The sequence below is a fragment of the Salvia hispanica genome, chromosome 2, assembly GCF_023119035.1.
Source record: "Salvia hispanica cultivar TCC Black 2014 chromosome 2, UniMelb_Shisp_WGS_1.0, whole genome shotgun sequence".
NCBI classification, from domain to species: domain Eukaryota; kingdom Viridiplantae; phylum Streptophyta; class Magnoliopsida; order Lamiales; family Lamiaceae; genus Salvia; species Salvia hispanica.
Window position 1 is genome coordinate 9806772 of NC_062966.1, and position 140555 is coordinate 9947326.

At 36.1% G+C, this 140555-nt stretch overlaps 19 protein-coding genes, 2 long non-coding RNA genes, 1 other non-coding gene and 1 pseudogene across 32 annotated transcripts in view; 12 read left to right on the forward strand and 11 right to left on the reverse strand.

The window, feature by feature from the left end:
• The first annotated feature begins 8712 nt into the window (after positions 1-8712).
• LOC125203568 (nifU-like protein 2, chloroplastic) lies at positions 8713-12189 on the forward strand. The gene is made up of 4 exons (XM_048101949.1): positions 8713-8942; positions 9044-9152; positions 9566-9876; positions 11776-12189. Exons 1-4 carry the CDS (start codon positions 8790-8792, stop codon positions 11965-11967), a joined length of 765 nt encoding a protein of 254 aa, XP_047957906.1. The 5' UTR covers positions 8713-8789; the 3' UTR covers positions 11968-12189.
• A 2159-nt stretch (positions 12190-14348) lies between these two features.
• Positions 14349-20187, forward strand: LOC125207277 (probable magnesium transporter NIPA4). The gene is made up of 9 exons (XM_048106550.1): positions 14349-14917; positions 15967-16023; positions 18267-18357; positions 18434-18594; positions 18686-18813; positions 18954-19091; positions 19226-19318; positions 19727-19832; positions 19941-20187. The coding sequence occupies exons 1-9, from the start codon at positions 14746-14748 to the stop codon at positions 20036-20038; spliced, it is 1044 nt and encodes a 347-aa protein (XP_047962507.1). The 5' UTR covers positions 14349-14745; the 3' UTR covers positions 20039-20187.
• Positions 20188-24800: 4613 nt separating this feature from the next.
• LOC125205805 (40S ribosomal protein S12-like) lies at positions 24801-26843 on the forward strand. Of its 4 annotated transcripts, none has more exons than XM_048104942.1 (5): positions 24801-24879; positions 25141-25185; positions 25405-25702; positions 26329-26394; positions 26510-26843. In XM_048104942.1, exons 2-5 carry the CDS (start codon positions 25178-25180, stop codon positions 26567-26569), a joined length of 432 nt encoding a protein of 143 aa, XP_047960899.1. In that variant the 5' UTR covers positions 24801-24879; positions 25141-25177; the 3' UTR covers positions 26570-26843. The 4 variants fall into 4 exon arrangements, with proteins under 4 accessions (XP_047960899.1, XP_047960898.1, XP_047960900.1 ...); XM_048104941.1 differs by having other exon boundaries at positions 24803-24882; XM_048104943.1 differs by having other exon boundaries at positions 24807-24879; positions 25144-25185.
• Positions 26020-26114, forward strand: LOC125208688. The gene has a single exon (XR_007174171.1). It is a non-coding gene; the product is annotated as a small nucleolar RNA Z161/Z228 (small nucleolar RNA).
• A 94-nt stretch (positions 26844-26937) lies between the features above and the next one.
• Positions 26938-30206, reverse strand: LOC125205804 (zinc finger transcription factor YY1-like). Of its 2 annotated transcripts, XM_048104939.1 has the most exons (7): positions 30032-30206; positions 29837-29962; positions 29639-29697; positions 29232-29431; positions 28237-28326; positions 27884-28030; positions 26938-27643 (listed from the first exon to the last, which is right to left on the reverse strand). In XM_048104939.1, the coding sequence occupies exons 2-7, from the start codon at positions 29911-29913 to the stop codon at positions 27110-27112; spliced, it is 1107 nt and encodes a 368-aa protein (XP_047960896.1). In that variant the 5' UTR covers positions 29914-29962; positions 30032-30206; the 3' UTR covers positions 26938-27109. The 2 variants fall into 2 exon arrangements, with proteins under 2 accessions (XP_047960896.1, XP_047960894.1); XM_048104937.1 differs by having other exon boundaries at positions 29837-30206.
• A 737-nt stretch (positions 30207-30943) lies between these two features.
• On the reverse strand, positions 30944-36841 carry LOC125207596 (annotated as a pseudogene).
• Positions 36842-39227: 2386 nt separating this feature from the next.
• On the reverse strand, positions 39228-42055 carry LOC125207672 (magnesium transporter MRS2-4-like). Its single transcript, XM_048107109.1, has 3 exons — positions 41574-42055; positions 40824-41239; positions 39228-39686 (listed from the first exon to the last, which is right to left on the reverse strand). The coding sequence occupies exons 1-3, from the start codon at positions 41839-41841 to the stop codon at positions 39372-39374; spliced, it is 999 nt and encodes a 332-aa protein (XP_047963066.1). The 5' UTR covers positions 41842-42055; the 3' UTR covers positions 39228-39371.
• Positions 42056-45416: 3361 nt separating this feature from the next.
• On the reverse strand, positions 45417-48136 carry LOC125203150. 5 transcript variants are annotated; one of them, XM_048101450.1, is made up of 4 exons: positions 47790-48136; positions 46492-47103; positions 45953-46236; positions 45417-45824 (listed from the first exon to the last, which is right to left on the reverse strand). In XM_048101450.1, exons 2-3 carry the CDS (start codon positions 47099-47101, stop codon positions 45974-45976), a joined length of 873 nt encoding a protein of 290 aa, XP_047957407.1. In that variant the 5' UTR covers positions 47102-47103; positions 47790-48136; the 3' UTR covers positions 45417-45824; positions 45953-45973. The 5 variants fall into 5 exon arrangements, with proteins under 5 accessions (XP_047957407.1, XP_047957406.1, XP_047957405.1 ...); XM_048101449.1 differs by having other exon boundaries at positions 45953-46341; positions 47790-48135; XM_048101448.1 differs by having other exon boundaries at positions 45957-47103.
• A 512-nt stretch (positions 48137-48648) lies between these two features.
• LOC125207877 (MLO-like protein 4) lies at positions 48649-51705 on the forward strand. The gene is made up of 14 exons (XM_048107379.1): positions 48649-48881; positions 48961-49018; positions 49100-49305; positions 49376-49492; positions 49578-49638; positions 49716-49804; positions 49881-49955; positions 50030-50115; positions 50191-50281; positions 50354-50515; positions 50586-50621; positions 50714-50781; positions 50887-50947; positions 51033-51705. Exons 1-14 carry the CDS (start codon positions 48753-48755, stop codon positions 51420-51422), a joined length of 1629 nt encoding a protein of 542 aa, XP_047963336.1. The 5' UTR covers positions 48649-48752; the 3' UTR covers positions 51423-51705.
• Positions 51706-51827: 122 nt separating this feature from the next.
• On the forward strand, positions 51828-52409 carry LOC125207880 (ferredoxin-A-like). The gene has a single exon (XM_048107382.1). It carries the CDS (start codon positions 51888-51890, stop codon positions 52314-52316), a length of 429 nt encoding a protein of 142 aa, XP_047963339.1. The 5' UTR covers positions 51828-51887; the 3' UTR covers positions 52317-52409.
• A 532-nt stretch (positions 52410-52941) lies between these two features.
• LOC125207879 (ferredoxin-A-like) lies at positions 52942-53601 on the forward strand. The gene has a single exon (XM_048107381.1). The coding sequence runs from the start codon at positions 52994-52996 to the stop codon at positions 53432-53434; it is 441 nt and encodes a 146-aa protein (XP_047963338.1). The 5' UTR covers positions 52942-52993; the 3' UTR covers positions 53435-53601.
• A 364-nt stretch (positions 53602-53965) lies between these two features.
• LOC125207878 (uncharacterized protein At2g38710-like) lies at positions 53966-56629 on the reverse strand. Its single transcript, XM_048107380.1, has 5 exons — positions 56354-56629; positions 55501-55620; positions 54902-55016; positions 54500-54593; positions 53966-54383 (listed from the first exon to the last, which is right to left on the reverse strand). Exons 1-5 carry the CDS (start codon positions 56455-56457, stop codon positions 54187-54189), a joined length of 630 nt encoding a protein of 209 aa, XP_047963337.1. The 5' UTR covers positions 56458-56629; the 3' UTR covers positions 53966-54186.
• Positions 56630-58207: 1578 nt separating this feature from the next.
• LOC125204457 (COX assembly mitochondrial protein 2 homolog) lies at positions 58208-60250 on the reverse strand. Of its 2 annotated transcripts, none has more exons than XM_048103120.1 (4): positions 60045-60250; positions 59448-59536; positions 58858-58962; positions 58208-58784 (listed from the first exon to the last, which is right to left on the reverse strand). In XM_048103120.1, the coding sequence occupies exons 2-4, from the start codon at positions 59490-59492 to the stop codon at positions 58689-58691; spliced, it is 246 nt and encodes an 81-aa protein (XP_047959077.1). In that variant the 5' UTR covers positions 59493-59536; positions 60045-60250; the 3' UTR covers positions 58208-58688. The 2 variants fall into 2 exon arrangements, with proteins under 2 accessions (XP_047959077.1, XP_047959076.1); XM_048103119.1 differs by having other exon boundaries at positions 60079-60249.
• A 732-nt stretch (positions 60251-60982) lies between these two features.
• Positions 60983-61930, reverse strand: LOC125206245. Its single transcript, XM_048105528.1, has one exon. It carries the CDS (start codon positions 61928-61930, stop codon positions 60983-60985), a length of 948 nt encoding a protein of 315 aa, XP_047961485.1.
• A 2188-nt stretch (positions 61931-64118) lies between these two features.
• Positions 64119-64853, reverse strand: LOC125206246. The gene has a single exon (XM_048105529.1). It carries the CDS (start codon positions 64851-64853, stop codon positions 64119-64121), a length of 735 nt encoding a protein of 244 aa, XP_047961486.1.
• An 8026-nt stretch (positions 64854-72879) lies between these two features.
• Positions 72880-75863, reverse strand: LOC125207874 (multiple myeloma tumor-associated protein 2 homolog). The gene is made up of 4 exons (XM_048107375.1): positions 75709-75863; positions 74430-74519; positions 73709-73976; positions 72880-73428 (listed from the first exon to the last, which is right to left on the reverse strand). The coding sequence occupies exons 1-4, from the start codon at positions 75749-75751 to the stop codon at positions 73143-73145; spliced, it is 687 nt and encodes a 228-aa protein (XP_047963332.1). The 5' UTR covers positions 75752-75863; the 3' UTR covers positions 72880-73142.
• A 5652-nt stretch (positions 75864-81515) lies between these two features.
• LOC125206248 (germin-like protein 9-3) lies at positions 81516-82194 on the forward strand. The gene has a single exon (XM_048105530.1). It carries the CDS (start codon positions 81516-81518, stop codon positions 82119-82121), a length of 606 nt encoding a protein of 201 aa, XP_047961487.1. The 3' UTR covers positions 82122-82194.
• Positions 82195-96259: 14065 nt separating this feature from the next.
• Positions 96260-99036, forward strand: LOC125204073 (cationic amino acid transporter 7, chloroplastic-like). The gene is made up of 2 exons (XM_048102616.1): positions 96260-97561; positions 98383-99036. The coding sequence occupies exons 1-2, from the start codon at positions 96373-96375 to the stop codon at positions 98928-98930; spliced, it is 1737 nt and encodes a 578-aa protein (XP_047958573.1). The 5' UTR covers positions 96260-96372; the 3' UTR covers positions 98931-99036.
• Positions 99037-108807: 9771 nt separating this feature from the next.
• LOC125204727 lies at positions 108808-111180 on the reverse strand. The gene is made up of 2 exons (XR_007173624.1): positions 111074-111180; positions 108808-109065 (listed from the first exon to the last, which is right to left on the reverse strand). It is a non-coding gene; the product is annotated as an uncharacterized LOC125204727 (long non-coding RNA).
• A 205-nt stretch (positions 111181-111385) lies between these two features.
• On the forward strand, positions 111386-111996 carry LOC125204726. The gene is made up of 2 exons (XR_007173623.1): positions 111386-111609; positions 111729-111996. It is a non-coding gene; the product is annotated as an uncharacterized LOC125204726 (long non-coding RNA).
• A 17208-nt stretch (positions 111997-129204) lies between these two features.
• Positions 129205-133270, forward strand: LOC125205503 (serine--tRNA ligase). The gene is made up of 9 exons (XM_048104478.1): positions 129205-129486; positions 129577-129647; positions 129962-130123; positions 130207-130312; positions 131053-131246; positions 131897-132000; positions 132147-132330; positions 132489-132668; positions 132841-133270. The coding sequence occupies exons 1-9, from the start codon at positions 129354-129356 to the stop codon at positions 133048-133050; spliced, it is 1344 nt and encodes a 447-aa protein (XP_047960435.1). The 5' UTR covers positions 129205-129353; the 3' UTR covers positions 133051-133270.
• A 483-nt stretch (positions 133271-133753) lies between these two features.
• On the reverse strand, positions 133754-135509 carry LOC125205504 (sm-like protein LSM36B). 2 transcript variants are annotated; one of them, XM_048104480.1, is made up of 4 exons: positions 135349-135509; positions 135039-135168; positions 134130-134243; positions 133754-134051 (listed from the first exon to the last, which is right to left on the reverse strand). In XM_048104480.1, the coding sequence occupies exons 2-4, from the start codon at positions 135148-135150 to the stop codon at positions 134005-134007; spliced, it is 273 nt and encodes a 90-aa protein (XP_047960437.1). In that variant the 5' UTR covers positions 135151-135168; positions 135349-135509; the 3' UTR covers positions 133754-134004. The 2 variants fall into 2 exon arrangements, with proteins under 2 accessions (XP_047960437.1, XP_047960436.1); XM_048104479.1 differs by having other exon boundaries at positions 135039-135171.
• A 4521-nt stretch (positions 135510-140030) lies between these two features.
• Positions 140031-140555, forward strand: part of LOC125205734 (pentatricopeptide repeat-containing protein At5g04810, chloroplastic) — a 6651-nt gene continuing 6126 nt past the window's right edge. The window contains exon 1 of the mRNA XM_048104824.1: positions 140031-140555. This exon is cut by the window's right edge and continues 373 nt beyond it. Within this exon, the coding sequence (XP_047960781.1) occupies positions 140068-140555 (488 nt within the window). The 5' untranslated portion in view covers positions 140031-140067.

A 140555-nucleotide genomic window follows, 5' to 3' on the forward strand; every position in this document is an offset into this window, starting at 1 on the left:
TAATTTATTGGGAAGTGGGAAAATATTTTTTTATTTAAAAATGATTTTTTAATTAATTTTGATTTTTTTTAAAAAAAAAAAAAAGAAAATTGTCTGCGGCTATGCTGTTGGCCAATCGTGTGCCGCCACGTAAGCCTGCTCAGCGGCACGGACGTGCTCTTATTTAAGAGTACCACCCTGCCGTTGGCACGGACGGACATCGCGCAGCGGCAGACAACGCTCGTCGCGCAGCTGGCATGGACGGCGTCTGTCGCCAAGGAAGACCGCTGCAGATGCTCTTATGATCCTAAAAATTTTGGAATCGAAATTGAACCGATAGAATCGGTATGTCAATCCTGGTTCACCTTGTGAGAGACATTTATGATCCAAACCTATAATTAATTATATGTCTTATTTCAATTTAATTATGATTATGAAAATACACTCGTTAGTCTACACATTATTGTTTTTTAATTTGACTAGAAATAGTAGTATAGTGGTGTATGATTCAAATCAATCTTTGAAAATAGATTAAAATTGGAATACTTCAATCAGAGTATTCCGCAAATTATAATTTAAAATTTATTAACTTTTTAAAAAATTATTGAGTAAAATTAGAATTTGATTTGAAGGAATACATTAATCTGTTGCTTTTTTTGTTGTCATGAAAGAACAGTATCCATGCCTCCAATACACATTTCTGCCACCAAATTTACATAAATATTGGCATTGAATTGCACATGATTTTGGCCCGCGTCGGGTGGGGGAATTTATTTCTCATTATTACTATGAATATTGAATAGTTATAATCTATTCAACACGTACATATGGTACCTGTACTTCCAACGCACAACATTGCATTAAACAAAACTTATTAATATAACAAAATAAAAAATAAATAAAAATTTACATTCCAACCTTTGAACAATTTGAAAATGTGCTCTAGCCTTTTTAAATTTCAAATTAATACCTAATATATAATACTATTTACGATGTATATCATGTAATTAAGAGATATAAGCCGCTAAAATCATAAACTTTGGCCAAATTCTGATATTTCAATAAACTTTAAAATTGATCAAAAATGTCACAAACTTTACATTCCGATTGTTATTTATCAAAATTGATCCATATAAGATATTTTCGACAAAAATTTATTCTACGTGAGCAATCGTGAAATATTTAGACCACTTTTTAGGTTCGTGACAGGTAAGATAAAAAGTCACATAGAAAGTTACATTAATTTAATTGTGTCAAGTAGAAATAAAAAGCCGCGTAATTTAGTTTAATATGGTCACTGACCTGCCATGAAAAATACTACATGATGTAAATTTGTGACATTATAAACCAATTTTAAAATTAACACTAGACTTTAGCCAAAATTTATGATTTGAGTAAACAATATCTCTATAATTAACAAGTTAATTTCATTTATTAAAGTGCCAATCTTGATCGATCCCGTCTTTGTTGCTTGAATTGAAATCAACTGAAATCCTTTCTACGAGGATGAAGTGCACCTCAAGTCAAGAGGATATATTTTTCGGTCATAGCTATGATTCAAATTCAAATGAACGATATCTTGATATTCCAAAACTGTCATTCAAATAAAAGTTGATATTATACATTATCATGTATGTTATAATTCATGATTTCATAAATATTTCGAAGAATACTCAAATGGCATGCCTTTTGACGTTTCTTTCTTCAGAAAAAAGATACTCCATCCGTCCCAGATAATTCGGGACACTTTGACCCGACACGGATTTTAAGAAACTTAATGGAAAGTGAGTTGAAAAAGTTAATGGGATATGGGTCCTACTTTTAAAGTATTAGTTTTATAATAAAATGTGAGTATGAATGAGTTAGTGGAATATGGGGTCCACTACCAAAAATGGTAAAAGTGAAGTGGGACAAATTATGTGGGACGGCTCGAAATGGAATACTAAGTCGAATTATCTGGGACGGAGGGAGTAATTAATAAGGGTCGTCCATTTATTTGTTTGTCGCTGCCTTTACCATAGGAAAATGGGGTCAGCTCAAAACAAAAGAAAACAACAAAAGGAACACGAAAAGAAATAATGCGATGCGGCATGATAAAATATTGTGGGTGACGTGTCCCACATATACAGAGGAGCAATCTAATAAATCGATGATAGCCATGGAATGTGGAGGTGGAAGATTCGAGATAGATTATGAACAGAAGAGGCAGCAAATGAGACGCCATATCTGATATCACCATTTTTTGATGGTGATGGTGATCAAGGACAGGACAGTTCTAGACCACCGTACAATAATGGAGTATCAACCTTTTATTATTTCCACCTTTTTAACAACATAAATTATTATGCTTTTAACCCAAGGTGTTGGATTCATAGTCCGGTTAATGCAATTGGACCGGGTCGTCAAGGATTATTTAATTCTAAAATAATTAAATAATTTATAATTGATCTATGCTAAGAGTAGATGATTCATGATTGTGGTACATTCACTTTCTCTAAACCGATTCCCAGTGAGTGAGAAATAATATAATACTCACGATATATGGAGATATGTAATTAATTAATTAATCTCATTTTAGACACGTAGACAAAACAATGTGGCAAATGAGCATACTGAGAAAGCTTCGTAGAATTCCATTCGTACACATTGATCAGGTAGTCTAGATACATTTATGGAATGAACAACTACGTGAGAGTTGTCTTGATACATCCATCCAAGTTCATGTTCCATGATTGACGTTTGTAAAATCTATAACGTTTTGTAACCGCCGGCCGTTACAAATTAGTCTTAAAAGCAAAACTGACTCCATATCCTCCACATTGGCTATAAATAGTGACGCATACTCTTGCATTTTCTACCCCAAGACATTTCAAGATACACTTGAAAATACTACACTCAAAGCATTCTCTGCATTCATAAGCTCCCTCTCTCTTTGTACATTGTTCTTCTGTCAAAGCTCAGCCCTCACCTCCATCTAGTTCGTTGGAACTCTGCTGATAGCGGTGCTGCTTCATCAGAGATGAAAGCCGTTTTATTTTGGGGGACGACACGCCAATCCGAGAGCACTATTCGGGCGTACCTCGTCTTGCGGAAGAGGCCTCCTCGACTCGATTTATTTCCACTTTTACGGTTTACTATTTCATTTTGGTTATTGTAACTAGTATCACACCTGTGCGATGCACAGATTAAGATATTTTAAAATAATAATTTTAGATAATAAATTAATTAAACTTGGATAATTAATAATTAATTATAAAAAATTGAGAGCTTTGATTCACAATTCATGAATTGGGATAATTTAATATAACATCATTTTATTAAGTTACGAGAAGAATAAACTGAATTCCACATATCATACTATTTAAAAAAATATTACTCCTATATTAAAATCAATCAAAACTATTAACATCTCACGAACTAATTTCTGTAGAAAATTTTTTATAATTGTGAATAAATCAATTTTAAATCAATATCAGACAAATTCAAATCATTGTATTACTATTTTGATAATATTCAACACAATTGGAAACTATTAATTTAAAAAATTGACATACAATAAATAATAATAAAAATATCAGACTAATTCAAATCATTGTATTACTCATGTAGGGTTTATACTTTGTAGGGAGTATTATTTTAGAGTTTATTATTTAGATTTAATTTGAGTAGTACTATTTATTGGATTTTATAATAGTATAAAATTGTAAAATAATTTTTTATAATTAAGTAACTATATTTATATATTAATTTTCCTTCTATTTATGTTAAAGTTGGAATTGTGCTAGAGAGTTTAATTTGCCTTCTATTTTGGTTAAAATTAAATTTTATTCATTTATTGCAATTCTTCTCCTTCGAATTAATTTACAAGCTAAACGACAACACAAATAATTAATCTCTTCAATTTTCATCCTATATTTACTCGATTAAAAATTTTAATATTATATTTTAATTAGTCTTCAATTTAATATTTTAATTAGTCTCCAATTAATTAAATAATACTACTAAATTTATAGAATAAATTATGGAATTTGATGAAATTATAAATACTTAAAATGAATCTAAACTTATAAAGTTCGTATGAATTCTTAAGAACAAAGTACTAAACTAAGAGGTGATTATTTGGTAATCCAAAATTTTTTTATCTTGACTTCTCAAATAAGTTTTTAAACTTTTGTAATCTAATTTATTCATATGTTTAAATTACTTTCACTTAATTGTTTATTTCGATAAAATGTTTTTAAAAATTGTTGATTAGTACTATAATTTAATGACATGAATTTATTTTAAGTTTTATTATGTTTAAAAAGAAAAATATTAAAATCAATAATACTTATAAAATAATAAATTATACGATGTTTTAAGAAGATTGATAAAACCTTGATCAAAATAATAATAGGTTGCACATTCCACTCACTTTTTTCTTTTACTTTTCTTCACAAAGTCAAACATTTTCTTAAAATCCGTGCCGAGTCAAAATGACTCTTTAAATGGTGGATGGAGGGAGTAGTTTATAATCTTATTAATACTATTTTTAATTAATTCATATTCTTAAAAGAATAATTTTGTTTTATTTTCACTATATTCATTATTTTAATCTATTAAACTGTAAATATATCTTCATTATTCGAAAATCTTTTGTCTCGTGCATAGCACAAGTGGTAACATTAATTCTCATATAAGGTTGAGTTTTATATGTTCCATGATGAAACAGCAAAGAATAGATCTGGCATTTTTTGATGTTGAATATTTCTATAACAGAGCATTTGAGAAATTGTGCAAGGATATGTTCCTTATAATAAGTATACAAGTAACTATCCTAACTAGGTCTTTTTGTACATGTTGTCATTACCATAGAACATATCCTTGCACAATTAGGGTGACCTCTAGCTCTAACACTATTTCCAGAAAGGGAGTGAACAAAACCACAGCTTCTTGATCAATGACAATACCACTGAAAAACTGGGGAATATATATATACCACTGGGGCGTATGGTAATGGAAATCCCTATTTGGTTGTAGGTTATTCAAGAAAACAGAAAAAGAGTAGGGCATTCAATTTAGAAATCAACAGAAAACCACAACCCAGTTGAATGGTATACTGATAGGATTTAGGTTCCCTATCGACTCCCCCACCGTTGAAAACCACCTTGTCCTCAAGGTGGAAGTCAGGAAAATAATCTTCCATCTCGTTGTCTTTGTTTAGATCTTCAAATAAAATTGTATCGCTTGTGTCCTCAACGAATGATGGAGAAACTGTCTTCAGACATGAGATCTCTTTAGCGATTTCAGTGACAACATAACCAATGATGACAACATTGAGTTTTGGGCTATGAAATTGTGGAGGACATTTGGTTTCCACCAAAGCCATTGCCTCATCCAACGCTTGAGGCGATTCGTCGTCATCTTTTTCCGTCTCGTCGATGACGGGATCAGACTTGACATTTGTTGTTGACACATCGTCATTTTTTGCAATAGTCTCGACGACAGAATCAGATGTGGCCTCCTTTTTGCTAAATATGCAACTGCCTCCGAAATTTTATTTAGAAGATTATTCGTCTCGGCGAAGTAAATGGCATGCCCATCAAAGTTATGATAAACAACATCCAAAAATTCTTGTCATGAGCAATTAGGATTCGAGCGTCGATACTCGTTGGACCGTACAGATGCTGGATGGTCAAAAAATAACCTAACAAAAAACAAACGATCAGTATCAGAAAACAAATGATAGTCAAAATGCTCATAAACATCCAAAATCCATCTCACGGGGTTAACACCAGAAAATCGAGGAGGAGAGTCTAAGGGAGAGTTTGACAGCAAGACGGACATGGTGGTAGAAATCAATAGGAGGATGAAAACCTAATGAAAGCACCAATTTCATAGGATTATAGGGACCTGATATTCTATTTTATGCCGGAAGGGAGCTGATATTCTCTCCGTATATTTATTTAGTTTATTTATGTTTTAGTATTATTTAGTTTCTATAATTTTATTTACTTTCCCTGTTAGTTAGGATTTGATTTGCTTTTGATTTACTTCCTTAGTTTATAGGAGATCTTTTTGTACCACACATATTATAAATATGTATGGAGTCTTTTATTATTATCAAGCAGAATGAATTAAATTAATATTTATCATTCTCTCCTACGGTTCTCCCTCTTGGAGAAATCGATTACTCTCCAATCTCTCTCATTTCACGCCTAGTTCTCTCAGATAACTCCTTTGATAGGTAATCAAGCAAGATAATTAAAATAACTCTTTTGATAGGATTTAGAATTCTAAATCCTAAACCTATCTTGGTAATAAGCAAGATAATTAAAATAAAATATTACAAAAGATATGGAAAATCACTAAAGATAAATAACTAAAATAAGAGATATGTTATAATCAAGAAAGGAATATTGAGGATGATCTTCGGCGAGATTTGCTAATCGAGGAATAATCAAGAAAGGAATATTGAGGATGATTTTCGGCGAGATTTGCTAGATGGAGGACTCTATCATATACTCATCCTAACCAAGCAGCTATGGCTAAAAGGTGCATACTAGATTCTATCATATCTTATGTTAAAGAATGTTTAGCCATTGGAAGGCTCTTTCCCTAGTAGTACTTTATGCCCTAGAATTTCATTGGTCTGCTGAAATTTTCTTCAATCTTGTACTTATGGTTCGATACTCCCTCTGTCCAGCAATTAGTAGCCCACACGAATTGGGCATTTGGAATAAGAAAGTTGTGTTTATGATAGTAAACCACTAAAGCTGACAAACTTTTTGTTTGTCAAAAGTTTCATTTGCGAGAATAGGTCACCTATAGACCATAGGACGATCCAATAAAGTACACAGGCGGTTTATTATGGGGAGATGAAGGGAGTGTTAAGTTTTGTTAGCTAGAATTACACAAAATTATACTCCTCCATCTGCCGACTACTATTATAAGGCCACATTTGACTAACCACGGGTTTTAAGAAATATAATAAAAAGTGGGTGAAAAAAAAAAGATTAGTGGAAGGTGAATCTTACTTTTATATATTAATTTTATAATGAAATGTAATTGTGATAAAGTTAATGTAATGTGAGGTCCATTACCGAAAATAGTAAAAGGTAAATTGGACTTGTATTGGTGGATGGATGAAAATGACAAAATGAAACATTTATTGATAGACGGAAGGAGTAGTAATATTTGAAAATCATGATACGTAGATTATTTACAATCTATCAAAACGAGATATGTGTCCAATAGAATGTTTGATTAGTGAGCAAGAAGGGTGTAGTGCTAACGTAGATGCAAAAATAACATCAAAGATCCAGAATTTGACTTAAATAACTTTATATGTACTCCCTCCTTCTGACTTTAGTATTCTCGGTTTTCTATTTTAGTTTGTTCCACATTAAGAGTCTCAGTTAGAACATTCCATAAATAGTAAATGCCCCACATTTTACTCACATTTTACCGTACTAAAAACTAAGTATATAAAAAGGAGACTCATATTCTATTAAATATTTTAATTTTTTTATTTTGGTTCATCCCATATTAATTATCACATTGCATTTGTACTATTTTTAGTAGTGGACCATATATTTCATTAACTTATTTTACTCACATTTAATTATAAAGAATATAAAATAAGACTCATATATCACTAATTTTATTAACTCACTTTTTATTAAATTTCTTAAAAGTCAAGTCAGATCAAAGTGAATAGTACTTATTAGAGGATGAAGGATTAATATCTATCTAAGATAACCTATCATGTTTATATACTCGGTTATTATTTTGGCGAATTTAATTCGTGCGGCGGTAATGAAGTGATATCTTATTAGGCTGCCAAAGGAGTCCTTAATCTACACGCCTACGCCTACCTTGAGACATTTCATTTGATCACGAAATTTATGAAAATGATATTTAAAAAATTATATAAAAAAATATAAATTGAAGAACAAAAATAAAATGAAATTGTGTTATATTTTAAAAAAATAAAATAACTCACTTTTAAAAAAAATTATTCTCTCGGTCAACAAAAAATAGTCTCGTAGACAATACGAGTTTTAATGAAAAATTTGGTAAAGTAAGAGAGAAGGAGAAAAAGTAAACAAAGTAAAAGAGATATAGAGAAAAGTATATAAAGTAAGAGAGATTTAGAGCATCTCCAACAAGGATGGGTAATTAAAAGAGGTATATCATTACCTCTTCAAAAAGTGAAATATACCCTTCCAAAAAAAAAACATACTCTAAAGAAAAAAGGTATATAGAAATTTTGTAAACATAAAATAATCTTACAAGATACATTAAAAACATAAAGTGTGATACCTTTTCAAATACGTTTTCTCTTTTTTTCATGAAAATAAGACAAATATAATAGTTATAAAATTTTACCTCTCCATTGATGGAGAGGTAAAGATACCTCTTCAAAATGGAAAAAAAGAATAATACCTCTCCATTTACCTCTTTCTTTGGAGAATGAATTTTCATGAAAGAAAGTTAAATATGATAGTTATATAACTTTACATTTTCTTCTTGGAGATGCTCTTAGAGGAAAAGTAGATAAAGTACGAGAGAGTTTTTTTATTTATAAAAATATGGTTACTTTTTGATGAGACTATTTTTTCATGGAGTGAGTATTATAAATTGATCATATAGAATTGTTTAATGCACCCTATCCCTTATATAGTCAAATTAAATAATCAAACTAAATTTTTACTCTGCAGTCAGTCAATAAAAGGACAAACGCAAGTGGAGAAAAGGAAATAAAAGTAACCAGAAATTATTCTGTTGGCTTTACCAACTCTCAGAAGTCAGAAGTTCAATTAATTCCGATGCATGCGGCCATGGCGGTTACATCTCCCTCCGCTCCCTATGCTTACAACTGTAGGCTCCACCAAACCCTAGAGGCCTCCTGCTCTTCTTCCGCCTCCGCCTCCGCCTCCGCCCCCACCCTCTCCCTCTCCCGATGCACTCTTTCACCTAAGGTTCAGTTATTCTTTCGATCCCTAGACTGTATTTATTATTGCGTTGCATATTTTGATTTTTTTGGGGGGGGGATTGTGGTTTTATCGTGGCTTTTCTGCAGGTCTCGAGCTTCTTCGGCGCTCGGATTTCGGTTTCCGGTGGACTCGATCAGGCGCTTCCATCCTCATCACATCAGCTGCGGCGTAGCTCGCACTCAAATCCTCGGCCAGGTGAGCCTAGGGTTCGTATTTGTTGTCTAATTTGTATGGAAGCGTTTGGTAAATTATTGTGAATTTGTACAATAGGATGAACTGATTGAGGCATTGAGCTGGTGTCCTCTAGTGCATTGCAGGATGTGTTAAAATGAAACTAATCGAGTCCTAAATAGTTACTCCTACTATTTATTTAATTATCAAGATGATAAAATTACTAATGATTGGCTTCAATTTGGCCTTTATCGTGAACATATATGTATTGGCAAATAAGTTTTGTTAACTATTATTGCATCATAATGTAGATAAAATTTTGCTTGGTAGATTGTTGGCCATGTTTGAATAAAACTCTTCATTTCCAAACTGCATACTTATTAGATTAACATAACGTTGCTGGTACTCGTGTCTAAATCTGGGCAATGTCTATGAAGGAATAAAGGCTGTTGCAACTCCTGATTCAGCTGTGGAATTGCCGCTCACAGCAGAAAATGTTGAGAGCGTGTTGGATGAGATCCGACCCTATCTTATTGCTGATGGGGGCAATGTTGCATTGCATGAAATTGATGGAAATGTCGTCAAACTAAAATTACAAGGAGCATGTGGATCGTGTCCTAGTTCCGTAGTGACAATGAAAATGGGCATTGAGCGTCGTCTTATGGAAAAGATCCCTGAAGTTATTGCAGTGGAATCAATACCAGATGAAGAAACAGGGCTAGAGCTGAATGAAGAGAACATAGAGAAGGTAAATATTGTTTTTAACGTTTATTATACTTATATCTTTTTATATTGCTAAATTATTATAAACTCTGTTTTAGTTCATTGAAAGTGATTATATTTATGGCTTATGTAAGGAAGAGTTAGTACAAGCTAATATTTATATTTTGAAATATGTATCAAGTCTCCCTAGCCTTATTTTTCATTTTCTAACTTTATATTGTAGTGACTCTTGTAGCCTATAAGTACACATGCAGTGATTGATCCTTCATTAAGATCATGTCATTTTAGTATTCCCTTGTATGATTAGAAGTTAAAACTTCAGAGGAATTCATATTGAATTTGAATTCCCTATTAGTCAGGGGAGTGGCTCCTTGACTTGTCATCTGTCCATAGCCAGATTTTTACACTTCATGTTTCCATATCCCCAATGGCCAGTTGCTTAATATATAGTACAACGCAACCTTATTAACCATATGTTACTTTTTAAAAGGAACTAAGCAATGTATTTACAACTTACATTATTTTTTAGAAAGCTCCTTCCCCAGTGCCTCTATTATTCTATTTCTATAAATTATCAGAATGAGTTTACTGCCTCCAACCTTAAATTTGTACTCAATATCCGATGGTTGTTCATCATTAGGAAAATGCTAGGTAAATTTCTGCTCAATCCCTCACTCTTACTGCATTTAATTCATCCTGCTTTATCTGCCACATAGTCTTGAGCAGTAAGATTTTTTATCTATTCATTCTCATTTTTGCGTTTCATGAAAAATACCAATTGAAGGGGAGAGTTTCTTCAAACAACAAGGGCTGAATGTGTGCGTTACGTGAAATTACATTTATAGTTCCTACTTAACTATTCCACCCCTGCTACCTCTATACTACTAAGAATGCTTCCTCTTTGTTCTCAACCAATAACTTTCACTCATCGAATTAGCATCTGGACTAACGTGAGCTTCAAATTATTTAGATTGACCATATCAAGTGAAGTTGCAAAATTGGCCTAAAATCAATCACCCTTTTTCATATACTGTATGAAAGAACCCTTATTTTTCCACCTACGCATCACTTTCCCTGCGAGAAAGGTTTGTCTGGGTTGGACATTAAACCAAGGGAAAATATAATGCTGGAGAGCTTGAGCCTTCTGTCAGAGAAGAGAAAAACACTTTGAAAGACCAATATATATCATTAAACAATGAAAAGGATGGGGAAGATGCAGGATATATTGGTCTTGATGTTTCATGGACTATGTCGAGGATCTCAACGAACAATATATCACTTGATAACAATGCCTCGTTAAGGGTTCTGCCTGAAAAGGTCCAACACAATCCCCAGCTACAAACGTAAGATGCAAGGTTTCAGCTGAAAACCATTTAAATATTGTGTCAGTTGGTTTCGGCCTGTAAGCCCTGTACTATCCAGGTCAACTAACTCAGGTCTCACATAGGTGAACATTTCAAATAATTATATTGGTGCTTAATGAAATTAAGAAGTCATTCTATATATTGCAATCTGATCTCTGAAGATGTTCTAGTCTTTGTTGGGCTTAACTGGTGATTTATATATTTTTCTGCAGCATAGGTAGATTGTTCGATTGTTATGTGCTAGAATTTTGGAAGGTAGATGCCATCCTGTATCCCTGGCGGTGGAATACCAATTTATAAAATTTTGAAATATGGATGATTTTCTCTAGGATTTGCTGTAGTGCTTGTTCCAATGAGTTAAGGAAGGGTGTTATTCTTTGACTACAAGATTCATTACTTGGTTTACTTTTAATAGCATTAAAATATGAAGCATATCAATGTTCTGCTGGCTTCGCACCAAGAGTTTTGGATTTATGTAATCAAGGATAGCATGACTGTACATTTGATGTATTTTAAACTTTGTTATTCAAAATGACTAATTTAGGTAACTTCTCCTTTAGGTGCTTGAAGAAATAAGACCTTATCTCATTGGAGCTGCTGGTGGGGATTTGGAACTAGTAGAAATTGAGGAGCCAATAGTTAAGGTGCGAATATCGGGTCCTGCAGCTGGTGTAATGACTGTTCGAGTTGCTGTGACCCAGAAACTTAGAGAAAAGATTCCATCCATTGCAGCGGTTCAGCTTCTGTCATAGATGCATCTCAAATATCAATCTTGCAATGAGTGATACTTAATTATGCAAAATGATTCTAGGGCAGATTACGAAGCTGCAGGAGGTGCGTGTGTCAACAGATATGCTGATTACATGTACATTGTAGCATTAAGAAACATGTGCTCTATTATATTATGCGCGGCAATCTTATCACTTGTTCCTCTAACACAGTATGTTATAAATAAAATAGAATTCTTTTTGTCATCGACTTCCTCCATATGGAGTGTATGTATATTGAAACGACCCTGACTCAATATTCTTGTAGTTGGAAAAGAGCTCTAGTGTTTTACAAAGGTCAAATACAAGTCATAACAAATTATGGAAGTAACAAAGACAATGTCAGTAGAATCTAAATCACCTCTGTTCTCAGTATAGATATACCAAGCAATCATTAAGATTTTACAAGTCATAAATAAGAATGGGCTGTTGATGGCGATCTCAGCCAGATTAAAGACTGTAGAGTTATCGACAGGAACCAACAGCAAAGCCAACAACTACCAAATGCATGAGTATAAGATAGTGTAGATTGTTGCTCACCATCCTCAGCTGCTGAACGGATTTGTAAAGGGCCTTCTTTGGCACGCAAATAACTATAGCAAAATAGTAGGTCCCTGCATAGAGAAGAGACATGAAACCAAGTAAGAAGCTTCCATATGGATAAAAAAGTGTGCTATAGCATTAAGTGCACAGGACAAGCAAGTCGGACCTCCAACCCAGATAACGATGGTTGGCTTAAAACTCGCTCCTCAGCACTGCTTCCACGCATGATGGTTGTTACCTGTAATGGTACCAGTTAATAACAAGAATATCATGCAACAAGTATGTGAACATCAAGAAATAAATGGCTTGTACTGTGAACTGACCAACAGCCTTTAAATGTGCTTCCAGTCTTTCCAGCATTTCGCGAGTAATATCTACAATGACTTTCTGCTGGCGACAAGGACGGCCTGAAATGATAAACCTATGTCAAGGGCATTACTGGTCCCAAAATAGTGCATATAGAGTTTTGCAGGCCTTACAGATTATCACAAACAATATAAAGCAGTTACCTGACTTTCCAAGATGACAATTTCTTTGGGGCGTTGAAACCAAACTTGTAAATTTGAAATCTGTCATACTATGAAATAGACAAACTTAGTTACATTATAAAATAATGATCAATCATGGATTACACAACACTAGTATTTATGCCTTGAGAAGGTCGAGAGTGTGAGTAGCCATTCGGCAGTCCGAGGCGCACTTACTTCACTTCTGAGTGAGCAGCATGAGACGGAGAATTTCATTGGTGCAAGAGGATGAATTTCCAGCAAATATTCAAGCTATAATAAAAACTGTCACAAATGTGGATTTAATATCAGTATAGTAGCTATTTAGTAGTCTCTCCTTTCCTTTTTAAATTTTCCCACTCACATTTTTATTATTAGAAAAATTTATATCTTAGTATGTGTAAGTTGGCCAAGCGGTATGGTTAATGCATGAAAGTCTCGGATTAGAGACTTCCAAGGCACGATCTTTAAAATTTATGTCCATTTACCCCCCCAAAAAAAAGATAAATTTCTATCTCAAAATTATTCTCCTTTTCTCATTCCAAATTAGTATAGCATCTTTTTATGAACAAAGAAGGAGTACAAAATTAGAGAGATATAGATGACGAAATGTCTGCATAAAGAATGAAATATTGTAAACAAAAAAGAGAATTAAATTTTTTATATGGATCTTTTCTGCACTTTTAACATTTAGTTTTTGTGTATGTGTGAAATTGAAGATAGAGATGAAATTTTTAGTCATTGTGTACGTTGAAATTGCTTAAATTGAATATAGAGATGAACTATGCAAAATGGGAATGCAATTTTACCAACTTTACATTCCAAAACTAGCGGCATTACGAAAAAATCCCAAAATCTAAAAAAGTACTACCACATTCAATGATTTAAGCATCCACCACCACCTCTTCCAAATAAATAAATTGGCCTATGCTACATGTACACTCATACAAGCATTATTAAAATAAACTAATCTATATGTCCTTAGCCATAGACATATGAACACACTCTACAAACATTACAACTTGTGCAATTCATCCTCGAAGAACGCATTATTGAAGCTAGCAAAACACAATTTCTCCAAATTAAGGGTAACTTACAAAATATTGGAAGGCAAAAAATATGGTTATCATCTTTGGTGATAGTCGAAAATGTGGCTAAGATCTAATTGCCTAATAAATGGAGTACATTAGTATGTAATTATAAACTTATAGTAGTAATAATTATGGTGATATGCTACTCTATTTCTAATAAACAGAAGGTTATAGTTATCGCATTGTTGAGATGGAGTACTATTTATATATGGAGTACTATTTTGATTTCCTCAAAAATCCCCAAACACAGATACTGCTCTGTTTTCCCTTTTCTGTTTCACTGTTGTTTTCCTTTCTATTTTTGCTTCATTTTAAAAATCATCACATCAAAACCTCAGTCGAGGAGAAGTCTTAACACCGATCTGAAATATCCCACAAATATTCCCTATTTATCATCACTCCCGTCGAAGCTTCACCAATCATTAGCTACCGCCGGCAATTGCAGATCGGAACCCTACAAAATTCCATTTCATTCACTTTAATAAGAAAACATTATGGGCAGCTTGAAGCTGAAATTGATTGCGCGGATTTAGGGCGAAATTAGGAAACCCCTCCCACCTGGGCTACCTTTTTGTCGGTGTTGTTTGATATAAGGTAGTTGGGATTTCTGGGGTTTGGATAGGATGGCGTCCGAGCAGGCGGCTACGGATGCCATGTCGGATTCGTACCGGGGGATGTCGTCCGACAACATAAAGGGCTTGGTTTTAGCACTCTCTTCGAGTTTCTTCATCGGCGCCAGCTTCATTGTCAAGAAGAAGGGGCTCAAGAAAGCCGGGGCATCTGGCGTCAGAGCTGGTAATTTAATTAACGCTTCATTTCAATTTTCTTCTTCATAATTTGTGATTCTGTAGCTGCTTAACGTATTTTATCTTCCATACGATTTCTAATGAATGAGCTTCTTGCTCGAAGCTCAAATTGCTATATTTGTTAGTAATTACTAAGATCTTCAGTTTTTGGCTAAAGTACATCTAGCCTCAATGAGGAATACTGAAGCTGATCTGCACACAAGCTACGAATCTGCATTTGATGCCAAATTAAGAATTGTGGGCCTGGGGAAATTATCTGGTCAATTTATGGGTGGTTTCCTGGATCAAAAATGTACTGAAACATAATGTCCCATCACTTGTACACATGATAATCCTGCACTCAACTTTGGAGCTGATTCTGCTACTCTAATTCAAAGTACAATTAAATTATTGGAGTCCTCTATTCTTGGAGATAATTAAGTTGTTGTCAGAACCCCCTTGTGTTTGCATTTCCAATTTCACACTGTCTTTGGATCCATACTCTACGAATCAAATTGTTACACGAGAACAATCTAGCGGGAATGTATTTTTAACTGCTTCCTAATTCGTCGTGGATGGTGATTTCTTTTTCAAAAACTTGTGTGGTGAGAATTGCTGTCATGAAAATCTTTTACTTATAAAAATTGGTAATACAGATTTTTTCTTTCTTCAAGAGATGATGATAGGTCATTTTTTCTACAAATGAGACATAATAGCTTCTGCTATTCAATGCTTGCAATGTTTTTAGCTGATTTTATTAAATTTGATATTCAACAATGGCTGCTGCTTTGGTTGATAGAAGGGGCACAGTAAGAACATACTCCCCTTGAAGGCTTGCAGTATAACTGAAAATTGAATACATGATTATAATGCCAGGCCATTAAATACATTTAAATTATTTGCTTGTACTTTGCCATTGACGAGATGGTTTCTGTCACTGTACATTTGTTTTTTTATTGTGGTTTCTATCACTCTGCTAATTATAGTTGCATGTTGTTTCCATAACATGTCAGATTTATCCTTATATCCGTGGTTTTCTCTTTCTAAATTTGTCTATAGGTGTTGGAGGATATTCATATTTATATGAGCCGTTATGGTGGACTGGCATGATAACGAGTAAGTTCTATGCATATTTATATTTTTAATAAAGAACTTATGTATTTTGAGTTATACAGATATCTGTGCCACAATTTAGGAGAATACGAATGTAACTTGTTTTCTAATATATCCGGTCCGCTTCAAGTGACTTAGTATTAAATAACTCCTTGAGTGCATGGTGGTCATTACTTGTTATTCCTAATTAAAATATGAATATGCAGAGTTTGTTGATCTGTGCACCAGCTCTCTGGGTTATGAATATTCTTGCACATATGCCATGCTGAAATATTTTAAAAAGCAATAAAAGTACCACTAGCTTGCGTATCAACATTTGAAGTTGGTTAGGATATCTTGTTAATATAATGGATCATTATGAGTTTGCCAATCTAAAACTATTGACTTTATGGAAGCCGTGTAACAAAGGTTACTCTCAAAGATGAGAAGTCGAACATAAATTGTGTTCACTATATAATATGGGGATAAGTAGCAAAGTACACCCTAACCTTACTGCAGAAACACAATGGCTCCTGATTGCTCTCACCAATGTTCGCAAAAATAGGGAAAATTGCCCCCTCTCACCAAAGAAACTTAAACTCTGTTAACAAAAAATCAGTTTCTTTTCTTTTTTTTAATGGGGGGGGGGATCTAATCTCAATGGCTGCTGGCTGCTGTCGTTGTCGATGTTTTGAGTTGAGTGGTGAGGTGGAAGTTTTGTGGAGGAGCTGCGACTTCTGCGTCTAGGCTGGAGGAAGGAGAGTCGATGATGATGAATCTTTGCTATTGCTGTCCTGGTGAATTGGGAAGACGGGTGGAGTGGTTGTGTTGGGCCACATAAGATGGTGGGAGGAAAAACGGTAGAGACGGTCTCGACGGTGGTGACCTGTGGTGTTTTCGCAAGGAGGGAAGAAGTCAGGAAAGGGAAAAGGGAGAGAAGGTTGGGGCGTGAAAGGGAAATCTGGCGAAGCTAGAGGCTGAGGCATGAAACAGGGGGAGAGGGTCAAGGGAAATCAGGCTAGGCGAGATTGTCAGATGGTGCTGGAGGAGATGACGGCGCTGCTTCTGTCACAACGGCTGCGTTGGCCAGAAATTGTGAGGAATGAGAGAGGAGAGATGGATCGATATTTGGAAAGAAGAGGAGGTGGGGTGTTTCTAGCGTGAGGCGGCATGCTCGACTGCGAGAGGGAGAGAGGTGATCAGAGAGAGAAGGAGGTTGGAGTCGGTTCACGGTGAAGGAGTGACGGTGTTATAGCAGTGACAGTGGTATCTCGAACCACATCTGGCCTGAAAAAGATAGATGTTTTTATAACAGAGTTATAGGGCCTGCTAGTTTGAGGAGGCGATCTTCCCTATTTTTGGGAATTGAACAATGATAGGGAGTTTTGGTTTTAGCTGCAAATTTTTGGGGTGTATTTGCTACTTAACCCCATATATTACCTTTGACTTGCATATTTCCTCATTAGAACAACTGTTTTCCTATGCTACCAAGTTAATTCCAGGTTCTTCAAGCATGATATGAATACATTTAAACCGTTATTGGTTCAGTTAATGGCTACAAAAAAAACATGGACTATTATGAGAAAGACGCACACCGAAAGGATGTATAGTTCATACTTCTTAGTGAAGTTAATATATGAAATGCAATTGTCCAACATATATATAGGTATTTTTCCCATAACGTTTTTGAAATAATGTAGTAGAGAAACTTCTTTTGCAGTTGACAAGTGCATTGACTGAAGGTTGATCCTGATCATATCATTTTTTTGGTTATTGAGAAATTATGTTTGCATAATTAATGTTAGGAGTCCATGTTTGGTGTTTCAAATGTATTGTGTTTTACATTGTGTCTTCAAAAATCTCGTTGTAGGTGCAAACTGCGGGGACAAAATTATACTAACCAAATTTTTTCTAATTTCTATGCTGTCTATGCTATTATGCCTATTCTGCCTGGAATGTTGAAGGCCAGGATTGTTAGTTGGTGTCATATGATTTTGATATTTCCAGTATATTGTTGTCTGTTTCTTGTTGTTCTCCTCAAGAACCTTCATTAAAAAGTATTTTCGACCTACATTATTTTCATTGATTATCTTAAGCAGCAGTCAGAATACATCTAAGAGTTGACGGTTTCAGCTAGTTACTACTTTAATTTTGTCAAAATTTGGAATCATATCGTAGAGGTTACATTTCTGTTGTTACTTAGACTCTGAGATGTTACACGTCCCCAAACTGAGTATTCTCTATTGGTTTGTTTGCTGTTTCTACAGTGATTGTTGGAGAAATTGCAAATTTCGCAGCTTATGCATTTGCACCAGCCATTCTGGTTACCCCCCTTGGTGCACTCAGCATTATTATCAGGCATGACATTATCAGCCGCCTAGAGTCAGCAATTGGCACCTTATTCTGACTGCTGATTATTGCCTGTTTACTGCAGCGCTGTACTTGCACATGTTATTTTGAGGGAGAGACTACACATTTTTGGTATTCTTGGTTGCGCTTTATGTGTTGTGGGCTCCATCACAATTGTCCTACATGCTCCACAAGAACGAGAGATTGAATCTGTGAAAGAAGTGTGGGACCTTGCTACTGAGCCAGGTCACTTTAAGTGCAACTTCCTTACTGATTGGTTTGTTTTCTGCAGAATTGTTGTATAGACTGAGCTAAAGACCATGCATCTTTCCTGCAGCTTTTGTCTTCTATGCAGCTCTGGTGATAGCAGTTGTCGTCGTTCTAATATACCATTATGTACCTCAATATGGCCAAACACATATATGGTTCTATATTGGTGTTTGTTCATTAGTTGGTTCATTGTCGGTAGGTGATGCTTTTCTTATATAGTTCTCCTCTGTCAAGTGTCAACTTCTCTTAGATCCTACTTACATGAGACAGTAGAAAGGAGATTGTTTTTCTGTGCTAAATGAATGTTGAAAAACTATGTAAAATTGCCTTGGCAGGTAATGAGTGTCAAAGCACTGGGAATCGCTTTGAAGTTGACCTTATCAGGAACAAATCAGCTCATATATCCACAGACATGGGTTTTTGTGATGATCGTCCTATCCTGTGTTCTCACTCAGATGAATTACCTAAATAAGGTATTTTCCTCTATTAGTTTTGGTGATATATTTACATTCGATGGCATTAATCTTACTATTGGATGATATTATTTTATTTGGCCTTGTCTATTATGTTTCTCTGTTTACATATATCCCGGCAATCTTGAATGCAGGCTCTGGACACATTCAATACTGCTGTTGTTTCGCCAATTTACTATGTCATGTTCACATCCTTAACTATCGTGGCCAGCGTGATCATGTTCAAGGTAACCATACTGCTGCTAAAATAACTAACATGTTATTTGTAGCAGAATGCCCCTCCCTGACAATTTTGGATAAATGGATAAAGTCAATTGATGAATCTAGTTGTAGTAAGACCACCTAATAAAATAATGGAATTAAGATTCAGAATATAGGCTATTTTGTGATTTTTATGATTTGCCTCGATTTTTTGCTGTATGCTGGTTTTGTTACTTGTGATTCTTTCCTTGTTCCACCTGATCTTCACTCCACTTTACCTTTAAGCTTCGGGAATGTGTATATGTACGGATAAAATGAATGCACCATTATGTTTACCCTCCAAAATTTCATTAGTCTTGCCATTTTCATATTTACTTACGTAGCTCCTAGCCCAATGAAGGAAGAAAGTAATAAAGGGTTTTTATGTGGAGCAGGATTGGGACAGACAGAATCTGACTCAGATTGTCACGGAATTGTGTGGGTTCGTGACTATTCTCTCCGGTACCTTTCTTCTCCACAAGACAAAAGACATGGCTGATGGTATGTGAGCTTTTTACTGGCTTTGTATTACTAGTTGATATCAGATGATTTTGTTAAGCTTGCTCTTCCATTACCTGCATACATACTAAGTAACTGTTCTGTATTTAGGTTGTTCGGTGTCAAGACTTCCAAAGCACGACAATGAGGATAGTTTTGGCGAAGAAGGTATCCCTCTAAAGCGGCAGGATACATTGAGAGCAACATGATGTATGCTCTCTCTTTTTTCCTCATCTTTTTTATTCGATTTTGTAACTGCCTGTCAAGAGCGGAGAAGATATGATCTTGTATTTTTATAGTAGACACTGGATGGACCTGTCTCATTGATCTCAATATGCATGCATTGTTCTTCAACCCATCCCAGATTGCACTTTTAACTTAGATTTTCTCATTTTGTGGCGATAACAATTTTGTGTGAATAACAGGGGAAGTGGATGAGATTCATTAGTTGTTTAGTATACTACTGTGTGATTTCTTTGTTATTTGCCTAATGAGAGCTAATCTTTAAACCGGAACCATAAAATTGCCTTGGAACCGTAAATCATTGGCCCGAACCGGTAGCTCCTGTGTAAAATTATGTAAAATTGCCTTGGAACTGGAACTGGAATCGGCTATTCTTGAACCGGCGGCATCGGTAGCTTACTCATGTAAGACCTTATTCGCGTCATATATTTCCAAGTATGTTTGATCCTAATTTTGTAAACTGCCATTTACTCAAATATGCAACAAACTTATTATTACTCTAAATATAGTACATAGTAATACGTAATTAAAATATTTCTTAGTTGATGCATATGTATGTGCACGTATTTGTAAAGGAAAACACATCCATAGGTTCTTAAACAAATTTTTTATTTTAATTGGTCATTGTACTTCTAAATTTTATATCAATAGATTATTCTTAACAGATTTTATTCAATCTGTAAATACTTTACTGTTAAATATTTCCACTTCATCAATTATTATTAAAATAAACTCCACGTCATATCTTATTTAATGAAATTTGCATTTCATATTTTTCGCCATACATATTAAGAAAAGATTTGATAATTAAACATTCTAGTATCACGCCTATGCTATGCACAGGTTAATATGTTTTTAAAACATTAATTTTTAATTTTAAATTAATTAAACAAATTAGAATCAATATTAACAGTGAACAATATGAGTAACAATTATAAATTTGAAACAAATTACATAATGTAATATTTAAACATTAAATCATGTAGTAAAAAGATAAAAATCTATCACAATAAAGAATTAAATATAATGGATAATTTCTCATCATTTTTAAAACTTCTTTATACACTACATTAACTTTAAAATTAAAATCAATCCCATCATTATAAACTAAAACCTTCAATTCTTCACAATTCGTCACTCTTCAACAGAACTCGTAGGTAAAGTCGTTTGCCTCACCTAAAACCACAATAAAATAAAGAACAAAATCAATTTGCAATGCACAAAATCAATAATCAATATGTATGCAAAGCATAAGATGTATGAGACCCATGAAAGTACACAATTGAACAATGAACACCACATGATTTTGTGGAGGCTTCCTTAGCCATCCAAATCAAGAAGATATATCCAAAAATCAACCTGTTAATTTCACCAAAATCAAATATAAATATAGTAGTAATTGTATACTATCAAATTAAAGAAAAAAAATATTAATTAGAAAGAGAAATAGAAGTAAATACCGCATAGCCAAACTTGAGAAAAGAGTGTAGGAAGAAGAATAGCCACGATAATGTTGACTCAGTTGGCTCATAATCCTTAAATGAAAGATGAAAATGTTGTAATAATCTGATTCACACTGCTAAAAAGGACGGTTCATAAGATGCAAAATAATGCATACCATATATTTTTGTTTGAAAGTGTTAATGGTATGTTGTTTAATACAGGCTGCCTGCTTAGAATGATCATCTATTCTGAATGAGCTCTAGCAGTTGCAGAAATTTCAGAAATGGATGCTCTTTCTTGTTCCGACAACCCTGAGAATATAAATGATCTAAAATTTTCTTCCACATAAATCTCATTGTGCGAGTAAAAAGTTTTACTCTATACAACAGTGACCTTAACAAATCATAAACAGCAATGTATGTCTGTGTGTCTTGGTCTAGCAGTGAAGTGGTTAATGTCCAACGACATAGCTCTTTATACTCCCTCCGTCCCAATAAATATGAAACATTTGGTTTCCGGCACAGGATTTTATGCAAGTGTTGTTTTGTAAGTTAATGAAGAAAGAGTAAAGTAAGAGAGAGGGAAAAGTAGAGAGAGTGATGTTTCCATTTTAGGAAACGTTTTATTTTTAGTGGGACAACCCAAAAAGGAAAACGTTGCATTTCTAATGGGACAGTGGGAGTATTTAACATTACAATTAACAAATAAAACAATAGTAAGTGTAGAATAACTGACAGTCAAAGGAATAATATCTTTGCAACTCTCTTCAGCATAACTCTCACAGATTCTATCTCAACATCGCGTAGTTCATTACTCTCACTGAAACTCCTGAAGAGAAGGTTCCAAAAAAATTGTCATGCGGTATTAAGTTTTCACTAAAAGCATGGCTTCCACTGATGTGCATTTAAGAATCTTAGATTTTGAGCAAATCCATACAACTGCGTGTCAAACATATGCATGAAAAACATCCACTGTTGGAAATCTCAATAAAACTGAAAGTGCACATACAACAAAAGACGAAGACCAAAAGAAGCCGACCATCTCTTTATGTCTACGCATGCAGTCAGAAACTAAGGTGGTCACATCAGCAATAAGCTTCTGCGCATCTGTCCTGGACTGTTCCTGCTTATACAAATCTTAATAAACTCGAAGAAATACAGTCAATTTCATTCTGACAATTAACCATTTATTCATCAAACCTCATAAGCTTTGGAAAAGTCAGTAATGCACTTTGTCTGAACTTCATCAACTTTAGTTGCATGACTCCCAAGCCTTTTTGATTCTTCAGAAAGCTTTTCGATAAATCCATGAAGAGATTATGAGGTATTCATCATGTGCGCATTTTAATATAGGACGGCCATTGTGATAAAAAGATGCAAACCTTCTTATTTTGCCAATAATATAATTCTTAGTATAATTAACTTCCCACTCACTCACGTATGAAACATGGGACTCTAAGTGGATTATATATTTATTAGAATTAATTTCTGAATTTTATATTAATTGCATTTACATCCCTCAACATAAAATGATTATTCAAAACCTCCCAAAATTCTCCTTTTATATTGTATAGATTACACCTACCCTACACTTGAACCTCTTAAAATAAATTCTTAATAGCTGTCATAGTTCTTGTTCCCAATATTGAATGAAAGTTCTTGTTCCTGCTTGTTTTCAATACGCAGAGAGAAGAGAAAATTTTTTGTTTGATTACAAGGGCTGAAACTTAATGAAGAAGATTGATTTAAGCGCACGTTAATTGAAGTTTGAATATTACTAATTGTTTGGTTCTGTTTAGAGAAAAAGATTGATATAAGCGCAGGTTAATTGAAGTTTTAATATTACTAATTGTTTGGTTTCAAGCGTAGGTTTCAGTAATATAAATTTGACAAAAATACTATTTGGATCTCTTTATAAAATTTCATGTTTTTATCTTTATGTTTTTTCCAACTAAGATATTATATGGAATATATTTAAATAATTAATATATGATGTGTTATTTCAAAACAAAATAGTTAATGGTTCCGTTAAATAAGGATTGTAAGAGCATCCACAGTAGGGGCGGCGCACCAGCCGGCCCGGAATCGCCTTAGCCGCGGCGAACTATAGTGGAGGAAGCTTCCGGCACGGCGTGGACATCTGGGATGGGGCGGAAGGCCCTCCGCCACTTACTCGCCGAGGACGCGCCGAGAGTCGGCTAGCCGCGGCGGTGCCCGCGGCAACCTATTGTGCGGTGGGTGAGCCGCGGTGGCGCCGATTTTGAATTTTGATTTTTTTTTCGTTTTCAAAAGGAAGAGAGAAAGAGGAGAAGAATGAGGAAGAAGATGAAAAGCAGGGATTTGAATGGATTAATTTTGGGCTTTTTAAAATGAGGAAGAATATAGGTTATTTTTGGGCTTTTTTAAATGGGTTTTGATTATTTCGGGCAAATGAGTCCAATCAAAATGATTTGGTTTTTGGCCATTAGTTTTATTTTTTTTATTAAATTATATATTTTTTCTAATTATTTTTTGGCCAATAATTTTAATATTCATTGAAAAAATAAGCAAAAAATAAAATAAAGTGAAATGTGGCCAAAAAAAGAGTCAATTATTGCGGTGGAAACTTTTTTTTGTAGCTGTGGACAAATCAGAAGTGCCTGAGGACAAAAAAAAAGTGGCTTGTCCGGGAAGTGTCCTTCCTACTGTGGATGCTCTAATATATCAAATACTATAAAAAAACAGAGATTTGCTAAACACGCTACTACTACGATATTAAATGTTAAAATATGTTAATTGTAGTTATTAATTATAATATGGTCTGTAATTTTTATGAAATCAAATTATTTCAATAACGAGTCTTTTAATTTTGTATCGAGCACACTTAAATATTTTCCAGCGAAAATGTTCAACAGAAGTTGGGCTATTGTGGACTAGAACAAACACTATAAGTCAAAGGATCATTGTGAAAACGAAAATTACAAAAAATTTCAAAATTATTAGCCATTTTGAAAATGATTAAGTTTTATATAGGTTCACAATATGATTAATAACTTGGCAAACACCAACTTAATATAATACTACTCCATAAGAAATGCTTAACACATGAAACAATGTATACATTCAAATTTAGTTATTTCATCCTATATATAGACATAGATCCGCATGCAATATGTTATCCAATAAAATAAAGTTGCATTTAAAAATCAGGCAATAAATTACTACGGATTATAATAATTGGCTAAACTGACAAAAACCCAAGGGGCATTTAAGTAAATTGAAAAACTTCACCCAGGTTAGGGTTTAAGCTGTATAAATCATCTCTTATTTCATAATCTTACCACTTCAGCCGATTTCGTACGCAGCGCCGCTCACTCCGCCACCAGGTAGTTGTACATTTAGATGCTGTATTTGCAGATTTTGATGTGCTTATTACTGATTTTGTGTTTAAACAACTGGATTTTATTGCTTTATTCAGTAGTTGCGAAGTTTGGAATTTGTAGGATACTGATCATGCCTAGTTGAAGTTTACGGTTTTACCAATCTGTGCTGGAGTGATTTAAGTTGGCAGATCATTTTAGCTTATTTCAGTTAAAATGGCGAATTCATGAGGAATTTTATTAACTTCGTTCCTTTACAATTGACAGCAGGTTAGAGGCTTCGGAAGTCGGATCTGGGAGAAAAATGTCGGGGTAATTGGATAGTTTATATTCGTAAATTACATCGAATGTTGTTGTGCGTATCTGGATTATACAGTTACATGCGTTACTAATGTACCTTGTGAAAGCGAGATGCTAAAATACAATTTCTATCCAAACCTAGTTTATATGTATTATGAATGTGTGTATGGTTTCGTTAGTTAGCTGCAAGACTGTTTCAGTACTTAGCATGTCTAATTTGTTAATTCACAGTGAGGATGCTGTTGTTGCTGATGCTCCAGCTCCAGTTCCAGCTCCAGCTCTTGGGGAGCCCATGGATATCATGACTGCTTTGCAGCTGGTTCTGAGGAAGTCCAGGGCCCACAGTGGCCTTTCTCGGGGGCTCCATGAAGCTGCCAAGGTCATTGAGAAGCATGCTGCTCAGCTTTGTGTCTTGGCAGAGGACTGTGACCAGGCAGATTATGTCAAATTGGTGAAAGCACTCTGTGCTGATCACAATGTTAGCTTGATAACTGTGCCTAGTGCTAAAACTCTTGGCGAGTGGGCCGGGGTAAGTGATGCCATTTCGTCTATATAATCATTTTTGGGTCAAGTTGGGTATGTATTTGTGGATTGGGTACATGGGGCTGAAGTTTGACTCTTTGGCACTTCCACTGCCTTGGAGATGAATGCAGCACCCAATATCAACTTGTTCCTTCAGTTTAATTCAGATAGACATTCTCCTATGTATCTTGAACATCTGAGGGAGCAACATCAGTTTTTAGCTTTTCTTATCTAAATGCTTAACCATAATCTAGTATTTATGATAGAATTATGAGAATTGAGAGGCTGGGATAGAAAATACATACAGAGAATTGTGTTTGTGTGAGGCCAAAGGATGATTGTGGATTTAAATTTCTCATGACGGTCTTCTGATACACTTTGTGTGAATATTGATGCAATAATCCATTTTTCTCATGGCACGCCTTTATACATTTGCCCAGTATGTAGTTAAAGGTAAGACTGTGTTTTTGTATTGTTTAACTATCATGCATAAATAATGATTGATAAAAGTGTTGTGTGGGATGATTTCATGGCACAGATTGGAAATCCCAAGCCTCTAAAATCTCTATCTTGTCTTCTAATGTTTTCATCTTTTATTGTTGATTTTCACACCTTTTTATTTATTTTTTTCAGCTATGCAAGATTGACTCTGAAGGAAAAGCAAGGAAGGTGGTGGGCTGTGCATGCGTTGTTGTGAAGGTTTGAGCTTTGACTTTAGTCCTTGTGGAGTTACCCCCAATGCTTTTGCCTCTTTAAATACCAGGAAAATCAAATAAATTTCAACTCATGATCACGATGATATTGTTTTTTGCAGGATTACGGGGAAGAAAGCGAGGGTCTGCATATCGTCCAGGAATATGTGAAATCTCATTAAAACAGTTATCAGGATTTGTTTAACCCTTGGGCATGAAGAGCATTCCTGATTGTGATTCTAGTGCCCCTAGTCTCATTTTTCATCACTTTGTGCATCATAGTCTAGAGAGATTGAACCATGGCTTTACATGTATTGAGAGATTGAACCATCACTTTGTTTATCTGTTGATGTTGGTGTAAGTTTTATCCCTTTGGTGCTTCATACTCTAGTGAGATTTGTACCATGGCTTTACATGTACTGATTTTTATGGAAGTTATCTAGAATCTTTTTCCTATTTTTTACTGTTTATGTTTGTTCAAGTTTCTGCTAATTTTATTAATGAATCTTCATAAAGAAGAGGTAAAATTTCTCTTGGTTAGAAGATTTCCTTGAGAATAAATAGCTGAAAATTTTGATTGCTCTTGAAATTCTTAATGGTAATGAATCACTAAAGTCGTATCTAATGCTGATCTGGCTATAAAGAATTAGTATCTTTTAGTCTACAGCTGTTATTTGAAGATCTGAAAAAATGCACTCTTATGTTCACAGCAAAATTTTAACTTAATCTTCATATTCTGTCTCTTCATCGTCATCCTCTTTATTGTCACCATACCTCCACCCATCTGCAATATTCTCTCGTTCCTCTTCCGTCTCTTCACTATCTTCTTCGTATATTTTCTCCTTGAGAGGCCGATGTTTCTTTGCCAAATTCAAATTGACAGGGGAAATAGTAGTAGTCTTACGATGAGAAACCTTCGAAGGTGGCAACTTCAGGTTTGGCTTTGGCCTGCTTCGTTTTTGGGCCTTACCGTTGCTACGTTTGCCAGCAAATGCATCTTGATCACTGCCTTCATCTATCTCTTGTTCAGTTTTTGGTTTGTTGGCTTTCGCATTCTCATCTGGAAAATGACCAGGATGCTCTCGCCTCAGATGAAGATTCAGCTTGTATTCATGAATGTATGCCTTCTCACACCCTTCATATGGACAGCCATATGGTCGGTCTGATGATGCAGGGCCCGTTGCTCCTGTAGTAGACTTAGGAGTTTTCATGGGCTTTTCTGGAGGCATAACGTATTTGGGTGTTTCCATCACATTCTGCATGAATTGCTAACCATTAGGTATAGTTCAAGATTTAGCATTAATCAAAAAACAATAATGACCAATCTCATGCTTAACGCTCTTGACATTCCCACACCATATGAAAGGGCGCAGTTTAATAACTAAAGGTTCGACGAGTGCAATGACAAAGAAGCACTAGTCTTAGCAAGAACATAACAAATGAGAAACACATGCCATGAAAGATATTAAGCAGAAGACAGTGAAGGTATAACTGACCGCCTTCCCGTGATGAGATGCAACATGATTCTTTAGCTTGTATTCATGGGCGTATCGTTTTCCACAATCAGGATACAGACAAATATGATAGTTCTCCTGTGCATGCGTTTTCATATGTGACCTAAGATTGAAGTCCAAAGAGAACGCCTGCATAACAGAAAATTATAAGATGTGTGAAACAAGTAGCAATTTGGGGTTTCTCAGAATCAGGAGCGAAGAATTAGCACCCACTGGCACTCACGCTTGTTACACATAAGACCAAACAGAAAGACTGATGATGGCTCATAGAGAAGATGCTTAGTTGGATTTTCTTTTTGGGATGGCAGTGACAATAAATAAGCTAGTGTACTAACCTTACCACAGCCTTCATGTGGACACACAAAGTCTCTCTCCCCAGTATGTATTAAAAAATGCCTCTTTAGCTTTGAACTGTCCAAAAATTTCTGCAAATACACAGCAACAGAATTCAGATGACAGAGACGGTATAAAGAGATTAACAGCATCATATGATAGGAGAGGCACATAACTCTCTTTGAATATCCAACTTTCTTAAGAATAATATGCCTTCCAATTTCAAAAGCCCCTTCCAGTCACACTTTAGTTAGGATGCTAAGTACTATACTTGTTTATTAGAAACATATGCAAGATAAAATTTTCATGATACCTATGAAAAATACAGAGATTCAGATTTCCTTGTTTCGATTAGTAGCAACTCAACATACTAACAATATAACATCTCATTCACTACCACTTCACAAGGGTAGCTAGTTGTCCCAAAAACTTCTAGTACTAAAAAAGAACAGTAAAGTAACCAGCAGAAACAACATAGTTCTATCTCAAACCGAAATTTGGCTTAAGTTAAAAGTTAAAACAAAATGAATCATAGGAAGATAGTTTAGAGGTAAACTGAAAGTGCAGGAATTTCCTTCCAATTGCTCAGTTTAGTTTCCTTCACTTTCAATGAGGTATTGACTACAGTTAACTAAATTCCACAAGTTCTTTCTTAAGTAAACCATTCATATAATATACTCGTATCATGCAATCATTTCCCTTCTTTTTATTACAATGATCTAATGTCTGTTTAGGTGGAGACTGTTCAGTTAATTCATGGCATTCACTTAGATAATGAAATAGTTCTGATTCCCTTCCAGCCTCCACACAAAGCGAACAATTAGGATAACATCTAGCAACCACTTTTGGTCTAAATAGTGTTCCTCATACTTTTTGGTTTAGGTTTATACAGCTGTAGCATATTTTACTCGGACTAAATAATATTAGTTCTAGGTGTTTTCATCCTCTAATAAAGACAGTTATGCTAATTATGTTAGAATTCACTAAAGCAATATACCTTCCCACAATTCTCATAATGGCAAACATATTGTCTCTCCCCATGAATATGAGAGTGCTTCCTCAATGTTCCAGCATCTATAAATGTCTTTCCACAGCCTTCATAACTGCACAAGAAGAGAACTTCTGTTGTGGGTTCAGGCTCGGAATCCACCGCCTCTGGCTCTTTAGACTTCTCCTTCATGGCCCTCATCGTCACCTCTGAAATCGAATACAAGCAGCTTCGCAGGTCAAATATATTTGGCATTGTCTGCCAATCAAGTATCACACAAATGCAAAAAGAAATTACAACTTGTTGTATGCTTTTTTAGGCCAATCTTCTACAACAATCACATACACGTGAAAAACCAACACACAATTACACTGATCAATAATATGACAGAAAAATTAAAAACCATTGATACTCACCATTAACCCATTTCAAGACAAGGCATTTCCCACCATTTGAAACAGTATCTTGCGGCACCCTGAAAATGATTTCAAGAAATTAGTAACTTCTAGAATTACACAAATTAAAATCAATTGAAAAAATTGGGGGGAAACACGAACTCATCATCTAACTAAAATTCAATTTGCGCAGAAAGAATTAAAGTTGTCTTCTTTTACCATTCCTTGAACCATTTAACAGCAGGAGCTCTGGAGCGGGATATGGGACGTCTGTCAAACAGAGTGTGAGTCTCCATGGCCAGAAGGAAGGTCAATTTGTCGAATCAATTGAAGAAGCTTGAGCAACTAAAATTAGGGTTAGGGTTAGGGTTAGGGTAAGGGTAGGAAGAGGTGTGCCAGAAAGTAGAGATTTACCAGAATATTAAAGAGCGAGAGCTGTAATTTGGAAGTTTTAAGAGAGAGAGAGTTTCAATCCGCCATTGTTCCATTCCTCCAACACCGGTTCGGGTTTGCATGCAGATACACCGGTCCGACCATTTCTATTTTCTAATTTATCTCACACAACGTCTTCCCTTTCGCAAAATTAGTAATCTAGTTATCATATTCATGGGATTAATTAATGGGCCTAAATTTTGATCGAAATTTGTTACAGTTATTTTATATACTAGTATGTAGTATACTGCCAAACTTTTCCATGGGTTCGTATTATGTTGGACAGCAACGATCTGAAACATTACTTGAGTACAATTTTCTCCCAATTTTTGCTGAAATTCCACAATCTGGAATATTCACTACATTTATGTTCATGACTTTTGCAATAGAGTTTTAAGATCGTAAAAATACCAAATTTTATAATTTTAGGGACCAATAACCTTATTTCAAAATAATAAATTCTATATTATTGTAATCAAGTTAATAACCATCTAAGTCATAAAAATTGAAATCAAAATATTATATCACGAAGTTTCAATATTTTTAATTACTTCACCTATATACAAAATATTATCTTTTGATCATGTCAAAACGACATGTTTTAATGAAATAATGTCATTTTTAACATCATCAAAATATATCGTTGTATATGAATAAAATAATTGAGAAAAAATTAAAATTTCTTAATTTAATGTATTAATTTCAAATTTCACGAGATTGGCCTAAATTAGACCAAATTTGTGATTTAAATGGCAATTAACTCAACGAACTAATAGGGCAGGGTCGGTCTGAGTTTTTCTATATGCCATCACTACTAGTAACATAGTCTCCCAAATCCATTATCATAGTGTTGCTACAAGTTCTTATGCAAAATTAGTAAAGTAAAAAAAGATAAAAAAGAAAAAAGTAATTTTATTAAGTGAAAATGTGATCCTATCTCATCAGAAAGTGGCAACTTTAACATTGACCAATCACATAACAATATGAACTACAAATGTGAAAAAGTATCTCCATAGCATAATCAGCAGCAGGAATGATACTAAACTCCATACATACAAGGTAACTGCATAAATGAAGAATTGATTGTGACATGTCACATACCAAATTGCTAGCAAGTACTAACAACCAACTTGCAGGAGGCAGTAAAAATGTTAAGACAGATTAATCACTTAGGGTACAATAAACCTAGCATTTTCGGGTGATAACCACCTCGGGTGAGTCGTCCGCCAGAACTCCTAATTTCGAGCGAGGACTACCAGGCGCACATGCCACTAACCTTAGGAGAGACAATGGTCACTTACATTTGAAAACAAGGAATATAAGGAAAAACAGAAACACAAGCAACACAAACAGGTGCATTGTCGCATAGCACTTGCATGACCAGTCTGACTTTCTTCCCATGTAAGGGGAGTGATTTTGTTCATCAGCATGCATCGTCAGTTGGTTAGCACTTGGAAACACAATAATAAGTCGAGAAATTGTACTCTACATATGAAGTTGGCCAGAGAGAGAATCCTGACCAGAACTTGTTTCCTTGAGTTTCAGGGAAAGATTAGCTAACTGTTGATCGAGGTCTCTACTCTTGGCACGTCGATGGCTAGAAGATATCTGCTGCTGTGGTTGTGGCGGTTTCTGCTGCTGCTGATATAGGCCTCGCAGTCTTCCTGCTTCTCTCTCCAATACCTCATGTTCGACTGCACATGCATCCCCAAAATGAGGTCTAGAAATATATGGATAAACTTCCATGACTTTAAACAAATTGTCAGTAAGATTTCCAGGAAGATACTATCCACCGCCCAAAAAGAAGATGATCGTCATTCAATCAGATGAGTCAAGATCTTCCTATGAATTTTAAAACTTTTTTAACTTCTAAGCCATGGAATGGCCTATTGCCCTAAGAAACATGGTACCTTTAAACAGTAGACACAACACTAACACTTAACCAAGCATTTTTTTACATAACCTTACCAAACATTAAGTTGAGACCATTTCGTAACACGACAATCTCAGAGTGAAATACAATAACAATGGACCCGTTTACCTAATAAACCTCCTATTACACATGGTTCTTTGTTTTGTTTATAGGAGTATAACTGAATCGGCACCCACCAACCAACAATATATATATGCATGGAACTTGCACTGTAAACTAGAAGTTCCAGAACAAAATTTTCTATAGCTCTTTTGAATACAAGTAGGAAGAGTTGATGAAGAAGCACAACCATCCATATTAATTATGGTAGGCGAAAACTCACAATATTTGATTAGCTGCTCCTGAGATAAACTGTCCATACGTTGCTTCATGGATTTATTTTCCATGCTGAGAATAAGGTTTTACTGGTTGAGAAATTCAAGCTCAGCATAAATTTCAGAGCCTTCTGCCTGCAACTATGAAAGTATAGTTATATCCCAAACCTGAACCATAAGCAGATTATACACCATTTTAAGACTTGTAAGCATCGTAGTACTTGCCGTAGAGCTTGAACGTATCTTTCGAGTTCAACTATGTATTGAAGCTTTCGGACGCGTGAACGTTGAGCAAATTGCCTGCATTGGCCATTAAAAATCAATTGGACACTTGGAAATTATATTGAACATAACAGAAAATTGTCTAAGAAGATATGTCAGCTTCAGAAAATGCACCAAATTCTCTAGTGAAGAGGCTCTACAATTGTCAATCATGTGATTAAATATGCACTTGGAACTCAAAAGACAAAATAAAACAACATAGAAAATTGAATAGTATGTATGCCTTAGATTCATCTTGTTAACAAATCCACTGAAGCTCAATATGTTTACCTAGCAAAACACAGGATCAAAGCAGTAGATTGCATTCAGATCCATAAGCAACAGCACTGTCACTCCGGATTCATAAGTTAGGCCACATATGTCTAACAGACAACTATTGTATACACTTAAAAGGACTGGAGGCCGATGTAACCACTTAAACACCATATAAAGCTCATCAACATCCATTCAAACAATGACACTAAACAACCAACATAATATAGTTGCACAACTGATTAGATAAAACTGCGATGCATTTTAGATAATACTGAAAAGAAATTTCAAGGAATGGTTATGAATAAGACAAACATCAAGAATATAAAATTTGACATTTTATTTTAAACCTCGGAGACATCAGTTATTACATCAAGAAGAAAGTGATCAAATGTTTCTTAAAAGAAGAAAATGATATTATTTAAAAAGAGAACTCATTCTTATATTGTAGGGGCTTGGATCAGAACTTAGCTACCCTATGTCAGTGCAGCTAAGTATAAAATTAGAGAGAAACTAGTACCCTATGTGGTAAAGACAGGTATTCCATACTAATATAATATAAGCATGATCCACATGATCATCTATCACTGCAGTCTGAAGAGGGTATTTGAGGAATTTCAAGACAGATATTTCAACAATTTGTTGCTCAGCAAGTCACTTAACTTTCAGTTTGAATCATGTGACTCTATCTATAGGAGAGACGGAATAACTTCTATAAAAAGCATCAGACAGAGTTAATTCAGTAACTGACTAGACCTCATAATTGGACAGATTGAGTCCCATAATAAACATAGGCATAAGACATGCACAAGTTGGAAAAATCCAATAACATGTTCTCGAATTGACGTCCTTAACCTAAATATAAGTACTATATAAGAATTCAATCATGTATTTCAAAGTATAACCATAATTGCAAAGTAAAACTCATTAGAGAAAACACAATTTAAAAAGGCCAGGGAACACAAAAGTGAACATGAAGTTCAAACTTTGTTTAACTTGAAAAACAGGTAATTTATATGAAATGAAATGAAGAGGGGTGCACTTACTGCTTGGCTCGTTTTGTATCTGTATCCGATGCCAGATTCTTCACGTGAGTGTCTTTTTTCTCAAAGGAGCCTTTTGGATCTTGAGAAAAAGATTCAACATCTGACTTTTGAGCAGAAGAAGTTGGAATTCTATCAACATCCAGTGAGGAGTTCACTGATCCAACATTCTGGATGGTGGCAACATCCCTTGAAGGAAGGCCACGAGGAGGTGCAATCGAATTTACAGGTGCATCCCATGGCTTGTTCTTTGTTCTGCCAGAAAGGGTTGGATCCAAATAAAAAGAACTTTTCCGCATATCCCTATGAAAATCAAAGTCTTGAGATCACCATGAAGGCAATAGAATCATATTCTTGAACTTGATATCATCTTGAGCTCCATAGTTCATGCTTCCAGCATTAGCTGTATCAATATATGCAAAAGAATCACTCGATGAGCGACGATGACCTCCTTTACGCACAGGCGTTTCGGGTTCATCGAGGAGTTCATCTAGCCAAGACGGCTGTTTCTCTATCAAAAAACTTTCAGAAGAAGTACGCTAATGATGTGGATTTCCGTCTCTGGGTTTTGGAAGAGCTTTTGAACCAATCACTGAAGTAGGAACATATTCTGAATATGATGGTGATATGCTAGGAAATGGACTTTTAGGAGGTAATAACGGATTCTTCCCATTGTACATCATGTTTCTAACAGTAGATGATCCCTTGGAGTTTGCCATAGCTGGGGAGGCTAGTACCTGTAACAAACATTTAACATATAATATGCGGGATATACGTACCAAAGTGAAAAATAACAAAACCATAGAGATTCTCCACCCACTGTCACATGACGTGTCTACACATGTATCCTTCATCTCACATACAAAATTTACAAAATTAAAAGCTAAAGTACAGCAATTGCGTAGCAACCAATGAACACACATTTTTAACCAGCTGAAAAGCCAACAGGCAAAAACGACTTTTACATTTCTTCATCATTTGGACATAAAGAAATTTCATGGGGAAGTGGCTTTGGAAAATATATTGGGAGTAAACGTGAAAAGTTTATTAAGGAAAAAATTAATGCAATTTACGTGAAACATAAATTCAACTTTTACAAGCAAGAATGAAAATTATCCAATAATAATACTCCTTCCGTCCGCAATTAGGAGTCCCGGTTGAGTTCGTCACGAGTATTATGAAGTACTCATAAAGGAAAATGGATAGAAAATGGCGAGTCTCATTTTTTATACTCCCTCCGTTCTTTCATCGCCAAGCACTTCTTTTTGGAATGGTGAGTCTCATTTTTTATACTCCCTCCGTTTCTTTCATAGCTAAGAAATGGATGTTTAGTGTGTTAAGTGGGTACATAATAAACTAGGTAAAGTAAGATAGAGAAAAAAAGTAGAGAGAATAAAGTAAAAAAGTGAATGAAGTAGAGAGAAAAAGTAAGAGGGAACGAAGTAGGAAAGAAAAAATGAGTTGATTATTACAACCATTATGGAAATTATTCCCAAAATGAAAAAACAACTCAGCTATGAAGGAATGGAGGGAGTATTAGTTTTACAATAAAGCGTGAGCGAATGAGTTAATGGAATGTGAGACTTATTTCCAAAAGTGAACCGTGACCCCTAATCGCGGACTAACCAAAATGGCAAATCAGGACTCCTAACCACGGACAGAGGGAATAGTATCAACGAAAACAGTAAATATTCCAAATATGAAACCATACAATCAATCATAGATATTCATCCAAATGGAAAATGATCAAATGGAAGTCACTTAGCATGCCAACAAAGAAGCTTAGAGGGTGGGGCATTCATCACTTTGAATCACAAAGGTCAGGAAAAAACTATGGTCAACCTAAATCTTGGAGACCCTTCTCTATACCATGTTACCAAAAGAAGTTAGAAACATCATAAGTCACGAGAAGCTAATTATAATTACCTATCTTTATTTTTACTGCTCATCAATAACTCTATAAAAATGAATAATTTAACCGTAATCATGTTTTAGTATAGTTTCCCAAGTTGTCTCCATCTTCAACGCTCTAAACCAAAACACAGTTGAAACAAATTGTCCATGACATAAATTTATTATTAGTGCGACTAATATATAGCAAATGATCAATCCCACTACAGCAGTTAGAACTTAGAAGTTCTAATATTAACATAACACCATTTTCAGATAGACAAAGATAAGTACCGATACCAAAGCAAAGCATACATCTAAGTTTAAAAGTTTTAGCCTCCTTTTTCTCCTCCCAAAACTAACTCGAGGATGTGATTCAAAACTACTCAACTACCAATTCGCAAAACTTGCCAAACCACATAAACATTTCTAACTTAGAAAACATTATCGACCACATTTTTCTGCTAATAATTGCTCCAAGTAGCTGGGAAGCTAAAAGAGTTGTAAAAGAATATCAACACGATTTCCAGTACAAGCAATGCTACAATTATGTCAATTCGACAATACCTAACTAAATGAAGAGCCTCTGTTTTTGAAGTATCCAGTAACATCATTTTACAGGAACAGAAATAAAAAACTTTACTAACTTGATTAAGCCCCTACGCTAATCCTTTTATAATCAGTCCCAATAATTCCAGTAGAAGACACAGAATTAGTTTTCAAATTTTCTTAAGCCACATTGTTTAGAAGCCTCGCGAGATGAAATCAGCATTAGACCAGACACAGAAAACAAAACCCCATAAAATCAAACTCGAAGCGTGATATAAATCACTAATTAATTGATAGACTGGGGTTGAATGGATTCTTACCATGGATAATTACGAAGTAAGATCTTGATAATGTAAGATACAATCAAGGAAAATTGATAGTAATAATCGACAAAGAAAATTAACTAATCCTAGGGTTTGTTGTTCGCCGGAAGACCTCTCTGAGATGGTTTTTGGCTTCTTGCTGTAAATTTCTCTCTCTACACTGCTTGCAGAGGGTTGACGCCTTGGTGGAAATGGAATACGGGAATATTTTGTTTCGCCCCTTATACTTTCATGAAAATTTCCCAAGACCCCAAATTCAAGCATCAGCCATTTTTGCAATTATAAGGAGTATTAATTAATTTCAGTAGTGTGTAAATTTTTAATTTGTTGCAATTCGATATACAAATAAAAAAAAAGTACTGGACTTAATCCTGAATTCTAACAGAGTATTTATTTGAATTAAGTGAATATGTGAGTTTAGAATTTAGAGAGTGATACGAACATTTGGACCCTTTTATCGTTTTGATATAAACATTTTTAGATTTCTTTATTTGACTATTAGATGAGTAAAAGTTAATTTTGGTCCTAAACATATGACCAAAATACGAATTTGGTCCAAAACATTCACTTTTTAAAAAACAGGTCCATAACAAATGAAATTCTTGTCAAATGATCATTTTTTGGCGATTCTATCAAAAAACTACCGGTCATGCCACTGTGCAATTAGCGCTGACTGTCAGTTTTTTAACAGAATCGTAAAAAAAGGACTACTTCGTAGATATTTTCATTTGTGATGGACTTGTTTCTCATAAAATGAATGTTTATGACCAAATTTATATTTTTGTCAGGTGTTTAGGACCAAAATTAACATTTACTAATTATTCTTATTAGACGCATATATGCACAATGTGTCTAGAGGTCCCCAAACCGAACCGACCCGAAACCGTCACCGGCGGTTCCGACGGGCCGGTTCAGGTCTTCAAAACATGATGAACCGTAGCCGCCGGTTCGAAACCGGCGGTTTGCCAGTTTCGGTAGGGTATAGGGTAGGGCCTAGGGTTGAAAGAACCGGTCAGAAACCGGCAGTTTTCGCCGGAAACTGCCGGTTCCGGCGGTAAATGAATAAATTAAAAAAAAAATATCAGAATAGTGAACCGGCCCCGAAACCGCCAAACCGGCTGGAAACCGCCGGTCTTGAACCGTGCGTTGAACCAGGTTGCCCGCTTTAAGAACCGGAACCGACGGTTCCGAACCGAGAACCGACGGTTCTTGAACCGTGGTGACCTCTAAATGTGTCAATGCCCCCGGTTTGTATCACTTATCACCAGACGTGATTACATAGATCAAACTGATACTCCCTTCATCACCTAAAAATAATACTTTTGAAAACTTTAAGAATCTTAATGCAAAATTAGTAAGGTGAGAAAGAAGAAGAGACAAAATAGATAAAGTAATATAGATATAATGAGAAAAAATAGTTGATTTAGTATTAAGGGATTGTGGGGTTCATTTTTAAAATGAAAAGTTTCTATTTTTAAAATACGGACCAATAAGGATGAGTTTTTATTTTTTTAAAACGGACTGAGTATTATGTACTTACGATTTTATAAAACATATGTTCAAATACACACAATATAAACAAAAATCGATTGCATATTACATAATGTTAGTATTCTAAGATGGTCATGTATGATTTCCATAGGGAATGCATGTACGAATAAGGATGTTTGGTTAAATTAGTGGCGGATCCAAGATCTTAAAACGGAATGGGAAAAATAAAATTTATCAAAAGCTAGCATCCACGATAGCCTAGTAAAAAATTCCTCCTGTCTCATGCCCTTCCCACAGTCCAGCCACTGCCCTAGCCAAGTAACAACCTAACAATAGCCTAGCCAAGTAACAGCCTAACAATAGGCTAGCAATAGCCTAGCCAATGCCCTAGCCCAACAAATATATTGGCAAATACGATTTAATTCATTTTATTGGTATCTATCAAATATTAAAAAAATGAAGTGCAATGAGTTATACATATAGAGTATAAATAAAAAAATAAAAAAAAAATTCAGCAAGCCGATTAGTCCACGCACGACCTTTGGTCCGCTCTGCACTCGTCCTTACAGTTAGCCGATTGCAATAGTGGACTAGCCACCCGCCCTAGCCACTAGCCTGTGGTTAGGGCGGGAGCTAGTCAACTATTATAGATGCTCTAATATAGAGGGGAGGGGCGACAATGGTTATCACGTCCGCCGGTGGAAAATTCACATATGGTTCCATGGTAGCGGGTCGCCCCATCCTCTGCAAGCACTTGTTAATTGTTACTATGATATTACTCATATTATTAGTTTATTACTACTATAAATAAACATAATTTTTATATTTCATGCCATTAGTATTTACTCTTCCATGGGTTTTGTGTTCGGGTTAGGTAGGAAAGATTTTACAATTTTTCAGTTATCGAGGAAGTGCCAAGTGGTAACATCGTTTTCTGCTCAATGAAACGCCGGATGAGATTTGGTCCCAATTTAGACTTTATGTTTATGTTTCCTAACTCCTAAATATAATTCCTTACATCATGTTTGTGTTAGACTACAATATTTCCTCATTTTGAACAAGATTAGGTCACTGACCGACTGTGAAGATGTCTGCATTATTTGTTCAATACTTGCTTGGGTATGTAGGGTACCCGATTGATCAGGACCGACCGCATCGGGTACCCGGAATAGGTTTCAGGTTAGGTGTCGGGTATATAGTTGAGCCAAATTTCAGGATCGGGTACCCGGTTTTTCGGGTAGGGTATCAAAAAATATACAGTATGCCCGAAAGAAGAAAACTACTCACAGATAGAATTTTATTACGGGTGCCATCCAATTGCATGAAGTAGGCTTCTAGCAACATTTCTAGGTCCTCTACATCTTCGTCATTCAAATAATTGCTCACAAGACTACCACTTCTGGCAGAGTTGAGCCGACGGAGATGAGGAGCACCAGGAACAATGCTGTTGGATGCAGGATCAAAGGATTCAGCTTGGTGATTCTGTATCCACTTCCGAGTTAGGTATAGTTGAGCCATATCTTCATTGTCGTCTAAAAGATGTTCGATTTCATCTCTCACCTACCACCATGCCATGTGTTGAATAAAATATGAGAGGAAATAAATGTCTCTTATTTAGGACAAAAACTATCAATATTAACATTTTAAGACATAATAGTAAGTGAAGTGTGACTAATCAGCTTGTACTCCAGTCATGAATAGCCACACATTAGTAATCCGGCTTCTTGGAGTTTTACATGCTTTAGAGTCTACCTTTACACTATTAAACTCAAACCTTACACAATCTTAAAAGTACATTTAGTTGTTATTACTGACGTAAAATAACTAAAATCCAACCAACTACTGCAAACAAAGCATATTCAACACGCAGAACAAGCACTTTTTAAAACTAATTTAAGTATGCATAATGAGATATTTCAAAAATAAGATAGTGAAGTATAAAAGAATCTTTACTTCCAACATTATTTAAAAGAAGGGAGGAATGGATGGAACTAGATCCAGAATGCGGTTCCAGCTGAAGGATGAGGTCGGTGGCAACTAACTAATTCAAACTTACGGTACTATACGTCACAGAACTAGGGAATAGTTAGGTTATCATATGGATTTCAAAGATTCCAGAACAATGAGTCATGCTAGTGATATGGAAAGTGAAAGGTCAGGCTACACAGTCTCTACAAAAAGGGAGCCACTTGGTTAGTTTCAGAGGTCCTATTAGTAGGTCTGTCTAACAAATTCTAACACTTCTTAACAACCAATAGCCGTACTTGCATGTCATGCACTTCCAAGTCCAATATGAAACAAGAAAGAGAACCTTGATGATCCTTTACCCTCCTTTTGATGTCTGAAAGGCGTGACAGAACAGAAACACAACACCTAACACCACGTATTAGAGTTGAGATAGAAAGTGAAAGGTCAGGCTACACAGTCTCTACCTAAAATTTGCCCAACACTGGAATCAGATGATGGTTAAAACACAGCACACAATAACACTTTTTTTGGGAGGGGGCGGGTTGAGATAGACAAGGGATGGCATTTTGGACTATTAGCGACAGAATATTTGCAACAAGATCCATTTGCATAAGCTGCATCATCTTGATTTACAACATCGAGAAGGTTTATATGTCTAACCAAAACTAAGTACATTCGTATGTGTACATATATATGTAATTTCTTGCCAAACAAATAAAGAATTTTTACCTTTTGTACCCGTGCAAGCAAACGCGTGAGATTACTTTTCAAACTCCGTACACGCTCCAGGTTCTTAGTGCTAACACTTAAGGCCAGTTCATCTAAAGCAGGGTAAGCATCCCTCTCAAGTTCAGCAACACTGGAGTCTAAATATGTGCATACAACCTCTAATGCTATTTCGAGGACCTGGAACTCAAAAGGAAGTTCCTCTTGCAAGCCATCACCAGTCTCTGGAGCAGTTAACCATTCTCCAGCAGTGGCAGATTGCATTTCCTTATCTTGAGAGACTTTCTGAGGCAACTTCTGTCTCAGCTGATCCACGAAGGGCAGAACCTTTTGTTGAAGAGGATCAAGTAACAACACTTCTTCCGCTGTGATTATTGCTCTTATAAATTCCAAATTGACAATCATGGCTTTTTCCCTAGCTGAAAAATACACAAGAAGTTAACATACAAAATTCCACATTAAAGGCTCCAAATAACAAGAAGTTACTGAGAATGTAACTTAGCAGTACAGAATAAATACAAAGCCAAAATAAGGCCACTACTGCTACTTCAGTTGGTCTTTCCCAGTCCAATAATGCAAATATTACGCATTATAGAATCTTCTAGCAGAAATCACTACCCATAACCAGCAGATATAGATCAGTTGAATACACCGGCATAAACAACAAAATGTACAGACATACGGAGAGAGAACCGCAGCAGCATGAAACAAACTGAAAAGGTCAAAATTGAGGGGAAAAAATAGTGTATATACCAAGAATGGTGGAGGAATGAGAGAAAATAGGGCCGAGAATCCTGAAATCCCTAGCGGGAAGGGAGACGCGCTTGATGATGAGGGTCTTATCGCAGTCGATGAGTTCGGAGTGGGCAAGGCGATCCATCCGCATCCAGAGGCGAGAGCCAACCGGCTTCTTCTTCGCGGACGCTTTGCTTGTAGAGGCAGCCGCGTCGATCGGCGGAGGAGGAGGGGGCAGCGTGGGAGGTAAGGACTTCTTCTTCCGGCGGAACGTAAGCTTGGGCATCTCCTGACACTCTCAGTGTGTCGCTGAATATAATATATCTATCTTCTACCTCTTCGATCCGAAGAAATTGAATTCGGAGCCTGTGGGTATGGAATTGGGGGAAATTGCTCTTCCGGAATTCGATTTCTTCCATAAAATATGTGAATTAGGTCTACGAATTCTTCCTATTGCTCTTCAAACTCAATAGAATTTTTGTCTCTCTTCTATCAAGGAAAGGTTGATGAGTTACGTGCGCAGACTATTTATCCTCATTTGCCCTTCCAATTAATTAACCCAAACTTCCAACAATAAACCGTTTTAATTTAAATAATACTCCGTAGTATTCTCCCGTTCCACATAGACATTTCATTTGGTACATTTATTTTAAAAAAATAATTATAAAAGAATATTATATTTATAAATAAGACTCTTTTCTATGTTATTTTCTATATTCTCCCTACTTTAACTATTTAATATCATTTTTAATTTTTATATGATTGTATCGGTGTCAAATGACTCAAATGTCAACAGTTTAATTGCAGCTTAGTAATACCAATTTTCAACAAAACAAAGTTTTATGAACTGTAAATAATACATCAACGTACCACACTAAATTACCTTATTTTTCTACTTCATGTGTTTTTTTTATTAATAAGCAAATTACATATATAAACATTCGTTGATAACAACGGTCAGGTGGACCGATAGGAATTAATCGGAGATATTATTTGAGAAAAGATTGAAGAAAGGGAAAATAGCATGAATTTTGAGAGAACAGGCGGTTTCTCCCAAGAGGGAGAACTGATGGAGAGAATGATAATATTACTATCTCGTCTCTGAAAATTTGTCTAATTTTTTCATTTTCATTTGTTCCCATAAAATTTGTCTCATTTCATTTTTATTATTTTTGGTAGTGGACTCCATATTTCACTAACTTATTCCTACTTACATTTTAGTATAAAAATAATATATAAAAGTAGGATCCACAATCCACTAACTTATACAACTCACTTTTCATTATATTTCTTAAAACTCGTGCTGGGTCAAAATGAGACAAATTTTGGGGAACGGAAGTAGTAATTTAATTCATTATGTTTGATAATAATAATAAAAGACTCCACACATATTATTAATATGTGTAGACAATGTGGTACAAAGAGATCTCCTATAACATAGGAAAGCAAATCAAATCCTAACCACTATGGAAAGCTATTAAAATCATAACAACTAAATAATACTAAAACATAAATAAACTAAATAAATTTACAGAGACAATATTAGCTTCTTCTTGAATAAAATAGAATATCATATCCCTATCATGGACTTGGGCGGGGCCATGTGGATGGGCGTCGGGTTAAGAGCATGCACAACCGTGCTTTTCACGGAGAGTATGCTCTATGTTATTTATGGATCCCCATTTTTATTTACATTTTATTCACTAATCTTAGCTAAGCCATAATACCCACAACCAAGAGAATACTCTTTACTATTAATGTATCTCACTATTCTATAATTCTATTATTCAATTGAAAACTACAATTACAGAAAATATTTCATTAAAAATAAAACTTTATTTAAAATATCCAAAAATAGCATTACAAATTCCTAAAAAATTAAAACTTAAAAAATGGATGATGAATGAGAATATTTATAGATGATTTGAATGAATTTGGGATAAAAAAATTTTGGAAAAAATGGTCATAAATGGTTCTATATTGGGAAGTGGAAATTTTTTTTAGAAATAATTTTGATTTTTTAAAGATTTTTTTAAAAAATAAAAACATGCGTTAAATCGACAAGTGAGCATCACGCCCACGGCCCAGTCACGTCGCGCCACATGGGCTAAGCGTGTGGTCCTTCACAGAGAGCGCGCGCTCACTTGCAACTTGCAAGTGCACGTCCGTGCCGTCAGCACGAGTACAACGGCTAGCAGGTGCTCTGCCGTGCCAACGATACGGACGTTGCTTTCCGCACGGTGGCGCTGTGGAATGCTCTAAAGCCCTTAATAAAAAAAAATTAAAACTTTTTTTAGTTTATAATTTTTTTAAATTTATCTATATTTAATGTAAATTATTGTGTAGAAATTCTTGTAGATAATTTAAAAAATCCAAAATATACTTTTACATAAAATTAGAAATCATAGCCCCTATTGATATTTTTTTTGCGCCCGCTCCTGCAGGTGGATAGGGGTGCTTAACCGGTTCTTTGATTCTCGGTTTACTTTGAAATGGATCGAAACTGACCGGTTAATTTGGGAGCCGAGAGTCGGAGGATCGGTTTTCGATCTGGTACCGGTAATGAGAATATTTTTAATATATTTTTTATTTTAGCCAAAACTGACCGATTCTTACCCTGGAACTAGATTAAATCTCAATTTAATATTTATAATTTATCACTCCTCTCGTCCATGATTAAGTGTCCTAATTTGATCTGATACAAATTTTAAGAATGTAATGAGAAATGGATAGAAAAACTTAGTGGAATGTGAGTCATACTTTTATACACTATACTACTTAGTATTAAAATAAAATATAAGTGGGATGAGTTAATGAAATGTGGAGTCTATTACCAAAAGTAGTTTTAAAAAAATGAGACAATTAATTGTGGACGAACGAAAAAGGAACTTGAGATACTTAATCGTGGACGGAGGATGTACTAATTTTATTGTTAATATACTACTCCTATAGTACTAAAATTCAAATTTCTATGGAGTATTTTATAACTGTAAGTTGTGTTCGTGTTCACATGACGTCAAATAAGAAAACTAAGATCCTTTATTTCATACTCCCTCCGGCCATAAAAAAATAATCTCATTTTGTTATTTTGAGATGTCCATAAAAAATAGTTTTATTTCTAAAATTAAAAAATTTATATCTCATACTTTATCTACTTTTTTTCCCTATCTCTCATACTTTATCCACATTTTTTACTCTCTATTTCTTATTTTACCTACTTTTTCATCCACTATTTTAGTTTACCAACTTTTATTAAAACTCGTGTCATCCACAAATGAGATTATTTTTTGTGAACAGATGGAGTATTACAACATATTCTTAGTAAATGAAAATTAATAGAAAACTGGTTAATGTATTTTGTTGTGTGTTGATTTCAATTTTTCATTAGATACATAAATGGTTATATTTTTGGGTATTGGATTGTTAATTTTTGATATTGAATTATTTAAATTTTTATCAGCATAAATTTGATGAAAAACCAATTCCAGTTCCTGAATTTATAAAATTCGCAAGCGATTAACTAACCTTCGAATCCGGTGAGAACCAGAAACCGGCCAAATAAGTAGGCATACAGGTGGGCCATTATCCATTATCCAAAAATCAAGGGTAATTTGAATCATAAATTCGGTAATCTTTCTATAGCTTTTTTAAAAATATTTTACAAGGTTTTCATCTCTATTCAAAATGAGGGGTATCAACATAAACAGGTTTTAGTTCATGTAAATATGGTTCATATATTCTGTAACAAACAAATAAAACTAAAACCTATTCTACTTGAGTTATTGTTGAATAGACCTTCATCATCAGGTAGAGTTTGGTGCAAGTAAATCACTGCATTCAGACAAAGTAAAGGACCTAACATACAAGAAGACCAATTTCAATTTAATAATGTAGATAATATGTTTGTACTACTTGATTGGATTAACACTAGGTATCACACTCTAATGCATTTCATCAGAGGAAAAGGATATATATCACCGGAGAGATCCTTCTCTTGCCACAACTTTTCCGATGGTATCAGCTGAGGCAGTCTCAATCCGAAGAGAGAATGGCACAAGAAAATGCTCAACTTCAAAGAACAAACACCACATAACTGAGAATCTTCCGTATGTACATAGCAACAATGATCTTAATCGCTCTCTTCAATTGAAGATATTTGGCTGTCAGCCATCAGTGTGCTTGCTCACTCTATCCACAAACAATTTAAATGAATTGTAACCAAGTTGAAACTTCTTGTCCCAGTAAAACTACCACCTTGATCATATCAACCTGAATCAATGTTTGTAACTCATGTCAGTACAACTGTACAACCACAGAAAAATCGGGAACAAAGGCATTCCTCGTGACTGATTTGATAAATGAATAGAAATTATAAAAGAGAGGAGAATCATCCTTACCTACATCTAAAAGAAACGACCCTATAGCTCGGGAACTGAGAATACCAAGAAACCGTTGTCCCATCGTACTCTGATCTCCCTCCCTACTTGCAGTCTTTTCTCTCTTATGAGTTTACCCCATTTACCAATCAGGTTGTAATAACTTCCACGCCACTTCAACTTCATCACATACACATCACCTGTATCATAATCTCGAGCATTGATGCCAACTTGATGTTCATTCCTTAATTGCTCCCGAGATTGGTGTGTCCAGTAGAAGAGGATGTGATCTTCTACTGCTTTGCCTGGCAAAGTAAGGAAAGGATGATTTGTATCCACATCGGACAATGTGAGAGCTTTCTTAATAGGCCAATTATCCGGACCCGGTGTTGCAGTGACATAACACTCCTCTGGAACAGAGAAGTATAAGCAATTATTAACCCAGCGTAATCTGATTTCTTGCCCAACACCAAGTCCTTTATGTCTAATAACATTAGCCCACTTTGCAACTAGGTTATAGTAATTTCCACGCCACCTTAATTTCAACCCATAAATTTCACCTGTATCATAGTCTCGAACATTAATAGGCACCTGCTCTTCTTTCCTCAATTTTTCCCTTTCTTGTGGCGTCCACTGTGCAAGAATATGCTCTTCAACTAACTTACGAGGCAATGGAAGGAAAGGATGAGTGGTATCAACATCTGACGATGTCAAGATCTTTCTAATAGGCCAATGGTCCTGCACCATAGGTGGTGCTGCAACCAAGCGGACTGGCGGTGGAACTGGAACAATCTGCTGTTGTGGCACCGAGAAATGTAAGCAGCCATTAAACCACCGTAGTCTAATTTCCTGCCCAACATCAAGTCCCTTTCCACGGACAACTTTTCCCCATTTCCCAATGAGATTATAATAGCTCCCACGCCACTTCAATCTCATCGCATACATATCGCCATTATCATCATCTTGAGCATTAAAACCCACTTGTCCTTCAGCTCTTAAGATTTCCTGATCTTGAGGTGTCATGTACACAACGATGTTAGTTTCAACTTGTTGCCGAGACAGCGTTAGGAAAGGATGGGTGATATCAATATCAGAGAGGGTGAGTGCTTTTTTGATTGGCCACTGATCTGGCACCTGAGGAACTGCATTATAGTATGACGACCTCTTCATTCCTAAAATCAGCAAAATAGTAAACATGAGATTTTTTATCCTTAACCTGTCAATATTGACCGTCTTAAAGAACATGTTATGAAAACTATCCTAGTGGAACAAAATTTTAGGAATTGCTTCCTTAGTTGCTTAAAAAACAGGATCATATTACTTATGGGCTTACGGGATCTATTCTACCCTCACCATTCCAACTTCCAAGTAACTACAGTGCTAAATTTAGCTTGACACAGCTGAAAACTTAATCAATAACTAGCAAGCGTATTACTTTGGGAATTAGCAATAGCTATAAACTCCTCATGATTTGAGAGATCTACTTATAAATGAATGAGCTCCACAACATCTTATTTATTTTTAGGAAACAACCCCATTCACTTGACATGGAAAGAATATCAAACGAGAATAAAAACCCTGCAGAAACAGAACAGTTCAATTTAACCCTGACATAAAAGAAAACATATTCCAATTCTCACTCGATAAAATGCTATCAAATGGGAATTAAAATCTAATTGATACAAATTGTATCAACAGAATCAATAGTCAAAATATAACATCAATACTATCGCACCACATGGAAAAACAATAGAGATATAAAAAAGAGAATTCATTATATGGACTATGTAGACACATAAAAAATCTCATCTTTCAACCCTAATCCTAATACAACGTCAAAACCGAAGAAAGCTCTTACTGTGATATGAATTTATACACTTGATAAAAGAGGGAAATAGCCGTAGATCCTTGCAAGATGAGAGTAAAAGTAAGTAACCGAATCCGATCGGAAAAAAAGAGGAGATTATCGGATAGGATTCCTATTTGAGGAGGTTGAAATGGTGATGCGGCTGCGTTAGCAAGAAAGAGAATAAGAAAATTGAATAGAGAAAAAATACGAGCTGCGGCGGCGGAGGTGGGGGGAAGAGGGTGTTGAGTAGGTGAAAGGGTGGTGGAAGCCCCGTTTGATTTTGCACGACAAATGTGAGATGGGGAAGGAGAAGAAGAAGTTGGTGTGAAATGTGAATTGAGGTTGTGGACATTTCTCATCTTGTGCCTAAGATTTTGACTCTTTTCTTAGGTGGCATTATTGCGATGATTTAATTTAAAATGTTATACACATTTTCACTTCACAATTAGGCAACTTTGGACACGAGTAGTAATAACGAGCTGACCATCTAATTATACCTAAACAGAGCATTTCAGTCGTTGTTATGAATTTAGATTAGGTATAGACTTTAAATTTTTTTATACGCATTTATGCGTTATATATGGAGTCTTAAATACAAACAAACAAACAAAGAATTAAATAAATAATGAATGATTAGATTGCATGCATGGTGGAGATTGATGATGCCAAAAAAATCATAAATTTGGGTTTTGGTCTAATATAGTTGAGTGTTATGCATGTGATAGGTTGGAGGCAAGAAACAAATTTAGATCTTCCCAATACACATAGCACATGCTGCTTATGCTTCTTTTCATTATTTAATTCTAGTATAGTAGTATTAATTAATAATGGATACACATATACACATGCAAGATTTATTAAGAATTGAGAGAGCAGATTCATCATCATCACTCCCTGATTGCAAATGCTTCTATTTCACGTGATGACATGAACTGAGATTCTAATAGAGTGTGCAGTGGCAGTGAGTGAGAGATGGTGGAGGGAATAATAAGGGAAGGGAGATCTCTGGAGGTAACTCCGACGTGGTCGGTCGCAACGGTCACCACCGTCATGGTTTTCGTTTGTTTGTTTGCAGAGAGATCCATTTACAGATTTGGAAAGGTCAGTTAGTATCCAAACTAATTTGCTCCGAGCTTTTTTATTTTATTTTATTTTTAATTTTAATATTGGATGGCTGCAGTGGTTAAAGAAGACCAAGAGGAAAGCCCTCTCTGCTTCCCTGGACAAAATCAAGGAAGGTGCAGTTTTCCATACTTGCTTTCACATTATTCATTTCTGGAATCGCAATTTAACGAAATCAAGTGTGAAATGAAAAACAGAGCTTATGCTGCTTGGACTGATCTCGCTATTGCTGGGGCAATGGGCGAGGTGGATTTCCCAAATCTGCGTCAACTCATCTCTCTTCAACAGCAAGTTCTTCACCTGCTCCGAGAGAGACTACAGCGACGAGAAGATGAGAATGCTAGCAGCGGAGGATATTCCTCCAGAAGGAGTCGGTTACATCCCCTCTCACGTCTGCGGCTTGGTATTCCTCAATATTCTAATCCAATTTATTAATTAGAGGTGAAAAATGTGTGCTGATTTGGTAATCTCAGGGGCGCGAGCCGTTCGTCTCTGCGGAGGGGCTGGAGCAGCTTCACCGATTTCTGTTTGTTTTGGGCATCGCTCATGTCCTCTACAGTTGCATCGCCGTCGGCCTAGCCATGAGCAAGGTGCATTTTCTCATATCCACCTGCACTTTAATTTCACTTGTGAAATTGATTCATTCATTGATCTCCATCATTACTCATTCTGCAGATATACAGCTGGAGGAAATGGGAATTTCACGCCGGAGTGGTGGCGGAGGCGCAGGCCAGAGGTGATTAATTATTCAATCAATCTATGAAACCCTAGCTTTTTGTATAGTTAAAATTGTTTAATTTGTTGGTGGTGCAGCCAAGAGCAAAACTATGAGACGGCTATCCACTTTCGCGTTTCACCACGCCTCCCATCCGTGGAGCAGGAATCCCATCCTCATATGGATGGTAAATAATGCAGCTTCTACCAAGATCAATATGCTATATATACTTTACCTAACTTCTCACTCTTCTTCTTTTGCAGCTTTGCTTTCTGAAACAGTTTAGAAGTTCAGTGCGCAAGTCCGATTACATGGCCTTGAGATTGGGTTTCATCACCGTGGGTATTCACTTATACACAATTTGTCTCCATATCCCAAAACTCGATATAAACAGGTTGCCTGAATTCTGCAGAATCACAAGCTGCCGCCGTCCTACAATTTCCACAAATATATGGTGCGAACCATGGAAGACGAATTCTCTGGCATTGTCGGTATCAGGTATAACAGCACCAACCATTTTTTACACTACTAGTTGTGAATGGGATGAGATTGTTTAAATTCATATATGTGCAGTTGGCCACTGTGGGGTTACGCAATCCTATGCATCTTCATTAATATCCATGGTCTCAACATTTACTTCTGGCTTTCGTTCATACCTGCGATTGTAAGTCTCTCCTTTTAGTACTACAATTTACAACTGCGATCGAGTGACTGATATATATAGTATGCTTTGAAGCTTGTGATGGTGGTGGGCACAAAACTGCAGCACGTCGTCTCCCTGCTAGCTCTTGAAGTGGCAGGGCCGTCTGTGGGAAGTGAAGTGAAGCCACGCGATGCGCTGTTTTGGTTTGGGAAGCCCGAGATCTTGTCGCGCTTGATACAGTTCATATCGTTCCAGGTGATATGCTCAAATTTCAATACCTTTCTGGTTTGATTATCGTCCCTCATTTGCCTTGTTGTTATTGCAGAATGCTTTCGAGATGGCAACTTTTATCTGGTCCTTGGTAAGAAACAAATCCGTTTCCTCTGGACATGAATCAATAGATAATTTTTGAGGTGATGAATCAATTATATGAATGAACTAATATTGGTGCAGTGGGGATTCAATAAGCGTTCTTGTTTCATGAAAAATCACGCTATGATCATCATTCGACTCGTTTCAGGGTACGTACATACATTCGTCACATCATATCGCCTCAATTTTATCTGAATTATGAAGACATTTAGTAACTCGATTGTTTAATTAAGAACTACTGCTCAAAAATGCAGGGTGGTTGTCCAGTTCTGGTGCAGCTACAGCACAGTCCCGTTGAACGTGTTGGTTTCAACGGTGCGTGGTTACCATATGATCATATCATAACACATCCATATATTGTTTTTCACTTTGTATTCATATTTTGGTTTTAATTTGACAGATGGGATCTCGTTGCAAGAAAGCCATCATTGCAGAGAGTGTGAGAGAGTCGTTGCATAGCTGGTGTAAGAGAGTGAAGGCGAGGTCCAAGGCGACCAACTCCATCACCACAAGATCCACGTGTTCGCTCGAATCAATCATAGATGAGGGCGATGAGATCATCACAGTTGGATCTGCCACGCTGTCTCCCTCTTCCTCCTTTGGCCATATGGATGACCTCAATCACCACCAAGATTGTGACCTTGAGAGCTCCTCCATTACCATTAGTGGTCACCTCGACCCCCACGAGTTCTCGTTCCGCCAAACACCACACGACTATGTCGTTGATCAGGACGAGGTGGTCGAAGCCAGGGCTGAAACTACTCTTCTTGATCTACTCAACAACACGTGAATATCTCAACGGACTGGCATGAGAGCTTGTGTGAAATCATCTCAAATAATCAAAATTCATCATGTGGCATTTAATAATTTAGTTGGATACGTGTAATTCGTTTTATATAGAGTTGGATTTTGAATACTACTATTTTCTATGGATCTTGATAGATGAGATGGTCTCACACAAGGCTAAATACGTAGTGGATATGTGTGTAAATGAGGTTGCATTGCACATCCTTGTGTTGAAATAGTTTACTTGTATTTTGCGCAAATCATGCAATATTACAAATATTCTTATATTAAATAAATATTGGGAAAAAAAGATGATAGGAATAGTGAAAGGACCAATGAAAGAAGAGAAAATGAGACACGTGGCGGATGAGGCTGTGCAAACCACACGACATCACTATGTCCCTCTCATCTCATCTCTTTTCATCCCATTCTCACAACTCACAACTCTCTCTGTCAGCCACAACCAGCAATGGCGAGTCTACCGAGCACCATGTTCAGCTCCGTGCACCTCCATAGGGCAGCGGTGGTGGGCTCCACCACCAGGCTCCGCTCCCTCCCAAAATTGAAAGTAAAAGTCGGGCGAGGGGGCGGAGCAACGTGCATGGCGACGTACAAGGTGAAGCTCATAACACCGGACGGAGAGGCAGAGTTCGAGTGCGGGGACGACGTTTACATCGTGGACAGGGCGGAGGAGAAGGGCATTGAGCTGCCCTACTCTTGCCGCGCAGGAGCTTGCTCCTCCTGCGCCGGGAAGGTGGTCAGCGGGGCAGTGGACCAGTCGGACGGAAGCTTCCTCGACGACGACCAGATGAAGGAGGGATGGGTGCTCACGTGCGTCGCTTATCCCACCTCCGACCTCGTCATTCAAACCCACAAGGAGGCTGAACTCACCTTTTAATTCACTTGTATTCTCAATATTGGAGTATTTAAATTACTTCATTAATCTCATTTAACTACGGAGTAAGATATACGTCCAACTACTTTAGTTTTATTTTTGGGTACGGATAAATGAGTCTCATGTCACTCGACCGCACCTCTCAGATTTACTTTAACAATGCATATAGTAAAACATACCCCATATAAATGATACTAGTAAACTCGTAAGTAAGCCTTACAAAATGGCCAACCGATTGAAGAAAAATAAAATGATAGACTCCCCTCCACAAGCAAAATAAATTGTTACTACCACCATCCAATTGAAGAAAAACCGACTTGGCATAATTGGAACTGAAGGTCTTAATTTACATAATTTGAAAGAGCTCATAAGTCATAAGTAAGCATATTTTCCGAACCATGTAATAAGTTGTGTTTTCATTAAATTTACATGTAAAAATGTGAAAAAGAGGAATACAGTAGTATTATTTGGCGTAAATTTATTTTGGAGATAAAAATTGGTTGGATAATACTGGTATATTAATGAAAGAGAAGAGATAACGAAAATGATAAGGAACCACAAAAAGTAGGGCACGTGGCAGATGGAGCGGCGAGCACACTAGTATTTGTAAATAGAAAATGTAAAGACATCCATTTCATAGTTCATTTCTCACCCACACACTGAGCAATAAGGCAATAATAATGGCTAGCCTTGCAAGCACAATGTTCAGCTCCGCCGTGGTTCCCCGGAGGCCGGCAGTCGGAAGCAGCAGCCTTCGGTCGGTCCCGAAGGCGGCGGGTGTAATCGGTGTGAAGAGTGAGAGCAGCAGGAGAGGAGTGAGGTGCATGGCGAAGCACAAGGTGAAGCTGATAACCCCGGACGGAGAGGTGGAGTTCGACTGCGATGATGACGTGTACATCGTGGACCAGGCGGAGGAGCAGGGAATTGATCTGCCCTACTCGTGCCGCGCTGGCTCCTGCTCCTCCTGCGCCGGCAAGGTCGTCAGCGGCAGCGTCGACCAGTCCGACGGCAGCTTCCTCGACGACGACCAGTTGGATGAAGGATGGGTGCTCACCTGCGTCGCCAAACCCACCTCCGACGTCGTCATCGAGACTCACAAGGAGGAGGAGATCGTTACCTAATCTCTCATTTCATAATTACATTTTCTTATTTACATTACACCTGTTTGCTACTCCAATTGCTGTCCCTTCAACTTCCAATTTTAAGTTTAATTAACCTATATAAATGCTACTCCCTATTATTGTTGTTGATCATTTTGCACATGAATATAGTTGTGCTTCCAAAGCCATATCCCCACCTATTTATACATTTATTGGAAATTATAGACAACCAATGAAATTGAGCTTTGATTTTTATATATTTCGTGGATGTAAAAATTGCAATGGAGTATTAGAGTCAAACTAATTATATCAATCCAAGTTTACATTACATAAGTCATTTTAAATCCAACAAATTTAATTATCACTCACATATTTTAGTTATATTCAAACTAGTATCCAGTATTAGAATTCTGTTGTTTGAAGATCACATTTTGCAAATATACCACACATCCCACACGACAAATTTGAAGATATTATGTTTTTTCCAGAAATGGGGATGGACCACGGGACAAGAGTAATGCAAATTTTAAGAAACCACAGAAAACTCAAGCAAGACAAGGAAAAACAAGTTACTTTAAGTGGGAGGAGGGAGTATTACAGAAGCAAATTTTACAACACTGCAGAATGCATATTATAGTATATTACAGAAACCCTTCTTCAAGTTGGCAAGAAATATAGAAAGATAGGAAGGATAAATATCATTGGCCATTTTGTTAAATAAATTACCTTCTTCCTATCGGTACAATAGTTTGAATGGAAGTTAATAAAACCTATCATGGTTTTGCCCCATTAATAGTCGGAGCAATGCCTCTAGTTGTCTTCACATAGGCAGCATATTCGCTGTACGGCATGGTAAACAGTGTACTTTGGTAACGCGTGAGTTGGATGCTCTTTCGCAGTTGTCCGGTGATGGTGCCACTATAGCCTGCCTTTCTTATCAATGAATCAATTGCTTCAACAGTTGTCCACCCTTGCATCATAAAGGGAATGAAATATCACAAACTGAAATCAGGCAACTTGGGGATTCATAAAAATCACCAAATCGTTGTGTCAAACAAGTAAAAGAATATTAGGAATACAATTTACCTTCATGAGCAGCAACCTCAGGCAAGTAGGTGGCGCTTCGCCTTGTATTGTAGTCAGGATCAGTAAATTCAATTATTATCCCATGCTTCCCAACCTGGATAAACACAAAATGAATGCAAATAAACATCAGGCCAAAATCAAGCAACTAGTATATGTTAGCATTCAAAATTGCGCGAGAAATTCACTGATCACATTAACAAGGAGTTTTATAAGCAATGAAGTACATAACCACTAAAAATATACAGATCCATCATGATGAGCAAGGATTAATTGCAGCAAGAGGAGAGTTAAAATGATCAGTCATAGGGTGCGGTTGCAAGCAAACAGATGATGATACAAGGGAAGTGAGCCAAGCCAACACATATAATTTCGTAACAGTTGAATAGTAGTTATAGCACTGACCTCCCAGTCGAGGTAGTCACGAGCAGTTTCATAATTAGTCAGAATGGAAACTGTACATTCTAAGGAAGGCAGTTCTTTAGCTTGTATTGGGGGGAATCGCCGATCCCTGAGGGCACTGAAATATAGAGAACATGAGATCAGTAAACAACCCTATCCAAGAGATTTAGTAATACAGTCAGATGTTGAAAAGTACAATTTCAGCATAAAAGAAAGAAACTAGATATAGATCAGATAAATCCTGAGATGTTGATGTGACATACCAAAAATTGAATTGTAGAAAACATGAGATGCTAATTTCCATTCAGATAAGGTTTGGGTTTAGAAGTTGATTAGTTTATGGAATGTAATACCTCTAAAGAGGTACAAAAGAAAGAGTCCAGGAAAAATCAAAACCTAAAATCAGAAAGGAATAAATAATCCCATACAAAGTGTATGATAATAAAATCATCAAACTCAAGTATTGTTCATACAAGACTCAAACAGTGGAGAGTAGGAAAACATTATAAATGTGTGATGTAAGCTGCTCAACTGATGCCTGACTAATAAAGAGCACATGCCATGCGCTTGGTACTTAAAGTCATGAACGTTGTTTTAAGTACCTTGTTAAAGCATAGTCCCTGAAACCATTAACTATGCAACGAGCTTCCAAAGTGCCTATGCATCCACGTAAACGAGGTTCCCCACCATTGATCACTTTCTTCCAGGTCACAAACAGTGGACTGAAAACAAAGTTTAACGTACACAAAGCATAGCCAATTAAACCATATATTGAAAATTTCTTTTTCTACCATGCATCTTGTTTTATTCAAGACTCAAAGCCAGCCAGTTCAAAGCACTAAACATTCTTTTATCGACCAAGAAAGAAAATTGAAGGACCACTTTATGGGTTCAATAGAAAAAATAAACTAGCAATGCCCAAAAAGCATACTTTTTGAGAGCATTAGTTAGTAGTAGTAGTAGTAGTAGTATATTTTTAAAGATCATTCACCCCAAGCAATCATAGGGTGAAATATTAGCTAAAAACACAAGGAAGAAGGATAAGTGAACGAAAATAGTTAAAATCATAGCCCATTTTTCAGTCCCAAAGTATTGAACACGCAGAAGAGCGGTTTAACAATAAGATATTGCCCCTGCAGCAGTACTCAAGGAAAGTTTCAATCTTTTGCAACTGCCAATAATCCAAAATTAACAAGTTTATCAATCGAAACTTTGTAATTCCAAAACATAAATTGGTTGAATAAGTAGTATCATATAAAGCAGTGATAAAGTAAAGACCCAATAATTTCTGGAGTCAAACTCAAACATCAGACCATAATAACACATGCGCAAAGAGCCAATAAACCCAAATGGGTAATGAAATAGTATATGCTAAAATTAAGCAAAACGAATTGAAGAGTAGTACGCATATAATTAATTCCCACACACAAAATTGCGAAATTAAGGAATTCATACTGTTGGCCCTCATCGAAGGCGGGAGGAGGAGCCTCCTCGTTGTTGTAATGCGCCATCAGAGTGTCGAAGCAGTACACCACCATCTCCCTATTTGCCGACACCATTTTTCTATTAAATTTGATAAAAGAAAAATAGAGATAGAACTTGATCGGAAACCGAATTGGGGGTCCGAGAAGAATCGAAAGAGTGAAAATTTAGGGTGTCGAAATTGGAGAAGGATGTATCGAGGAGCACTCTATCTTCCTTTTGCTGCTTTTCCGGGAATAATTGAAGCTTTTTCTAATGGGAAAAGAATATATATGTGGAAGTATGGAACTGGTGGAAACGAGTTGGAGCTCCGAGTCCGACTAAATAGGTATGGGCCTACATAAATGTGACTTACAAGCCTAGGCCCAATTCATATTTTATTTATTTTTATATCATATCAGGATTTGCTTTAATCCCCTTATTCTTCCATTCTTAGGAGTTGTTCAAATCTTATTAAAATCTAAGTTCATTGGATTTATCATTAGATCTTCACTCATTTTTCATTCAAAATATCTAACTCGACTCCACCCTCTATTTTTAGCCAGAGAACCACCACCTAAGTTTTGTTATGCATTATATTTTCCACAATAAATGAGCTCAGTTTGGTACTTTGGTGGATGGACCAAATAGAAAAATGAGACTATTTTATCTGAGTGATATTTTTTTTTATCTTTTACGATATTTCATTTAGCACGTGCGGCATGTTATAAACTTATACTTATGCAATGGAGTAGTATTATTTACAGCAAAGAATTTGTTTTCGGTAGATATAGACGAAGACAGCTTTGCTGTTTTCTAAAGTTAAAAGATTTTAAAGTAATAAACCGTCTGTTCATTTGTTGAGAAGGCAGATAATAACATTAGGTGAGATTCAACAATTCATGGCTTCTGCTTCCGTAAAACTTGTTGTGGTGTTTTAAATGGTTTTTAAAAGAAAAATTAGAGACTATTTTCATGTTTTATTACGTACTTTGTGAATTAAAATTTACTATAGCAAGTCGGCAACCGAGGATGTTGCCCATGATCTTGTCAACAATTTAAGAATAATTTAAATGAATAATAAAGGTCCAACTTCTCTTCCTCAAGTTAGAGATTAGTCTTGTTGTTTAATGTTCATTTCAATGCCAGTGAAGACACTGGAATGTGCCCCATACAACGATTTTCTGCGTGTTTGGTTTGTGTGTTTCGATTTCTCTTGGGTCCAGGAAAACTGGAGTGAATTTTTTTTATTGTAATTTTATTTTGCGGCTAACTCTATCGTTCAATGATCATGCGATTGCGATTAACTGGCGACTCATCGTCATTCTCATATTTCCCCTTTCCATTTCCGGTGCCAAATATATTTTATTCCTCGGTTACCCCCCTATTCGCGAGTAGGAGACTCACCTACATCAAATTCGCATAGACGAGGAAAAAAATGGTTAGGGCAAATATTCCTATGCATACCCACTCATGCAATGTATGGTTAGTCGAACCCCTTCCTCCTCCAAGGCCTGAACGAAATCATTCTTTATCGTTTTTGTGTACTCTTGTTATGCCTTCAAGCTCCAATGGATTTAGGGTTGTTCGAAGCTACACATGCAAGCCAGAGATTGCCGGGCATAAAATAAAAGGATCAATTCAGAGATGTTCTTGTGAAACGGGGAAATGTTTGGCAGGAGGAAATTGCATATTAGCAGCACCTTAGGGTTTAAATGGGATATGTGGTAATTTAACAAATTTAATGGGGCTGTGACTAATCCCATTTGTAGTAGAGCTTCGAACAATTTAGGCCTTCTTTATCAACAAAGTAAACACAATTTCAGGAAAACTATCCCATCACAATCATATGGAAAAAGCCCTTCATCAAATGAGCCCTAAATATTAGAAAACCAAGATATTGCCATAGTGAAATAACAGGAAGACAACTTGCTGCACTAGAAGGAAAGCAGACGCTCCATCTCAACATATACTACCACAAGTTAGATAGTATTAGTTTCATGATATGTTGACAACTAAATGAATACTACTTTATTTCTATTTTCTCAGCAAACAGAATCACTACATAAATGCTACTAGATGCCAAATAAAGTATTTTCCACAGTCGAAAATATAGAAATATGTTTTTTCTCATGCTGTGTCTCACCACTCTCTACTCAGTGGCAAAATACGATATTGAGCACATACCAGGCTGTATACAAGGAATGACCCCATCTTGCAGATGACTGATGCAGCATTCAACCTGTGCATGAGGCCCTTATATGAAGAATTAGCAACTTTTCTAGTAGCCACAACTAGTTTTAAGTTAAGAGTTTATGTAAAGCTCTTCTTAATCCATTGTTTCTGAATTTTGAATCCTGTATTCTCTCAATCTCTCTTTTAGTTTTTTACTTTCCTCAAAATTTGCCTTCCTCTTCAGGGCTTTCTGCGTAAAGGAGAGAGGAGTTAGATAACAGTATATCATTAGATAATCAGGCTTGAACCAATCTTTAACACACCTCTTGCCGAAAACATTTATCAAGCTTAATTTTTAAATCTGTGCATTCACCAAAAAACTTCCCAAGAGGATGATCTGTATGGCACTTCTGGAAAAGCTCAATGATCTGCAACAATCAAGGCACATTTGTTAGTTCTAATCTGCAAAACCCAACCTCTGATTCTCAACCCAAACATTTTTTATTATCTAGAAATGGAAGGAGAAACTTTAAACAGTTTGGGAAAGCCAATTACAAGTCAAGATCACAAATATATGACTTCTCTACCCCTAAAATCATCAATCAACATTCATTAACTTGACAATTCACCATCAATCAACATTCATTAAATTGACAATTCACCATCAATAAAGAATTCTTAAGACTAGTAGCACTGCACCAGCAGGAAGAAGATTTGTGCAAGTTAATATGAATAATGGTAGTGTAGAAGGATATTTCTTCTTTCTAAATGATTCACCATTCAAAATATGACCAAATGTAACATGTAAATGTATCACCAAATTAGATGTATGAAGACAGCTTGAATCATAGAAGAAATAAGTTAAGCCTAGTGAAATTTTTTGGTGAAACAAAAGTCACTTCCCATAACTTACCTCAGCACACATTGGATGCCTGTGAATTGTCAGAGGAGGATGCATTTTGCACCTTTTGACTATTTGTGTATCTCGAAAGACCAAACTAACTGCACAGCATATGTGAATCAGTCAATTAGATAAATATTTTCCAAGTGAAATCATTCTTACTACTCCACAATATTAGTAAAATGTGTTGCTTGCATAGAATCATTTTTCTTGTGTGTACAAGAATTTGTAAAACAGAAGAATTTTGATGGTTTTGCTCAACTAACACTCCTCATACTTAACAACAGCTCTGATGTTTTCTAAAGTACTCCTTAATTGGCATCAGGTGATTATAATAAAATATGACATATTTTTTGAGCTGCTACATTGTAATCCATTTCACAAGTTTTGTTCGCAGACCCTCTCCAATTTGATCTACATCCCAGCATAAATTCACCCCTATTCCATGTATCCAATAATAAAATTGAATGAAAACAACAATTCTAGCAAATCCCAAAAACAAATAAAAATTCTCAGTCCAGTTCTTCTATCTATTTTTCCTACCAATTCAGGAAGAGTCGAATTGTTAATCACCCAGACTTGAACATAGGAATTGGAATTGATTCATACCTATAACTCCAGAGAAAACAGGCCGAATGTTTACCTTGCTGAACGGCAATGTTATAACGGCGGCTGCTCGGTTCTAGCGCAACGGAGGAGAGATGCTATATACCATATACGTAGTGAGGCCACAGTCGCGGCTGAGAGAGGGCCAACAATGGATGTCTTTCACCTTTAGACCTTTTCCTCACTTTCCGTTTTCTTTTCTTCCAAAACAATTGGGCCGAGAGTAGTTGGGCTCCATTATTATAGTATAGTAAATAGGGCATATTTTGGGATAACTATGGGCATCGCAATGGTGGTCCTCTTGGGCATGCCCAAGCCTCCATTTCTTAGGCATGTCCAACAAAGTTGGCCCTACACATGAAAATTTGGTCATTACAAAGATAGACCGGGAGGTTACCAATTAAAATTATTTTCTAACATTTTTTATTATATTTTAATTTTAGCTAGAATGAAAATTATTTGCCTATAATAATTAAAACACATAGTGCATAATTAAAATAAAAAAAATTATAACAAAATTTTTGTTGTATTGTTATAAAAGGAAAAACTATACAACAAAAAATTTGATATCACACGATCAACACCGAGAACCCATATCACGCTGCGCCCCCTCCTCTACGGTTCCAGACCTCTTCAACCAAATCAGTCTGCAGTGTTGAATGTGATATTTCCCTCAGCATATCGGTGAAGCGCTAAATCAAGTATGCATTACTGCGTGGTACACCCATCTGCAGGGGGTTGCAATACCGTGACTTGTGCTAGCACCATCTTCCGGTGCCCAACGCTCTGCAGCAAAGCCTTCATCATCTATTATCATATTGTGCAATATGATACTCACAGTCATGATGTCTGCAACACCATTTTTGTGCCATTATCGAACCGGACATCGGATAATGGCCCATCGCGCTTGCAGGACTCCAAAAGCCCACTTAACATCCTTCCTAGCACCTTCTTGTTTTTTTTGCAAAATAGGTCTGCTTCGGCCCAACTGGTTGCCGGATCGTCTTGACAAACACGGGCCAACGAGGGTATATCCCATCGGTCAAATAGTATGCCCTGTTGTAGTGCATGCCATTAGCCACGAATCTGACTTGCGGACCCTCACCCCGGGACTCATCATTGAAGAGATGCGACAATTGTAGAACGTTGATGTCGTTGTTCGACCCAGCAACACCAAAATACGCATGCCTGATTCGCAAGCGGTAGTCAGCAACGGCTTCAAGAATCATCGTGGGATGTCGCCCTTTGAAACCAGAAGTGAACTTCCCCTTCCAAGCCACCGGGCAGGTCCTCCACTCCCAAAGCATGCAATCGATGCTGCCTAACATCCCCGGAAAATGATGCGCAGTCCCGTGCATATTTATCAGTCTCTGGCATTCATCGGCCGTTGGTTTACGTAGGTACTCCCCTTTGAAGATATCTTTGATACCCTTACAAAACTGTCTCAGTATCTTAAGAGCAGTCGTTTCGCCCATCTGTAGATATTCTTCGAACATGTCAGCAGGCCCGGCATAGGCAAGCTGCCTAATTGCCACGGTGCACTTCTGATATGTCGACAATCCGAGTCGACCGGTGGCATCATGTCGCAAGGTGAAGCACCTGTACCGCTGAGATAAACACGTCGCAATATGGATGAAGAGTCGTTGCGACATTCTGAATCGCCGATGAAAAATCTCCGGCGGATAACGGGGGTTATCGCCAAAGTAGTCTTCCATGAACCGCTGGTCGGCCCCGGCATGGTCACAATTGATATACCGCCGATGATAGATCGGCCGAAGGACTGCCGCCACCGCCGCCTCCTCCTCGTCGGCTTCAGCTTGCACCGCTGTAACTAGTTCATCAAACTCCTGATCGATCGCTTGTTGAAAACTTTCATCGTCGGAATCCATGTTTTGAAAGTAAATTGAAATCAATTGGAAAGAGTGGAGTTTGGTTTGGGGTAAAAAAATAGAGGAAAAATGATGAATATATAAAAAAATTTGAAAAAAAATAAATAAATTCGGAGGCCCAAGGGCCCGGCTCTCAGCCCGTGCAGTGGCGAGCCGCGCCTCGCGCCCATGGGCCTCGGCCGGGCCGAGAGCTCGCCTATCTCACGTCCACCCCCCTGAGCCGACTCCCCTTCACGCCTCGGTAGTGGGGGGCCGCACATGGGCCGACTCCAGGCCAAGGGCTGTGGCCCTCCCAATGTGGATACTTTAATTAGGGCATCCACAATGGGGTGGACTATAGCCCGCCCTATGCACCGCCACATCAGCATTTTATCCTCCGCCTCTTCCACCTGCAATGGGGCGGACTATAGCCCGCCCTAAGCATTTTATTTATTTTTTGAATATTTAAACACTACAATAATTGGAGAAAACAACTTCATTCCATTGAAAGTTCAAATTTTACATTACGAAATAAAAATACTACAAATCCTCAATGGTCGAAACTATTTGTTAGATATTTTTAACTGCGTGCGCAATAAGGAATATCAAGCTTCCTGGGTCCAGAGAATCCACTAGATCACAAGGTCTAGGAACTCGCAGAACGCTGAAAGATCTCGGTCGTTGGACACACAGAATATCACTTCAAAACTCTCATCCCGCGTATACTAGAATTAGTATAGGGAAGTAGGGATCGATCCCACGAGAACAGATGCGAAATCATGCATTTAAAGGGCTTTTGGGTGGTATGGCTGCTGCCACGCAAATTTGGGTTGAGGAACTTATACTAGGCAAAGGAAAAGAAATTTAACTATATCTAGATCTAAGAACAGGAAACAACCACGTAACACATATTAGCATTATATCATCACTATCTCAAACAAACTTCCTAGATCTAGTAATATTCAACCTAATCTAGCTAGACAGACTCGATGCATGCAGTGGAGACCATTTTTCCTAAAATAGAAGTGTACTACCAAAAAGCTGCAAAATAACCAACTTTAAGCCTAACTACCTTCAAAACGCAAAGCATCATCGGAATTTAACTGAAACATGATGAAAACAGAACAATGATAGTAACTCAACGACGACCAACAAATCGGACGTCAGAAAAACGCCGAGAAACCCAACAAAAACTCAGATCTCTATCTCCTAGATGAAGTAAAGCAAAAACGAAAGCAGAAATTCAAAATCCATGCACAATTCAGTTCTCCTGTTCAGATCCACACTTCGGATGCTAAATCCACTCCGGATCCAAGCATCCGAGACAAACTCCGATCAAAATCATCTCCATAACTACAGATTCGCCGATTCTCCACAGATCAACAACAATAACCACAGATCAACTCAGATTTCTCAGATCAAGTACATAAAACATCCAACACAGAGAATAACAATCAACCTCCGAAACAAACTCCTCAAAACATAAAATCAACATAAATCAACACAGAATCAACACCATCATGACGTAAAATAAAATTCATAGATAAACAGCAAGTAGCAAACAGATATTCGACTTCGAAACGACAAAACATAAACGCTGAAAAGTAAATGATTGTATCTTCGTCCTCCTTGAGGACGGTGTTGCACAAATTTCCCGAAGATGAGACCACTATTCTACTCCAAAATTCCCATTTCCCAAGTGTGTGTGTGTGTGTGTGAGCTGAGAGCTATATCGTATATCTCATGTGTGTTGCATTCTCCTCCTTATATAGACGTGGAAGTGGGTCTAGCAGGGGCTCTTTTGTGTGAATAGTCTTCTTTGCCCTCAGCTTCGGACTCCCCTCGTCTAGCCATTTTCTTCCTTGATTCTGCTCACTTTTCGACTCCTTCCTTCGCTGGTCCACTGCCTCCAATTCTTCCTAGACCTGGCGAATTTCCTTCACACACCTGGCTTAAACAATGTGTTAGACCCAGTAATTAGTGATTTTTCGTCACATAACCGATGCATGAAATTAGCCTTATCACTCTTCCAAACTTCTTCAATCATGTAGTTCATGAGCGCCGCATGGTCTTATTGGCTGCGCATTGAGGTCTGTCTCTCTAGAACCTCATCGAAGCCCATCGGTAATCCTCGAGCGACAGGCGGGGTCGCCGTGCTGGAGCTAGATACGACTTCATCATCGACCCAATCGGTGACATATCCAACTTCTTATTCGACTATCATGTTATGCATGATGATGCACGCATACATGACATCGGCGATGACTTCCTTGAACCAGAAACGCGCCAGACCTTTCACTATTGCCCACCGCGATTGGAGCACACCAAATGCCTGCTCCACATCCTTTCGCGCAGACTCCTGCTTTGCCGCAAACAAGATTCTCCTATCACCCATTGGGCAGCTGATCGTCTTCACAAAAACAGGCCACCTTAGGTATATGTCATCGGCCAAGTAGTACCCCATATGATATCTGTGGTCGTTAACAGTGAACCCGGTGGTCGGGCCGTGACCCCTGCATTGATCGGCGAAGAGGGTGGACGAGTTGAGTACGTTGATGTCGTTGTTCGACCAGACTACACCGAAGTATGCATGCCAGATATAGAGGCGATGGTCAGCGACTGCTTCGAGGATCATCGTCGGGTGGCTGCCCTTATAGCCACTAGTAAATTGGCCTCTCCACGCCGTCGGACAATTCTTCCACTGCCAGTGCATACAATCGATGCTTCCTAGCATTCCAGGGAAGTCGTGCACCGTCTCGTGCATCCTCATCAGGCTCTGGCAATCATCAGCAGTCGGGCGTCGCAAATATGTGTCGCCAAAAGCCTCCACAACTCCCCTACAAAAATTCTTCAGACAATCGCGTCCAGTTGTCTCCCCGACGTGAAGGTACTCGTCGGACATATCGGTTGTGGTGCCATACGCCAACTGCTGGATCGCAACCATGCACTTCTACAACGGGGTAAATCCGGGTCTGCCGATGCCGTCTTCCCTATACTGGAAGTATTCATCACGTCCTTCCAACGTCCGGACAATGGGGAGAAAAAGATCTCGCCGCATTCTAAAACGGCGGTGAAAAACCGTTGGGCCCCACCGTGGTTGCTTGGCAAAATAGTCTGCGACCAGACGTTGGTGAGCTACGTTGTGCTCGCGGGAGACATACGTCCGACGTCGAATCGGCCGAGGGACCCGGGCCGCCTCCGCCTCCGCCGCTGCACGCTCGCGCTTCATTTTTGCCAAGCATTCCGCCACAGCATCATTAACGCAATCGAACAAGGCCCGAGTCAAGCCCCGTCTACTGCCAATTGATATACTCCAATCGTCGCCGTCGGGATTCATTTTTGTAGTGAGAAAACTGGAAAGGGATGAGAGAGATGAGAGAGAAAAAATAGGAGATGTGAAATTGGAAGATGGAAAATGGTAGAGAATCGGGGTGTTTAAATAGAAAAAAAAATTGGAAAAAAAAAATGAAAACACGTGTTATCGTCCGTCGCATTGTCCACGTCGCCCACAGTGGCGAACGATGCATCATCTGTCGCATCGTCCGCCTCATTGTGGATGGCCTTAGAGTATAAAGGAAACAGTGCATATTCATTATACTAATGAGATTAATGGCTCTAGTTTGGGATAACTCAATTCATATTTGGAAGAAAAAGGGTTTTAGGGAAAACCCATACCATTAACTAAAGACGTGGTTGAACTTTAAAGAACTAACAAAAGATGATCAACTACGTCAACTATGCAGTCCATATCAATTAATTATTTAAGATTTTATAAATTCTCTCTATATTTCCCTTAAAATAATTTATTGCTATATTTTATTTGAAATGGTAGATTTAAAATATTGATTATTACTCACTCTGTCCGCGAATATGAGTTCCTTTTTTCCATTATGGCCAATCTGTGAATAGGAGTCCCGGTTCATAATTACCATAAATAATAAAGATGTCTCACATTCTACTAACTCATTACACTCATGTTTCATTTAAAACTAATATATACTTCCATTAACTTTTTTCCACCCACTTTTCTTAACATTTTTTAAAATTCGTGCTGAAAAAATATGAGACTCCTATTAGTGGATGAAGGGAGTAGTTTTTAGTTAAACTTATTATTGACATTCTAAATAAGGCGATTAGCTTTTTGGTAAGTTAATTCTGTTTAAGGGATTAATTATACGGTTCTTTATTATTTCCATCTCGCTCTTTAATGCTTTTATTAAATTTAGACCAATGTTTAAAATTAGCCCTCTACATTTTCCCTAGTCACACTATGACGTGTCTTCGCTAGTGCTTTGAACTCTTTAAATTTACAAAGGTTTTTGACTTGTGATGCATCAAATAGACTTGGACTAACCTCGAATAATCATCAATAAAAGTGATGAAGTATTGATAGTCACCCCTAGCTAGTGTTTGAAATGGACCACACACGTCTAAGTGAATGAGATCTAGTAACTTCTTGGCTCTATTACCTTTAATATTAACACTACAAAAAAACTCGCGCTTTAGTGACGGAATTTCTGTCACTAATCAGCGAAATTTAGGTAAATAACAGATTTAGTGACAGATTAAGTACTGACAGATCCGTCAATTATAAGCTTATTAGTAAAAAACAATTAGTGGCGGAAATTCGTCACAAAATTTACAATGACGGAAATCAAAGGCGGCAGCCATGGTAAATTCGGATTATTGACGGACTATTCTGTCACGAATTAGTGACTGACATTTTTCAGTTGCTTATCCGTCACTAAACCCTGAAATTTCCGCTGCCGTAACTAATCCTGTCACTAATCAGCGTTTTTTTTTAGTGTAAAAGATCTTTTGGCCATCTCGTTTTCCAAGCAAGATTCGCAAGTTGGAAAAGATTCTAAATTAAGTCCCTCAAATGAGCCAAGGCTCGCCAACTTTTTGATCCTTCTCAAATTGTCATGTCCAAGTCTTAGATGCCACAACATATCTTTCTCTTGCGCGAAACTGATATGTTATTCGACTCAACAAGATGATGTATCGAGTGTATGGTATATAAGTTATTTTCCATGGTACCATGACAGATAAAATGATTGCCTCTCTTTATAATGCAAGCATCATCAAAAGAAACAGAATATCCATAAAAAACAAGTTTAGAAATCAAAACCAGGTTCCTTCTAATTCGAAGGTATCAATAAAATATTGTTCAATATTAAAACTCTATTACTAGAAAAGTGAATATAAACAACTCCAACTGCAATCGCTCCCACTCTAGTAGCATCCCCCAGATGGACAGTGATCTCGCCCCCACTTAGTTTTCTTGATCCCTGCAAAAGAGCAAGATAAAAACACATATGATCAACGCCTCCCATATCTACTACCCATTGATGGGTAGAAACAATTGCTAAGTGAGTTTCAAGAACATGAACTTGGTGTATGCCTGAATCACTTTGACCTTTTCTCTTTTTGGGGCAATCAGGTTTCCAGTGTCTCTTTTCACCACACTTGAAACATTTTCTAGTTTTCCTTGCTCTAACCTTCTTTGCCTTTAATCCCTTAACGGCCTGTTCCGCTTCGCTATCCCTTCTTGGTTTAGTGACCTTGAAAGTGGAGGCGTGGTCAACTAACATGGCGTGCTTAGCTTGGACATAAATGCCTTCAGAATTTTGAAGCTCAGTTAGAAGCTCAGCCAAGGTGAATTTTTGCTAAGTCATTTCATAGTTGACTTTGAACTGCTGAAAACTTACATGAACTCTAGAGTTTTGTGTCCATTTGAGATTCTAGATCAATTGATCCTCCCAAGACCTCAATTTGATTGAGGTGGCGCATCATTTCCAGGGCATAGTCCCTTACACCTTCTTCAATAGTCTTATTCACAAGGCTTCTGATTGCTAGAGATCTAGCAGATCGACTCTGAGTCCCAATGAGGGATTAAAGGTTCTCCATGATATTATGAGTGAATTCATAGGAATGATGCTGATGTTGAAGTACAATTGTCATAGACGCCAAAATGTAGCACTTCGTCATCTCATTTCCTTTTATCCACTTTCTATACATGGCCTTAACTTTTTCAAAAGCATCATCAGCAAGTTTTCCGGACAATCAGTTTCAAGCACAAACTTATAATCATCGGTTATGAGAACAATGTCCTAATTACGTTTCTAGTCTACATAATTCGGCCCTCGAGTTTATTTACTTTCAAGATTACAGATCATGGATTGAGCGGCATAATTGATATTGACTGAGAATAATAAAAAGTATCCATCACACAACTATATATGATAAAAGAACATAAAAATCATAAAACATTCAAGAATCGCATATACTATTAAAACGCTAAATAAACAAGTACCAAATGATGTCATGAATTATTTAGATTTAAAATAAAATCTTGGTCACAATACCAACAGAGAGTCTAGAGACCATAAGAATGACATGATTGACTAATATTTCCTAAGTTAGTACCATAATTCTAGTCCTCAAGAATTTTATCTTACTTTAAATACTCCTCTAAAGAAAGGTCGTACGCCACTCAATAAAATTCTAAGACCATAGTTAAGTTTCAATATTCGAGGAGCCAAATTATGTAAACTAGACACGTAATCAGGACATTGTTCTCATAACCGATGATTATAAGTTTGTGCTTGAAACTGATTGTCCGGAAAACTTGTTGATGATGCTTCTGAAGAAGTTAAGGCCATGTATAGAAAGTGGATAAAAGGAAATGAGATGGCGAAGTACTACATTTTGGCGTCTATGACAATTGTACTTCAACATTAGCATCATTCATATGAATTCACTCATAATATCACGGAGAACCTTTAATCCCTCATTGGGACTCAGAGCCGATCTGCTAGATCTCTAGCGATCAGAAGCCTCGTGAATAAGACTATTGAAGGAAGGCACACCCGTAAGGGACCATGTTCTGGAAATGATGCGCCACCTCAATCAAATTGAGGTCTTGGGAGGATAAATTGATCTTGAATCTCAAGTGGATATAATACTCCAGAGTCTTCATGCAAGCTTTCAGCTGTTCAAAGTCAACTATGAAATGACTAAGCAAAAATTCACCTTGGTTGAGCTTCTAACTAAGCTTCCAAATGCTGAAGGCATTTACGTCCAAGCTAATCAAGCCATGTTAGTTGACAACGCCTCGACTTTCAAGGTCACTAGAAACCAAGAAGGAACGGCAAAGCGGAGCAGGCCACAAAGGGATTAAAGACAAAGAATGGCAAGAAGAAGGTTAGAGTAAGGAAAACTGACGAATGTTTCAAGTGTGGTGAAAATGAACACCAGAAGCCTGACTACCCCAAAAAGGGAAAACGTCCAAGTGATTCAGGCATATACCAAGTTCACGTTCTTTAAGCTCACTTAGCAACTATTTCTACCCATCAATGGGTAGTGGATATAGGAGTAACTTATCATGTGTGTTTTTATCCTACTCTTTTTTTAAATCAAGAAAACTAAGTGAAGGCGAGATCACTGTCCATCTGGGGGATGCTACTAAAGTGGGAGCGATTGCAGTGAGAGCTGTTTATATTAGCTTTTCTAGTAGTAGAGTTTTAGTATTGAATAATATTTTATTGATACCTTCGTTTAGAAGGAACCTGGTTTCGGTTTCTAAACTTATTTTTCATGGATATTCTGTTTCTTTCGATGATGCATTATAAAGAGAGACAGACATTTTATCTTTCGTGGTACCATGGAAAACAACTTATATATATACACTCTACACATCATCTTGTTGAGTCGAATGACATATTAGTTTCTCGCAAGAGAAAAACTTCTTCACATGATGTGAATGATGTACTTGTGGCATCTAAAACTTGGACATGCCAATCTGAGAAAGATCCAAAAGTTGGCGAGCCTTGGCTCAATTGAGGGACTTAATTTAGAATCTTTTCTACCTTGCGAATCCTGCTTGGAAGACATGAGCAAAAGATCTTTTAAGATCAAAGGTAATAGAGCCAAGAAGGTAATAGATTTCATTACTCAGACGTGTGTGGTCCATTTCAAACTCAAGCAAGAGATATATATCAATACTTCATCACCTTTATTGATGATTATTCGAGGTTAGCCATAGTCTATTTGATGCATCGCAAGTCAAAATCCTTTGAGAAATTCAAAGAGCTCAAAGTAGTAGTGGAGATGCATCGCAAGTCAAAGTCTATTTGATTATTATTCGAGGTTAGCCAAAGTCTATTTGATGCATCGCAAGTCAAAATCCTTTAAGAAATTCAAAGAGTTCAAAGCAGTAGTGGAGATGTGTCATAGTGAGATTATAAAATTCTTACGATCTGATCGTGGAGGCGAATACCTTAGTGATGAATTTTGGGGCTACTTGGCAGAAGTTGGGATTGAATCCCAAATAACTGCATCTGGCAGACCTTAACAAAATGGGGTTGCAGAAAGAAGAAATCGGACATTTTTTTGAAAATGGTTCGATCTATTATGTGTTATGCCCAGTTGCCTAAGTCTCTTTGGGCAATTTTCGTTGTGCAATATAAACATGCTATTGCGCATCAATTCAATTTCATGCTTCAACACGTATAAACATGCTATTGCAAAAATAATTACATAATTTAGTAATTTAATATTAAATTATGATATTGAATCTTACAAGTGTGATTCTCCAAAGAATCAAAGTGGCATGTTACTTCTCCATGTGTAGATCTTGAAGCTTTATTGCAAAACCAAGGATCTTCTAACCTATGACCCAACTCTGAACTCTAGATCTAACTTCCTTGTGGGAGAAATCTATTAGAAATTATAAGGATCTTGAAGGAGAAAACAAGAGAAACCAATTGTACACACTTGCAATTTTCAAAAACTCCTATTAGTGAGGAGATCGAAAATTTGCTAGTTTGGAGGCTAGGTTTAGGGTTTTGTGTAGTGTAGAATGTCATACCTCTTTCATCCCTATTTATAGAGTTTGTGATGTCTAGTTTAGGTATCTATGGGGCTTGGATTGGGCCTCCCCTATTGGACCTTCTTTACTAATTAAATTATAATTCATAATTTAATATAAGGCCAATGAAATATTTCTTGTGTCACTATAGAAGAAATACTGACCGCCCATTCAATCCGTGATTACAAGCAATCCGAATTAACCTTTTTAATATACTAGTTCCCGTGTTTGAGACTTTCGATATCCATCAATTAATTTATAGTCTGCTATGGACTTTAAATTAATTAATTTTTTTCCCAAAGTTTGTCTAGTATGAGATGTATATTAAATAATACACTTTGCTTTACTATTATTCTTGGATTAAATCCAAACAGACCCGGTTTCCGAATAATAGAACTTTTCTCGAACACCTATTGGGAATATAGTCAAATCGCGAAAGCACACGATTCAATGTAATAATAAAACTGACATCGTATTAGTTATTAATTACTACTACTACCCAAGATATCAGGAATATTTGGGTTGCGAAAAACCCGCACTTACGAATAAGTCAAAGCAACATATGATTAATAACGCATGTCCAATATTATTACAATTGTTAAGAAATATTAAATCTCCAAGACATCGTCTTTCAGTAGATAATAGTAAAGACGTGTCTATTCTTTAGATCCTTTCAATGTTACACCACACTAGTGTCACTAGTCATTCTCAAGGTAAATATGACTTTTGGATTGACACTCCAACCTTTTGCGATAGGTAGTCAAAGTCTATCTAGATTGTGAAAATATTTTACTTCTATAAGGTTTTGACTGAGTCACCTACTGATGATCTGTTCCACGATCCAGCTTTCATAGTAGAAGGCTTACTAATTTTAAAATTCTATTGAGTTCATGTGTTGCCTATTATTAGCACACGGTTTGAAGTTTTAATTACATGAAAAGCATCGGTTAATAACGTGTCTCAATTCATGTAAAAATTCAATAGGTTTACTCCAATAAATAAATGCAAACTAATTCCTAAAAATATGTGTGGCAGAAGGTTTCAAAAAGTTGTGAAAAGGACGATTGATTTAGTATAACATCTTGCACAGGAAACTGATATAAAATTGAGATTTTACTTTTTTATAATGGAAATTGAATATAAAATTGAGATTTACCTTATGCATTAGGAGTTAGGACATGCACGGCGCCTCTAATCTTTCCCGATGTTATTCCTTCTAATAGATTATGTTGGAACTTAATTTTTTGGAGAAAATTGTGGTGGTACCCAGAAAGAGAAATGTGAGGAGGCGGTTAAGATTCTGGCTAGGGTTTATAGACGCATTTATAGAAAAATGAAATTCAAATTTAATCCCAAAATTGCATTTTTGCACTTTTTAGGCATCTAAACTCAAAATTTCATTAATCCAAAAATGCATATTGGACTTTTAGGCATCTAAACTCAAAATAATACACAGTAAGTATTTGAAAAATATTTTAGGTCAGTTTTTCAATTTTTTACTCGCAATTGTCAATTTTTTTTATCTTTTGTCTCCTCTCTGTCCTTTTATTTTTCTCTATCACCGCTCATCTCTATTCTTTCTTTTCCATTTTCATGTCACTATTTGTTGATTTGAGATATGCTAAATATGTTACTCTCATAGAAATATTAATTGTATCAATATTTTATAGTACAAAATGAGTTTGATGTATGGTTAGAGAGCCTCAGCGTGAATTTTCATCAATTCTTTGAGCTTTCTTGCATGGTAAAACTCAATTCTCAGCTGGATTTAATGATTTCATTTATGCAAAACCATCACTGTACGAGTCAATTTTATAGGAGATTAGTATATTTGAGTTCAACGCTAGTTATTATAAATTTAATTGGTAATAACTTTTTAACTTTCACATCATAATTCATTAATTAAAATAATTTTAATTAATATTTTTCTAAAACTCCTTTTTTATATGTTAGTGTTTGAGAGAATATCTATCTATCTATACATATATAAAAATATATATATAAAAGGGGAGTTTAGGAGAAAATAACAAGAATGTCATTATAAATATTTTAATGAAGCTTAGTTTAACAAGAATGTCATTATAAATAAAAAATGAAGTTATAAAATAACAAAAATGTCATTATAAATGTTTTTTGTCCCACATTTTACTGACTGGTCAACAATTATACAGATAACTCACTGAAAAGGCGAAAACCATTAAGCACCCCTAGCTAAAACATCAGACTTCCATACCTGATAAGATTTCATTTAACAGTTCAACAAACAAGCTCTTCGGAAACATTGTTTAGTCCTAAATCACTTGCATAAACGACATGGGCGTTGAAGGCAAATGTAGCACCAAGCACCTGCTTATCGTTGAGTCAATCTGAATCGTATCTTTTCTTTTCTTTGTGCTTCTTACTCTTCCTCTTGTCATCTGAATCACGTGAATGTCTCTTCTCCCGCCTTTCATGTTTATCGCGTTTCTTCTCCTCATGCTTCCTTCTCTTTCTGCTGGATTCGTCTTCCAACTGTGTGTCTTCATTCCTTGAAGATGTGGTTCGAACAGGGATGTTTGCCTTTTCAACTGGTTCAGACTTCTTTTCAACCGGTACAGACTTCAAACTGGATGGCAAGCTTGATTCTTCCGAAGGACCTGATGTTCCCCTGCAGATGGGTTCCATTAAAAATGAGTTATGGTCCTACAAATTTTATCCATCAAATACACATCCATTCATAATCTGCTTTTGCCTAAGTTTTTACCATATTCTAGGTGGGTTTCAATAAAAACCTGCTAAGACCACAGAACAAATAAAGGGTATTACGATACCATAATCAGAAAGCAAAATGGATATATAGTGTAGTAAAATACAAAAGGCTAATATTGACATTTCGGTTTTAATTAGTATCCTCAGTGGAAATTTGATATCAAGTTTTCAGATCATACCTTGCAAAACCAAGACCTTGAACTTGAGCTGCTTCTGCATGTCCAGCGCCCAAGTCTTCTGCTGTAGAACCACGCTTCACGAGTTCAGCAAATTCATGTTTATCTAGCCGATTACCTTGGGATTTCCCAGAACGTTTTGGGGCTAATCCCAGAGCTTCCCTCATGGCTTGCTCTTCTTCCTCCTTTATTCTTCGAATCTCTTCTTTCATTGCCTCCGCATTAGCACCATCAGATTTCTTATCACGAGTGTACCAGTGGAGGTCTTTCCCTGCAAGGATATTAATAGAAACAGTTTTTATAGTCACAAGGTCCAACTAGAGTATTACTTAACCCAACAGTAAAAAGTTGATGACAAAATAATGACATAGATAGTCTCTCAAATGACACTGAAGTGCCGTGTACAGCATTAATCTTAATGTTAAGGAGGGTTCAACGAATATGATCAGCTACAAATTCCATATTTGATTAAAACCACAATTGACAGCTTCCTAATCCACAAATCAGCAACATTAACAATTGGCTATGGTATTAATTTTTTTAGGGCGGCTATAATGCTATAATGAATATGCAAGCTCAACAAATTAGGTAAATAAAGCTACTTTTTTCATGTATATAAATGCATTGTATTTTCAGCGTCATTAATCCAACTTTATCATAGTAAATGTGATTCCATTAGTTGCTGCTGATGAATGGAGCAATAGGGGAAGGGGAAGAGTGTTACCTTTCTGCCATCTACCAACAGGAGCCTTGAGACTATGACCAATATAATTTTCTCTATGTTTATCAACTTTCACCTCATCCCAAGTAAATTCTGCATGTATCAACAAGAACGATATCACATACCATTATCATTTATCAGTGATTAATGATTACTACAATCTCAAAAGACACACTAGAAACAGAAAGTACGTGGAACAAGATGTCAAGATCAAAGTAACATCAGTTCAGATGTCTTTAGCCTCAACATTAAATCAGACTGATACTACTTCAGTTCACAACTCTGCAATGCTTTTCCATCTGATAACTAAGATGATGTAGATAAAACTGCACTTGAATAATAATACTGCAGTCTACGTAGTAAGTAAACACTAAACCATACTGATCCTAAAATCATTTCAGATCGTAATGATCAGCCTAAAACATACTCCCTCCATCCACAAAAAATAGTCTCATTTTTTGCCATTTTAGAATGTCCAAAAAAGTAGTCTCATTTCTAAAAATGTAAAAGTTTCTCTATCATACTTGGCTCACTTTTTCACCTCTCCCATACTTTACCCACTTTTTCTCCCTATCTCTCTTACTTTACCTACTTTTTCTCCCACTCAACTTTACCAATTTCTCATTAAAACCTATGTCATTCACAAATGGGACTATTCTTTGTGAACGGAGGGAGCAATCCTACTAATATCTCCACCCACTCAGGAGTCGATTAGTAGTTTAGTACTGTATGCAAAACATTCTCAGTATCTCAGCTTACAAAACAATCTAAATCTCTCATCTCTCCTAACCAATAAATAAAGTTGCAAACACAGAAAATAACCTAAATAATGCCGTTGCGAATAGCTAAGATCATAGTAGTATTCAGAGCAAGTACCAAACCCATAAATTCAAAAAAAACAAAAAAACATAGACAGATAGTTACAGTTAATCCAGTTCCATTGGCCGGAAAAGTCAGTCAATAAAACTTACAAATTAAACAACTCACATACCTAACTAAGTTGCCCCCAAAATTGATTATACTTTTCATATACAAGAAAATTTCAGCTTCTTTATACATAAGATGTTGCCGATATACAGAATTATGTTGGCAATTTTATGATACAGGGTTAAATAATAATGCAAAATTGACAAGCAAAAGAAACCTTCCTAAATTTGTAAGAAAATTCCAGATCTAACAGGTGAAAATATGTAGGGGAATACCAAACAACGAATTATAAATTATAATTAAAAGTCAGGAAAACCTAAAATTTGGGGGGTGTGAGAAGGAAGAGAGAGCTTACGATCACGACCGCCACGAACTCCACCTCTTGTCGGATGATACATAATTGTTGATTAGAATCAGCTTTGATTGCGTGGGTGTGGTTGTTCAGTGCGGAAGATGATCGTCAGAGACGAAGGAAGGGATGCAATTTCTTCTTTAATTTGTTTTGGATATATGAAGAATGGTAAATCCGCCTATTTGCAGAATAGCCCCCAAATTTATAAATTATTAGCATTGTCATCATGTGCTGAGAAAATATCCACACACATTGCTCACATATCCATCAAATTTAAAAGTCATTCGGCGGCTACGCGTTGAGCATATAGCAAACAATTCTTTCGCCTTATATTAAAATAATACTGTTTGCTTGTCGCTTAAAAGCACCATCTCAAGGGGGTGTGATCGAGTGACATGAGTCTCGTCCATCTTTAATCAAATGGTTAAAAGATTGATCTCTGTCTTTGGATATGGAGCAGCTTTAAATTCTTGGGCTAATTGTTTTGGGCTAGCTGGCCCACCTCTGTCCACCCATTAAGGTGCATACAAATCAGGGAGATCGTTGTTCCCAAACAATTCTGCTACTATTATATTGCGTTTCAGATCTTCTTGTTTTGAAGTTATTATGGGCGATATGGAGCAGCTTTAAATTCTTGGGCTAATTGTTTTGGGCTAGCTGGCCCACCTCTATCCACCCATTAAGGTGCATACAAATCAGGGCGATCGTTGTTCCCAAACAGTTCTGCTACTATTATATTGCGTTTCAGATCTTCTTCTTCTGGAGTTATGAGCGATCGTTGTTCTTCTGGAGTTAAGTCTCTCCTAGCCATTAACGGAGTAAGGATAGTTGTCTTGATGTTCCGTTCCTGAATATCACATTCCTTTTCACGTGTAACTCTCATTTCACGCAGTACTATATTGAAATTATTAGGAATTGTATATGATGGCGTGGGAACTTATTTGCCTTTTCTTTTAGCCTTGGCCTTAGCCTTAGCTTGATCACTAACAATAGGACGTTGGAATGTTGAAGAACGACTCTCAGTCTCAGGAGTGGAGTCGATTTGAGGTCCTCCTTCATCACTAGTCCTCAACTTTTTTGAGCTCTTGTGACTTTCTTCAAGACTATTTTTATCTGGCTGGAAACTACGCGTTGAACTGGTGCTATTCAATTTCAACTCCCACTTAGGATTGTGTCTCATCAGGGGTGGCAAATTGTGCGTGTTGTGTCGTTATCGTGTCGACACGATAACAACAAACACGAAGATGGCCCGTTAAGAAAACTCCAAACACGAACACGAACACTACCCGCTACCCTCAGACACGAACACGACACGAACTCATTAACAACACGAATCACTTCGGGTCAACACGACACGATAACAACACATACATGACACGACACAATAACGACACTATAATAATATTATTATAATATATTAATATTACTCCCTCCGTCCCACAAAGATTGTCCCATTTTCCCATTTCCGTCCGTCCCATAAAGTTTGTCCCATTTCACTTTTACCATTTTTTATGGTGGACCTCATATTCTACTAACTCATTCTTACCCACATTTTATTATAAAACTAATACTTTAAAAATAGGACCCATATCCCACCAACTTTTTCAACCCACTTTTCATTACATTTCTTAAAACCCGTGCTGAATCAAAGTGGGACTATCTTTGTGGGACAGAGGGAGTATTTCTAATATTAAATTTTAAATTTAAATTTTAAATTTTTAAAATTTTAAAATAAATAAAAAAATAATGATATTATGATATATTAATATTATTTCTTAACGTGTAACACGAACACGACACGACACGACACGAAGTTTTTGTGTCGTTATCGTGTCGACACGATAAGGATACAAACCCAGTAAGCTTTGACACATACCCATTAATTTCGTGCGTGTTCGTGTCGTGTTATCGTGTCGTGCCAGAAATTGTCAGCCATACTCATCACCTCCTCAAACACCTTTTGGTGAGTAAACTTGCTCTTACCATACAGCTATTGAGCGGTTTTCTCAATGTCCTCTTTAGACTGGTTACTCGTAGCTCGATCATGTGCATGTTTGTATGCACCATTCCACTTTGAGACATTTGTATTGAGTTATTTATAAAGTTGTCTCAATGACTCCTAACTTCTTTGTTCGTCCATTCTTGGATTTTCTTTTCTTGTTTGCTCATATAGATCAAGAACATTTTGTAATAGACGGGCACTAGTTTGGTTGGTGCCAATAATTGTATTCGTGTTCACGAAACACCAAGCAGACATTAATGCCATATCTTCTTTCTCACTCCAACCATGTGGAGTGTTTGAAGCACCCATGTTGATTTTTGATATGTCTTAGCTTGATTGTTGGTTTTGAAATAAACTTTGAAATTGATCACAATTTGATAAATCATCAAAGTTAGGGAAATTATCTTGAGAATGATTAAAACTTTAGGAAGAGTTGAAGTTTTGGGAATGATAGAAATTTGGAGAATCGGAGAGTATATTATTCTCATCGTCTTCCATAGTTAGCAACAAAGGAAACTAAATAATATGAAATTCTATCAAACAAGAAGGATTATAGGAGTAGAAAAGATGAAACTTTTTTTATATGCAAAACTATAACAAATGTGGTCACTATTTATAGAGAAAGAAAAATTATGAATTACAAATTCACCTTTCGCCAGTCTTTTCCTCTCATGTTTCTTAACAAAGATAATCAATTTCCTAAAATTTGTACTCCATCAATTTCCCAAGACACCGAGCATAAGATTTCAGATACTCTCTTCGTTCTGTAATAATCAAATTTCACTTTTACTATAAATAGATCTCACATTTCACTAACTCACTTCACTCATATTCTGCTACTCCCTCCGTCCGCCATTAGGAGTCACATTTCTTGGTGGCACGAATTTTAAGAAATGTTAAGAAAAGTGGTTGGAAAAAAGTTAGTAGAATATGTGTCCTACTTGTATATATTAGTTTTAAATGAAATGTGAGTGGATGAGTTAGTGGAAGGTGAGACCATATTACCATTTATGATAAAAGTGAACCGGGACTCTTATACGCGGACGGACTAAAATGGAAAAATGAGACTTCTATTTGCGGAGGGAGTATAAAACTAGGATAACAAAATAAATCTCATATTCTACGACCTTTTCCAATTCACTATTATATTAAAACTCGTGCTCACACCAAATGTGACTGCATTAACTTTTCCGAACTCAATTTTCTCTTAAAACTCCTGTTCACATCATGTGATTGCATTGATAGAGTACTACTATAAAATAGAGTAGTTAGGGCTTAATTGAATCTGTAACAAATCACCTAATCATTTCCGTTCACCCCAACAAAACAAGAACAATGGCATTGAGATCACTCGCTTCGCGTGTTGGATTACGAGTGATGATGGAGGGGAACTTCCGATCGTCCAGTTACAGCCTCCGCTACTTGAGCGATGGTAAAGGCCGTGTCCTCAGCGAAGAAGAGCGCGCTAAGGAAACCGTTTACATTCAGGTTTCCTATCTCTCTCTCTCTCTCTGTTGGATTTGCATAATTATGATTATGTATATGTTCAATTGGATTGAAGAAAATGGAGAGAGAAAGGTTGGAGAAGCTCAAGAAGAAGGCGGATCTGGAAAAACCTGACAAGGACAAATCCGATAAGGTCATTTTTTTTATAGCTCGTCTTTCTCATGATGTTTGTTTCCTTTTGATTTTTAAAAATGCACTACTTCATTTGTCAAAAAAATTTCCTGGATTAATTAGTACTATAGCCTCATTTGCTTGACAAGAGTATCATTAAACCCTACACATAATTTACATCTTAGATTGCTCTGTTAGCAACATTCCAAAAACTTTTTCGATCACTGTAATTGAACATTCAGTTGTCATGTTGACATTTGTGTTCTGATCTATTTTTCTAAAACATGAAACCAAATAATGATTGAATCTAAGAATTATAGGCACATTGTATCAATGAAGTTGAATATGAAAACCATTGTGGCTTCATTTGATCTTTAATCTCATTTTACTAGTATTAAATACTCCCTCCGTTCCATAGTAATGGAGGTGTTTCTTTTCGGCATGGAGATTAAAAAAAAATATGTTAGATAAGTTAGTAAAGAAAGAATAAAATGGAAAATGAAAAAGATAGAGATATGAAGAGAGAAAAAAATACTCCTAAGAGAGAGTGAAGTAGGTGTATAAAATGTGTTGACTTTTACTAAAAAGAGAAATGACTCTATTACTATAGAACGTACCAAAATGGCAAAATGACTTTATTACTATGGAACGGAGGAAGTATTTAATAAGGGACGTGCTAGCTAAACTTTACTTGTTTGTGTTTTGATTGAAGGACACCGACAAGAGCTGAAATTGGACGTCGGACTAGCGATTCTCCTGGTTTGTTTCCCTATGAGAACATACATAGATCTTGTTCAGGCTATGGCTTATGTACTAAAGTGACGCGACTAGTTGGTATTGTCCATTGACTTATGAGAGATTCTTATTTCAATGTGATTGTATCTGACTATGTTTCTTTGAGTTAAACTTGAATCCTTTATCTCCAATTTGCTTGTGTTTCATATCATATTATCCCATAGTTTGTTTTAGCCGTGACGTCTTGTTTCCATGAATGGTGTTTTATTAAACCTGAAGAAATGAAGCATGATACAAAAAAAAAAAAAATGGATCCAGAGTAGAGGTGTGTGTCTATGTAAGAAACAATTGAAATCTTGATATCTAATTTGTAAGTGATATTCAAAGGTGCTAGATTTGTGCATTTGTTGAAACTGGAGATGCCGATAACTAGCTTTTTTCTACTGGAAAATGAATGGGTGTTGGAGACCTACCATACTCATACCCATACCCAAACTGTGGTGGTTGTCGATATTGTCCATACCATAAAATGGCATGACAAAGAAGGTGCTGGAACTCTCTGGTGGCACCTGATCAACAATCGAGCAGCCTAGTGGATGGGTTTTGCAAAAGAAGAAATCTCTACAATCAACTGCTCCACAACAACAATTGCTCTGTTGTTTTTCCTTTTCAGAAGGTTTGCATCTACCTGCCTTCATTTCTTCATCAACATGGTTCCTGGGCTGCTTGTCAACTGATAAAAGCTGGACTGATTTCTGTAGAGTTCACTTTGTACCATAGAAATAGACCGTTTAGGATTGACATGGATTTTAATGTGTAGTGGAAGGTAAAGTAAGAGAGAACGAGAAAAAGTAACCGTGTATCCATAAAATGGACATGGACTTTTTTTATGAGATGGATTAAAAAGAAAATATGGTCTATTCCTGTGAGACGGAAAGAGCATTAAATATTAAATAACACTCCATTTGTCCACTATAGGAGACTCGTTTTGACTTGGCTTGGATTTTAAGAAATGTAATGAAAAATAGATAAACAACGTTAGTGGAAAGTGAGTTCTACTTTAAATCGACTCGATGATTCCATATTTAATCTTGGCATGATCAATCCCACCATCTCCCTACTTGTGGTTCCTGTTAAACTACTGTATTATACTATCACTGAAGGTGCAGCAGCCCATTTGCATGTCGTTAGTTTGATAAATTAATCATTGATCAAGAGATAAACTATATTGAATTCAGACAGCCCAGAGACAGAAAAGATAGGTCATCACTTCCTGTGATATTATCGTCATTCAACTTTGACAACATCAACAAATTAACAAACTATGCTTTAAATTAATTTGTACAGATCCATCATCTTGTCATACATATAAATTCACCCCCATCCAAATAAGTATTGATGATGCTCTATATAAATACATAATTAAACTCCAACAACCATTCCCATAAACAAGAAAATGTCCCTGGTCTCCTTCCTCGTTCCCCTCCTAGCCCTCCTCAGCCTCTACAAGGCACACGCCGGTGACCCGGACATCCTCACCGATTTCGACCTCCCGTTAGGCTCGGCCAACATAACCGGAGACAGCTTCACCTACACCGGCCTGAGGGCCTTCATCGGGGCCAACCCCAGCAACTTCACCGTGTTCAAAGCAAGCATGGCCGAGCTCCCCGCCCTCAACGGGCAGAGCGTCTCCTATGCCGCCCTCTACTACCCCCCAGGAGCTGTCAACCCGCTCCACACCCACCCCCGGGGGTCGGAGCTCCTGTTCCTCGTGCTCGGCTCTCTCCAGGTAGGCTTCGTCAACACCACCAACTATCTCTTCAACCAAACGCTCCAAGCAGGAGACATGTTCGTCTTCCCCAAGGGCCTCGTCCACTACCAGTACAACGCCGATGCTACTTCCCCGGCCATCGCGCTCTCTGCGTTTGGCAGCGCCGCAGCAGGCACGGTTTCAATCCCCACCAGCGTCTTCAACACTGGCATCGACGATCCCATCCTCGCCGCCTCCTTCAACACCGACGACGGTACCATTGATAAGCTCAAAGCTGGACTTTCTCATTAATAATTAAGTTTCCATTGTTCACCATTCATCATCGTTGTGAGATGTTTTGGAATAATCTCCTTCTCCCTCATCATTCATCTGCTTTTTTTTGGCATAATCTCTTCAAGACTTGCAAAAATAAGTACATGGAGTAAATTATTTACATATGTGAGTAATTACAATTAAAAGAGAGAGATATTGAAGAGCACAACTTACAAACAACTCCAAAATTTTGAACTAGTAATACTCCCTCCGTCCGCAATTAAATGTCTCATATTTGATCGATATGAGTTTTGAGAAATTATTTGACTTTATGAAGTAAAGTAGGTAGAAAAATTAGTGAAATGTGAGATCTATTTTTATATATTGATTTTATAGTAAAATGAGAGTGAAATGAGTTAATGGATCCACTTATCAAATACAGTAAAAGCGAAATAGAATATTTAGTGGTGGACGAACGAAAAAGGATAAATGAGACATTTAATGGCGGATGGAGGGAGTATTATACAACTTAGCATAAGATATGCATAATTGTCAATTGGACTGGGTCTATCCATCCCAGCGCACTCAAAAGTGGTATGGGCCGATCCACTAACAAAATGAAGTGGACTTGAACTAGGTTCATTGGTTAAAGTAAGGTCATTTATCAAATTCATGCTCAGATTAAAAATAATAAAAATTTAATTGAACTTAAAATAGCATAAGTCTAACTCTTTAAAACATGTAAATTTCGTATTTATCCATATCAAACATGCGCATAAACGACAAGAGTCCACGTTATCGCGACTCAAATTTTCAAATTTAATGTTTGTAATTCTAAATATTAGGTATTTTTGTTTGAAAATAGCTCAAATATGTAGGATAATAAGCTGGATTACTTTTAATTGTTATATGACACAGTAACACATTGGTTTAAGGAAATTTGGTTTCAAATCAAAAATACAAAACAATTAAATCATGATTGTTAGGATATATACCGCAAAAACATGCATTTTGTGATATATGTACATGTTAATCTTTATTTTTATATGATAACAAATATTTTTGTCTAAGTGTTTGTTGTTTTATATCTTCTATTTTTAACAACTATTTATATGATTCAAGCAAACATGCCTAAGCCTTTTGTATTGTAGATTGGTGGTCATGTCATTACAAAATATCTCTTGTATCTTGCAAAGTAACTTTTCTAACTTTTCACAATTTAGATAAAATTTAGTGATCTATAGTAAAATGTTGCAATCTCAGTCTAAAAGTTTCCTAACATAGAGTCCATGGTAAGATAAGTCTTTATTTCTGAATCTTTTTGTATAACATTTAACATATGATTTGACTTATTTATCAGTCAAGGTTTTTCATAACTTCAAAAAAAAAACATGATATCTTATGTAGTGGTATGTTTTATGATGCTAGGATTTGTTATTGCACTGAATCATGCCTCAAGTTAGTTCAGATTGATAATATTCCCAACAAATGTTTAGACAGATTTTATACTATGTAAACCCAACCGATTGGAATTCATTCCAAATATAATAAACAATATTTTGAATTGTACCATTCTTAATAAAAGTATTTTAAATTAATTAAGTTTGTAGTGTCACTACAAAAAAAAAAGGCAGTTTGCAAGCACAAATTTGCAAGCACATATGGTGCTTGCAAAACCTGGCAGAATTGCGACCAAAAAAGCGACCAAAATGCAAAAATAGATGGTTGCAAATAAGTTGCGACAACTTCTTCGAGCAAACTAATTATGCTTGCTAATTTGCGAGCACACGGTGCTAGCAAAATTATGTTTGGTCGCAATATCGACGAAATGCGAGTAAACTAATTGTGCTTGCAATTTGGTCGCTGTTTTGCTAGCACACTTTATATATGGGAAGCACCTTTCTTGCTTGCAAAGTGCTTGCAAAATGACTATTTATGCTTGCAAAACAACTTTTTTTTTTGTAGTGTGTACTTAAATTAATTAATGGATATTGGAATCATAAACACAAAAACAAATTAAATTAAAAAAAAGTCTAAATTACTCGTAATTTGAATTTAGATGAGTTATCAATATTTCTACAATGATAGGAAATAATATTCTATTGAATTGAAATTAAACTTTAGCTTAATTTAATTAAAATTAAAGTACAATAGATCGACCAATCCAATCTTCTTTGGTCTTTTATCTGATCTAAATAACTCTATAAAAAGATAATTGGATCAGAGATAAAAAGCCATACCCTAAATATGCAAAGTCATGGCCACTGAGAGAAGGCTCCTTGTTAGGAGGTTATTTTCTATATTTTAATATCATAAATCAAAATAACATCGTTTAGTACAAGTAAGCATCACCCAGTGAACTATATTACCATCAAACTACTACAATAATACTAACAATTTTATAAACGCATGCAACCATTATAAAATTGTGAAACGATTATAAACAATATAAACGTCATAAATTTTTCTTGCTTATTTTCAAAATAGCATCAAATACTTGACCAAAATTTTCAATTTTCAGTTTTTCTAAGAATTTAATTGATCTATCATGTATAAGAGTAAATTTAGTAGTGTGATAGTATGACCCTTAAATGTTGGTCCAGTATGCTCTATTAGTAACCAGCCCAAGATGCAACTTGGGCTTGAGCCCAACTCTTTGAAAACCCTAGCTACGTGGCCGCTTCTGGTGGGGTGTTGATGTTGAGTCTTTTATATACTCCCAGCCTCTCTTTCCTCTCCCTAATTCGATTCTGCCTCTTTCTCTTCTCTCTTGAGTGGTGAAATTAGGGTTTGTGTGCTTCATCTTCTCCGGTGATCTCTCTGTGCTATAAGCTTGAGAGTGTGATTCTCTCCCTCCTCTATTCTGCGTGTGTATATACATTGAGTCAGTGAGTGAGTTGAGTGTGAGGGAACTCCTGGTTTCTGGTCAAGATAGATTGACCTAGTTTGGTGGTTCCTGGAAGTCTGGAGACTTGAAGTGTGGTGTTTGGCCGTGGCTTCGATCCCTGGGTTGTTATGCAACAAGCGGTTGCTGGATTTAGGGTTATAGTGGATACGGTGGAGCGGATTTGTCAACTGCTGTTGTATAATTGTATTCTCCTAAGTGTGGCAAATCGATCAGTGAACAAGGGATTGGAGGGTCGGATAAATAGGCATGTGCAGTTGTACCTATTGCAACCTGAGCCTATTTGATTTCTTACTTGATTTCTTGTTTCTCTTTTAGATTTTAACTGTCAGTGACACTATAATTGGAAATCGAAAGTTTTTGATATGTGTGCTAAGTGTTTCAGGCTTGAATCTCTAAGGTCTGGTGTTGCTTGAAGATTAAGTAGTTAGATCTTGTGTAATCTTGTATTACTTGTAACTGTTCTGGGCTGATTTAGACCTTACAGTTGTAAGAAAAACATGTGGAAATGTGAGAGGTCTAATCCTTTCATTTCCTTAAGACCTTTGGTCTTTCATATGGTGTAACCTCCAAAATGTTTATGGAGTGCCTTAATACCAAGACCTTTCATGTAGGCTCCCCTTTCCTATAAATAGATGGAGTTTTGGGAGATGAGAACACACCAACAATCATTCTCTCTTCTCTCTAAGCTCTCAAACATTCTAGTTCGCATCTTAGGAGCATTGCATAGCTCGGTTCTCGACTCCAATTAAAGTTCGCCGGAGCCTACGAGTTTGAGGTGCTTCAACTCGGTAGGAGGAAAGTCGTTTCATCTTTGGGGACGTTGCGCCAATCCGTGAGCACTAGCCGGGGCGTATCTCGTCTTGCGGAGAGAGGGTTACCTCGACTCGACTTGAAGAAGACAATAGTTTACATCTTGTTCTCTTATTGTATTTGTGTTTTATTTACCTTCTAGTTTTTGGTTCTTTTGTAATAGCAAAGTTGCCCGTGTAAAGGCTACACTATTTCCAACAATCGCAAGACGAGATAGTGTACTCTTGCCGAAATCATGTCGACCGAAGCTGGAGGAAACATAAAATTCAAAGCTGGAATGAGCAACAAACAGACGCAATGTCGATGCGCACTGAAGTGATTAATTTCTTGAGATCCATTCTCTTGATAATTGTGTTTATCGTTTGTCATTTGACAAGCAAGATCAGTTTTGACTTGGTAGTAATAATGCATGTGGTGTTGAATATACCAATGCACATATGGTTCAAGATAATTGTGTACTTATTGATGGAGACAATATTGTGCAAATTATTTGAACGTGTTGTTATAAACAACAAAGATCACGAGGTGGTCGCAATGGTCTCCGACGTGAACCATGGTAATAATCCAAATGAATGGTTTGTTGATACGGGTGCCACATGTCATGTGTGCTCCGAGAGAAGCGTTTTTTCTACTTACAAATCTGTTGGAGGTAGAAAAGTACGCATGGGAAACCAAGCCTCTTCTGAGGTGGTTGGTGTGGGTAACGTGTTCCTAAAATTAGGATCTGGAAAGGTTCTTACCCTTAAGGATGTGCTGCATGTCCCAGACATCCGAAATAATTTGGTGTCAGGCTCACTTCTAGTAAATCATGGATTTTCACTAGAATTTGAGTGTGAAAAGGTTATATTAACCAAGTATGGAAAGTTCATAGGTGAAGGTCACCTAGTGAATGGGCTTTTTGAGCTGAATGTTATGGTCATTCACCGTGGAAAAGCAATAAGCAATAAGGAAGATGACACATCTTCTTATTTGCTTGAGTGCTCTGATTTATGGCATAAAAGATTGGGACATGTAAATCTAAATGCTATAAAAAGATTAGTAAATCTTAATTTACTAAAAGTTGATGAGTTTAATTCACAAAAGAAATGTGAAGTCTATGTTGAAGCAAAAATGACCAAGCTGCCGTTCCGCTCGGTAGAACGGAGCACCAAACCTCTAGAGTTGATCCATACAGATATATGTGATTTAAAATTTGTGCAAACTAGAGGTGGTAAAAAGTATTTCATCACATTCATTGATGATTGCACAAGGTATTGTTATATTTACTTATTAAGAAGTAAAGATGAGGCAATTGAAGCGTTTAAAGACTTCAAAAATGAAGCCGAAAATCAACTTAATTGTCGAATTAAGTGTGTTCGAAGTGATAGAGGTGGTGAATATGTGGCGCCGTTTGCAGAATTATGTCATGCAAGTGGTATAATTCACCAAACCACAACTCCATATTCTCCTCAGTCGAATGGTGTTGCTGAGCGCAAAAATCGAACACTGAAAGAGATGATGAATGCTCTGTTGATTAATTCAGGATTACCCCAGAACATGTGGGGGGAAGCTTTGCTAACCGCAAATTACATCTTAAATAAGATTCCACTCAAAAATAGGGATGTGACTCCTTATGAATTGTGGAAGGGAAAGAAACCTTCATATACATACCTCAAAGTGTGGGGGTGTTTAGCAAAGGTACAAGTGCCGCCTCCAAAACAAGTTGCAATTGGCCCTAAAACAGTTGATTGTATCTTTATTAGATATGCATTGAACAGCAGCGCATGTCGCTTCTTAGTTCATAAGTCAGTTATTCCCGATGTAGCTGAAGGAACAATAATTGAGTCAAGGAATGCTGTATTGTTTGAGAATGTGTTTCCTTGCAAGAAGCAAGATGATCATTCTAGTGAAAGAATGATGGATGAAACCACTAGTTCTAATTCTCCAAAAGTGACGAGGACAAGTCCTGAGGATGTAGAACCAAGACGTGGTAAAAGAGTTAGAGTTGCTAAGACTTTTGGTCAAGACTTCATAACTTTTATGTTGGATGGTGAACCAAAGTCACTATCAGAAGCATTGTCTGGCCCAGACGCAGTGTGGTGGCTAGAAGCTATCAACAGTGAAATGGAATCCATTATGCTAAATAACACATGGGTGTTAGTAGACTTTCCGGAAGGCTGCAAGGCCTTAGGATGCAAGTGGATTATGAAAAAGAAATATAAAACCCGATGATACTGTAGGTAAGTACAAAGCTCGCCTAGTGGTGAAAGCTTTCAAGCAGAAAGAAGGGCATGACTTCTTTGATACTTACTCACCTGTTACGAGAATAGCTTCCATCCGGGTGCTTCTTGCGATTGCTGCGTTGCACAATCTTGAGATTCACCAAATGGATGTGAAAACTGCGTTTCTGAATGGTGATTTGGAAGAAGAAATATACATGGAGCAACCTGAAGGGTTTGTTGTGCCCGGGCAAGAACGCAAGGTATGCAAATTGGTAAAGTCTCTTTATGGGTTAAAGCAAGCGCCGTTGCAATGGCACTTGAAGTTCGACAATGTGATGTTGTCAAATGGATTCACTATCAACGAGTGTGATAAGTGTGTTTACATTAAGAACACAGATAACGGGTTTGTTATTGTGTGTCTGTATGTTGATGATATGTTGATAATGGGCAGCAATAGTGCCATTATTAACGAGGCAAAAAAAATGTTGAAAAGAAATTTCGATATGAAAGATATGGGTCTAGCTGATGTGATTCTCGGAATCAAAATAGTGAGAACTAATGAGGGAATTGCTTTAACGCAATCTCATTATGTTGAGAAAATGCTTAAGAAATTCAACTCGTTTGATTATAAGCCAGCAAAGACTCCCTTGGAGCTCAATGTCCATCTAAGCAAGAATATGGGTGAGCCTGTTGCTCAAGAAGAGTATGCAAAGGTTATAGGAAGTTTGATGTTTATCACGAACTGTACTAGACCAGATCTTGCTTGTACGGTGAACAAGTTGAGCAGATTTACGAGCAATCCAAGCAAGGAACATTGGAAAGCTTTGTGCAGAGTTTTGAGATACTTGAAGTATACTATTGACTTTGGATTGCACTACACAAGATATCCCCAAGTACTTGAAGGGTACTGTGACGCAAATTGGATCTCTGATTCAAAAGACTCATTTTCGACAAGTGGGTATGTGTTCACTGTGGGGGGGGTGCTGTTTCGTGGAAGTCGGCGAAACAGACGTGTATTGCTCGCTCCACCATGGAATCAGAGTTTATCGCTTTGGATAAAGCAGGGGAAGAAGCCGAGTGGCTCAGAAATTTCCTAGAATGTATTCCATGTTGGAAGAAGCCAGTGCCCACAGTAGTGATACACTGTGATAGTAAAGCAGCTATAGGTAGAGCACACAGTGGCTTCTATAATGGTAAGTCTCGACACATTCGTCGACGACATAATACCGTAAGGCAGTTGATCACAAGTGGTGTTATCGCAGTTGACTATGTTAAGTCGGTGGATAACATAGCGGATCCATTAACAAAAGGTTTAAACCGTGATTAAATGCATAAATTGCTAAAAGGAATGAGACTGAAAACCACATCTTAAAAGATGAGTATAGTGGTAACCCAACCATACGATTGGAGATCCCATGGGATTGGTTCAATGGGAAACAAAGCTATACAAATCTAGTTGTAACACTCAGAAGATTTTTATCTTCGCCCATTCTTTAGAAAGCATTGAGTGTTGTAACTTGCACGTGGTAAGAGGCTAAGTCTTTTGACTTTTAATGATTCTTGAAATCTCAGGGAGATGAAGTATGGCAGGATACTCATGAAAGAATCACCTATGTAAGTGAGAAGTGGGGCCGCTTCGTGTGTGTGAGTCACTTATGAATTCCAAAGAGGTGTTCCACGGCCGAAACGGACACAAACGTGAGAACTGATGGAGTTGAGACAATATTGTGTTGATGCTATTGACTAGGCATACACCAAGGAGGAATAGTTCAAGGCATCGCGTCCACTAGCCCGCCGGTATGTCCGATAGTGTTGACTATGGAAGGTTCAAAACCACAAGTTACCTTTCCAAAGACAGTATCGTTTCTCGAGAACTGAGCAAAGAGTCTGCATACATGCATTTGTGTCTGGTGTTGGTTTGAGCTTGCAGCGCTCTAACCAATGTGGGGGATTGTAAGAAAAACATGTGGAAATGTGAGAGGTCTAATCCTTTCATTTCCTTAAGACCTTTGGTCTTTCATATGGTGTAACCTCCAAAATGTTTATGGAGTGCCTTAATACCAAGACCTTTCATGTATGCTCCCCTTTCCTATAAATAGATGGAGTTTTGGGAGATGAGAACACACCAACAATCATTCTCTCTTCTCTCTAAGCTCTCAAACATTCTAGTTCGCATCTTAGGAGCATTGCATAGCTCGGTTCTCGACTCCAATTCAAGTTCGCCGGAGCCTACGAGTTTGAGGTGCTTCAACTCGGTAGGAGGAAAGTCGTTTCATCTTTGGGGACGTTGCGCCAATCCGTGAGCACTAGCCGGGGCGTATCTCGTCTTGCGGAGAGAGGGTTACCTCGACTCGACTTGAAGAAGACAATAGTTTGCATCTTGTTCTCTTATTGTATTTCTTTTGTTTTATTTACCTTCTAGTTTTTGGTTCTTTTGTAATAGCAAGAGTTGCCCGTGTAAAGGCTACACTATTTCCAACAACAGTGGCATCAGGGCCACGGTTGGAGTTCAGCCGAGGGTACGGTGTGTTTTCTGGTAATACAAGGGATCTCTATTTCGATCTCTTGCTCAGGTATTGTAGTTTGGCTTCTCTCTCTTGTTTTCTCTCTTTTCTCCTGGTTCCGCTGTGCTGTCTCTGTTTCCTGTTTGGTTTTGATTGAATCTCTTCTTCTCTTCTTGGGGGCAGTGGAAGTTTTAAAACGTGTGGTTGCAACAGAGCTGAGAATCTCTGTCAGTGACCCCCTGCGCCCTCGAATAATCGAGTGTTTGTGAACTGGTAAATCCTGACCTTGATGCACTGTTGTGTAACTTCTTGCTGTGTTTGTTATTGTGAAGAATAATCATCCATCAACTTTTGTCTTCGCTTAATCTTTCTTCTTTTACTTCTGTTTATTTGTGGCCTTGTGGTCTTTGGGTTTTTCTATAATTTCTAACCTCCCCTTTGGCCTTGTTCCCTTCAATGGGAAAACTGATTTCAGTATCTGGAAGGAAAAGCTGAAATGTGTTCTTGTTCAGCAGAAAGTCTACAAAGTTGTAGATGGATCTGTTATTGAAGATGCTACCAAATAGGCTGAGATGAATGAGATAGCTTTATCTACTATTTTCTTATGTTTAAGTGATCCTGTTATTAGAAAAGTTGGTGTTGTTGAGACTGCTAAAGCTCTTTGGGATGAGCTTGATGAGTTGTATACTGAAACTTCTTTGTCCAATCGCATGTAATTGCTTGAAAAACTTTTTAAGTACAAATTAGATTTGTCTAAGGACATGGATGAAAATCTTGACTGTTTTTCAAAGCTTGTGTTAGATATTTAGAGGTCCGGGGACAAGAATATTAATGATTATACTACTATTGCTCTTATAAATGCTATTCCAAATTCCTATGGTAATGTTAAGGCTGCAATTAACTATGGGAGAGACAATGTCACTCTTGATACGATTGTTAGTGCCTTAAAATCAAATGAACTAGAATTAAAGGAGAAATCTGACACTAAAGTTGCTCTTGATAAGGCTTTCCAAGTCAGGGGTAGACCCAACACCAAGTCAAAGGATAAGCAATCCAATGATAAGACTTCTGACAAAGGAAACAGGAAGAATCACAGGAGTAAATCAAGATCCTCCTCCCAAGACTACAAAAAGTCCAAGAGGTGTTTTAAATGCCATGAACTTGGACACTTTAGTAAGGAGTGTCCATTGAAAAAGAATAAAAAGGTTGATTCTGACATGGTTGCTAGCCTTGTAAAATCTGATGATGAAAAAGGCACTTGCTTTATGCACTGTGATGTTACATCCGTAAATGTTTCCCTGAACTCAGGATTCAACAAGTCAGAATGACTTGTTGATTCTGGGTGTACATATCATATTTCTCCCTACAAGGATTTATTTTCTAAATTAACTCCTGTCACTAATGGTTTTGTGTCTATGGCAAACAATAAGCAGTGCAGGATTGAAGGCATTGGTCAAGTTTGCCTGAAGTTTGACTCTGGATCTATCCATACCTTGAATAATGTGAAATATGTGCCTAGCCTCTAGTACAATCTCATGTCTTGTTCTGCACTGGAGTCAGAAGGGTTAGAAGGCAGATGGGGAAATGGGGTGATGAAAATCCTTAAGGGTTCCTTGTGCATGTTTAAAGCTGTTAAGAAAAATAATCTTTATGTGTGTTCAGCCAAGCCCTTATGTGATTTACCTGTTATCAATGTTGTTAAGAGTAATTCTACTGTGCTTTGGCATAATAGACTAGGATATATGAGTGAGAAAGGCATGCATATTCTGTCCAAAGATGGTATTTTATCTAGTAATGAGCATGCCTTTACCTTTCTGTGATACATGTGTAAAGGGAAAGCAACATAAAGTTGTCTTTCCTTCTTCTGTGCCTACCTGTTCCAGCACTGATGTTCTTGAATATTTACATGCTGGTGTTGGGGGGCCTGCTTCTGTAACTACTCATGGGGGTGCTCTTATTTCCTGTCTATTATTGATGATTTTTCAAGAAAAGTTTGAGTCTTCTTGTTGAAAAACAAGTCTGTTGTCTTTGAAAAATTCAAATATTGGCTGTGTTTAATTGAAAACCAAATTAGAAAGAAGGTTAGAACTCTTAGAACTGATAATGGCCTGGAGTTTTATAATCAGCAAATGGATGATTTGTGTTCTAAGTTAGGAATAAGGAGGCATAGGACTGTCCCCTACACCCCTCAACAGAATGGTGTTGCTGAAAGGATGGACATGACTTTATTAGATAGAGTTAGATGCCTTCTCTCTTTAAGTGGTTTGTCAAAAAAGTTTTGGGGAGAAGTTATTACCACTGCTGCTTACTTGGTTAATAGATCCCCCTCTGTCCCTCTAAAGGGAAAGTGTCCTGAGTCTGTTTTTTAGGGTAAAAATATTAACCTTTCATATCTGGGAGTTTTTGGATGCAGTGCATTTACACATTCAAAGACTGATAAGCTTGAACTAAGGTCCAGGAAGTGTGTCTTCTTGGGCTATCCTGATGGTGTGAAGGGCTACAGGGTGTGCCTTAGAGAAGAACCAGGTTTCAAAGTTACTGTGAGCAGGGATGTGATATTTAATGAATCTGAATTCCCTTGTTGTATTGATTCTATTAAATCTAAGCCCAATGGTACCTCAAGTGAGGTGGAGCACTCTCCTGATGAGGTGGTGCCCACACCAATTGAGGTGGAGGGTTCACTGACCTCTGAGCCTGTACAGAATAAAGGTTTTCTGCAGGATGAGTCTAAACCTGAAGAACCCCAATTGAATGCTGATGAGACTCAAGATGGTGCTACATCCAGACAATCTGATGTTGTGAATGTCCCTCCTGATTATGTCCTGGCCAGAGATAGGGCAAGAAGGGAAAATGTTAGACCACCCAAAAGATGGTCTGATGAAATGAACTTGATAGCTCTGGCCTTCAATGTTTATGAGTCATATGGTGATGAGCCCCAGTCATATAAATAGGCCCTTAAGTCCATGTTTTATCCTAAGTGGCTAAAAGCCATGAAAGATGAAATGAAATCCTTATATTTGAATAAAACTTGGATTTTAGTGCCAAGACCTAAAGATTGTACTATTGTTGAGTGCAGGTGGCTTTTCAAGTTGAAACAGGAGCTAAATGGCTTGAGGTACAAAGCCAAACTTGTTGCCAAGGGCTTCACTCAACAAGAGGGGGTAGACTACCCAGAAATCTTTGCCCATGTGGTAAAATTTACAACTGTTAGGTTAATGCTTTCATTATGTGCTTATTTTGACTGGGATCTCAAACAAATGGATGTGAAAACTGCTTTCTTACATGGTGATCTTGATCATGTGTCAACCTGTGGGGTTTGTTGACCCTAAATACCCTGATCATGTGTGTCTCTTGAAGAAGGCTTTGTATGGTTTAAAACAGTCACCAAGGAGATGGAATATTAAGTTTGATCAGTATATGCAGAACCTAGGCTTTTCTAGGAGTGTATTTGATCATTGTCTATATTTCAAGGACCTTAATTCTTCTGCTCCTGTTTTTCTTCTCTTGTATGTTGATGACATGCTTATTATAGGTCATGTACTTCTGCTATCAAACATGTTCAGAATATGCTTTGTACTAACTTTGATATGATGGACTTAGGAGATGCTCAAAAAAATTTGGGCATTGACATTGTGAGAAACAACAAGAAGAAGGAGTTGACTTTAAACCAAAGCTCTTACGTAAGAAAGATTCTCAGTAAGTTTAATATGGTAGATGCTAAACCTTTCATTGTTCCCTTGGCTGCTCATTTCATCCTTAGTAAGGATCAGTGCCCTAAGAATGATAGTGAGATCCAAAAGATGAAGAGTGTTCCTTACTCTAATGCTATTGGATCAGTAATTTACTTGATGGTGAGCACAAGGCCTGACATTGCTTATTCAGTGTCATGCCTATCAAGATACATGTCCAATCCTGGACAGCCTCATTGGGAAGCTCTAAAGTGGTTACTGAGATACTTGAAACATACTGTTCATTATGGTTTGAATTTTTCAAGTGTGCGTAATACTAACCTTTGTGGTTTTGTAGATTCAAACTATGCCAATGACAGGTATAAGAGGAAGTCCACTACCTCTTATGTTTTCACACTTGGTGGATCTTGTATAAGCTGGAAGTCACAATTGCAACATATTGTGGCACTCTCCACTACTGAGTTTGAGTACATTGCCATAACAGAGGCAATGAAAGAGGCTTTGTGTCTAAAAGGGGTGATGGGTGAACTGAAATTTCTCAAGCAACCCATTGTTGTTTTCTCTGATAGCCAGTCAGCTATACAAGTGTGCAAGAATCCTGTCTTTCATGACAGGACCAAGCACATTGATGTAAGGTTTCACTTCATCAGAGACATAGTGGAAAGAGGTGAGGTTCAGCTGGAAAAGATTCACACTCATCACAACCCAGCTGATATGGGGACTAAGTGTCTCTCAGTGGAGAAATTGCTATCCTGCATTCGAAAACTCCACATTTACTCTGGCTAGGTAATATGGTCAGGTATAATTTTCCTTGTTTATCTTTTATTATATACTTATGTATACGTTTGGTAGAAAGACTGTGGAAAAGGGTGTTTGCTTAGTCCTTGACTTAGCAAACACCAACAGGCAAGGATGAAGAGCACATGTCGAATCTCTCACTGATCTGATAAGGTCCAAGGTGGAGAATTGTAATAGTATGGCCCTTAAATGCTGGCCCAGTCAGCTCCATTAGTAACCAGCCCAAGATGCAACTTGGACTTGAGCCCAACTCTTTGAAAACCCAAGCTACGTGGCAACTTCTGGTGGGGTGTTGACACTGAGTCTTTTATATACTCCCAGCCTCTCTTTCATCTCCCTAATTCGATTCTGTCTCTTTCTCTTCTCTCTGAATCTTGAGTGGTGAAATTAGGGTTTGTGTGCTTCATCTTCTCCTGTGATCTCTCTGTGCTACAAGCTTGAGAGTGTGATTCTTTCCTTCCTCTGTTCTGCGTGTGTATATACACTGAGTCAATGATTAGTTGAGTGTGAGGGAATCCTGGTTTCTGGTCAAGATAGATTAACCTTGTTTGGTGGTTCCTGGAAGTCTGGAGACTTGAAGTGTGGTGTTTGGCCGTGGCTTTGATCCCTGGGTTGTTCTGCAACAAGCGGTTGCTGGATCTAGGGTTATAGTGGATAAGGTGGAGCAGATTTGTCAACTGCTGTTATATAATTGTATTCTCCTAAGTGTGCCAAACCGATCAGTGAACAAGGGATTGGACGGTCGGATAAATAGGCCTGTGTAGTTGTACCTAGTGCAACCTGAGCCTATTTGATTTCTTACTTGATTTCTTGTTTCTCTTTTAGATTTTAACTGTCAGTGACACTATAATTGCAAATCGAATGTTTTCTATCTGTGTACTAAGTGTTTCAGGCTTGAATCTCTAAGGTCTGGTGCTGCTTGAAGATTAAATAGTTAGATCTTGTGTAATCTTGTATTACTTGTAACTGTTCTAGACTGATTTAAATCTTACAAGTAGGTAAGCAAGCTCCTTTTTTATAAGTTCCATTGCAAGCATTTCTACCAGCTACTAAAATACGACATTATAAAAATCATGATAACTTTATGAAATAGTACATTTTATACACGGACTTTAAGATTAAAGCAAAAATTGTTTAATTGAAATCTCTGAAGAAAAGAAACTGTTGCTATCTAGATAAATAATCTCTCCATAACTCTCTTTTCTTTAAAAAGTGTTTTAATTGGGAGCCGCAAACGCTGCCCCTTTTAATTTCGGTTCCTCCCAAGTTTAACCAAGTTGCCGATTGTTCTCCGTGTCCCATTTCTCTTTTCTATATATACACACAAAAACACAGTCAACCATAGTAAGGTGATTAGACAGAGAGAGAAAAGAAAAGAGAATGGGCAGCCGTCCTCACTCCTTTTCCAGCTTCAAATCCTACCTCCACGCCCTCTCCGACACCCCAAACCGCCTCCGCCGCCGCGCCTGCTCCGTCTCCACTTCCTTAGAGGAGACCAACCGCGTCCGCGCCCGCTCCGGCTCCGAACTGAAGCGATCCCTCGCCTGGCACGACCTCATCGGCTTCGGCGTCGGCGGCATGGTCGGCGCCGGCGTCTTCGTCACCACCGGCCGCGCCAGCCACACCTGCGCCGGCCCCGCCGTCGTCCTCTCCTACGCCATTGCCGGCCTCTGCGCCCTCCTCTCCGCCTTCTGCTACACCGAGTTCGCCGTCGACATGCCCGTCGCCGGCGGCTCCTTCAGCTACATCCGCGTCACCTTCGGCGAGTTCCCCGCCTTCCTCACCGGCGCCAATCTCATCGTCGACTACGTCCTCTCCAACGCCGCCGTCGCGCGTGGCTTCACCTCCTACCTCGGCACCGCCCTCGGCCTCCCCGCCAACGCCCAGCTCCGCTTCACCATCCACTCCCTTCCCAGGGGTTACAACGAGATTGACCTCATCGCTGTCATCGTGGTGCTGCTCATCACATTCATAATCTGTTACAGCACGAAGGAGAGTTCGTGGGTGAATATGTCGCTGACGGCGCTGCACATTCTGTTCATCGCCTTCGTGATAGCGGCGGGATTCTGGAGAGGGAAGCTGGTGAACTTCACGGAGCCGGGGGATCCGGAAAATGCGGGCGGATTCTTCCCTTTCGGGGCGTCGGGGGTGTTCAGCGGGGCGGCGGTGGTGTACGTGAGCTACATCGGATACGACGCCGTTTCGACGATGGCGGAGGAGGTGGAGAATCCGGAGAGGAACATCCCGATCGGAGTGACGGGGTCGGTGGTGATCGTGAGCGTCCTCTACTGCTTGATGGCGGCGTCGGTGTCGGCCCTCCTCCCTTACGATATGATCGATGCGGATGCGCCGTTTTCGGGGGCGTTTTCGGAGGGGCCATCGGGGGTGAAGTGGGTGTCCAATGTGATCGGTGTGGGGGCCAGTTTCGGGATCGTGACGTCACTGTTGGTGGCGATGCTGGGTCAGGCTCGCTACATGTGCGTCATCGGGAGGTCTTGCGTGGTCCCCACTTGGTTTGCTCAGGTCCACCCTTCCACCTCTACTCCTGTCAACGCCTCCTCCTTTCTCGGTACTACTTTCTCTCTCTTCATCTTTTTATAAAACTGTTTTATCACTATATGCTTGGAAATGTTTAATCTCGGTGCCCCACCGCTAATGCTAATGGTGGATAAAATGTTTTAGATTCCAGGTGGTAATCATGTGAGCGTTGATGTGTGTGACAGAGACGGAAATATTGAATTTTTTCTTTTTCGGTCTAGATTTTGGTCGTTTTTCCAAGATTTGGAGGCCCTCCCCTTCTAATTTATGTGGAAACAATTATACTATTTGCTTGTTTGTTCTATCATTTCAAGTATGGCTGTTGTAAAATAGGCCCACTTGAAGAGAGTGTGTTTGATGCCGCCAAAAAAACTGTTTTTCCTTTTAGCTGCGGGGCCTATCTTTGACGTTGAATTATTTAGACTATGAAAACTAGGAGTAATACTAAACGCCATTTTTTGGTGTTCAATGGTAAAAACGTTGACAACCGGAGAACTTTGCAATTTTTACTTAAATTCTCCTTTTTGAGCAAGTGGATGAAACTATTGCTTTGGGTATTTGCTGACACTGACAAGATGATCCAACTGATAGATATGATCATTATCTGGTGAGATTGAGGAACTATGCGGATTCCAAGGGATCCGTGCCTTTTTTGACTATGAAATTCAAACGATTCTTGATTCCATATCTCAGACTTAATTGGCTATTTTAGGATAGTTCTAGAGATAGCGAATTCAGTTCCTGATTTAGAATATATTCCTGTTGAACTCTCCATCGCCACTTGACTTTTTCAAGATTTTGTTATTCTTGCTAGATAATGAAAATTGCAAGTTGATTGATGATGATGTGCAGGGATCTTGACAGCAGCCATCGCTCTGTTTACCGATCTAGATATCCTGCTGGATTTGGTATCCATCGGGACTCTCTTCGTGTTCTACATGGTGGCCAATGCAGTGATATACCGACGCTATGTGGCCGTAGGGACGACGAATCCATGGCCGACCCTGTCCTTCTTGCTCTGCTTCTCACTCACTTGCGTCATGTTCACTCTGCTCTGGCGCTTCGCGCCAACCGGCAAGCCCAAGGCCGTGATGCTCGCAGCTTGTGTGGCTGCGGCCATTGCACTCCTGCAGGTGTTCCTCTTCATGGTTCCGCAGGCCTGGAAGCCGGAGAACTGGGGGGTCCCATTCATGCCGTGGATACCATCCGTATCGATCTTTCTCAACATATTCTTGTTGGGTGCTCTGAACAAGGGATCTTATGTCCGATTCGGGTTCTTCTCGGGCCTCACGGTGCTCGTGTACGTGGTGTACAGCGTGCATTCGAGCTTCGATGCGGAGGAGGAGGGAATTCTCTGTGGGAAGGCTGGAGAGAGCATCAAGGAAGACTATATTCTATAGCTCCTTTTCTTGCTGTAATGTTGCACTTAAAGGAATATATAGTCAACAACTGTATATCTATTTTTAGGGCTGCATCCATCTATTTTGAGCAACTTTTAACTGTAAATTTCGTAGAGTATCCTGGTTTTAACTGTATAGTATGAAGCAAAAAATAGTTGGGCCAAACTTGAAATCTACGTCCCTTCAATATCTAAAAGTTCCACCTCTTTTGGAGATCTCATTCCACACCAACAAACTAGAGCACAGCTACTGCTAGTGCAGCGAGGGGCTGGCCCATATCAATGGCCAATCACAGTTGGGAGGAAAAGGGCCGCAAGTGCGGCTCATTGGCCGTGTTTGGCAGCCCACGTGTGTGTACGCCACACGTTGCCAACCGTATGTGTGTTGTGTGTTTTTCTATTTTAAAATTTATTTTCGATTTCTTGAAGTTATTAAATCATAATTTTACACACAAACAAAATTTCTTATAACCATATTAAAAAACATAAAATATTCAATCAATATTAGTAGTTAGATACAAAAATTGGTAAAGAATTTAGTAATTATGTAATTTTATTATTTATGTACTTTTTATAGTGTATTTTCTATTTAGATGTTTAATTTATTAAGTTACTAATACTTAAAAGTCTTATTTTTTTTAAAATGATCCATATATCACTTTAATTAATAATATACCCCATCTTTTATAAAATACTACTATAAAAATAGATTTAGTTACCGAAGTTCGGTAATGTTTACTATCTGACCTGAATCATGCGCTGTCTTTAATTTATGCTCATTAAACGCGGTTCCGACTAGAAATAATTTGCCCTCTTCTTCTTCTCGGCGCACTAAATAATTTTAATCTAACTGCATAAACAAATTTTTAAATAAAATAATGAAAGTAATACTCAAATATATTTAATTTCTTTTTATTTTTTCAAATCCTATATTTAACCATCGTTTTGATCGATAATACTCAGACTATATAAACTACCTATAATATGCCGAGTAATTACTAAGAAAATCTAAAAAACAGAATCCAAGAGAAACAAGAAATATTACTACTAAGAAAATCTAAAAATCAGAATCCAAGAGAAACAAGAAATATTACTAAGAAAATCTAAAAAACAGAATCCAAGAGAAACAAGAAATTAAGAACACGATTGCGGAAAAGGGGAATCGATCCTAGGGAAGCCTGGTCTAAAAACTGCCATCAAGACCAACTGAGCTAGGCATGAAACATGTTTAGCCTATCATACATATAATATATACAGGGAATATTCGAATGGCTGAGGGGCCCAAGGCCCCCTGGCCCCACCGTGGCTCCGCCACTGACCATATCCAACTATATATTTACATCAAACTTAAATTCAAACTCATCAAACTCAAACTCAAACTCATTTTTAAGTATATGTCGCATCAAAATGTAATTTTACTCCTATTATTTTCACTAAATTTAAATTTTATACCATCTTTTAAGTATATCTCTCAAAAAAATTTACACTAGCTACAATACACACCTATATTTAGTGTTATTTCATAGAGATCGAAATGCAAAATTAGTTGGTTTTATAGTAAGATTGAAAAAAATTTCTACACTAAAAATGAAATTTGGATTTGGTGGATGATTGGAAAGATTTGGATTTGGCCGGAAATTTAACGTGTTTACATAAAGGTGAAGGATAAACTTATGATAACCCACTTCTGATTACTGAAATGGAGTACAAAATTTAGAATTGCACTCATACGTTTAAATAAAGGAAAAGTCGCTATTAATTTATTTTCCAAGAAAACTAGTGCAACCTCATCTCCATCATTTTCTCTAGGTAAGTTAGCTGCAGACTGCAGTGATATACTCTCACTAGCTAGAATGCTATCTCATCATTTATACTCCACGCTAATGATAGTGATATTTAATTTATTCAAATACTCTCAACTATGCCTAGCTATCGCCTAACCTAATGCTTATTTATTAAATTAAATTAAATATTATACCCTGAATCACCGAATCCTGATAATAATATGGTGTTTTAACAAATTACTAAGAAGTGTATTTTAATTACTAGTAAAAATAGTTGAAATGGATATCTCTAATCAGTGATTTTAATGGTTTTGGGCCAGTATAAGTTGAATTTTTGTTAGTATTTTGAGTATAAATGGAGTTTAAAAATAAGGGGCATATTAATATACTTAAAGTTAAAGACCACACTTAATTATGGGTGGAGGAGGGAATGCACTAAATAAGATGAGATTGGAATTAAAATGAAACATTGTGAAGAATCATCATCCTACTTTCGGCTTCCAAATAAGATGAGATTTTAATAGTATTTGTTGTATTGTTAAATCCAAATATTCGAACCTCATCTCAAAACCTGGATTCCAGGGATAAAGCCTAAATTTGCTAAATGATAAGTGAATTAATTCGTTATGTAAATTGTGATGATTAATAGTACATGCATTTGTGATTGAATACATGTACTCCACTATGGTTCACTTCAAAGTGCCTGAATTTTCAAGTGTAGCTAGGTAAGATTATTGTATATGTAGGCATTAATGAAATTATTTAATCTACAATTATGGGTGTGTAAAAGAATATAAACTCATCGGTGTCCTAGAGCTAGGGTTAGGCAGTAGGCCTAATCACACGACACACCACCATATAGCAATACTAACATTTATCTAATTGATTAACCTTAAACTCAATATAATATTTAGTGACGTAAGCTAATCTTCATTAGTGATAGTACGAAAATTCCCCATGCGTGACGGTGACGATGCTCACCACCCCACTCTTTGCATATTCATTTACATAACACAAAACAACAACCAACGAGTCTAGATGCTACATTAATGTTAATTAAATTATTAAGTAACACATTAAAAATATTACAGAAAATGTTTTCCAAAATAAAAACCTAGCTCTTTCAATTCGATCTAGAAAAATAGTGATTAGTACTGATCCAGAATCCATTTTGAGTTTCATCAATGACCCATAAGAAAAAACAATACTGTTAATTGTAATTCGGCATGTCAAATTGTATGAGTTACAGATTTGATATTCTAATTCTGAGTCAAATTTTTATTATTTAACAAATATCTCCCTCGATAGACAAATTAAAATGCATGGCCCATTTAAGCCAATTTTCTTAAATGCAATTAACTATTTTGTCTCATGTTAGGGTCCATTCATATCAGCCAATTTGGATTATTCAGTCACACCATGATTTATTACGTTGTGACTAATATCAATGGGTCCCAAAAATATTTAATCAGTCACGATCAATCCCACTTTTTACTACTATTACAGGTGATTACTATGTTAATGCTTCTCATAAGTATAATTAACTTATCTCTAACCAAGCATAGGATTCTGAAATCTGCCTAACGAATCAGTTATTAGCTCTTAATTGTTGTTGAAATTCCATAGGTTATTGATAATCCCACCAAAAGTTCTAATGATTTCTAAAACTATTGGAATTTACTAGTATCAAATTAGAAAATCCAAGTAATATACCGTCGAAGTGGACTTGCTATTTGCCAAATCCCATCCCCTTTAGCCCTTACGAATTAGTGATAGATTTTGTCTTTCTCTTTCTTTATATTTTACTCTCTTTTTTATAAAGAAGGGGAGGATCTTAACCTAACGGTATCTATCATAATTAATTAGTGTTTTTAATTTTTCCTTGCCTTTTTAGTTTCATAACTTGAGTAATTAATGTGGATGAGTCTTTGGATTGTTCCTCTTTTGTAAAGGTGGAAAGTCATGTAAAGAAAAAAAAAAGAAAAAAAAAGAAGAAGTTTGCACATACATTATATTTTAATGTGATCTTTTTAGGGTGACATCACTGTACAAAACTAACAATTTAGTTGTATGTTATACTTATTATATTATTATAAATTTAAGATTAAAGTTTAAATTCCAATTTGATCTATTACGTTAATTTGGCCTAAAATACTTTTTGGTTATTATACATTGAGTCCATTAACTTTTGATTCTAAACAATATGTTTTGATCCAAAATTAATATTTCTGTTAATTTAAACTGATATTTCGATGAAATTAATTACCTCTAGTTCGTCATTAGAAATCCCAATTTACTATTTTAGTTCGTGCGCTATTAGGAGTTTCGTTTCAGTTTCTATAAATGGTAGAATCGTCTATCTTTTCATAAACCTCACATTACATTAACACATTCCACTCACATTTTATTATAAAACTATTATATAAAAATAAGTCTCACATTCCACTATATTATTCCACTCGAAGTGCCTTCATAATTCTTAAAACTTGTGTTGAACTCAAACATAACTCCTATTGGCAGACGAATAGAGTACTTTATATGAATCCAAATGACCATATCAAACTAATTAGTTTAATATTAAAATTTAAAGTATTTTTTACCGATAATAAAAATATACTAATTTCATAAAATAGTTTTTACATATAATTAAAAAATTTAAAAATATTCACAGTTTTAATTTAAATTTTTATTATGGTAAAATATATAGGTAAATATATTTCACTTTGTACTTAGTTTGATTATTTTAAAATAGATATAATTTAATTTAATTTAATTATAGGTAAAAAATATTTATAAATTTTAATATTAAATTAATTAGGTTAATCTGGTCAATTAGATTCATAGTTAAGTAATTAATTTGGTCAAAACATATTTCACCGTTAAAGTTAATGTAAATATTAATTATAGATCAAAATATATTGTTTGTGATCAAATGGTAATGCACTTAATGAATATGACCAAAAAGTTTTTTAGGATAAATTTAATGGACCAAATTTGAATTTTAGGCTAAATCTAAAATCAATTCAAATATACCGTATTTGTAAAAAGACGGGGAATGTCAAATACTTTTTTCTAGAAGAATGTTCAACCTATTATTGACAATAGTAAATAAAGTACTCTCTTCGTCCAACAAAAGATGTCACACTTGTGGGGTGACATGAGATTTTAGAAAGTTTTATTTTGTGTTTTAAATGGAGAAAGAAAATATAATTTTTATATTCATGTCAGAGAGAACTTTTTTTAAAAAAGGAAATATGACATCTTTTTTGGGACAAACTAAAAAGGAAAGTGTGACATCTTTTGTGGCACGGAGGGAGTACAACAGAGCAATCAATAAGACTGTGCTACAACAGAAAAAACACATAAAAGCCAAAGCAGAAATAATACTCCATTCATTCGTAAAATGTTGTCTAGTTTGACCATTTTGGTCCGTCCGCGAAATGTTGTCCACTTTGTTTTTTTTTTTTTTTTCATTTTTGGTAAATTGACTCCACTTTCAACTAACTTATTACACGCACATTTTATTATAAAACTAATATGTAAATGTGGGATTCACACTTCACTAACTTTTTCCATTCACTTTTCTTCACATTTTTTAAAATTCGTGCCGAGTCAAACTCGAACAATATTTTGCGGATGGAACTTGGAAGGGGTTGTATTTCAGAACTTCTCCAGACCCTTTTGAGACCACGGCATCGCAACCAAACCAACAATACGAAAGGAATGAGGGGAAAAAAAAAAGCAAAACAACAATTGACAACAGAAACCACTAATCCATTATTTTTCTATAAAGTTGTTCTGCTTAACATAAATTATGAAGAGTTCGATCATCATTTTAAGTAAATTAGAAAGGCAGAGGTAACTTTTTAAGTAATTTTATATTGTGAGAGCAATACGGGAATTCCAATATGAATTATCAAGATAAGAAGTTAAGAATTCCCTTCGTCCATCATTAGGAGTCACACTTTTGTTTCTGGACTCGTTTTATAAAAATGATAATAAATAGTTAAAGTGGAGAATTGGTAAAGTAAGAGAGGAAATAATGTTGAGGGAATAATGTTGAGAAAATTTCTCAACATTATTCCCTCTCTTACTTTACCATTTCTCCACTTTAACTATTTAGTATATCATTTTTATAAAACTGAGTGCAGAAACAAAAGTGTGACTCCTAATGGAGAACGGAGGGAGTAATAAATATTGACGATTTTTTTCTCAACATTATTCCCTCTCTTACTTTACCATTTCTCCACTTTAACTATTTAGTATATCATTTTTATAAAACGAGTCCAGAAACAAAAGTGTGACTCCTAATGGAGGACGGAGGGAGTAATAAATATTGACGATTTTTTTCTCAACATTATTCCCTCTCTTACTTTACCATTTCTCCACTTTAACTATTTAGTATATCATTTTTATAAAACGAGTCCAGAAACAAAAGTGTGACTCCTAATGGAGGACGGAGGGAGTAATAAATATTGACGATTTTTTTAAAAATGGTTTGGTCAATTAAAAAAAAACATCTCTATCTAAACTCTTAATCACCACGCACATAAGCGAAACAAATGTACATTAAGCATCATGTCGTTATGTGATTATAATTTATTAGAAATAACAAGTCATCAACCAACTGCATCTTAGCAAAAGAAAGATTTTGGCTTCTAGTATACCCTATATGATTCAAACTCGAAGCAAATACTTCTCACAAAACTTAGAACTAATGTATGGAGTACAGTTTAGGAGTAATAAAATACTTAATACAGAGCATAATCTTATTTATTATTCCACCCATAAAAGCTTGTCAAATACTATATAATAAACCCCCAAAAATGACTGTCCTCCACTAACTTAACCTTAGTGGGTTAAAAAAATACAATTCCTCGATGGACGGCGTTTCACGAGTAATAATTTACCACAATGTATCGTGATTTTGATGGTTGTCAATTTTTTTAGAATATTCTCTACTAAATAAAGTTCTTGTAAAAACAAAATCTATTATTGTTGTTATGATTATTATTTATCACTAGTACTATACTACTATATCTTAATTTTGGGTATTGTAGTAGTATTAAATGCTTTAGGCCTTTTTTTAGAGAATTGAGCATATATACGGAGACAAAGTTGCTGTACTATGTTTTATTTTATCCCTAAAGCGGTACTTTAAATAAAATTAGGGGAAAAAAACCTTGCATGATAAGGAAAGATTCGGCAAGATTTTTCTGTGGTAAGATTTTATTTGAGTCTCTTGTTTTAATTACAACTCCGTATGTATTATCATATTCGTACATTTGTACTTATCATTTTTTTTCCTTTGAGAATAATATATATCTCAAAATGTGCACTATAAAATAAAAAAAGGCCAAATAATGCCGCTTTCAAGTTATAACTACATTTACCAATCAAATGTAGCAACTTCCCTTAATTTCACGGCATTTGCATTTATTAAACATATGCTGAATTTAAATAGGATTTAAAGAAATTTTTGCCCCTTTTGACAAACAAATTATAAAGAATAAGAGGAGGAGGAGGAGAAGAAAGAAAGAAAGAAAGAAAGAAAAGGAAGAAGCCCACTTTGGTACTTTGTGCACGACAATGTAAAGTTGCAATATAATGACTTTTCACTAAAGATTAGTAAAAGTTTATCTGAAAAGTGTTGCATGAAAGAGATTGATGTCAATCATGACAATCCTTGAGTGGATATTAATATGTATGTGCCACCTTCTTCCAATTCAAATCACATTTTAAATCACCTAAATAAATGTTATTAATTCTAAATTTTAAAATGGGTAATTTGGCGTTTGAAAATTTAACTCGTACTAGTTACTTTGATCGATTGAATTAGTATTTAAATACCATGATGAAGCGATTTGTTCATGATGTTTTAGATGAAATCATATCGAATTAACATCTCAGATTATAGCTAAAATTCTCCATATTCAGAAAGTTAGAATCTTCACTCATATTCATCCAAAGTTCAAACCATTTATATATACTATTAGAATTGGGTCACTCACCCCTTAAAAGGCCTCATAAGGGAGAGAGTTATCCACACTTATATAGAGAAGCTAGGATCATCACCAAACCGATGTGGGACAATGATTTGAAGAATTTAACACGCCCCCTCACGTGTGGGCCGGACTGACACATCGGACTTCCATCACGTGGGTAGACAAGAGAAGAGATAAAGAGATAAACCATCATCGACTTGGGTCCTGCTCTGATACCATATTAGAAATGAGTCACTCACCCCTTAAAAGGCTCGTAAGGGGGAGGGTTATCCACACTAATATAAAGAAGTTAGGATCATTACCAAGCCGATCTGGGACAATAATTTGAAGAATTTAACATATACTGAACTAATAATGTTGGTAAAGAAACTAATAAGATTATTTATAATTTTAAAAGATATTTTAAAGATAAGGTTTATAATGCTCTCCCAATTTTATGGACTTTACAATTGGGAAATCAATATTTTTATGTCTCTCTCAATATGTGATTTGTCATGCTCCCCCGATTACATGGATTGCTTAGATTTAGACTTGTCACGATATACATCTATTAGTTTTATTAGTGATGGATTGAATTTTTGAAACGTGTAATAGAAAAAATTGTTTTATGAAATTGCTTTTATATTTTTGGTAAAAAAATTAGGATGAAAACAAAAACCGAATCAATCCCGAAATAGAGCACATACCACACACTAATAAATAAGTGGGACTTTGCTTAATGGGAGGATGATGGTGAAATGATGGATGTGAAATTGGTGAAGAAAGGTGATTGGTTAGTTGGATTGTGTATAATGATAGAGAAATAAAAGGGGTTTAGCAATACATATATGGCTCACTCCACTTGTCTTGTTTATGTATAGTAGTTGGTGTGTGAAATCAAATGATTTCCATTATGATTGTTAGTTACATGTATATCATAAAAGCTCTCTTTTTTCCCTTGTTAAAGCTTCTTTCTTGTTATCTTGCTCAAAAGACTTTTATTTCAATTTCAAGAATGAAAAAAGGGCATGCAAATTGGATGAGATTAATTGGTTTTTAGAAAGATATGATAGTTGGGATCCAGCTAGGCCATTGAGTTTGAGGTTTTGGTGTTTAAATATCTCCTATTTTGTGAGGTTGATATTGAATTATCTATTGATAGTTGATACACACCACCAAAATAGATGGGTAGTGCGTATGGGTTTTTTCTTCCCTATGTTTTGTGATGATTATGAAATACTTCAGTTTTTTCATGCATATTTTACTTGTTTTTTTTTTCAGTTGTATGTAGTGTAGAAAATCACTATGGAGTGGTTTTAAGTTGAACACTAGATTGGATCCTTATCCGCAAAGAATTAACTATTAAGTCATCTTGTATTTATTGCTCACCCCACTTATAAAAAGATTAATACACCATAACAAAATAGCAGGTAATTTTGTACGATTAGAGAATTATTGAGTCCAAACAGCTTATTGGGCCATATCTTGATAGAGGATTATGAAATATTTGACGATTGGCATTTTACATCTGGACTAATATGCAAAAAGGGTCTTAATAATATCATTGTAACGGATACCGTTAGAAAGCTACCATTAACAATTTTATAATGGTTATCTTTGGATTGCTCGTCGAGCTCCAAACTATCAAGTAATTAGCTAGCAAACTTTGAGCTTAAACCAAATTCCAAAGTATACAGTTCATATTTTTTTTATTTGGTTATCAAAAATTAAAATTCGATCATAATTTGTATTTTTATATGCAACAAATCCTAAATAAAGACTTGGACATGTTGTATAGTACTAGTGAGAAATGTTATATTGCACGCCTAATTTAGGCGCCTTGTGATCGGCTGTATTCCACGTTGGAAATATAGTCTGATCGGCTGTATTCCACGTTGGAAATATAGTCTGATTTTTAGGTGTTTCTGTTTGAGGATATTATATAATCTCCAGCCTATTTAAATATTTAATGGTATACCTCTTTATTCTATATTTCTATTAAGAGTGTGTCACGGTCGCACTTTGCTAAGGATAGCGAAAGCGGGTGAATCGCGACTAAGGAGAGGGATTAAAGAAACGGGGAAAGAAAAGGGGAAAGAACTTGTGAATATGCCCGAAGGCCAAGTCGATCATATCATAGAATAGAAGCCAAATATACCATTACATGGTCTTAGAGCTTAGATTAAATATTACATCAATAAATCAGAGTTCGATGGTGAGATTCTAAGATGTCTCACTTCACAAAAGAGCAACGGAATAAGTCCATGCTAGACGACTTCGTGTATGAAGACACGAATCGTGTAAAAGATCCACTGGATTATTTAGTAGCATCGACTCCGACCATTTCTCCATCCTCCTGACGTTCAACCTGCACATTTATAAATACATGCAGGGCTGAGTACAGGAGTACTCAGTGGACACATGCCGAAAACAAAACATACAGTATATAGTTGTCATCCATCCACAGTATCGCACGGGGGTTTTTCTTAAGAGGCCCGAGCATACTAAATTCTTTTGTGAGCTAAAAGTCTGACTGATTAGTCTAAGTTCTTTTGAATTCTCGCCTTATCTGAGAATCGTGTATCGTGAAGGTGGCCACCTTCAGCGGACACATCGCTGGCCAACCGCTGATGGCTCACGGCTCCCGTGCACGTTATTCCGAACAGGATTTGCGGTCCTATTGGGAACCGAATTCGTTAAACTCGGGCTGGCATCGCCAAAACCCGCGGGCTACAACCCCAACAGATAGGCCTCAAAACAAATATTTTATGGCATGACAACAACTTTAAAATAATCACTGCTTCATTTTGAGAAAATGATTTTTCATAACTTCAAAAGTATTTGCTTTATATCCACACTATAGTGCTGGATATTAAAAGAAAGTCCACCTAATATGCTTATGTCTCAACTCAAATACTTGTTTTGGCCTCACTCGCCCTTGAGCAATTTATCCCTTGAAAATAAATAGCATAGCACACTAATTAATACTTGATCTATTTTTCTTTAGAAAGAACGCATGCATCCTATTGGATAGCACCTATACCTCAATCTCGTCTTATAGGATTTTTCTTAATCCTACCTCGGCTTTACTACTCTGCAGAGTTTATTTATTCTCTTTATAAACTTTGGAGAAATTCTATTTTCTCTAAACAAATACTTGGCCCTTATTTACAAGAATATGAATTCTTGGAATGTCTCTTCTAAAATTCTTTTCTTCGAATTTTTCTTAAGGCCGCCCATGGCGTCGCGGGGCGACGCCGGTCGGCTTTCGTGTCTCCCACTCTACTACTTTATTTTACCGGAATCTAAATAAATTATTTGGAAATTTATTCCTCGACCTTCGGGCTCCAACTAAATATTTTCCATCTTCGGAAACTTAGTAACTTTTCGGGAATTGATTAATTGAGCTCCATCTCAATTCTTAAATAATTCCAGATTCTCATAATTAAATCTTGGCCCAACAATAATATAAGCTCCACTTATTTCTCTCATTCATAAAAAATTGGCCCACCTTCTATTTTAATTTAAGTCAACTCCAGCAGCCCACTTAGCCAATTAAATGGCCCATACTAAAATAAAAAGAGGCAGCCCAAATTCTTTATCCTTCACCTCAATCCATCGGCACTTCTCACTCCTAATTCACTTTCATTCTCACAAATTCCCAAATCGAAAAACACGGCGGCGTCTTCTCCTCGCGCCCGCCGCTGCTCCGTTCGGCGCCTCCTCTGCGTCGCCGGCAGCGTTCGGCACGCATCGCCACCGCCTCCTTCCTCTTTTATCTTTCTCTCTCATCACTGCTCCGTCGATCTCTCCGGGAGGCAGTACGCCCTTCGTCGAATGCCCTCCGTTTCACGTCCTCTGCCGAACGCTTCCTCCCTCGGCGAATCCGGCAGCAGAGAGGAGGCATCGCCTCCTCCTCCCTCTCTCAGCCGCGGCTTGCAGCTGCTCCGCAGAGCTCCTCGGAGTCCCGCCCTCGCCGGTCAATTTTACACTTAAGCTAAGTCCTCTTTCCCCCTTTCCCTTAAACTTATTTCCTTGTTTTGCGATATTGATTTAGAACTATTTGGTAACTGGGAATTTGATTATGTTGTTCTAATGTTGATCTTGAGAAATAGTTTGGCTACTAGAAAGAGTCCTTAATTTTGGCCACTCTGCCATTATTCTTAGCTCCAAACCAAATTGTGAATTTTCTTGCTATGGATGTCTTATTGCATAGGAAGTCTACTGTGGTGATTCTATTCTCTGAAATGAGCCTTTAGATATCTATGCTACTGTTCCATACTTGATGTGAGGGTCTTATGGGAATTTCTAAGTTCTTATGCTATCTATTTGTTATTCTACATGATGCAAAGGTTATTGGGTGTTGAGGTTGTTACCTCACTTTGATGAATCCTCTTGGGTGGGACTGATGTCCTGCCTCAGAATCTCCTCCTTGCTCCTCCTCCCTTCCTTGCTGTATTCCTTGACTTTATGTGAGTTTGGGGTGTCGATTTTGTGGGGAGGAGAAGAGAGATGAGGCTGCTTATATAGTGCTCTATTCTTGGCTGTTTGTGCTTGAGACTTGGAGGCAAAGGCTCCGATTTTGGGGCTGCCAGCTCTCCCTCTTTTGAGCTTGATGTTCATGTTATTCTTACTACTTTGGTGTATGTGTGACTGTCTCTCTCTTGGCTGTTCTTGAGATTCTCTTGGGTTCTATTTAGAGCTGAGATTATCTCACCTTTTGTGTTTGATGATAAAAATGTCCATGCCAATTTGGTGAAATACTTGGATGATTCTTATGGGGCTGATCTCATGCCTTGTTTGCCTTAGCTAGAGGGGGTAGTTTTACCTCATTGTGAGCTCATCCTCACATGATCCTTTTTGTCCCTATTTGATCCTTGGACAGAGAGAAGGATATGCTCACATGTTCTTGGTAGAGACTTGTTCTCTCAATCTACAATTGTTCATTACTCTCTTGGTTTACTTTTGGTTAAAGTCTTACCCATGGTACATGTTCAATCACTAATTGGGTAAGTGGACTTTTCCTTGTAGGTTGTGCCACCTTGGAGCTTTGCAAGCTTCAAAATCGAGAGGTGAAGCATGGGGAAAAGGAAGAGAGTCTATTCTTGTAGCTCTTTGGTCTCTTTTACCAATTTAGACCACTTCCAACTTGTTGAATAGAGTAGTAGGATAAATGGTGTAGAATAGATGTGTGTGTTGTCACTCTCACATATGTAAACATGTGCTAGATGTATCTCCAACATTCTTGTGTATCTTATTTCTCAAATATTTATCTAATAAAAGCATAGCTTTACTTTTATCCTTGAACACATAATTTCCTTGCACTTTATTTCTTTCAATGAAATACTTAAATTACTCCAAAGTCGAAATACAACGAGGAATGTACGATTACACATCTTCTAAACGAAATTAATTAAGCTACTAAATCCGATTTATCTCGAAAGAAGGGAACGAAATTCCGGGGCGTCACAGAGTGAGTCTGATTTATTCTATTCAATGTGAGTTATTTAACTTTCTTAAGAAAAATAGTGGTTGGACCCTCCATGCTTACACCACAAATAACCAAAGCAGAAGAGAGTGATGTCAGTACAAGGCTTCAAGGTAGCATCACAGAACTTGGTGTAAGAAAGAATTAGTATTACTCAACTACATTAGGGCATCTGTAATGGGGCGGACTATAGCCCGCCCTAAGCCCCGCCCTAAGCATTTTATTTATTATTTGAACATTTAAACACTACAAAAATTCATTAATCCTATTTTTTATGTTTGCAAATATATCAATTAGCAAGAATAAAAATATAAAAACACCACAAATTAAAGGCATATCCTATTGTCGGTATTAATTTTTTATTTTTTTTTATATTTTATGCTTGCAAATATGGAAATTGTCAGAATTCATTATTGAATTTAGAGAGAAATTGAGATGAGGAAGAGAGTGAAGTGAAAGGTGTGAAATGAAGTAAAAAAAATTGGTGATATATATAGAAGAAAATACAAAAAAAAAAAAATGAAAAATGTGTGCATAGTCAGGCCTATAGTCCGTCCCCCTGCAATGGGGCGGACTATAGGCCGGACTATGCAAAAATGTGTGCATAGTCCGCGGACGATGCATAGTCCGCGAACTAAGGAGTGGGCTTAGGGTGGGGTGCTGCAATGGCGTCGTCCGCCCCATTGTGGATGGCCTTACATAAGCTAATGGAAAATGGTTGACCGGCTGGTGTATAAAGAACAAAACAAAACATGACCTAAGTCTGAGGTTCATCATCATCATCATCATCTATTTTCATCTTCTCTCCTAAATGAATACGAGAAACAAAAGAATCCAATTTTACCTCTATTAACATAGTTCAATTATACTAGTACTTAATCCTTTTATTTTAGAGACAAGATGATACTTCAAATTTTGAAATAAAAGAAACAAAATAGACGATACTTCAAGTTCTGAAATCTAAGAAAAAAGATAGAAACATACAAAGGGAAGGAATTAAAAAGGAAAATAAAACTATGCCTATAATATACTCCGAATAAAGAGATGCTATATTAAATAGATTGGAGATTACATAATATCCTCAAATAAAAACACCTAAAAATCAGGCTATATTCCAACGTGGAATACAACCGCTCAAAAGGCGCCTAAATTAGGCATGCAGCATAACATTTCTCTAAGGGCGTGTTTGGTTGTCAGGATTCTGTCTGGGAAAGTAATCTAATTCCTTATATTTTAAATTCTTGTATTTGTTTTGGTTTTTAATCAAATTGGGAAAGTAATCAAAATTCCGGAACAAGGAAAGTTAGTATAACTTTCCAGGATTTAGAATCCTAACTTTTCTTAGGTATTCTCTTTCCCACTTTTAGGATTCTTACATATTTAATACAATATATTATTATTATTATTATTTCGTGGTTCGGGTTTGGAACCGCCCGGAACCGACGGTTCCAGCACGGTTTCAGTTCCAAAATTTTTGAACCTGAACCGAACCACGGTTCAAATTTTCACGGTTTCGTTTCGGGTAACGGTTTCGGTTCAGAACCGTAACCGCCGGTACGGTAAACCTTGGGCAGGTCTTGAAGGGGTTGGCAGCGGAAGCGCAAGCATAAATCGATTACATAATAATTATGATCTATTTAGTGGATTATTTAGACAAATTCTATTCGCGCAATTATCACATGTATCATGCTCACAACTCAAATAAATCATGCTTTAAATTAATTAAAACCTAAAACATGCTTTTCTACGTTTTAGCTATTTTACCTTGATGATTCTCCAAAGAATCGAAGATAGCTAGCGTCTTCTCCACGTGAAGATCTTCGGTACTAAACCACGGATCTTTTGTCTGGTTTCCGGACTGTAAACTGATATCAGGGTGGGCTGATCTCACCAGTATACTAGGACTTAAATAAAGAAGACGGAAAACCTATCCTACGGAGGAGAAAAATCATCCCTCACAGTATAGGAGAGGGGGACGAAAATTTTGATGGAAAAACAAGTGTATTTTCTGTCTCCTTTATTCTCCTATTTATATTAAGTCACATATTGGGCCCAGACAGAGATCTATGGAAGGTTTTGGATATGAGCTCCTCCAATTAGCTTTTTACTAATTAAATTAAACCCAATTTAATATAAGCTTATAATTGGAATATTACAAGCAGCCACTACAGAAGTAATATTGCACTCCCCATCCAAATCCGAAATTATAAGTACTCCGGGTTTCCATTGCTTGATATTTATTTTCCGCGCTTAAGATATAAATATCCATTAATTAATTAAGTCCACTATGGACTTAATTAATTAATGTCTTATTTATTCCAAGAGTGGACTCAACAAGAAATTCTTATTTATTATTCATAGAGTAATCAAACTCCAACTAGCTAGGTTCCGAATAATAAAACCTTATTTCAAGCTCCTCTTGAGGATGTTATCAAACGAGACTCACCTCGCACACAATTCAACATAATAGCAATCCTAGCACCGCTAGATATTAATCACCACTAACCAATATACTAGGCTTATTGGGTTGCGAAAAACCCGCACCATTTGGTAAGTCATAGTAGTGCATAATCAATACTGTATGCTCAATGCTAACCATACATTGATTAAGAAACAATAATTTACAAGACCTCGTCTTTCAGTAGATAGCATAAAGACTGTCTCATTGTTTGATCCATTCATTGCTATACCACACCAACGCCAAATTATTTCAGTAAGGCTTAGAAATAATCGGACTGACATTGCAACCTTTCACGATAGGTAGTCTAAGTCTATCTAGGTTGTGAAATTCTTCTTTTTCTTTGTTCGAGAACTGACCGTGTTACCTTAAAGTGAACGACGCCCACTACTGGTCTACTAAAACAAAGACTTAGACTTTGTTAAGTTATTTATACATTTAAACATGTAATAAACATCCATTACATGTAAAACATAATAACATTATGACAAAAATAATCTGTTTATTCCTTTGGAAAATAAAATAAGAGTTTTAACAGTATTCAATCACTCGAAAGGTGATTTCTAGTATACAAACTCTAAGTATTCAATCCGTTTTGTTTTTACTTTGTTTCTTCCCTAAGTAGTTTTGATGCTGCATGATTGAGTGACACAATCGTGTATGATTTAATATAACTTGCTTCATAACTGTGATAGAGTTCTAGCGAGTTAGATTCACTTAGTAGACACTACAGTTAGCTTCCCTTAAAACAGCACTGTTAATTGAGAGTGAGGACTTTTCAAGGGTCTTAGGAGCTTTTGGAGTTACGTGTTAGGATTGACAACCCTAATGTTGTAATCAACGTTTGTATCGCATGAGCATAAGCTAGGTGACTCGTCCTTTCAAAGTATAAACTGTGCTAGGGTATTGTAGTTGGAATTTGTATAACCATAACTGTGAACGCACATCCATGGAATTCTCTTATCTCTCATACTTTATCTTTGTGATTTAATTGCATTTAGTTGTTTGATTGCTTTTAATTGTTTATACTTTCAAAAACCCAAAACTTCTCTTGTTTCTCTAGATAGTATTTGACGCTTAGTACATAATAGCCAGTTGCAACTATATTCCCCGTGTTCGATATCCCGGTACTGACCTTTAGCTATACTAGATCTACCATGTATACTTGCAGGTATTTTTAGTGCTAATAAAAAGTGCATCAATAACCCAAGTATGAGATGAAGTCGAAGCCAAACATGACTCGACAACTAGAGCTTGGTGCATACCTGTAGCCTTACCCTTTTTGGGGCAGTCTGGCTTCCAATGACCCTTCTCACCACACTTGAAACACTTTCTTATTTGCTTCTTTCCCGACCTCCTCTTCTTCTTTACCTTAGCTTCCTTAGGTACGATCTGGTTCGTCACTTTCCTCTTTCCTGCGCCAGGCCTAGGGCCAGAGGAACGATGTGTCGAACTAACCATCGCAACCTTAGCTTGGTTCATGAGATCCTCTGCCGACTGAAGTTCAGTCAACAACTCAGCCAAGGTGTAGTTTCTTTTGTTCATCTCAAAGTTGAGCTTAAACTGCTGAAAGCTAGGGGGCAGACTCTGAAGGATGATAGTAACTTGGGACTCGGCATCTATGATGCCTCCCAAAACCTCAATTTGATTGAGGTGGCTCATCATCTCGAGGACACGGTCCCGCACAGATGAAACCTCCTTCATAGTCTTGCACATGATACTCGAAAGGCTTGAGACTTAGCCGTTCGATTCTGAGTACCAAAGAGATTTGTGATATTTTGCATAATATCGGCGGCAGTCGCCATGGCGGCATGCTGATGTCTAAGCACTGTTGACATGGAGGCCAACAGATAACACTTAGCCATCTCATTCGCCTTATGCCACCGTCTATGCGCATCTTTCACTGCCTGCGCGGCATTAGCCGCCGGCACTGGAGGCCGTGGAGTAGTGAGCACGAACTTGTACTCATCAGCCGTGAGAATAATGTCCAAATTTTGTTTCCATTCTATGTAATTTTGGCCCTCGAGTTTGTTTTCTTTAAGAATTGCAGAAAGAGGATTGAGTAACATGTTGACGATTTAGTTTGCACTGCAAAACAAAATATTTACTATTTGCCATAAACTTATGTGATGAAATTGAGGAGATAAACCATAAAACTTTTCAATTTTTCACAACTGTAAAATTAAAATTTTGTACCCTCAAGCAGAGGTCAATACGCATTAAAATTTTAACATTTTTACTGGTCACAACACCGACGAATAGTCCAGAGACCGCAGCACGGCATGGCCGCCAAATGTTGCCTAAGCACGACCATCAGATTTAGCATTACAGAATCTTGTTTCTACAACACACTCCCATAACAATGCTCATGCGTTGATAACAAGACCAAGCTATCTCGTAAATTCTATTTGGACTTCTGAAACTTGTAATTTCTTAGGATTATTGTCCCCACAGCATGGGTGGCGATAATATTAGAAACTACTTTCTAGTCCATAATATTTACATTTGAGAAGTCCACCTATATGAATTCGCTATTTCTTAGGATTATTGTCCCCACGGCATGGGTGGCGATAAGATTCAGAAATTAGCTTCAAAGTTGTGGACCAATCGATGGAGACCATACACAAACTTAGTTCGTAATTATCGCTTAGATATTTAAGTTATGGTTTTTCATTAATTATCCTTAGCCTTATTGTAGAAATGGCTTAATTAAATTCTGTTGGCATTTAATTGACTGGATAATAAAATCTTTTATTATCTTTTAAACATCTTATTAAAGGATAATATATTAATTACTAAAGTTTAATCCATATTCATGTCTTCTATAAGATTTATCTAAAATAACTTATCATTTATATCTTGGACTGACATGAATAAATAAACTTAAATTAATTCATTATTAAGATTGGGAAGAGAATAATATTTTATTATTTAATAAAATCCTACCTATCTATCCTTATTAGGTATCTAGATATATAATATAATTAGGAAACTATTAAATTATTCTTGTCCATATCATCTAGGAATAAAGTAAATATATTTATTTCCATAGATATAGTCAATAATCTAAATATTCCTAAAATCTAGGGAAATCTTCCGAAAATATTTTATTTCCATTAAATAATAATATTTTAATGATATCTTTTAATTTAGGAATCAAATAATCATTAAAATAATATTTCATCGTTATTTCGTGATCAAGGTTCGCACGATCGCCAACCGATCGCTCTGTTGCTCCCACTGTTCGGCCGCGTCTTCTTGGGGTTCGCCGGAACCGGTGGTCTCTCCGGCTGCGTGCACGAGTCCACCCTCGTCAGCATGTCGCCGTCTGATCACCTCCCTCGCTCCCACTCACTTGACAACCCTACATCGATTGCATGTAGCGCGATTCGTCTCGGCTCAAGCACCGACGAATCGTACATCTCGTGCGTTCAAAATATTCGAGTTATTTGTTTCGATTGTTCTTAAGTTCATCATGCATAAAATAATAACAACTAAAAATAAGAACATGCTTCGAAAATAAAAACGCATGCATACATGAATTTCGCGAAACTTAAATCCAAATAATCAGAGCAAAAAACTGGCTCTGATACCAATTGAAGGGGTTGGCAGCGGAAGCACAAGCATAAATCGATTACATAATAATCATGATCAATTTAGCGGATTATTTAGACAAATTCCATTCGCGCAATTATCACATGTATCATGCTCACAACTCAAATAAATCATGCTTTAAATTAATTAAAACCTAAAACATGCTTTTCTACGGTTTAGCTATTTTACCTTGATAATTCTCCAAAGAATCGAAGATAGCTAGCGTCTTCTCCACGTGAAGATCTTCAGTACTAAACCACGGATCTTCTGTCTGGTTCCCGGACTGTAAACTGATATCAGGGTGGGCTGATCTCACCAGTATACTAGGACTTAAATAAATAAGACGGAAAACCTTTCCCACGGAGGAGAAAAATCGTCCCTCACAGTATAGGAGAGGGGGACGAAAATTTTGATGGAAAAACAAGTGCATTTTCTGTCTCCTTTATTCTCCTATTTATATTAAGTCACATATTGGGCCCAGACAGGGATCTATGGAAGGTTTTGGATATGAGCTCCTCCAATTAGCTTTTTACTAATTAAATTAAACCCAATTTAATATAAGCTTATAATTGGAATATTACAAGCAGCCACTACAGAAGTAATATTGCACTCCCCATCCAAATCCGAAATTATAAGTACTCCGGGTTTCCATTGCTTGATATTTATTTCCCGCGGTTAAGATATAAATATCCATTAATTAGTTATTGTCTGCTATGGACTTAATTAATTAATGTCTTATTTATTCCAAGAGTGGACTCAGCAAGAAATTCTTATTTATTATTCATAGAGTAATCAAACTCCAACTAGCTAGGTTCCGAATAATAAAACCTTATTTCAAGCTCCTCTTGAGGATGTTATCAAACGAGACTCACCTCGCGCACAATTCAACATAATAGCAATCCTAGCACCACTAGATATTAATCACCACTACCCAATATACTAGGCTTATTGGGTTGCGAAAAATGCGCACCATTTGGTAAGTCATAGTAGTGCATAATCAATACTGTATGCTCAATGCTAACCGTACATTGATTAAGAAACAATAATTTACAAGACCTCGTCTTTCAGGTAGATAGCATAAAGATTGTCTCATTGTTAGATCCATTCAAAGTGCTATACCACACCAACGCCAAATTATTTCAGTAAGGCTTAGAAATAATCGGACTGACATTGCAACCTTTCACGATAGGTTGTGAAATTCTTCTTTTTCTTTGTTCAAAACTGACCGTGTTACCTTAAAGTGAACGACGCCTACAACCGGTCTACTAAAACAAAGACTTAGACATGGTTAAGTTACTTATACATTTAAACATGTAATAAACATTCATTAAATGTAAAACATAACAACATTATGATAAAAATAATCTGTTTATTCCTTTGGAAAATAAAATAAGAGTTTTGACAGTATTCAATCACTCGAAAGGTGATTTCTAGTATACAAACTCTAACAGGACTACCTTTGGGTTTAGCAATCAATGGGGCTAGGTTGTAGTACCCACTCACAAACGAAACCATCACCAAGCGCAGAGAGTTTGAATCATTCCCCTTGGGTTTAGCAACCCATGGGGCAAGGTTATAGCACCACCACATGAATTAAATTTTATTTTTTAATGCGTTTAAGATTTGGCATAGTAAATAATGTACCAATAGTATCTAATAACGTGCACGGATCAGTGAATAATGTACAGATTGAAGAGAATAATGTTGAAAGGAACTTGAATTCATGTCCTTTGGGTTTAGCAATCCATGGGGCTAGGTTGTAGTACCCACTCACAAACGGAACCATCACAATGGGCAGAGAGTTAAAATCATTCCCCATAAGTTTAGCAACTCATGGGGCTAGGTTATAGCACCACCACATGAATTAAATTTCATATTGTAATGCATTTAAGATTTGATACAGTAAATAATGTACCAATGGTATCTAATAATGTGCACGGATCAGTTAATAATGTACAGTAATGTTTAAAGGAACTTGAATTCATGTCTTTTGAGTTTAGCAATTCATGTGGCTAGGTTGTAGTACCCACTCACAAACGAAACCATCACCAAGTGCAGGAAGTGTGATTCATTCCCCTAGGGTTTAGCAATCCATGGGGCTAGGGTATAGCACCACCACATTAAAAATTTCATTTTAATCGTGTGGATTGGGTCGCTATCGGGTCAACCCAATATCGACCCAACCTTATCGGGTCCCAACCCAACCTAATCTGAAATCATCGTGTTCTTATTGGGTCAAACCCAACAAATTCGTATCGGATTCGTGTGGATTTCGTGTCATCTAAAAAGCAACAAATTCGTGTCGGATTCGTGCGGCTTTCGTGTCATCCTAAAAAATATATGTCTTCTTCTAATGATAATAAGTTACTCTACAATATAGCTTGACGTTATACGATATATAATTAAAATTTGATATTACAAGATAAAATAAGATATTATAAAATTAAAATAGTTAATTTAAATAATTTTTAAATTCAAATAATAAAATCAAAGTATATTAAAATTAAATTTAAATAAAAAATTAAATAATTAAAATAATTGTTTTTTAATAAAATTTAAGTATGCGGTAATATTTTTTTATTATGAAAAATAATTAATAATACTGTTAATAATAAAAATAAAGCATAATATTTTTTAATTAATAAAAGTAATTAAAATCAAAGTTTAATATATTATTTTAATTAATAAAATAATAAAAATAAATTTTTTTTTCTTAACGGATAACCCAACCCAACCCAACCCAAAATTTTCGGGTTCTTATTGGGTCGACCCTATAAGGACCAAAATCCTAAACGTGCGTGTTCGTGTCGGGTTAACTTCGTGCGGATTCGTGTCGGATTATCGTGTTGGATCAAAAATTGCTAGCCCCTCTTGCTTATGCTTCTCCTTGTCATTCTCTATATCTTTCAGCATTGGAGAGTTTCTTGAATCATGGTGTCCCATCTGATCACAAACTAAATCAGAAAAGCATACATTAAAATACTATTCTCGTACATTACTTAGTAAGAGAAATATACATGAAATAACTATAGTCGTACATTACAATTATAATGAATATAATGGGAATGACTCTGACTCTCTGCCTTTATTGAACGATGTACTAATGGGTTGGTACTACATCATAGCCCCATGGACTGCTAAACTCTTGGGGAATGGATATAACTTTTGCCCCTTAGGAAATGGATAGAACATCATAGTGAAGTAATGTACAAATCATCGTCATAATGTAGCATTTCTATCAAAATAATGTAAAGAAAAAAATGTCTCATGACAGCAACATCTAATCTACCACAGCATTACCAACTAATGTACATCTTTGGCTAAAAAATGTAATAGAACACGATGTACATATCTAGCTACATGATGTAACAGAACAAGATACTCCCTCTGTCCCACTAGAAATGAAACGTTTTCCTTTTTGGGTTGTCACATTAAAAATGAAACGTTTCTCAAAATAGAAATAACTTTATCTCTACTTTTCCCTCTCTCTTACTTTACTCTCTTCTTTAACTCACAAAACAACACTACATAAAATCATGTGCCGAAAAGCAAATGTTTCATATTTATTGGGACGGAGGGTATACATAATAGGGGTGAGCAAAAAATCTGAAAACCGAATATCCGAACCGATCCAAACCGAAAATTTAAAATTCGGTTTGGTTTGTTTGGTTTTTCGGTTCGGTTCGGTTCAGACGAGAAAAAAAACTGAATAACCGAATTATATTTAATATATATATATAGGGGTGCATTAAGGTCCTTACACCCCTTTAGTGTTATACACAAAACAAATCTCAACCATATGATAGTTAGATTGGATGGATATGATTTAAATAACCCGGGCTACATTATTCGGCCAGTTTCGTACATTATCGGGGTAAAATTGGTATCAGACTAATTTACAGAATCTGTTTTAAACTGCATATCCAAGATTTCCGCCATTCTAATTAAAACTGGCGATATGCATTCATTCTCTCTCCCTATCACCTCACTTTTTCGTCTCCCTCACATTCTCTCTCTCTCTCTGAAACCCTACTATCCCCAAATTGAATCGATTTTGAAGATGACGCCGAACAAGATACTGAAAATCGACGCCCTATTGATTATCATTCACAAACTCGTGGTTGATTTGCAGCGAGTGACTTCGATTTTCTACAATTGACGACGGGATTTTGTGTATTTCATACAAAACTGACGATTTCAGGTATTTCTCTGACCAAAAATGACGCTCGATTAAATCATGTACTTCGACTATACTCTAAAATATCTGGGTTGTAAAAGGGGCGAAATTCTTGTAAATTTCAACCCTAAAATATCTAGGTTTTATAAGTATATGTATGTTCTTCAGTGATTGTCTGTGTTTTGTGTTATAATTGCTTTGAATGTTGTTGATTTATGTACATTGGATATTTGTTTGGTTTTTTTCAATAAAAGATTAATGTTTTGATGATATATCTACGTTATAAACTACTCAATTGTGATTTATATTGAATTAGGTGTTCTTGTTGTCTCTTGATGATAAATCTACATTGGTACTCATCTTATTATTCATTTTGTTGACAACAACAAATCTGTTTACACAGAGGCTGGGTTTATATATTACAAAAGGTGTACATGATTTAAGAACATTCTTTCCGGTGAAATAGTTTAGATTTATTAATTCATTACCCGGATTCTAATTTTATTTATCTTCTCTTGCTACATCACGAAGGTTGTTCTCTACATCATATTTTATTACATTATTCAGTCATATTTGTACATTATTTCAAACCAAATCTGTACATTGATTAATGTTGCCATTGCACATTTTTGTTGTTCAGTCTTGTCATAAAAAACTGCTACATTAAGGGGTTCCGTTAGTATTTCCGTACGAAACATAGGTGTTCATAATATTGATGAGAAGTGTTATATCATATAATCCTTTCATGTTACATTAAATACACAAGTCCTTTCTTGTTACATCGTTTACATTGATTAGTACATTACTGAATTCTAATTTTATGTATCTTTTTTTTACTACATCATGCATGTAGATCTCTACATCATATTTTATTGCATTATACGTACATATATGTACATTATATTTAACCAAGTCTATACATTAATTGCTATTATATTTGTACATTTTTCTGTTCAGTGTTTTCATGAAATCTCTGTGACGAGGATGACGAGGAGGAAATGCCAGCTTCATCTAGGCAAGAAAATGGCTCAAGATATTAACGTCGAGATGTGGTTGAACAAACTCGAAACAAGAAGGAAAACAATCTGTATTTCAGGAGGTGTCCATCTGAGTTTGTGAAGTTCACAACACCAGGGGTGGAGTTAATCAGACCTATGCAACTCGGCATTAGAGAGATATGCCAACGAAGTTCAACTTCGAAAAGTGGTTCGAAGAATATGGTTTGGAGTAAGGTGTTTTTATGATACAATTAACAGTATGTATGATTGTGGATTACATTAGTTTTTTTGCGCTTAATTTCTATTTTTGTTTTTATAAGGAATTAATTTGGTGAAAGGTTGTGTTTTTTGGTTGTCAAACTATTTTCGATGTACGTTAATCTTTAAATCATGTACACTGCCATTGTAAGTAATGTACAATAACTAGTATATGATGTAGAAATTCTGCCACAAATTTTAATATGCGACTGATAGAAATCATGTACTAAATGTTTGACATAATGAATAATGTACTAAAAGCTTGACATAATGAACAATGCACACAATGCTTAACATAATAAATAATGTACTAAAATCTTGACATAATGAACAATGTGCAAAAGGATTGGCATAATGAATAATGTACACAAAAATGAAGTTAAATCCATTCCCCAAAGAGTTTAACAATCCATGGGGCTAGGACATATTACCAACTCATACATTAATTCAAAAACCCTTGGGGAATGAAATCCGTACACAGTTACATCATTTAGAATGACGCATATACATTAAAGGCCAATTTTCGTACATTATCTACTATATGAAATCCAAAACACACTTAAAAAACGAAATTCAATGCATATGGTGGTACTATATCCTAGCTCCATGAATTGTTAAACCCTAGCGGAATTATTCAAACTCCCTACCCTTGGTGATGGTTTCATTTTGTGAGTGAGTACAACCTAGCCCCGCGGATTACTAAACCCAAATGGTATGGATTCAACTCCCACCAAATATTAAATCCTACACAGGTACATCATTTAGTATGACGCATGTACATTAAATGCCAATTTTCGTACACTATTTACTGTACAAAATCCAAAACACACATATAAACGAAATTCAATGCATGTGGTGGTACTATACCCTAGCCCCATGGATTGCTAAACTCCTAGGGGAACGATTTAAACTCCCTACCCTCGGTGATGTTTTGCCTTGTGAGTGGGTACTATACCCTAGCTCCATGGACTACTAAACCCTTGGGGATTAGTTTAACTTTTGGCCCTTAGGGAACAAATAAAAATCTACATTACTAACTAACTTACATATACATTAAATTACTAAATTCGTACATTAATTACTGCAAACTTTTGAGTTGTCCATGACTCATGTTATCTACATTACACAAACACAAGTTGTACATTATAAACATGAATTAAATTTTGTAACTCCTCCTACATAAACTATGAATTTAACTTCTGTAATATTTGTAATTCAACTAATAGTGTCTTGAATTAAGAATATTTTTTAGTAAGAGGAATTGCATACAGCATAAAACACTAATCTTAAAGAAAATATTTTAATAATTTATTCTTGATATGGAATATCTTTTTAGTTAATTCAATAACTAAGGAAACCAAATCACGTTGGCGTGAATTTAGGAGTCAATAACTGCTTGGTATTTTGCACAATCCGTTTATACCCTTCCTGAATTTTTAATATTATTTAACTAATTCCACATGGCATCATAACAAGCGTTAGATTTAAATATCCAAGGGCTTAAATTAATTTTCTGTTTTACAAATATTTAGTGTAATGACAATACATCCCTATATATATATATAAAGTTGTAATCAATGTCAAACCCTTCTTAAAGACCGAATTAGAGAACAAATCTGGGCCATAAGATCTAGTTTTTTGATGAGATATGTTGTTGTGTAAATTTTTTTCGCTCTTCATTACAAGCCAATTTTACTTCATTGTATAGGTTTATTACTTCATTCTGTACGTAATACATTGAAACTACAACATGTTTTTACTTGCTTCAAGTAGGTTTTGAAATGATTCAACATATGTTTCGTTCGAATTCATTGACATGAGTTTTTACTTTATTCACATTAAAATATGCAATTTATTCAAGTGAATTTATTACTTCATTCAGAAACGTTATTACTTCATTGGATAAGGAATTTACTTCATTCCAGTAGAACTTCAAATGCTTCTACACATACTTCATTCATATAATTTATTATATTATTCCATGTGTTTATTACACCATATCAGCGTCGTAGCGGTGGTGATAGATATTGTAGAGAGAAAGAACGGCACGCGACGGCGAAACTGCATTTACGTACTAGAATGAAGTAATAATCCTATTAGAATGAAGTAAAAACCTACCGGAATGAAGTAATATATTCTGGAATGAAGTTAAATATTCGTAACGTGTTAGTATGACTTATTTACCTTCGGATGAATAAAAATAGACTGGTGATGAAGGAGAAAATAATTTATAAATTTGTGAATCTCATTCATAAAAAACTAGATCTAAAAACCCTAATTTGGTATGGTTCGGTGGTTCGGTCTTTAAGAGTGGGTTTGTGGATAATGGGACTATATATATATATATATATATATATATATATATATATATATATGGTTTTGATCTATGAAGACCAGATTTAAATACAGAAACACAGAAAACGGTCATACGTAGGGAATTTTTAGGTCATAGTTAGTTTATTTTTAGGTCATGCGAAGTGTTTTAGGTTAATTATTGACCATTAGATCATCTAATCCTAGGGCCAAGATTTGGCTGCATTTCTGAATTTAAATGCATTCTTATTTTGATCATCTCCCTATATATACATATACACAATGTTTTCGTGTTTTATTATTGATGAAGAAGAGGACGAAAGTAAAAGGGGAAATAATTTGTGTTTGAGTTTGAGGTGCTTCCAAAGATCAAGGAGGTGAAGAAGGAATAGTTTTTCATTTAAACATTTCTACAACTTCACATTGGTAAGATTCAGCTTCACCAACAATCCCCTATTCTTCGATTCTTTTTTGTTTTATTATATGATTGTAGAGAACATGGATAAATACAATTTGTTTAAGACATCATATGCAATTGGAAAAACACATTCTTAGGTCCTTATACTTTAATCAAAATGTTCATTAGGTCCTCGTACAATTTTTTCGTTTTAATAGGTCCTTATACTTTGATTATAAATTTTATTAGGTCCTTATACAATTTTTTATTTTAAGATATTTTTTACTTTTATCTTAGATAATAATTTATATTTAATTAATTAGATTTAATGAATCTTTTAATTTTATTATTTAACTTATCTTATGATTATAAATATTCAGAGAAACGTATCTTTCAGTATAAATATAAATAATCAATTGAAAATTCGGATAGTTATTCTAAAAAAAAACTTCGATTTTAATCTTCAATCATCACGGTTAATCTTTTTATTATTCTCTACAACTTATTGAGATTATTGGATAACAAGATGATAGTATTATCTTTATAGACTATGCTAAGTTAAATAATGGAATATTAAAAAGTTCATTAAGTTTAATTAAATTTAGATTATTATCAAAGATAAATGTAAAAAAGTCCCTAAAATATAAGATTGTACAAGGACCTAATGAAGGTTATGATAAAAGTATAAGGACCTACTAAAACGAAAAATCGTACGAGGACCTGATAAAAATATTGTGAAAAGTATAAGGACCTATTAAAACGAAAAAATTGTACAAGGACCTAATTAACATTTTGACTAAAGTACAAGGACCTAAGAATGTGTTTTGCCTATGCAATTCTAGTCATGTTTTTACATATGCTTTCCCGTACTTCTTCAAACTGTAAATTGCAAATTAAAACTTCAGAAAGGTTTGTCGTGTGTTTGTGTTGTGTGTATTTCTTATACTGCAAAATGGTGGCAAAGAAAGATGAAGCAGAGACTTGTTTTTTGAACAACGTCGAAATTTGTATAGCAAGAGGGTTTGACGGTTGTAGTATTGCAAGAAAAATGAAAAATGTATGGTATTTAAGAAGTTTGAATTGGTTTTGTTGTTGAACTTATATGTAGTGATGAATTCATGATTTTGATTTGGGGTTTGCAGGACATATCATGTCGGAGCAATTGGCGCTGCATAGCTGTTGAGTCCATGATGGTGCAGATCTCTACTTTGACACAGATGCATAGCAATGTGGATTGAATGTTTGCTTTTTTGTTGGTTGATGGATTATGGATATATTCATGTTATGTTATGGTTTGTAATTTAAAAGTTGTAACTTTGTATGTTTCTTTTTCATTTTTCGATTTTAGTTTTTTCGGGTTTTTCGTATAATTTCAATTTTTTCGGTTTAGTTCGATTTTTTAAGTTCGGTTTTCGGTTTTTCGGTTCGGTTTGGTTTCAATTTTAGCCTAAATTCGGTTTTTCGGGTTCGGTTCGGTTTGGGCAAAAAACCGAACCGAGACCCGAATGCTCACCCTTAATACATAAAAGCAGAATCAGTTAATGTACTGATCTATCTAAATGATTAAAGAGTAAAATAATGTGCCAATTTGTGTGAATAATGTATATAGAGTTGTGATGCATGAGCATCAATTAAATAATGTAGCAAACCAAAATCGAAATCTATCACCAAACCAAAAATTGTAAATTGACAGAAGTGTTGATTTATAGAAAAAAAACATAACAACAATGAACACGAAGTGCTGATTTACAGAGAAAACCTAACAGTGATGAACACGAAGTGCTGATTTACAGAAGAATCCACCATAGAAACTTTGCTAAAAACGTCGAAGCTTCATCACTTACCTGAAATCGCCGGCTTTGGTTCAGTTTCCACCGAATCTGGACTGCCAAAACAACCGTACAACGACGAACAAGGCTGAAACGACTGAGAAACGTAGAGTCGAAGGCTGAAACGACTGAGAAACATAGAGTCGAAGGCTTTTCACAGAGAGAAACGTCGGGGAGAACTGTTTTTTCGGTCTCTCTCCGGCGGCTAGGGGTTTTGGATGAGAGTGGAATTGGGGGAGAGGATTTTGGAATGACAGAGAGGTAATGCGGAAGGGAATATCAATCGGTTTCTCCAAAAATCGCGCTTAATTCGGACTTGCAGTTTTAAAACATGTGATATTAATGATTTGTTTACATTTCTACCCTTATAATGTACCAATTCCAACTAATAATGTAATGCAGACCATGATCTCTCCTCGACATATAGTCTGTTTAACATTTTAATCTAATGGTTAATATTAAGTTTGAAACTTATCACTATAAAGGCAATAAGGCCATAATGGCTCCCAAATACTATATTAATGTACAGATTTTTTCAAACTATTATGCATGATATATAGAAAATAAAAAATAATTATTGAAGTTAGCCAATAAATGATGATTAAAATATTTTGGATATTTAGTACAAAAATATACTCACGGTAAAAACTATTATAACTGTCGCACAAGACAAAACCGTCAGCTTATTTCAATACGTTTCACTTAATCTAATTATAATAAGATTGAAAAATCTTTTAACATCCCTAAGATTAGAACTTTTTAAGACTTTTCAATTTTATACATTAAAAAAAATGGTAGTACTTCAAAAATTACTCCGTTTGCATTTATATGTACTATTTTTACTATATTTAATATAGTATTATGATGATTTTTATGTATTTTAATTATCATATCAGATTGCTATTAATGTACGGAGTAAAAAAAATGTTATCAGTAAATAAAAATGCAAATGAATTAAAGTAAGAAATGTGTATCTCTTAAAAGTTAAAACTCAAACCCTAAAAGAAAAGCAGTAAAATAGAGTCGCGCCTCCATTCACTATCTCTACTCCATCGTCTGAATCGTCTCCGGCTGACCAACTCCAGCCCTCCAGCCGTTGGTTTAGAAATTGCAGATCAATAGATTGAAAAGAGAAGAGTGTAAGATGTTGGACATTAATCTATTTCGTGAGGAGAAAGGCGGGAACCCTGAGATAATTAGGGAGTCCCAGCGCCGTCGTTTCGCAGATGTTAATATTGTTGATGAGGTTATTGAGCTTGACAAAGCTTGGAGGAAGCGTGAGTCTCTAGTTCATGTTTATTTGACTTAATTTACATAACTCTAGCCATTTTGTGGATTTATATAACTTAATTGTGATGTGGATGTAGGCCAATTTGAGTTGGATGGTTTGAAGGCCTCCAGGAACAAGATGAGCAAAGAGATGTCTCGCCTCAAAATTGTGAGTTTCATGAATCAAATTGTTCTTTCGATTATAGATTATCTCAATTTGTTCTTAAAAATTTGTTATGCGAAGAAAATATATGAGTTATTTGTTATGCCAGTGTTGTCTCTTTTTTCTAGAATATGTGAAAAAGAAGAGAAAATGCCAACCGATATTAGATTGAGATGTCTTTCTAATTGCATTGCCTTCTTGTTTCCCTTTGAATGTTGCAAAAGTGAAAGAGAACTTAACAGCATTTACTAGTGATGACTCTTAACTTTAAACAATGATGTAACTGACTTCTATATGTTTCCCTTTTGTTTTATTGCAAGTCCGGTGGAGATGCAAATGAAGTTAAAGGCAGTTTAGATGAGAACAAAGAACTGACTACACAGAAGGAGGCTGAGGTGCAGGAGGCCTTTTCAGCATTGCAGAGTAAATTAAGAATCATTGGAAACCTAGTGCATGATTCTGTTCCGGTTGACAATAATGAGGTGCGTTTGAGGTCTTCTTGTTCATAAGAACTTGCGTTCCCCTGTGCTGAATAATCTTTTTAATGAACTTTGTCATTTTTCAGGATAATAATGCTGTTATACGGACATGGGGAGAGAAGAGGATGGAGCCAAAGCTGAAGGATCATGTCGAGCTTGTTGAACGGCTTGGAATTGCTGATTTGAAGAAAGGTGCTCACATTACATACTACTCCCTCCGTTCCGCCTTAATAGAGGCGTTTCATTTTCTGCATTTGTTTTTAAAAAGTAATACTCCCTCTGTCCCACTCAAGATGTAGAGAATGGTCTTCTCTATATTATTATCCCTCTTAATTTACTTTTTCTCGACTTTAACTATTAATTATTATTTTTCTAAAACAAGTTCAGAAAATGAAACTCCTCTATTAACATGGAACATCGGGAGTGCATATTTAAGAAATTGTGCAAGTAAATTGGTAGTTGCTTTGTGCTTGACATAGCAGGACAATCCAGAAACTCGTTAGTATGTTTGTTAATACTCCCTCCGTCCTATAGAAATAGGCCATATTTCCTTTTTCGTCCGTCCCATAGAAATAGTCCATATCCATTTATGGCAACATTTTTCTCCTCTTCTACTTTATCATTTATGGGCCCCACCATCCACTACACAATTTATACTACTTTTTCTTCTCTCTTACTTTACCAAATTACGCATTAAAACCTGTGCCAACCCAAGGGCCTATTTCTGTGGGACTGAGGGAGTATTTGTTTACTTGTAGAGCTTACTTTCTTTGTCCTTTATAGCTCTGGTGTCCAGACTTAAATTTCATATTATTGTCAGTTGTGGAGTTAAAATTTTATTAGCCTTGGGCTTGGCTTATTTTCAATTATTATATTCATAGCATTAACTTGTTTGTTGATATAAAGTGTTTCAACATTTGCAACATTTGTAGGTGCAAATGTTGCGGGAGGTAGAGGTTATTATCTCAAAGGAGATGGGGTACGGCTTAATCAAGCTCTAATCAACTTTGGTCTTGATTTTTTGGACAAGAGGGGATATACAGCATTGCAGACCCCTTTCTTCATGCGGAAAGATATTATGGCAAGGTGTGCCCAGCTTGCCCAGTTTGATGAGGAGCTTTACAAGGTAGCCTTTTCTTTTTGTCTAATAGCGTAAAAGTATTGTTCAGTTCAGGGTTTGTACCTTAATACCTCTTTAACTTTAGAGAGAAGACACCGGATTACCACCTGAAATAATAACTTTGTAATCCTGGCTAACTGAATCCATTCTGGAACAACATGCAATAGTAATGGGTACTTTTCAAATTATGGTCAAAATCAGTAGAATACACTTAAAGAAGATGAAGCATATACCTGATATTGTCTAGAAATGAAGTATATTTATGATAATTATGTTTTGTAGCTTGGTACTTTTTAAATGTTACTCCTCTATACAAGTCTTAACTCCACTTTTATGCAATTAAATAAGATCACTGTCTTCCTTGTGTTCTATAAAAGAGAGAACAAAAAATTACCAGACAATGTTACTCCTTTATACAAGTCTTAACTCCAGTTTTATGCAATTACATAAGATCACTGTCTCCTTGTGTTCTTCATAAAAAGAAAACTAAAAATTACTAGACAATGTAGTCGTTGGCGCATTGTCCCCCCCAAGGCTGTATCTATGCAATCATATCCTTGACAAAATAAAGGTGAAACTTGTGCATTGTAGTGTTTACCTGAATGAATGTCTGAACTTTGCATGCATAAACATCTTGACTTTTGTGTGTCTAACAGGTTACTGGAGAAGGAGACGACAAATATCTGATAGCTACTGCTGAACAACCACTTTGTGCGTATCATATGGACGATTGGGTTCATCCTACCCAACTGCCTGTGAGGTGTGAAATCTATTAAGAGAGAGACCCAACTCGCTTGTCTTGTCTTGGTGCATTTTTATGTTAGCTTATACTATTTCGAAACCTTCAACATGGTTCCTTCTCTGGTATTTTTATATATGTTTGATGAGCTTTATTGTTTCTTTTAGATATGCAGGATATTCTTCCTGCTTCAGGAAAGAAGCTGGCTCACATGGTAGAGATACTTTAGGAATTTTCCGTGTTCATCAATTTGAAAAGGTTGAACAGTTCTGTATGACTAGCCCAAATGGAAGTGATTCATGGGAAATGCATGAAGAAATGCTCAAAAATTCAGAGGCTTTTTACCAGCTGGTATATGTTTTGGTCCCCCTTTTGATTCATATAATTTTTATGCACACTGGGACTATGCCATTGCATAGTATTAATCATAAGAAATTGGTTACTTTACGATTCATCTCTTAAAGTTAGATGCTTCTAATTGAATTTTGTGAAATTATTCCCGTGAGCAGCTAAATATTCCCTATCAAGTTGTATCTATTGTCTCTGGTGCCCTGAATGATGCTGCTGCAAAGAAGTATGACTTGGAAGGGTGGTTTCCAGCATCACAGAAGTACAGAGAACTTGTTTCCTGTTCAAATTGCACTGACTATCAGTCGAGGAGATTAGAAACACGATTTGGACAAAAAAAGGTTAAGAGTGCTACTGTTTTGTGCTGCTTGTTTATATTTAGGAGGGTTTCGTGTTATGGTCTAAATATATATGCCCTAAGCTTACGAAGTCCTATATTGATTTGTGATTGGAAAAAGACTCTGGTGTGTAGCATATCATTTGAATGATATTGACTCAATTAAATTGCTGCAGGCTAATGACAAGTCAAAAGAGTATGTGCACATGTTAAACTCCACCTTGACAGCAACTGAGAGGACTATGTGCGCCGTCCTTGAGAACAACCAAAAGGAGGATGGGGTCGAGATACCAGAGGTTCTTCGACCATTCATGGGTGGGAAATCCTTCATTCCTTTTATTGTCCCCCCTACCAAAGATTCCAAAGGGAAAAAGAGCACTGAATAAGCTGATTGTTATTCCAACTCCCTGTGTTCATGTACGGTTGTCTTGGAAGCTTTTGTTTAGGCCTTGCACTTCCATACGTTAATGCAAAAACTAGCTCTGCTTTTGATAGACTAAACAATATACAACCTTTGTTTTTTGTCTTTGCTCTTCTTTGATGTTTCTATACAATCAACATTTGTAACGTCCATCTGATCAAATTAAAATTAAGTGTTTCCTCTTTTTTTGTTGGTTTTTCTCGTTCCTTCTCTAAGATAAAAACAGGGATTTGTATTCCTGTAACATTTGGAGTTATGGAGTTCATAGAAGAAAGATCAGTTAGTCGGATTTCAACTTAATGTTCCTCCAACCCGTGCACCAGCTAAGCTTCTCAACGAATTTGTTTTTTTCGAAGAGCCTACGTGTGAGCTTATGCTTACTCTCAGCCTCTTGATTCTTAAACGGGTGGGCTGTACATCATTTCTTCCAAGTTGATGTTCCACTACATTATACGTTCTACTCTTGTATTTACTGGTAAATCAACTAACAAAAATTTTGTACTGTAACTTCTACTCCAAACACAAGTCTCACAATGCAAAGAAACCATTTCTATAATCAAAACTAAATCCTCAAATTTCTTGATATAAGTTTCCGTTAATTTCAACCAGTATATTTGAAGAGCAGAGCGAGGTTCATATCTCTCAATTGAATGCTGACAACAAGTATATTTGAAATAAGGACAGTTTCAACTTTCAACTACATCGTGGTCAAATATTTTTCTGACTGTTTTTGTTACAGCAATAAAAACTAATTACCTTGGAATAACCAGTTACCATTCTACAATTCAAAATAAGCAGAGACTGAACCACATTTCAAAAGGAACGCTATCATTATGTATAGATATTACAGATGCTGCAGCATTTTGCAGGAACTTTTCTGGGCAAGTCACGGTTACAATATAGCTGACAGATCACAAAGCTAAGCTCCTTCAGCCAAGGTTCCCTTTGATGTGCTGATGTAGAGTACTGCAAAATGAAGCTATACTTCAGAATCAAGAAAAGAGATAAAAATCACATTCAACGCCTCTGCAAGTTGCTGCTTACCATTATTTCCACGAATGAAGGCATCTCCATATTTGTTCTTCAGCTGGCCATTCACATATTCCTCTGTTTGTTCCATTGCAATATTCATATATCCATCCAGACAAGCAAGGATACCTGAATGATAACATTAAACACAAAGAAGAATCTAGTGAGTTGTTTGGGTATATTACCATTAAACAAACTCATCTACTGAGTCAATTCAAGGCACAAAAAACAAAGCGAGCTAGTGCCGAATAACATAGATTATCATTCCATAGCTTACTAGCCTCTTCCCTCATCTCTCGTGCAACCGTGCATGATAACGTTTACATTGCCAAACTCTTAGCTTTTTAATTATTATTACTTGAAGGGTATCAGACAAACACCATCAGCATACTCCAAAACACAACAATGACCCATTGCACCCCTACCCTTTCACCCAGCACTGATTTCCTTCGCGTAACAAGCATATCAAACTAATGAAGACCCTGTTTGCATCAAGGCAGACAGTCACTCCACTAAAAGAAAATTGACGTTCTACTTTCTAACTAAGTGATTGGATCTCAGCTGAACAACCAGAGTTTCATAAATCACTGAATTTTAAACATAACTAATATCTTGCATTGCAGTCTTGGCTTTGGATGTTACTGTACAATTTAAATAGTACTACTAGTTGTAAACACTAAGTTTCGAATGTCAATGACACCTGATCAAGCCGAAAGATAGAAGCTTGCAGCCCATAATTAAATGCAAATCACCCAAACATACTTCAAAATTACTTCTTGTTGATGTTTTGGATACAATTACAGAAAATCTATACAAAAAATAAGAGCAAGATTTTGACGGAAACAAATACGCCACACAAACAAAATCCCAAGAAAAATAGAATCGGATAGAGAGAGAGAGAAGGATAATTGAGATGAAGTTCACCTCTATAATCGACACCGGAGTTTAATTTAACAACCACAGGTCGTCCGCGTATGGATTTCAGAAAATCTGCCGGAGTTTTAGTGCCTGACAGTTTCTCCCCTGCGCCGCTCATTTTCCAAATTAATGCGAACTGCTGCCGCATAAACAACCCAAACACGATTACGCACTCGAATTCAAACATAGTAAAAGGGAAAATCTAGACTATCTTTAGCATTGATTAAAGAAACCGCACGAATTATACAAGGTTTTCAATACACAGGTAATTACGCATAAATCCATAGAACACAATCAACAACGAACAAGAAATTACCAAGAAAACCTGTAGACTCCGGCGAACGACGGCCGGAGATTGCAATTCAAGGTAGAAACAATAAAATTCTCCTGAAAAAAAATCTTTTTCTTATTCTGAAATTTATAGGCAATTTGGGGTAGAAGACAATAATTTTAGAAATAGAACATGAGGAATAAGCAGTGAATTAGGGTTTTGAATTTAAAATGGGTCATTATTGGGAGTAAAAGTCCTTCCACATCATCGTGGAATGATGATTAGGTGTGCTCACCAATAACTCTTTGACAGTTAAAAATGAAAAAGGTCCACATACCGTATCAACATAAATTTGGTAATCTTATATCTAAATTGGATATAGAAATTATATCATATAAACTATTAATTGACGTTAATATACTAGTACAATTTATATATGCATATTGATATTATAATATAATAATAATATACACATAAAAGTAATTGTTTTAGTATTTATATACATAAGGAAAAAAATCATATTATTATGGATAAGATTTTTTTTAATTATTTTTGTATTTATATATATAAGAAAATATTCACATAAATAAAAATTATGAATGCAAGTTATATTTTGTAAGTTATATATTATAATTTTCGTTAAAAATGAAGAATTTTTAACAAAAATAAATAAAAATGAAATATAAATATAATTTAAAAATATTATTATTTTATAAAAGAGATGTCTTGTGGTATATTAGTACTATTATAATTTTCATTAGATTTATTAGCATGTCAAAAAATCAATAATTTTTAATACAAGAAAATAAAAATTAAAAAATGAAATATTAATATAATCTAAAAATATTATTATTTTATAAAAGAGATGTCTTGTATATTAGTACTATTATATTATGAGATGAATGGTCATATTCTAATGCTTATAGCACTCCAATCCAAAATCAAGATCAAATCTCCACCCGTAGATTTTAAAATGAGTGGATGAGATTAAATCTTACGAATCTCAATAAATAGTAGACAAAATATCAACAAAAGGGTAATATCATTATTATGTTATCATATGATAATTTTCGTGAATATTTTTTTATATCAACATAGGGTATTACAAATATCAACAATATGACATAAGAATATCAATATTAGTACAAGAAAATATCAACACATATTTATTGAGATTTTTACATGGTTTTATTGAGATTATTTGATGTATTTGTTGATAAAAATCTGGTTATCAACATTTACGAAAACTAAAATAAAAAATATCAAATTTCATCATCCGAACGTCGTCGGAACATATGCAATTGAGATCTCGTTGGAATCCTTATAAAATTATTTTTAATTTGATATATTTTTTGCAAAAAAATAATTTAAATCGAGAGAGTTACGTAAATTTAAAGTTTTAAGATGATTTTAATGAGAGTGAATTAATACCCTCTAATTTTATTTATTAATTTTCTTAATTAAAAATATAATACATGTGACATTATTTCAACCACTAGATCTTCTAATCTAATGGCTATGATTTAGTCTTAGTTTGGGATTGCTAATTAGTTAGCGATTGATCATTCCCCATGAGATGAATATACATATATAAATTGTACTAGTATATTAACGTCTAACTCATTTTTCATATAAGTGTAATTTTTATATTAAATATTACTCCCCCCGTCCCACAAAAGATGTCACACGTGTGGGACAACACGGGATTTTAGGAGGTTTTGTTTTGTGTGTTAAATGGAGAGAGAAAATATAATTTTTATATTCATGTGAGAGAGAACTTTTACTAAAAAGGGAAATGTGACATCTTTTGTGGGACAAACTAAAAAGAAAAGTGTGGCATCTTTTGTGGGACGGAGGAGTATTAAACTTTCCATAAAATGATTAAATGGATGTATCCAAATTTACCTTAAGTTCCTAATTTATGTTGAAGTGATGTGGCATGTGAACCCTTTTTATTCCAATTGTCAAAGAGTTATTGGTGAGACACACCAAAACATTATGCCACCATGGTGTGGAAGGACCATGGAATTTTTACTCCATTATTCGAGCTGCATAATTCGTAATCAATTTATTTTTATAGACAATAAATTTTGCTCGCCTCTCAACTAACTTGGGGTAAAAAAATTTAGTAGATTAATAAATTTGGTTGAATAAATTAAATAAAAATATAAATAAAATTAAAATAAAATATGAGAGATAAAAAATGGAAATAGGCGAAGAAATATACTCATAAAAGTGATTATATTAGATGCTTTGTTTTTTATCCAAAATAAAAGGAAAGATAAAAGAAAGTAAAGTAGGTGATGAAATATAGTAAGAGTAATTAGATATATTATTTTTATTTTTAAAAAAATTACTCAGCTTAGTTGATACATCTAAAATTAAATATGACTCAACTTAGTTGGAATAAAGAGAATAATAATTTTTTACTTCACACAAACACGCACAAATGAATAGGTTTGAGTCATTATCGAATCAACTTGTTAAAAACCTAATAAATTAAAGTTGGGTTCAGGTAACTTAGTTAAAAAATAAACATTACTCTATCCGTCCCAGCTAAGTTGAGTCATTTTTTTTTATATAAAGAAATAAAATATTCAATCAGTCTTACTTAATTTCACCACCTACACCTACGTACTCTCTTTTTATTTTTCCTACTTTATTCATCTCTCTTAGGGCTCGTCTGGTACGTCCGGAACAGCTCGAAACACCCTCCTCCTCACTTTGTTTCCGGCGTTTGGTAGCAAGCAAACTTTTTGAGCGACCCGGTTTACTCCAAGCGGGTTTCCCACCTACATCTACAACTATCAACGAAGGTGTGTCAACTCCAACAGGGTGTGGAGCTGGTATAAGTGACGGGCATTTCAGGATTTGGCTGAAAACGTAGCAATTGTTCGAATTTGCCCTCCGAAATCTTCAAATTGTTACCGTTGGAGGTCCAATTTTTCGTCGAGCGGCTGACCAAATTCCGGGTAAACTTCGATTCAAATGTCCGATTTTTTTTGCATTGTCAATTTCATACGGTTTTAGGGATCGATTTTCGGCGTTTTATGAGTTCTTGTTCGATTCTAGTTTGGTAATTTGGTTTACAAACTCCGATTTCGTCGGCGCATGCTGTGATTGATTTGGGCGAATTGGGGGAAAAAATTTTGCATTTTTGAAATGGTTGCCTGGCTTACTTGACTTGCGAATTTTTTGCTAAATTCGAATTGGTGGTAATATGGTGCATATGCTGAATTATTTGTTTGACAATTTCTACCCGATTGGTGCATTTGCTTAATTAATATGTGCAATGATTCGATTTTGAACTCTGTTTCTCTGAACATTGATACCCGATTGGTGCATCTGCTTAATTATTATGTGCAGTGATTCGATTTTGAACTCTGTTTCTCTAAACATTGATGTCTTTGATTTTCAATTGGGAATGGAGTAATGCTGTCCATAATATTCAGTTCACATTTTGTACACACGCTCCCTTCCCAATTCCGCATCAAGAAACTACCTTCTTGCTTCCGCTCTTATTTTTTGTTGTATTTTGAATTTAGCTTACTTTTGCCGCCCGATGCAATCTGTTGTATGTTGTCTAATAATGCTTCCCGTTCGATGTTTCCATTTTACCAGACTAAAAAAGCGTAAGGATGTCGAGACTGCATTAGTTACGATCGAGAAATTTGGAAATGAAGAGGGGTATTAAAGTCATGGGTCTTTTATGTTTCAGGCCTACCCCAATTCAACCAAACAATGGAAAATGACTTGACAATTTGCTTGGGTTGAACCAAACAACATATAATTCTGCCCAGTCATGAAAGCCCATTAACACATCCATGTTAATTATTTACACTAATACCAGACAAGCACTTACATTTCAGCACAATTTCTTAATCTTCGTGTCCAAAAATTTTGACTGAACTTAGTTGGGACAAAGGGAGTACTATTATAAACAATTGTATTTTCTTTTTTTTTTATAAAAAGTATACTTTCATTATATTCTCTAAATTTGTATAAATTAGGTTTGTATCATTATTGTGTAGTTGTCGTGTTGTTTCTATCCAAATTATATTTTGACATTAACATGTGTGTGTCAGTGCTGAGTTTAAAGATAACAAGTCGGATTTATATTCAGGTTGAGATTTTTTTTAAGAATTAGATTTAAGTTAGACCCTTAAATCATTATCAAATTGATTTGATACAATTCAAACCACGTGATTAAATTGATTTGATACAATTCAAATCACATGATTTAGCAATCCTAAATGTACTTTATCATTGACAATAAATAGATTATGCAAATTTCCCAGAGGAATGGAAGTGCATGAGCTATTTCATGACTATAAATCTATAATTGCGAATCATTTACCTTAAATTCAAATTCATTTTTTAATATATATATATATATATTATACTAAAAAGAAAGTAATTTTATTTCACTATTTGTACCAAACTCAAATTTTATAACATAAAACTTTTACTGAAGCTATAATACACAATATATTTGGTGTTGTTCATAGAGAAAAGCAAAATTGAGTTTAAGTTTACAGTTTTATTGAATAAGTTTTCTATACTGAAAATGATATTTAGTGTATAATTAAAAATGGTTTTAAATTAATAATAGCACTATCATTTATTTTCCATCTCTTCTTTTTCTATTGATTAGTAATGAACAATTTTTTAAAATTGAATTCAGTTTTAGTTCATTCCCTAAGTTTCGAAGGTAGTACAACTATAAAATAATGTCATGAGTTGAGAAGACGAGACGATGAAAGTATGGATATCTTGTCCATCTCCTCCACCGTTCAATGCTCTCACACTCCACCACACTTGTCCACTTCCATAAACCACCGCGCCTCCACTTCCGCCGCTTCATTCATTCGAGCTTCTACCTCATCGCAAGACAATTCTCACAAACCCACCACCAATTCCCCCGACATCCGCCGCCCCATCACCACCAACAAGCCTCTCAAAACATCCACTTCTCACTTCCCAGAAAACCCCCTCAAGAAATTGGTTAATCTTCGTAACCCTTCCGCCCCCAATTCTCCGCCACACGACACTATCAGCGCAAAGCTTTGGTTGTCAAGCAAACTCTCCCCTCCGCCACCTCCTCCACCGCCCTTGCCGCCGTTGCAAGAGAACAAAGCTGATAACGGGCTTTCTGGAAATTCAGATGAAAATGGAACGGAAGTGGAGTTCAGAGAGAAAGGCAAGATCTTTGTGGGTAATTTACCTCTTTGGATAAAGAAAATTGAGGTAGC

Excerpts from the sequence above, each read along its gene's own strand:
- LOC125205504 (XM_048104480.1), bottom strand. The coding sequence starts at position 135,150 with ATGAGCGGCGCAGGGGAGAAACTGTCAGGCACTAAAACTCCGGCAGAT. Across the intron at positions 134,244-135,038 it reads CTCCGGTGTCGATTATAGAG|GTATCCTTGCTTGTCTGGAT; the intron begins GTGAACTTCATC and ends GTTATCATTCAG. Across the intron at positions 134,052-134,129 it reads CTTCATTCGTGGAAATAATG|TACTCTACATCAGCACATCA; the intron begins GTAAGCAGCAAC and ends TTCATTTTGCAG.
- LOC125206245 (XM_048105528.1), bottom strand. The coding sequence starts at position 61,930 with ATGGATTCCGACGATGAAAGTTTTCAACAAGCGATCGATCAGGAGTTT.
- LOC125207277 (XM_048106550.1), top strand. The coding sequence starts at position 14,746 with ATGGCGTCCGAGCAGGCGGCTACGGATGCCATGTCGGATTCGTACCGG. Across the intron at positions 16,024-18,266 it reads GTGGACTGGCATGATAACGA|TGATTGTTGGAGAAATTGCA; the intron begins GTAAGTTCTATG and ends CTGTTTCTACAG. Across the intron at positions 19,319-19,726 it reads CCAGCGTGATCATGTTCAAG|GATTGGGACAGACAGAATCT; the intron begins GTAACCATACTG and ends TATGTGGAGCAG.
- LOC125207879 (XM_048107381.1), top strand. The coding sequence starts at position 52,994 with ATGGCTAGCCTTGCAAGCACAATGTTCAGCTCCGCCGTGGTTCCCCGG.
- LOC125207877 (XM_048107379.1), top strand. The coding sequence starts at position 48,753 with ATGGTGGAGGGAATAATAAGGGAAGGGAGATCTCTGGAGGTAACTCCG. Across the intron at positions 50,116-50,190 it reads TCTGGCATTGTCGGTATCAG|TTGGCCACTGTGGGGTTACG; the intron begins GTATAACAGCAC and ends ATATATGTGCAG. Across the intron at positions 50,948-51,032 it reads TGAACGTGTTGGTTTCAACG|ATGGGATCTCGTTGCAAGAA; the intron begins GTGCGTGGTTAC and ends TTAATTTGACAG.
- LOC125206248 (XM_048105530.1), top strand. The coding sequence starts at position 81,516 with ATGTCCCTGGTCTCCTTCCTCGTTCCCCTCCTAGCCCTCCTCAGCCTC.
- LOC125203568 (XM_048101949.1), top strand. The coding sequence starts at position 8,790 with ATGCATGCGGCCATGGCGGTTACATCTCCCTCCGCTCCCTATGCTTAC. Across the intron at positions 8,943-9,043 it reads GATGCACTCTTTCACCTAAG|GTCTCGAGCTTCTTCGGCGC; the intron begins GTTCAGTTATTC and ends GCTTTTCTGCAG. Across the intron at positions 9,877-11,775 it reads ATGAAGAGAACATAGAGAAG|GTGCTTGAAGAAATAAGACC; the intron begins GTAAATATTGTT and ends CTTCTCCTTTAG.
- LOC125207880 (XM_048107382.1), top strand. The coding sequence starts at position 51,888 with ATGGCGAGTCTACCGAGCACCATGTTCAGCTCCGTGCACCTCCATAGG.
- LOC125204073 (XM_048102616.1), top strand. The coding sequence starts at position 96,373 with ATGGGCAGCCGTCCTCACTCCTTTTCCAGCTTCAAATCCTACCTCCAC. Across the intron at positions 97,562-98,382 it reads CAACGCCTCCTCCTTTCTCG|GGATCTTGACAGCAGCCATC; the intron begins GTACTACTTTCT and ends GATGATGTGCAG.
- LOC125204457 (XM_048103120.1), bottom strand. The coding sequence starts at position 59,492 with ATGCATCCTCCTCTGACAATTCACAGGCATCCAATGTGTGCTGAG. Across the intron at positions 58,963-59,447 it reads GGCATCCAATGTGTGCTGAG|ATCATTGAGCTTTTCCAGAA; the intron begins GTAAGTTATGGG and ends TGATTGTTGCAG. Across the intron at positions 58,785-58,857 it reads ATAAATGTTTTCGGCAAGAG|AAAGCCCTGAAGAGGAAGGC; the intron begins GTGTGTTAAAGA and ends TCCTTTACGCAG.
- LOC125206246 (XM_048105529.1), bottom strand. The coding sequence starts at position 64,853 with ATGGTTGCGATCCAGCAGTTGGCGTATGGCACCACAACCGATATGTCC.
- LOC125205805 (XM_048104942.1), top strand. Across the intron at positions 25,703-26,328 it reads CTCTTGGCGAGTGGGCCGGG|CTATGCAAGATTGACTCTGA; the intron begins GTAAGTGATGCC and ends TATTTTTTTCAG. Across the intron at positions 26,395-26,509 it reads GTGCATGCGTTGTTGTGAAG|GATTACGGGGAAGAAAGCGA; the intron begins GTTTGAGCTTTG and ends TGTTTTTTGCAG.
- LOC125203150 (XM_048101448.1), bottom strand. The coding sequence starts at position 47,101 with ATGAAGAGGTCGTCATACTATAATGCAGTTCCTCAGGTGCCAGATCAG.
- LOC125205503 (XM_048104478.1), top strand. The coding sequence starts at position 129,354 with ATGTTGGACATTAATCTATTTCGTGAGGAGAAAGGCGGGAACCCTGAG. Across the intron at positions 130,313-131,052 it reads AATTGCTGATTTGAAGAAAG|GTGCAAATGTTGCGGGAGGT; the intron begins GTGCTCACATTA and ends CAACATTTGTAG. Across the intron at positions 132,001-132,146 it reads CCTACCCAACTGCCTGTGAG|ATATGCAGGATATTCTTCCT; the intron begins GTGTGAAATCTA and ends TGTTTCTTTTAG.
- LOC125205804 (XM_048104939.1), bottom strand. The coding sequence starts at position 29,913 with ATGGAGACTCACACTCTGTTTGACAGACGTCCCATATCCCGCTCCAGA. Across the intron at positions 29,432-29,638 it reads TGTCTTGAAATGGGTTAATG|AGGTGACGATGAGGGCCATG; the intron begins GTGAGTATCAAT and ends ATTCGATTTCAG. Across the intron at positions 27,644-27,883 it reads CATCTCATCACGGGAAGGCG|AATGTGATGGAAACACCCAA; the intron begins GTCAGTTATACC and ends CAATTCATGCAG.
- LOC125207672 (XM_048107109.1), bottom strand. The coding sequence starts at position 41,841 with ATGCCCAAGCTTACGTTCCGCCGGAAGAAGAAGTCCTTACCTCCCACG. Across the intron at positions 41,240-41,573 it reads TCATTCCTCCACCATTCTTG|CTAGGGAAAAAGCCATGATT; the intron begins GTATATACACTA and ends TGTATTTTTCAG. Across the intron at positions 39,687-40,823 it reads TGCTTGCACGGGTACAAAAG|GTGAGAGATGAAATCGAACA; the intron begins GTAAAAATTCTT and ends GCATGGTGGTAG.
- LOC125207874 (XM_048107375.1), bottom strand. The coding sequence starts at position 75,751 with ATGTATCATCCGACAAGAGGTGGAGTTCGTGGCGGTCGTGATC. Across the intron at positions 74,520-75,708 it reads AGTTCGTGGCGGTCGTGATC|AATTTACTTGGGATGAGGTG; the intron begins GTAAGCTCTCTC and ends TGATACATGCAG. Across the intron at positions 73,429-73,708 it reads CAAGGTCTTGGTTTTGCAAG|GGGAACATCAGGTCCTTCGG; the intron begins GTATGATCTGAA and ends ACCCATCTGCAG.
- LOC125207878 (XM_048107380.1), bottom strand. The coding sequence starts at position 56,457 with ATGGTGTCGGCAAATAGGGAGATGGTGGTGTACTGCTTCGACACTCTG. Across the intron at positions 55,621-56,353 it reads GCCTTCGATGAGGGCCAACA|TCCACTGTTTGTGACCTGGA; the intron begins GTATGAATTCCT and ends CTTTGTTTTCAG. Across the intron at positions 54,594-54,901 it reads GTGACTACCTCGACTGGGAG|GTTGGGAAGCATGGGATAAT; the intron begins GTCAGTGCTATA and ends GTGTTTATCCAG.